Source organism: Medicago sativa, chromosome 1 (genome assembly GCF_051527215.1).
Source record: "Medicago sativa cultivar Bolivia chromosome 1, Bolivia_mono, whole genome shotgun sequence".
Classification (NCBI taxonomy): Eukaryota; Viridiplantae; Streptophyta; class Magnoliopsida; order Fabales; family Fabaceae; genus Medicago; species Medicago sativa.
Window position 1 is genome coordinate 24,390,004 of NC_140749.1, and position 144,179 is coordinate 24,534,182.

Here is a 144,179-nt window from a genome sequence, read left to right on the forward strand (position 1 = left end):
CGCAGCAAGCTAATTGGACTCGCGACAACGGTGACGAACTCGGAACCGTTACGTTTTTTATCTCTGCTGCATCACTCTTTCTTTGATCGTTGCAACGTGGTGAAGTGTTTGATCGATTCTCTTCGTGAAACTGCGATGGTGAATCCTTTGATTGAACGTGCCACCAGCCAGAGCACAATCGAACCGGCTTGAATCTTGGAGATGGAAAGGAAAACTGTGCTGATTGGAATAGGCAAATAACATCAATGATAATAACAAGGGGGTTGCAGGAAGCTTTCGAATCTGATGAGAATCCGACGAGTGTGATTGAGAATAACGGTGTTGAAAACGGTGGAGAATTAAAGGAATGTGTGGTGGAGAATCTTGTTCAGAATGAGATTCGGGAAGAAGAAGAAGAAGTGACGGTGGAAGATCAAAACGGTGTCGTTGAGGAGAAGGAGATTTGCGATGCTGTTGTTGCTGCCGTGGGACAAGAGTGGTCGTGAATTGAAAGGGAGTGAATCAGTAGAGAGAAAGAGGAGGAAGAAGAGTGTTGCGTGGGCCTGGGCCTTGTTCTTACACATTGCTGCATTTTTGCTACCTGCACCCTCCTTCTTGCCAAATAGGTCTCCGTTTGCCTCAAATCGCTTGCTTTACTTTCCTTGCCATTTAAGTTTTCTTGCAAAAGACTTAGCATGTATAACCTAGGGTTTTTGTATTTTATTTTATGCAATTTTAAATTTCTTGCAAGATCATAGCATGTATCTAGGCCAATGATGTAAAGGACAATGGACTCTAATGATGTACACCGACACAAGCACCGACACATGCACACACCCCACTTTAGATGTATGGCTAGAATATGCATGTTTAGATGTATGCTTAGGATTGAAAGTTTAGATGAATGCTTAGGATTTACGCTTAGAAAAATCAATTTTCCAAAAAAAATATGAACAACATCACCCAAATCTTTTTCATAATAAACCTTGGGATCCAAAATCCCATTGTATTCTCTTTTATTTTCTTAATCAAATGTTAATAAATTTTAATCATACTTTGAATTTCATTTTCCAAAATCACTAATCAAACCTCACTTTTTCTTAAAGTCTCATGCCTTTAAGGCCTCTCAATCTCCATTCTTCAAAACTCCAATTTTCAAACTTAAAATCAACCAACAAAAACAAAATATTTTTTGGAAGAGAACTACGGTGGATTTGATCCCTTAACCGGGTACGTAGGCAAGGAATCAAAATTCCTTCAATTCAAATAAAATAAAAATTCAAACACTTTCTTCTCCCTCCAATTCTTCACTTAGCAAACTCTTAGGTGTAAATATCATTTTCCAAATAGCATTTAAAAATAAAGCGCGCGCGTAGAAAGTAAAGACGGTTCCTATAGGATACTATAGTCGTTATGGGTGCCTAACACCTTCCCGTAGCGAAAACAACTCCCGGACCTCGATTCTCAAGGGTTTTGCTTACTTTTTCCCTTCCCAAGAAAAAATAAGATATCACCGGTTAAAAAGGTTCAAACGGAATCAATGTTTGACACCCGAAAACCAAGATAAAACACAATTCATCACAACACATTTGCATTTTTTCATTGTTAGTCCCACCGAAGACAAAAGGTCAAGGTATTTGAAACAATAGAGGTTGGATAAAAGAAAAAGCTTAAATGCATTTTTCTCCCTATGTTTAAAACGTTACGATTTTGACCCCCTTTTAAAAAATGAATATTTTAACCCCTAACTTTAACCCCTTTTGCAAAAGTGGCATCATCCCACCATTTTGACCAAGTCAACGCATATGTGCCAACTGACTTAGCTGAGTCAGATAAATAATTATAAAAAAATAAAATTAAAAAAACTTAGGGGTTAAAAACTTAGGGATTAAATAAATATACACATGGCATCAGACTCAGATTCTGCTGACGTGATGAAAGGAGGGACCAAAAGTGCAAGAATTTGAAATTACAGAGGCAGAATCTAAATCTTTTCTTTTACGGGGACTAAAAGAGGTATTTACCCTATTTATAATTATATGTTTTTTTCTAATCATTTTTTTTTGAACAGGCAAAAATGAAGCTTATATTAACACTAGAAACCTATGTTTCTTCCACACAAGACGTGCTAGAAGAGAATGACCAATGTTACAAAATATGTACAAAAGCAAAAGTGAAAGAAAAAATCAACATAGGGATCACTATCAAATACCCAAACAAAGGAGCGGGCTAGATAATCAGTTATGAACCCCTAGCACATGAACCACATTGGCCGCTTTCAACCACCAATAAGAATTAATTTTGACTTTTTCAAGCATCTGGTGAATATAGATATCGGTGTTATTAAACCTCTTTTATTACGAGCATTCCATAACACCCACACACAAATTAACCACAACATTTGCATAAAGGAGCGCCTAGATGCTGCCACACCTGCCAAATTAGTGAACTGAAGGAAATGATCAGGAACATAAAATGGATCAGCCCCATTAACACCAACCCAAGCACGAACAAGACACCATAACTTTCCGAAAATGGGACAGGAGACATTAAGTGATGAGCAGTCTCCACTTCCCCACATCCAGAGACGCATAGTTGAGCGTCGGAACCAAGCATACCACGAGCCACCAAATTCACCTTAGTTGGCAAACGATTACGAAGGAGACGCCAATCTAAAATAGACACCTTTAAGGAAACATGTCGGTGCCATATCAAACCTGAAACCGCATCCATTAGAACGTCTTCAACTTTAGTCAGCAATTCATACACAGAACGAACAAAATAGCTTCCCGAATTTTCTAATCATTTTAATAGAATATAAATGCTTTAATTTTATATAATAGTATTTTAAATTAAAGAAGGATATAACTGTAATAAAAAATTTATGATTCATTTCATTCGGTCAACAATCCAAACAATAGAAAGGTAAATTTGTTCCGTTCCATTGTAAAATATCAAAACAATGAAATGAGCTATCTATTCCATTCCGTTTCGCTCCATTCCGTTATATTCCTTTTTGCTCCGTTATGTTCCATCAATCCAATCAAAGCCTTAAGAAATTAGGTATATGAGTCATATTAATTATATGTTGTCACTTTATCTCTCACTTATATTACAATCGCAGGTTGCCGAGGCAAAAACATCGGTGTGACGAGAAGACTCCAAAGTCCAAACGGAGGAAGGAGAGCAATGATCCTTTTTTTTTTTGGAGACTTGTTTATCCTGCTACTTGCTTGCTGAATTCTTGTCTGTATGAAAGAACGAATTTGATTCAATTAAAAAATTGAATGTACCCATAAAAAAACATTAGGAAATGGAAAAGGTGAGACATGAAGTCTTCTCTGTATGAATAAACAAAAATAGAGGGGGGACGGAGCGTGTATTTCCTATAAGATGAGAGAAACTAAGAAAAGTAAAATTTATTAAAAACAAATATGTTTGGAGAAAAGGAGAACAATGATTTTCTTTATTATTTATCCTGCTACTTTCTTCCTGAATTCTTGTCGGATGAGTAGCACAAATTAGATGGAAGAATGAATTTGATTAAATTAAAAAATTGAATGTACCCATAAAAAAACAATAGGAAATGGAAAAGGTGTCCGAGCGTGCGTTTCCTAGAAAGATCATTTACACACCTCTCTCTAAGTATGCTTCTTAAATTTTTGGCTTAAATGCTCAATTGGTCCCTTAACTTGATTTCAAGTATCGGTTTGGTCCCATAAGTAATAAAAGGTCCGTTTAGGTCCCTTAACTCTATTTAAAGTACCGTTTTGGTCCTTTCTGTTAATTTAATTCAAAAAAACTTTAAGTTTAGGGACCAAACTAATACTAATTAAATAAGTTGAGAGACCAAACTAATACTAATTAAATAAGTTAAGAGACCAAAATTTAAAGTTTTTTTGAATTAAATTAACAGAAGGGACCAAACCGTTACCTTAAATAAAGTTAAGGGTCCTAAACGGACCTTTTATTACTTATGTGATCAAACCGATACTTAAAATCAAGTTAAGGGACCAATTAAGCATTTAAGCCTAAATTTTTTAGTGGAGGTTGCTATTTCTTAGATTTACTCGTTATAACCCCTAGGAAATGGAAAAGCTTGACTTGGGGTCTTTTCAACATGAATAAAAAAAGTTATGCTAAAAAGTGCCCTTAACAAATGTCCTTAGGGCACTTGTTAAGGATTTTAAAAAGGAAAAAATTGTGAAATTTGGTGTAGAAAAAGTTTCTTTTTAATCTTTCAATAAGTTGAATGCACAATTTTTAAGATAAAGTTGCTATTTTAAACTTCTCATCAAGTGTGCTTAGGGCACTTGTTATCATTTCTCTATAAAAAGGGAACGATTAAGTCATTAAATGCGTTTCCATGCCGGCTTGATTGTCGTTCATATTTTAAAATTACTAAAATTTTGGAATAATTTCTTGCATGTTATGAAATTAATCAAAAGTATAACAATATATAAAAGATAAACATTAAATAAGGGATAGAAAAGTCTTTTAAACAATGACTACACCTTAAAAGTTGTGATATTTTTTATAAATAGGACATTTTTTTTTTTTTTTTAGAAATTTTCTTATATATAGGAACAGAGGAGGTAGGTCTTATTTATAGGATCACCCTTATACATGGACCACCTTAGGTGGCATACACTCTTTGACACCCACACACAATTGTGACATGTGGCAAAAACAGTGAAACTTATTCAAAAAGGGGTGACAGTGTGATATAAAATTAATAAAATACCCCTGCCACATGGGGTGTACATGTGAGGTACATATAAAAGGGTGTCAACCTACCATTTTCCTTATAGGATACAAATAGGTAAATTAATAGTCACATTACAATCACTAATGAGAGTTACAAGTATGCGGAAGGTTAATGGATGAACATCCACTAATTGATATATTCATAACACTTTTCCTTAGATGTCCATCGAGGATATGGTTCATTAAAACCTTACTAATTAAGAAAAAATCCAATGGAAAAAAATATTAGTAAAGGAAAAAGAGTACAGTATTCGATATATCTGTCTCGTTAAAAACCTTATCAGAAAAATCCAGTGGGACAAAACTGCAACACCCAAACTAGACGTATCTAGAAAGTCTAGCATGTGTATTAGTTTAGTACTGGATACATTGAATATATACAACAATAAAACTTTGAATGAATATCTTTATACAACAACATGAGTTCGTACAATAATAATACAACTCATATTTTCTAAAGTAATATAAATACGTCCTTGAATATCCATAGCATCCTGCTGCGGTAAGAACGATCAATTGTTGAATCATCCATTCGGCTACTAGCTTGCCATCAAACCTGTTTATCTAAAACAAATAAGGATTGGGATGAGACATAATGTCTCAGTGAGTTCCACCTAATCCTAGGCTATAGGTAACCTCGGGGGAATCCTACGGTCACCACGTGTCTACAATACAACCTGCCGGTTGATTATACGTGTGTGGGGACTTGCATAGTAGACGGTCGTGCATACTAGGGCCGTCATAACCTCATCTTAACTTGTTATAGGCTTCTCTTCTATACATGTCATTGCGGTTAAGGGGAAACTAAAACCGCATTGCCAAGAATACACACTACGTATCGAGGCTTTCAGATACTACTATAATCATGACACGATTCTAAACCGAACGATTAGGGGAAACCTAAGATCGTCATCGACATATCTTTCTTTACATGTTCTATACATAACTTGTACTTGTCTAGTAGCATCTCGTGCTCTTGTTCTTAAACATAATCGTACATGAGTTCATTCATGATCATAAGCATAGTCATATCATACATAATCGCATGTAAGTTCATTCATTCGTTCATTATGTTAGCGTTGAACACACATTCATTATCTTGATTCATTTTACGAAGAGCCCCGGGTGGAGTAACCCCGAGAACAATCCCATACATGACCGATGAAACCTAGCAAGGGTACATCGGACTCCCTCGGTGTCGTGCGGGTCCCTTACGGCTTGAACTGTTTTCCTCGAAGAACCTCTCGTATCCCCCTGATGTGGATAACGAGAGACACTAGCACCGACATCTTGATTATTCAGTGACATGCGGGTCCCTTGCGGCTTGAATCGTTCTCATCATGAGAACCACTTGTATCCCCCTGGCGTGGATAGAAAGAGACATGCCACCTACTTTATATTAGTCATGGTCTTGTCGTCATGAAAGGTTAAACCTATTCATGCTTGCATGTTTACCTCAGAACCTTGATCGATCCGATTAGCGGTAAATTTCATACTTGTTCATACTTGTACATCCTTAATCATGGTGGAGAGATTAACTAGTCAATCCACAGTTTATCATGCTTGCTATATCATTCTTGATCATATGCGAAGAGAATATACTTCGCGTCTTATCCTACATAGGATTCTTGCTTAACTTTCTAGTTATCGACAAGCTATGTCGAGGCTCTATAATCTTCCCCTTGCTTAATGAATAACTTGCTACCCCAATTCGTATCGTATCATGTCATTCTCTCATGTACCAACCATCACTAAGCATGTTAAATACTTGCTTCATTCTTAAGAAAACTCTTTTAAAAGATCATCTTATAGGACCTTGGTTTGAGGGGTTTACCTTTATAAAAGATTGTACAAAGAAATCCGCTCGAAAACTGCCAAAGCCTGCCTGAAGCGAGCAAACCATGTGTGACCACACAGTCTGCTCGCCATGGCGAGTAACTTTACTGGGGAGGCGAGAAAACACTCGCTGTGGCGAGCAAACCCCCAGTTCTGGTGGTCTAGCTCGCCTCGCGAGCTACCAGCTCGATGTGGCGAGTTATGACATTCCAGCACTTGTAAAAATGGTGTTTTTGGCTCAAAAACCTCAAAACCAAGTGTCCCTAAGCATATTTGAACATACTTGATCATAGAATACTTGTAAATCACTCATATGGCAAGTATTAACATGTTTAGTAAGCATGGCAAGAAAAGGGGCAACTAAACTCATACATAAACCCTAGAATTCATATTATCTTACAAGAGAGTAAAACACATAATCCCAAGGGTGGAAAACTATCTAAGGAACTCACATGATATTGCAGCATCAATCAAGCTTATATCCATCTTTCTCAAGCTCAAAACCTAGCTCTTGGTCTTGATTCCAAGATTGTCCTCAAGCTTCAATTGAAACCCATGGTTATTCCTTGCTTAATAAGTTGCCAACATCCATATTGATCCCCCAAGTTCTCAAGCATCATTGTAACGCCCCATTTTTATTCTATTATTTTTAGTGGATGTTTGAGTGTTTTATATAATTTTATATGATTTATTTGGTATTTGATGTGTTGTATATTATTTAAATGAATATGGCTTTATTATTTGTGGAAATATTAGGAGAAATAAAAATAGGAGTAAAATATTAATATTTTGGTTAATGGGAGTTGATTAGTAATTATGAGAGTTTAGTGGGAGTTAAATGAAAAGAAAGAAGTTATATTTTTGGGAGAAAAAGAAAGAGAAGCGGAGAGAAACAGTTTCACGTACAAACAATAGAAAAAACTGGTTTTTGGAGAGAAAAAGGAGAAGAACCAAGAGAAAGCTAGGAGAAGAGCTAGGAAGAGAGAATCCAATCGTTTTTGCTGTAGAATTTGCTGAGATAAGGTAAGGGTGGGATTCCTTTCAATAATCATGGTATATAATTTGAAAATTGATGAATTTGTTGTTCTTGGTTTTTAGGGTTTGAGAAGTTATGTTAGATGATGAATTATGATGAAACTTGTTGTTGAATTGCATGATTATATGTTGTTTTATCCCCTATGTTGTCTAATAAACCTGTAAACATGTTTCTAAAACAATTTGGGTGATTATGGGATCAAATTTGGGGTTTGGGTTGATGAAATTGGGGTTTTTGGAGTGAAAACTGGTCTGTTTCAGTAGAACTGTCCATGTTCCATCGTAGTACGATGCTGGGAAATCGTACTACGATTTTTCCAGCAGCAAACAAGAATTTTTCAGTGTATCCCATCGTAGTACGATGCATTCCATCGTAGTACGATGTAACAGTGACAGCATTCCCCTGTTTCGTGTTCTTGCGTCTTTTTCACCCGTTTCTGTTTTGAATTAGCTTTCGGTGTAAACATGAAAGTTGTAGATAATTAAGTTAGCTTTAAAATGGCCTTGGTTTGGAGTGGAAAAGATTTGTAGATTTTTAGTTATGATAAAAATAGTCCAAGTGGATCTTCAGAAAACTTTAAGAAAACTTAGCATAACTAATCCCAAGTTAGTCCAAAAACATATGGTTGGTTTCCCAACTTCAAACTTAAGTGTTAGGGACTTAGTTGAGGTGTGTTATGGGTATTTGGCTTATGTCCTATTGATCAAAACTTAATTGCTTTTGAAGGATGTTTTAGACTTAGAGATGAATGTAATTGATTTATATATATGCTATGTTGTTTGATTTCCGTTGTTGATGTCGTTGTATCATCTGATGTCGAAGTTGGGGAGTGTGTCATAATTGTTGTAGGCACATATGTTGTTGTTGTAGTCGTTGTTGAAGTTGTATGTTGATATACACAAGTCGAGTCCATATGCATACTCATGTTCTGTTGGGGGCTTATGCCCTGGAATGTTTATCATTCAAATTGTTGGGGGCTTATGCCCTGGAATGTTTATCATTCACCTGTTGGGGGCTTATGCCCTGGGATGCTTTAACCATCCAAATCGTTGGGGGCTTATGCCCTGGAATGCTTAGCATTCAACGCGCGTAGATTGGTACCACCTGCATGATGCATTAGTTGTTGTTGTCGTAGCATTGTTGGGTTGTTGTTGTCGTTGTAGCATTGTTGAGTTGTTGTCGTTGTCGCATTGTCGAGTTGTCGGTGTCGTCGTGGATAACGTTGTTGTTGTTGTTGTTGCTGTACCTTGTTGCTGAAAATAATTATGTCGTTGCCTATGTGTTTATTTAAATACATTATTAATGATGCCTGTTGTGATATGCTTTGTTGTTTTCATTAATTTGATGAATTATATATTATTATTATTGGATAAGTTTCTCACCCCTTCTGCGTATATGTTGCCTCGACCGTGGGTAATGTGCAGGTACTGATGACTTGTAGGTTTGGTCGGCTCAAGTGTCTAGGGCTCTGATACATACTAGGATGGGGAAATCGTTGCGAATGTCTTCTCATTTCTTTTATGTATCACATATTTTGGAAAAGACTTGCTATTAGAGTTTATCGTTGTTGAAAATAAAGTTGATTTATGTTGGGGCCTATGTGCCAAGATTTTCATTGATGTTGAATTTTGGTTGAAATTATATTTTTAAAGAATTATTCCGCTGCGGTTTATTAAGATTCTTTATGTTGGTCTTAAATAAATAGATATTTTCTATTTATGAAATTTTGATTAGCAGTGTGACACTCCGTTGTATAGTTTACTCTGATTATAATAATTAATATTACGTTGTTGGGAGAACGGGGTGTTACAATTGGTATCAGAGCAGGTCGGTCCGTCCGGCCAATTAGTAGAGTCGTGTCGAGCCATGTAGAGTTGTTTGACAATTTATATTGTCTCAGTTGTGCTGATTTCTGTTGTTATATAGAGTAGAGACCTGGAGGCTGCGAATATTATCTATTACAAGAGAAATAGAATGGCTGGAAGAAACGATGCTGCGGTGGCTGCTGCATTGGAAGCTGTGGCCCAAGCTATAGGACAACAACAGAATGCTGGTGCTGGTGTTAATGCTGATGTAAGAATGTTGGAGGCCTTTCTGAGGAATCATCCTCCTACTTTCAAAGGAAGGTACGACCCTGACGGAGCACAGACATGGCTCAAAGAAGTTGAAAGAGTTTTCAGGGTTATGCAATGTACTGATGACCAGAAGGTGCGTTTTGGTACGCACATGCTAGCTGAGGAAGCTGATGATTGGTGGGTGAGTCTCTTACCTGAATTAGAGCAAGGTGATGCAGTTGTGACTTGGGCTGTGTTTAGGAGGGAGTTCCTAAACAGATATTTCCCTGAGGATGTTCGCGGAAGGAAAGAGATTGAGTTCCTTGAGTTGAAGCAAGGAAACATGTCAGTGACAGAGTATGCAGCCAAGTTTGTGGAGTTGCCTCAGTTCTATCCACACTATACTGGAGACAATGCTGAATTTTCTAAGTGCATAAAGTTTGAGAATGGTTTGCGTGCTGATATTAAGCGAGCCATTGGTTACCAGCAGATCCGTGACTTTTCTGCTTTGGTGAGCAGATGCAGAATCTATGAAGATGATACCAAAGCTCACTACAAGGTGATGAGTGACCGTAGGGGTAAGGGACAGCAGAGTCGTCCGAAGCCTTACAGTGCCCCAGCTGACAAGGGCAAACAGAGGATGCCTGAGGAAAGGAGACCCAAGGGAAGAGATGTTCAAGCTGAGATAGTTTGTTACAAGTGTGGTGAGAAAGGCCACAAGAGTAATGCATGTACTCAACGGGATGAGAAGAAGTGTCATCGTTGTGGCAAGAAAGGGCATATCATGGCTGAGTGCAAGCGTGGTGACATGGTTTGCTTCAATTGTGATGAAGAGGGTCATCTTAGTTCTCAGTGCAAGAAGCCTAAGAAGACTCAGACTAGTGGGAAGGTGTTTGCATTGGCCGGTACACAAACAGCTAATGAAGATCGACTTATCAGAGGTACTTGTTTCTTTAATGGTACTCCTTTAATTGCTATTATTGATACTGGTGCTACACATTGTTTCATTGCTGTTGATTGTGCAAATAAGTTGGGTTTAGTTATGTCAAGTATGCCTGTGGAAATGGTTGTTGAAACTCCAGCTAAGGGTTCAGTAACCACATCGTTTGTTTGTCAGAGTTGCCCTATATCCATGTATGGTAGAGATTTTGAAGTTGATCTTGTATGTTTGCCATTGACGGGTATGGATGTGATCCTTGGTATGAACTGGTTGGAATACAACCATGTGCATATTAATTGTTTTAGAAAGACGGTGTACTTTTCTTCTGCTGAAGAAGAGAGTGGAGCAGAATTTTTATCTACCAAGCAGCTGAAGCGGTTAGAGCATGATGGAAACTTAATGTTTTCCTTGATGGCGTATTTGTCTGTAGAGAGTCAGTCGATAATTGATAGATTGCCCGTGGTGAATGAATTTCCTGAAGTTTTTCCTGATGAGATTCCAGATGTACCACCAGAGAGGGAGGTTGAATTTTCGATCAATCTTGTGCCGGGTACGAAGCCTGTGTCGATGGCGCCTTACCGTATGTCAGCCTCCGAGTTGGCAGAATTGAAGAAGCAGTTGGAAGAATTGCTTGATAAGAAGTTTATAAGACCAAGTGTGTCACCTTGGGGAGCACCTGTGTTGCTAGTTAAGAAGAAGGATGGTAGCATGAGATTGTGCATAGATTACCGTCAGCTGAATAAAGTGACGATAAAGAATAGGTATCCACTTCCGAGAATTGACGACTTGATGGATCAATTAGTGGGTGCTCGCGTGTTTAGTAAAATTGATTTGAGGTCAGGTTACCATCAGATTAAGGTGAAGGATGAAGATATGCAGAAAACGGCCTTTAGGACACGGTATGGACACTATGAATATAAAGTGATGCCTTTCGGTGTTACTAACGCGCCTGGTGTGTTCATGGAGTATATGAACAGAATTTTTCATGCTTTTCTGGATAAGTTTGTTGTTGTATTTATTGATGATATCTTGATTTATTCTAAGACTGAAGAAGAGCATGCAGAACATTTGAAGATTGTGTTGCAGGTGCTGAAAGAAAAGAAATTGTATGCAAAGTTGTCAAAGTGCGAGTTCTGGTTAAGGGAAGTAAGTTTCCTTGGCCATATTATTTCTGGTAGTGGTATTGCAGTGGACCCATCGAAGGTTGAAGCGGTATCACAGTGGGAGGCTCCTAAGTCAGTTACAGAGATTAGAAGTTTTCTTGGTTTGGCTGGTTATTACAGAAGATTTATCGAAGGATTTTCGAAGTTGGCACTTCCATTGACTCAGTTGACCTGTAAAGGTAAAGCTTTTGTGTGGGATGCTCAGTGTGAGAATAATTTCAATGAGTTGAAGCGGAGATTGACAACGGCTCCAATTTTGATTTTGCCAGAGCCAGATAAACCTTTTGTTGTATATTGTGATGCGTCCAAGTTGGGCTTAGGTGGTGTGCTTATGCAAGATGGCAAGGTAGTGGCTTATGCTTCGAGACAATTGAGAATACATGAGAAGAACTACCCTACACATGATTTAGAGTTGGCTGCTGTGGTTTTTGTGTTGAAAATTTGGAGACACTATTTGTACGGTTCCAGATTTGAAGTGTTTAGTGATCATAAAAGTCTGAAATATTTATTTGATCAAAAGGAGTTAAATATGAGGCAGAGAAGGTGGCTAGAGTTGTTGAAAGATTATGATTTTGGCTTGAATTACCATCCGGGTAAAGCTAATGTGGTTGCAGATGCCTTGAGTAGGAAAACGTTGCACATGTCGGCTATGATGGTGAAAGAATTTGAATTGCTGGAACAGTTTAGAGACTTAAGTCTTGTTTGTGAATTGGCACCTCAGAGTGTGCAGTTGGGTATGTTAAAAATTAATAATGAGTTCTTGAAGAGTATAAAAGAAGCCCAGGAGGTTGATGTGAAATTTGTAGACTTAATGGTTGCCAGTAATCAGACTGCAGATGGTGATTTTCAGGTTGATGATCAAGGAGTGTTGAGATTCCGAGGCAGGATTTGTATCCCTGATAATAATGAATTGAAAAAGTTGATTTTAGAAGAAAGTCACAGAAGCAACTTGAGTATCCATCCGGGAGCTACAAAGATGTACCACGACTTGAAGAAACTGTTTTGGTGGTCTGGGTTGAAGCGAGATGTCGCACAATTTGTATATGCTTGTTTGACTTGTCAGAAATCGAAAGTTGAACATCAGAAGCCTGCTGGTTTGTTGACACCTTTAGATGTGCCGGAATGGAAATGGGATAGCATCTCCATGGACTTTGTGACGAGTTTACCAAACACTCAAAGAGGGCATGATGCCATTTGGGTTGTTGTCGATAGATTGACGAAGTCGGCACACTTTATTCCAATTAATATCACTTATTCGGTAGCTCAGTTGGCGGAGATCTATATTCATAATATTGTGAAGTTGCATGGTGTCCCGTCGAGTATTGTGTCGGATAGAGATCCGAGGTTCGCTTCAAGATTTTGGAAGAGCTTGCAAGAAGCTTTGGGCTCTCAGCTGAAGTTGAGTTCAGCTTATCATCCGCAAACAGATGGTCAGTCGGAAAGGACGATTCAATCATTAGAAGATTTGTTGAGGGTGTGTGTACTTGAGCAAGGTGGAGCTTGGGACAGTCACCTACCATTGATAGAGTTCACGTACAACAATAGTTACCATTCGAGTATTGGTATGGCACCTTTCGAAGCTTTATATGGTCGAAGGTGTAGGACTCCTTTATGTTGGTTTGAGTCGGGTGAAAGTATTGTGTTGGGACCTGAAATAGTTCAGCAGACTACGGAGAAGGTCAAGATGATAAGAGAGCATATGAAAGCGTCGCAGAGTCGACCGAAAAGTTATCATGACAAGCGTAGGAAGGACCTTGAATTTCAAGAGGGTGACCATGTGTTCTTGAGAGTCACCCCTATGACCGGTGTGGGTCGTGCATTGAAGTCCAAGAAGTTGACTCCAAAGTTTATTGGTCCTTATCAAATATCTGAGAGAATTGGCACGGTGGCTTATAGAGTTGGTTTGCCACCACATCTTTCGAACTTGCATGATGTGTTTCATGTGTCGCAACTTCGGAAGTATGTAGCGGATCCTTCACATGTTATTCCTAGAGATGAGGTGCAAGTTAGAGACAACCTTACGGTGGAGACTTTACCTTTGAGGATTGATGATCGCAAGGTGAAGACGTTGAGAGGCAAGGAGATACCTCTAGTGAGGGTTGTTTGGGGAGGAGCAACTGGTGAAAATCTTACTTGGGAGTTGGAAAGTAAGATGCAGGAGTCATATCCTGAGTTGTTTGCTTGAGGTAATATTTCGAGGACGAAATTCTATAAGTTGGGGAGAGTTGTAACGCCCCATTTTTATTCTATTATTTTTAGTGGATGTTTGAGTGTTTTATATAATTTTATATGATTTATTTGGTATTTGATGTGTTGTATATTATTTAAATGAATATGGCTTTATTATTTGTGGAAATATTAGGAGAAATAAAAATAGGAGTAAAATATTAATATTTTGGTTAATGGGAGTTGATTAGTAATTATGAGAGTTTAGTGGGAGTTAAATGAAAAGAAAGAAGTTATATTTTTGGGAGAAAAAGAAAGAGAAGCGGAGAGAAACAGTTTCACGTACAAACAATAGAAAAAACTGGGTTTTGGAGAGAAAAAGGAGAAGAACCAAGAGAAAGCTAGGAGAAGAGCTAGGAAGAGAGAATCCAATCGTTTTTGCTGTAGAATTTGCTGAGATAAGGTAAGGGTGGGATTCCTTTCAATAATCATGGTATATAATTTGAAAATTGATGAATTTGTTGTTCTTGGTTTTTAGGGTTTGAGAAGTTATGTTAGATGATGAATTATGATGAAACTTGTTGTTGAATTGCATGATTATATGTTGTTTTATCCCCTATGTTGTCTAATAAACCTGTAAACATGTTTCTAAAACAATTTGGGTGATTATGGGATCAAATTTGGGGTTTGGGTTGATGAAATTGGGGTTTTTGGAGTGAAAACTGGTCTGTTTCCGTAGAACTGTCCATGTTCCATCGTAGTACGATGCTGGGAAATCGTACTACGATTTTTCCAGCAGCAAACAAGAATTTTTCAGTGTATCCCATCGTAGTACGATGCATTCCATCGTAGTACGATGTAACAGTGACAGCATTCCCCTGTTTCGTGTTCTTGCGTCTTTTTCACCCGTTTCTGTTTTGAATTAGCTTTCGGTGTAAACATGAAAGTTGTAGATAATTAAGTTAGCTTTAAAATGGCCTTGGTTTGGAGTGGAAAAGATTTGTAGATTTTTAGTTATGATAAAAATAGTCCAAGTGGATCTTCAGAAAACTTTAAGAAAACTTAGCATAACTAATCCCAAGTTAGTCCAAAAACATATGGTTGGTTTCCCAACTTCAAACTTAAGTGTTAGGGACTTAGTTGAGGTGTGTTATGGGTATTTGGCTTATGTCCTATTGATCAAAACTTAATTGCTTTTGAAGGATGTTTTAGACTTAGAGATGAATGTAATTGATTTATATATATGCTATGTTGTTTGATTTCCGTTGTTGATGTCGTTGTATCATCTGATGTCGAAGTTGGGGAGTGTGTCATAATTGTTGTAGGCACATATGTTGTTGTTGTAGTCGTTGTTGAAGTTGTATGTTGATATACACAAGTCGAGTCCATATGCATACTCATGTTCTGTTGGGGGCTTATGCCCTGGAATGTTTATCATTCAAATTGTTGGGGGCTTATGCCCTGGAATGTTTATCATTCACCTGTTGGGGGCTTATGCCCTGGGATGCTTTAACCATCCAAATCGTTGGGGGCTTATGCCCTGGAATGCTTAGCATTCAACGCGCGTAGATTGGTACCACCTGCATGATGCATTAGTTGTTGTTGTCGTAGCATTGTTGGGTTGTTGTTGTCGTTGTAGCATTGTTGAGTTGTTGTCGTTGTCGCATTGTCGAGTTGTCGGTGTCGTCGTGGATAACGTTGTTGTTGTTGTTGTTGCTGTACCTTGTTGCTGAAAATAATTATGTCGTTGCCTATGTGTTTATTTAAATACATTATTAATGATGCCTGTTGTGATATGCTTTGTTGTTTTCATTAATTTGATGAATTATATATTATTATTATTGGATAAGTTTCTCACCCCTTCTGCGTATATGTTGCCTCGACCGTGGGTAATGTGCAGGTACTGATGACTTGTAGGTTTGGTCGGCTCAAGTGTCTAGGGCTCTGATACATACTAGGATGGGGAAATCGTTGCGAATGTCTTCTCATTTCTTTTATGTATCACATATTTTGGAAAAGACTTGCTATTAGAGTTTATCGTTGTTGAAAATAAAGTTGATTTATGTTGGGGCCTATGTGCCAAGATTTTCATTGATGTTGAATTTTGGTTGAAATTATATTTTTAAAGAATTATTCCGCTGCGGTTTATTAAGATTCTTTATGTTGGTCTTAAATAAATAGATATTTTCTATTTATGAAATTTTGATTAGCAGTGTGACACTCCGTTGTATAGTTTACTCTGATTATAATAATTAATATTACGTTGTTGGGAGAACGGGGTGTTACAATCATCATCCCTTCACAATAAAACCCTAGCTTGCTTCCAAAGCTCCAAGAATCACAATCCATACTCTAGCTCTTCCACCCAACTTCAAATCATCATTCTTTTTATTCTTGACCAAGAAGAAACATAGCTTGCATCACCTTATCTTGTCATCATCAAACCCTATTTCCTTCATGAACTTATCTTGAGGAGAAAGAGTGAAAACAACCCAAACCAAGCTCCCACAAACTTAGAAGATCATAGGGAAACATAAAGCACAAGCTTGCCATGAATAAAGGAAGATTTAGGAAGAATTGGTGGGGAGAGAGAGAGAGAGGGTGGCGCAATTGAAGAGAGAAGGAGGAGGATATCTCTTGCCAAAAACCTAGAGATAGAAAGATGATTGAAAATGAGATATTTTGGTGCCTTAACCAAATAAATATCCTTTCCTGTGCAATTACCAAATTGCCCTTGCCTTAAACGTGTTTAATACGACACTGATACTTTATTCGTATTAAGCTGGCATCACATAATAATATTTTCTATTACACTTACTTTCCATGCACTTTAATCTTCCGGCACGATCGACTGATAATATTCCGATATTGACAGGCGGGATATTACAAAAAACATAGTGAATGGAAAAAAAATGTGCAAATGATATTTATATCTCCCCCACAATCAAACAATCATCTCTGAGACAATGAAGATCAATATTATGTATCAGTTCTTAAAAAATTATGTTTGGGAGTGACTGTGAAAAGGTCTGAAAGATTTTCACACGAACAAATTTGTTGACTGTTTATATCATAATTCTTTTGAAGATCACCTCCTTTCAACCTAGCAAAACACATAGTATCATATTCATAAAGGATTGTTTCATTCACTCTTTCGGAAGAAAAATTGCAAGTTTCTTTTATGTTCAATCATATACCTCAACCAAACACATTCTCGACTTTCTTTATGTAGTGCTAATATTTCATTATGTTCATTATTGTGTTTCTTCTGCATTACTATTATAACAAAGTAACAAATAATATATCATAACATGAATACTTAGCAAGCTACATTATTGTCTACATCTAGTTATTGACTTTACAATCATCTATGTGCATAGCGAGGACTCCAAACAAAGGAAGGAGAGCAATGATTTTTTTTTTTTTTTTTTGTGGAGACATGTTTGTCCTGCTACTTGCTTGCTGAATTCTTGTGGTGACTTGGAGTCTTCTCTGTATGAAGAGGGGAGGGGATTGGGATAATTAACAAACCAAAAAGGGGGGGAAAGGATCATGCACACCCCTCTTTCGGATCATGCTTCTTAGATTTTTGTTGTGCTTGTTATTTCTTAGCTTTAAAACGGAAAGTGGACTCCTCAATCCTAATTTTGATTCGTTACAATGAGATTTAATCCTCTAAACATAATTTAACAAATTTTAATTTTAATTTAAAAAAGACCAACACATACTTTTAGTCCTTGTAAATTAAAATTTATTTTGTTATAGTTAAACTTTTAAATTTTTAAAAGATTTTTTACATACTTATTTAAAAATTATACAAAGTTCGTGCATAAAAATGTACTTCAAAATTTGATTATTAGGTCCAAATCTTCGTTAATTGAATCTTGAAAATTTGGCTTTTAAAAAAATTCATATTTATTTCATTACATGTTAAAAAAAACTAGAAAAAAAAAGTTTTTTATGATGTTCTTAACATGTCCGTAAAACATCATTCAAAAATTTAGAAGTTTAAGCATAATTAAATGAATTTTAATTTAACATGGAAGTTTGAAGACATTTTCAACCAGTCCGTCCAGATGTCCATGAACTATCAAAAGAACACTGAAGCCTCAATCAAAGGTTTATATCTTCAAATCGGAAAATAGCCAAGCAAATTGTTGACAATCAGACAACAACCTTCAGTGCTAACGTAAAAGACAAATCCTAAACAACACTGCAATGCTTTGGTAATTGATGGATGAAATTGGCAAGTGCACCAAATCGAACAAGTAATAAAATAGTAAGTTTATCGTTCTCCACAAGGATTGTCATTCAACTTAGCAATTAATAAAACTTATTTCAAAGGGTAAAATTAAAAGAGTAATGAATAGAGTTGTAGGGTTTAATTGCTCTGCCCAATGCAAGATTATGTTTATGATTTAGATTATTAACGGTGATTAGGGAATCCTTGAACCCCCCTTCGTCTTTGTTGGAATTAACTTAGAAAACAATCAGTTATGTGGTGTTTACTCATGATTTATTGAAACTAAGATTAAAAACTCCATTAAAACATCTTACGACAACATATGTTCTGTGTTAACCTGGTAATATTACAACGTTCCCTAAAGAAGAGAGTTAGAAAACGTTAGACTTCAAACTTGAATTTCATTAACATAAGTATGAAATAAGTAATTAGAACAGTCATACACGAATTAAGAATTTTGGGTTGTCAATCCTACTTTTCATCTACGTATCAATTTTCAAGATTACGATACAGTGATCTCTTTTGAAAAAGTTTTAAGAACATACAAGAACTAATTTAAATCGGACACAAAAAAAGCATAACTGAATGAAAACTTTATTAATTAGAGGTATGACAAACTTCAACCTCATATCCTTGATCCTTTACGTGATGTCTTGATTTGTTGAATTACATGATTTCTCACTACAAAACACTCAAAACACCTTTGAAGTTTCATGATTTAGGATAAAAGTGAATTACAACGACTCAAGTGAAAACAATACAATATGTTCCTCAAACAATTGACGAATCCTCTAACTCTCGTCTTATTTGTCTTCAAATGCAAAGAAAAGTACTAAAAACAAAGCCAAAAATATCATATGATGATTTGTCATCACAACCCCAAACCTAAACCGATGCTTGTCCTCAAGCAATATAATAGCAAGAAGTTAGAATTTACATGAATTTAAAGAATAAGGACATACCTTTATGAAGAATTTGCGCAGATTGTCATCCTTTCGGCCATTAGACTTAAATAGCTTACCACTTCCATGCAAGCGGAAGAGACTTAGAGAAGATACTCTTACTTTCAACCACTTACAATTCCAAGATACTCTTGTTTCTTCTCTCTCTGGGTTTGACTTTTGTCCCCGATTTTGCTTTGGTTTTATCATTTGAGAAGGTTTTGGTTTATGTCCCCCCTTCTCTTTTTGTTCTGATTTCCGTTATTTTATTTATATATCTAGCGTGTTGCAGTTTACTATCAGCTCACCATTTGCTTAAAAAAAATATCTTTATTTTTAAAGGGGATGTGCCCTTCTTGGGCTGAATTTTGTCTTTCAATTTTACATTTCATTTAAATTATTTTTATAATTTTTATAATATTATTTAAATTATCAATTAAAAAATTAATTAAATCCCATTATAATAGAAATAATCTACAATAATACAAGAAACATTCTACAACAATAGAAAAAATATTAATTTAAAAATAACAATAGAAACAATATTGGTCACTATAAAAAAAACTTATTTTGAACTGATACAAAAAAAATGTTTTGGAGTAACATTTTTCTTTCAATATTTTTCTTCACTTAATTACTTTTTACAACTTTATTGTTTTTTTGCCAATAAAGGGGATACACACTTTTGTGTTAGATTTTTATTCTTTCATTCATGTTATTTTATCAATTTTTAATATTGTGTAATTTATCAATTAAAATATTAGTTAAATCTCATTAAAATACGAATAATCTACAATAATAGGAGAAAAAACAATATTGGATACTATAAAAAAAATCTTATTCTGACATTGTATAAAAAAATCGTTTTTGATATAACATTTTCTTCAAACTTTCTCTTTTATTTACTTTTTTTTTTTTTTTTTACCATTTTATGTTTTCTTAGAGAATATTTTTACAATTTTATTGTTCTTCTGCCTAAAATAAAAAAGACGGGATACATTAATGCTCGTTTTGACCCATGTAACTATAAAAATTTCTTGTTATGCTGCAGCATGGTCGCAGACTTATGTGAATATTGTTCATGGAAATAAACCTCTTAGTAACACTTCATTTTCTCTCTCACTCTTCCCCTCCCTCTCCAACAAGCCGGTCCTAGTTTTTTCTTCCAGTTTCTTCATTGAGGGGTGGTTTTGGGTCAATTTTTTACCTGAAATCACCCGCTCATGATCTTTTTCTCTCTGTTTCAATCTAAATAAGTGATTTTCACATAGATCTAGGTTTTTTCATTGTGATTTCATCATCTAAGTGTGGTGGTTTGTTGTTCGTCGTCTTGTGGGGAGCTGTTTGATTTCCCGTCTTCTTGCGGTGTTCATTTTATTCATCTTGAAAGATCGATTTTTCAATCAAAGATTTGGGCGTCAACGTTGCAGATCCGGAGACCATGGATATTCCGGTCACTTTAATTTTATCATATATTTTTGTAGGCATTATGCCGTTATATGCTATTAACTTGAATGTTGTGAGTTTGTTTCCAGATTCATCCTTTACGTTTTTAGCGGTGTTGAATGATGTAATCTCTCGATTTGAATGAATGAATATCAATTTGTTTTTGTCAAAAAAAAAAACCTCTTAGTGGTAAGACCATCTTCAATGGGAAAAACTTTTTTGGGGTCTTATAAGACACAAGGTCTCACTTAAGATCCTCAATCTTAAATGAGACCCACACTCTTTTAATATTAAAAAGTTGAAATGTAAATGATATAAAGTTATTGGTAGTTGATTAATGAGTCCCATTTAAAAAATTTGTGTGAGATGTTGAGTTGAAGAGATTTGTTGCTTATTAGATGACAATATTAAAAAATTATAAATGAGCGATGTACATGTAAGACCTATTTAAATATATGCAAAGTCATTGGAGTTTAGTTCGGTTGATAAGGACAATGCATAATATATGCAAGGTCCGGTGTTCGAATCTCGGACACCATAAAAAAAGACCTATTTAATTTAAATATCCAAAAATGGATGTCTCTAATGTGTGGTTACACAGGAAATTATCCAAAAATGGATGTCTCTAATGTGTGGTTAATGACTCCAATGTGTGGTTACAATGGAAATCATCATGCAATTACTCATGTGGGCCATGTATCAGCTAGCAAGGAAAATTACATTGGTTTTTTTCTTTTTCTTTTGGTCGAAAGAGATGAGATTCCATTAATAAGACGGTATAACCAATAAATCGGTTAAAACCACAAATCAAGTACAAATGAAGCTTTGGAGGATTAGCCCAAATATTACACTCTCATTACAAATAAACACTAACACGCAAGAGAGACAATGGGACCTATCTAGGCATGGCAATGGGGTGGGGTGGGGATGGGTATTGCCTTTCCTATCCCCATCTCCTACTCCCATATACTTACCCGTTACCCTACCCATACCCATACCCAACGAAGATGAGAAATTGAATCCCATCCCCGTCCCCAATGGGTTCGGGTATTCCCGCCCCGTCCCCGTTCCCGCAGTGAATCAATTTTTTTTAATAAAAAAAGTGTTTTTTTAAGCTTCAATGGTAATATTGTAATGCATTATCCAACAATTTGCACTCATTTTAACATTTCCTAACCGAATAATTGGTTGCTCCTTTAACTAGCAATGAAAGTTCTTATACCATGACAATTATCAAACCAAATAACATGGCAAATCATTATCAACCCCCTCAACAAAAAAAAAAAAACTTTCTATATTCGGGTAGGGTTTGGGTATGAGTTTGGGGTGGGTGCATATATCCCCGTTACCCGTCCCGTACCCATATTTTGAAATCGGGGAAAACCCAAACTCATACCCAAACCCAGTCACATCGGGGAAAACCCGTTAAATCAGGGTTGGTTTGGGCGGATACCCATGGGTATGGGTTTTGTTGCCATGCCTAGACCTATCAAAGATATACCAATCCCCCAACTAAAATGAAGCAACTAAATGAAAGCTAAAAAACAACCAAGGCCTAAAGCAAAAGAGCTTTGACCGAAGACTAATAGCCTAGAAGCTAAATTAAAAAAGGTAAGATGGTGGCCAAATTAAAAAAACAAAACACCATTTTAAACAAGGTAATAAGGATCTAAAGAATAAACGTGGGTGTGACCTAAAGAATTGCAACACCTTTCTTTTATACACAGCTGGAAATTTCTGCCCTTGAAGCACTGAATACTGAGAGGCAAAAGTAAATGTTGTTTTGACTAAAGAGGTGTACGATGGTGAGGAAGTTTCTATGAAGGAGGAGGAGAACTTTAGTTTGCAAAATCATATTCAACGGGATTTCATGACATGTGGTTCTGGGAGCCATTCACCGGCAAATATTTGATTATATCGGAGAACTAGAAACAAACCCGTGCTCTGCACAAATTGAGTGTCGAAGTATAAGTTATGTGGCAAAACGTATTTGCAATATTATTTACGTTAAGAAAAAAGAAAAAAAAATGAATGATAAAGAAACGTTGATGAAATGGTTGTTATTAAATATTATAAAGTGGTAGATTATAAATATGTTAAAATCTCACAAAAATAAATATTTCACTAATGAAAAAATGACGTTAATAATTCCCGCGTTTTTTATATATTGTTGAATATAATTGTATTTATTATTATTATTATTATTATTATTATTATTATTATTATTATTATTATTATTATTATTATCACTTAAAAGTTTATATACGGGTATAAATGAGATAATATTAAACATTTGAGACTTGATATCTATTGGATATTCCATTGGGAGATATATTTTTTGAGGTCTTATAAGACTCAATGTCTTAAGACCGCAATCTTAAGTGGGATTCACACTTTTTTAATATTAAAACATTAAAATGTAATAATATAAACCTATTGATAGTTGATTAATGAGTCCTATCTAAAAAAATTGTGCGAGATACTGGGTTGGAGGGATTGCGTGCTTATTAAATACTATTATTAAAAAAAGGTCATGTTAACTTGTGCCCTTAGGGCACATGTTAAAGAACCTAAAAAGAGTAATTTTACATTGGAAAACACAACATTTTAACTTTTAAGAAGTTGAATGCACAATTTTTGATACATATATTTCTATAATGAGTTGCTTAACATGTACCCTTGATGCCATTAAAAAATTATCAAATAATGAGGTGTACTTAGTTATTAAGTATTTGGAAAACATAAAAGTAGGATAGTATACAAGTAGAATAATAAATGACTTTAATCACCCTGGCTGAGCGTGTATAAATATCATCCACATCTTTCCTTAAGATGCATGCATTCATAATAAGTCTCTTGTTCTATTATATACTATACACTTTTAAGTGATTGAATATACTTTCATTTGTGTTTGAATTTAAAAAATGCGGATGATGCTTTTACAAAAGCAGTGTCTTCTTGTGTTCTTTTGTGTGTTTGTAATGGTCACATCACCCCATGCTGATGGAAAAAACCAAGGCAACGAGGCAGATGCTCTATTGAAGTGGAAAGCAAGCTTTGACAACCAAAGCAAAGCATTACTCTCTTCATGGATTGGTAATAATGCTTGTAATAGTTGGGAAGGAATCACATGTGATAATAACTCCAAATCTATTTACAAGATAGATCTCACCAATTTTGGACTAAGAGGTACGCTTCAAAGTCTCAATTTCTCATCACTTCCAAAAATCCACACCTTAGTTTTAACAAACAACTCATTCTATGGAGTTGTTCCACACCATATTGGTGTAATGTCCAATCTAGAAACTCTTGATTTGTCATATAACAATCTCTCTGGTAGCATTCCCAATACCATTGGTAATTTGTCCAAACTATCATATCTTAATCTTAGTCACAATCATCTATCTGGGATCATTCCAACTGAGATAACCCAGTTGGTTGGTCTAGTTAATTTGTTTATGAATGCTAATGATTTAAGTGGGTCCATCCCTAAAGAAATTGGTAGATTGAGGAATCTCACAGCACTTTCTTTTAGTAACTGCAATCTTACTGGTTTTATACCAACATCAATGGGACTGTTAGCCAACCTTAAGTTCATTTTCATTGCAAGTAATAATCTTTCTGGCTCCATTCCTCGAGAAATTGGATTTCTAACACAACTTGTTAAACTTGTATTGTCTAATAACCATCTATCTGGCACCATTCCTAGAGAAATTGGTTTTCTAAAACAACTTGATCAATTTGATTTGTCTGTTAACAATCTCTCTGGCACCATTCCTAGAGAAATTGGATTTCTAAAACAACTTGGTCAGTGGTCACCTTGATTTGTCTAATAACCATCTCTCTGGCACCATCCCTCCTACAATTGGAAACTTGAGCGGCTTAATGTGGCTATACCTTTATACAAACCATCTCAGTGGGAGCATTCCAAGTGAAGTTGGAAATCTCTATTCCCTTTCCACAATTTAGTTGCTAGACAACAACCTCTCTGGGCCAATCCCATCTTCCATTGGTAACTTGGTCAATTTGGATTCTGTTGACCTTTTTCAAAACAACCTCTCTGGACAAATTCCTTCCACTATTGGAAATTTGACAAAGCTCACTGAATTTAAAATTTTCTCAAACAAGCTTAATGGAAATATTCCAATTGAAATGAACAGGATAACCAATTTGAGAGTTTTGCAATTATCTAATAATAATTTCATAGGCCATTTACCTCACAACATTTGTGTCGGTGGAATGTTGACAAAATTCGCTGCGGATAATAACCAGTTCACAGGCCCAATTCCAGAGAGTTTAAAGAATTGCTCCAGCCTTCATAGAGTCAGACTTGAACAGAACCAACTAACTGGAAATATAACAGATAGCTTTGGTGTGTATCCAAACTTGGACTACATCGGATTGAATGATAATAATTTTTATGGCCATCTTTCCCCCAACTGGGGAAAATGCAAGAATCTCACAAGCCTTAAAATCTTCAACAATAATTTAACAGGAAGTATACCACCAGAACTGGCTGAGGCAACCAATTTACATATACTTGACCTGTCCTCAAACCAACTTACAGGAAAAATTCCAAAGGAGCTGGGCAACTTATCTTCATTGATCCAACTATCGATGAGTAACAATCATATTTCGGGAGAATTTCCTGTACATATTGCATCATTGCAGGAACTAGCTACCTTGGAGCTTGCAGCAAATAACTTAAGTGGCTTTATCCCAAAAGAACTGGGAGGGTTACCTTCGTTATTGAAGTTAAATTTGAGCCAAAATAAGTTTGAAGGAAACATTCCTGATGAGATTGGACAATTGAATGTTATTCAAAATCTTGATCTTAGTGAAAATTTTATGAATGGAAGCATACCAGAAATGTTTGGACAGCTAAAATACTTAGAAACATTGAATCTCTCACATAATAATCTGTCTGGTATGATCCCCTCTAGCTTTGTTGATATGTTAAGCTTGACAATTATTGATATATCATACAACAGGTTGGAGGGTCTGATTCCAAACATTCCAGCCTTCCAACAAGCTTCAATCGAGACACTAAGAAACAACAAAGACTTGTGTGGTAATGCCTCTAGCCTAAAGCCTTGTCCATCATCCAGCGGAAACCATAATACTCACAAGACTAACAAAAACTTGGTGGTAGTTTTACCAATCACTCTAGGCATTGTTTTGTTAGCATTATTTGTTTATGGTATCTCATATTATCTATTTCGAAGTTCAAACACAAAAGAATCCAAGGTAGCAGAAGAATCACACACTGAAAATCTATTTGAAATATGGAGTTTTGATGGAAAAATGGTCTATGAGAACATTGTTGAAGCCACAGAAGAGTTTGATAACAAGCATCTCATTGGGGTTGGAGGACATGGAAGTGTTTACAAAGCAGAGTTGCCTACAGGACAGGTTGTAGCTGTGAAGAAACTCCATTCATTACAAAATGGAGAAATGTCCAATCTGAAAGCTTTTGCAAGTGAGATCCAAGCTTTAACAGAAATCCGACATCGAAACATTGTGAAGTTATATGGGTATTGTTCCCATCCTTTGCACTCATTTTTGGTTTATGAGTTCTTGGAGAAGGGTAGTCTGGATAAGATTTTGAAAGACGATGAGCAAGCTACTGTGTTTGACTGGAATAGGAGGGTGAATGCCATTAAAGATGTAGCGAATGCTCTATACTACATGCATCATGATCGCTCACCTTCAATTGTTCATCGCGATATATCCAGTAAGAATATTGTTTTGGATTTGGAATATGTGGCTCATGTCTCGGATTTTGGAACAGCTAAGTTTCTTAATCCTGATGCTTCCAATTGGACCTCTAACTTTGTAGGCACCTTTGGATACACTGCTCCAGGTTATTATTCTTCCTTATTAATAGACTTGTTTCTTTACAATTGTTCATCATAATGATTTGCAGTTTATCATTTCTTATTGTTTGTTACAGAACTTGCATTCACAATGGAAATAAATGAGAAATGTGATGTGTATAGTTTTGGGGTATTAACCTTGGAAATACTTCTTGGAAAACATCCTGGAGACATTGTATCTAAGTTGCTGCAATCAAGTACTGTAGGCCAAACAATTGATGCTGTGTTGTTGACTGATATGTTGGATCAACGCCTCCTTTTTCCTACCAATCATATCAAGAAAGAGGTGGTATCATTGATAAGGATTGCATTTCATTGCCTAGCTGAGAGCCCAGATACTCGCCCTACAATGGAGCAAGTTTGCAAGGAGATTGCAATATCAAAGTCATCTTCCAGTGGTTAATCATGTACATGTTATAGATAGGGGTGATTTATCTAAGGAATAAATTATAGCTAAGTTTCAATGTTTTCTTTGCTTTCACTCAGATATTTGGAGGTAGAGAATGTATTTCTCTGTTGGTGTAGCTTTGTTGTATGAGTTTGTGTACTAATTTTAGGTTCTTTAAAAATAAATCCATTACTTCTCTGTTTTGTATTGGTAAATCTCTCTTGAACGTAACCTATATTGTATTGTAAAGTTATAACATTTTGCTTTAGAAATAATACCACTACTTGTCTTTTCTTTTTGTATTGGTCAATTTCTTTAGAACCTATTTTGTATTGTAAGTCATTTTAATTATGTTCATTTTGAATTATTTTTAATTTATTGTTTGTGAGTGTCCATACAGTCCCCAATTTATATCACAGTGCTATCAAAGGTAGATTTAGACAAGTGATTATGTGAGATAAAAGATAACCTTCTAATTATGTTTTGGAAGAGGTCAAATATGACACTCAAGAAAAGAAATAATGTGATAGGGGGTCGAAATAATGTGAGACAGGAGACTTTAAAAATCTATTAGAAACATCTTGAGATACTAGAAATAGTTGAGGAATGCCATATGTGAAAATGTGAACTAGAACCAAAATCAAAAATCCAAGAATCCTTAGATATTATGAGCAGTAAATGGTTGACCCGGCGGTAACGAATGTTTTTACGAGCAAAATAGATAATTATCATGTACCAAAGGAACTCCAGATGCCGCTAAGTGTTAAACGCTATGACGGTTCTTCCGCCCTTGATGATCACATTGATTTCCTTAAATGCTTGCTACACCAAACGTGTTTCCGTAGAATCCAAGAAAAAGCAAAGTCGGTACTTAACCATGTGGCCAAGAAATCAGAAATGCCAGAGTTTTGGTATTTTACTACCTTCAAGGCCAGAACAAAATAGTAGAAATATGCATGTATTGTCCTCATCGGATACAATAACGAAGGTAAATGTCATGCATCAAATAGAAGTTCAATTTTTAAGAGTTTCTATTAACAGTCACAGATAATTGGGTCGTTTATTACCTTCATGATATCTCTGCTTCCTTATATGGAGAATTGATTATTTTGGAATTGGCTCCTTTGTAAACTACATTATTCCACAGACAAGTTCCTTTGCACCATTCTTATTTTCATAGATCTTATAGAGAAAGAGCGTGACTAATTGTTCTACAACTTACACTACCTTCGTCATCTAGAATGCAACCATTGTCTTTTGGTATCGTCAACACTTCATCGAACAATCCACTTTAAATAGTCTATTCATTATAATAATAACCATAATTAGTCGGAGTAGTATTGTCCCGGCCTAAATTTGTAACGTTGCAATGTTTCCACCATTTGTGCAATGTTATTAACTCTTCCTTCACCTTTGTATAGTTCATCGATCAATCACCGAGTGATAACTAACAACAATAGATTTGACACCAACTTTTACCATAAGAGTGATTGCACCTTTAGCGAATTTCACCTCTCCTTGGGCAACTAAAGTAGTAACATAAACACTTGGATCCATGTATTTTGATGTTTCCAATTCTCTAAAAAGGAAATTGGTTGTTTAAATTGACCGACGATGCAACAACCAAAGATATGATTACGATATGTGATACAACTATGTATGATCTTCTTAACAATCATTTTAATATATAAATCTTTTGGTTCATTTGATTCTAGTTATCGAGCTAAACTGAGTTGATCATGAGCTTGAATTCTGCCGAGTTCCAGCTGAAAAAAAGTTGGTAGAAAACTCGAGTTTAGTATCGAGCTGAGCCCGGACTTCGACTCAGCTAGACTTATTTCTTGGTCTACTTTAGTTATTTTATTTAATTAACCCTTTTATACTTGTTGGTCTATCAGTAAAGTGAACTAATGGGAAAAGGGACAAGGATTTTCCGATGTCATGGAAAACTTACAGTTATGAAATCGTCTGATTTCAGCTGTCCAATGAAGATTGTATGGCTCCAATTTAAGCTCCTACAAATCATCTTTCAAGTGTAACTTTCATCAGATGACCGATATTTGCAACTGCATCAATTAGCAACTAGAGGCAATCCATTTCCAAACTGTACCACTTCATTCTCATTCGTTTTATGAGATTCTGCATTTTAGTTCCGCTATTAATAATGTATGTTGTTTCAACTATCATTCCAAAGTAAAGTGTTGATGCATATATGGACAGCATTACATTCATTTACGTTCAAATTGTTGTGTGAACCTAAACTTTTTATGGTCAAATTCGAATTAAAGAAGTACTGTTTTGCCATAACTAGATCTCCAGCAGGTTGTTGAAGAAGCCCTAGACATCAAACACGAGAAAGTACTACAACCCCGTAGAAAGGGAGGCATTGCATACATTATGATCAATGAAAAATAAAAAAAATGAAGGATGATATAAAATACCTAGATGGTCTTGCAAGATATGAGGTCTGTTAAGGCATCAATGCTAATAATAGTTGTAAATTATATCATAGACCAATGCAGAAGATAATCATCCCTGTATTTTTAAATCATGGCATTAAAGAGTATATCTACTGGTTCTGATGCCCCAAATAAAATTTCACAAGTCAAGACGATCACAGACATAATCACATATCAATCAACAAGAAACATAGATACCGATCTTTTTTTTTTTTTTTTTTTTGACAAAATAGATACCTATCTGTTGGAAGGGCATAAATTAACCAAATACAAACATAATCTAAGAATGCATTAAACATTATTATTGTTTACTCACCTCCCAACAAAAAGCAAAAGCATAGTCCTTTAATTAAAAAACTAGAAAGCCTGTCAACTACTCTCAACAAACAAGTTCATGTGCATCATTGTTATTTTAAAAGATCTTAAAAAGAGAGGGAGAGACTAATTGTTCTGCAACAACTGTCTTTATGCTTTGTGGAACAAGCCCATGTTAAATAGTCTGATCATTATTATCAAAACCATAATTAATCGGAGTAGTATTGTTCCAGCTTAGGTTTGAAGCGTCGCAATGTTTCCACCATTTGTGCAATCTTATCAACTCGTCCTTCTCCTTTGTATAGTTCATCAATCACCGAGTGAAAACTAGCAACAATAGGTTTGACACCACCTTTTATCATTAGAGCGATTGTACTTTTAGCAGCTTTCACCTCTCCTTCAGTAACTAAAGTAGGAACATAAACACTTGGATTCATGTATGCCTCCAATTTTCTAAACAAGGCAATTGCTTGTTTAAATTGACCGACGATGCAATAACCATAGATTAGATTATGATATGTGATTGCACCAGGCATGATCTTCTTAACAATCATTTCAGAATATAAATCATAGGCTTGGTTTACAAGTCTATCTTTGCATAGTCTGAATATGATATTGTTATAGAATGACCTGACATAAAAATTGCTATAGCCACCAACGATCTTTACCTGTCTCAACAACTCTATGGCTTTTTCAGTTTCTCCTATCTTACATAACCCTTCGATTAGAATATCATAACTTACATAGTCTAACTTATAACCCTTTAATAAGAAATCATTGTAAACGAGCAATGCTTTGTGAATCTCACCTTGGAGAGAAAGACCTTTGAAAAGATCATTCAAGATGGGAGTACTAGGATGATGACCGGTCTTGATGATTTTATCGAATAAAGAGAAAGCTGAAGCCATGTAACCTTTTCTAGAGTAACAAGTGATGAGGATTTTCCAAGTATCGATGTCGGGGAAAACCTGAATCTAATCAGATCGGGATTCCAATTTTTGAGCTAGAGAAATAACAGTGGTATGTGCCCCCTCTTTCAGAAGGAAAGATAAGAGTGTTATAATCGGATATAGAACCGGTACCTCGAGAAAGTATGATATCGAACCACATATGAGCGGTAACGTGATTATTGATTGCGGTAAAAGGAGCAACGTCATAATCAAATATTGGACAGGGAAATTTGTTGTTGGAAATAGTAGAAACAGCCGCAGGCACAGCAGCACCACCATATCTTCTTAACCTTGACAATATTGTCGCACTAGAAGGAACAATGCTAGGATCAAAATAAGGATCAACGTAGGAAGAGAAGGAAACGAATGGACGAGGAAACTTCCTGCTGGGAATAATAGCAGCAAGACCATATCTGAACCTTGACAACATTGTTTCTATTTGCCGCAGCACAGAAAACAATGTATCTTCCTTCTAATAGGGTTTAGTATTCTTATTTGAGGGAATTACTATAACAAACTTTCAAATCCTATAAATACTCAACAAATTTTCAAATAAAATATAAATCGTAATGATATATTTAAGGCTAAATTGAATTTTTGGTCCCTTAACTATTTAGGTAGTATCGCTTTGGTCCCTTAATTAAAATTCGATTTATTTTGGTCCCTTAACTTCTCTCCGTTACACATTTTGGTCTTTTCCGTTAGTTTTAATTCAAAAATGTTAGGTTTTCTTCATTTCTTCTATAATTTTTCTGGGATTCTTGTTGTTGAAGGTTGATGGAGATGATATGAAGATGAAAAAGAGGAGAAGAAGAATAAAACATAACGTTTTTGGATTAAAACTAACGAAAAGGACCAAAATGTGTAACAGAGAGATATTAAGGGGCCAAAGCGATACTATCTAAATAGTTAAGGGACTTATTTTAAAATTCCCCTCAAATTTTATTAAAAAAAAAAAAAATTCCCCTCAAATAAATATAAATTATTTTAAAATTAAACTATTTTTTTTACAAGATTTTAGAATTAAACTTGAATGTTCTAAAAAACAAGCATTTAACAAAATTTAGGCATAATATCTTCAACACACTCCTCCATAACTAAATATTAAATATAAATCGTAATGATATATTTAATGATATCTTATTTTAATCTTATTTTAAAATTCCCCTCAAATTTTATAAAAAAAAAATAATTTCCCCTCAAATAAATATAAATTATTTTAAAATTAAACTATTTTTTTTACAAGATTTTAGAATTAAACTTGAATGTTCTAAAAAACAAACATATAACAAAATTTAGGCATAATATTTTCAACACACTCCTCCATAACTAAATATTTTTTTACATCAATGTTAAATTTTTTTTTTGGGTCTAGTGGTAAACTCAAGTCTTAACACAAAAGTCACGAGTTCAAACCCTCTCTAGTCTTTGGATGGAGTATATTTGTATGCACATGCATTCTTTGAGATTGTGCATGTCTTGGATTGCGCATCATCCCCTCACGCAATATTTTTTTTAGCTTAATCAAAAAATAATAATTGTGCTTCGAAATTGAATTTAGGTTGAAAATGCATGGACTGTGTGGTGACATAAATCTCTTTGCATGAAAGTCGATAGATGTTCAAAATATTATCCTAAGAATTTCAAAGAAACTACCACAATTAACGAAGAGAGTTAACCTAGATATAAACTTTATGATTTTGAGATACATATTAAGCAACATGGTGTCAAATTGGATAGTCATTTTGTCGTCTCGCACAATTCATGTCTGATGATTAGGTATGGAGGTCATGTAAATGTAGGATATTGTAACAAGTATAAATTCCACCAAGCAGGGGCGATTGCTTGTGTAATGAAGGGGTAGCTTTGGCTACCCCAAAATTTTTATTTTTATTGAATGGTTAGGTATATTAATATAATTAGCTACCCCAATAATATATTTTTAGCTACCTCAAATAAATTTATTTGCAAAAAAATTAACAAACTATTACTTGATTAATAAACTTATTTGTCATAAATTGACATTTCCGTCTCTACAACAACTATAGAGAGAACATTTTTAGTAATAAAAATTATCAATAGTCAAATATAATGGGGATAGTTTAATGGAAATAGCTTCTTTGTTTACATTGAAAAAGAATTTGTTAGTCTATTTAGAAAATATTCACATGAATATATATTTGACTCTTTAAAGCTTAATTTTATAGAGATTAAACATATTTAACCCTTAAATTTAATATATAAAGTTTAAATAAAGTTAATTTTCTTTACTTCAAAAAATTCTTTGTATTTGGACCCTTCATAAAAATTACGTTATTTTCGCCGCTGCCACCAAGTACTTTTTTAAAGTATGTTATTAAAGGTCCTGATAGAGTGACAATGCATGTATCAGTTAGTGGTGATCAAATCGTATTGGAAGGCTTGATTACAAATCCCGCGATGTATATGAACTATACTACATGAGGATACTATTAACCGTTCATAAAATGGTTACATGAAATACAAATGCAAAAAAAATAAAAAAAATAATAAGTTGATGGACATACATATGACACCTTCCAGGAAACATGTTATGCTTTGGGATTACTTAATGACAATAAAAAATTAATAAATGGAATTATTTAATCAAGTGATTTGGGTTCGAGTCATCAATTGCATAGATTTTTTGTGACTCTATTAACTACGAGCACAATAACAAACACTAATGTTGTATGGGATGAAATGTGGCGTTCATTGTCAGATGAGATTCTATATGAACGGAGAAGTAATTGCGAATTAAAGATTATTTCTATTCGTATGTTTTTTTACATTTTTATATCATTCATTTTTTGTATACATTTTTTAAATTAATTTTTCAATTTTTTATATATAATTTGCGGTCTCTTATCCAGGGACGATGATTTGAAGATTTTATGGTTAATAGATATTGAAAAGTTGCTTCAACTAAATATAAGATTGCTTAAAAAATTGAAATCTATGCCACGACCAAACACTTCTGCCATGCCGACTTTCTTGAATAAACTTACTGTTGATGAGCTAAATTATGACAGGGTTGAATTAGCAAAGACACGTAGTGATCTACTACTGATGTAGACTAATGAACATATATGTGTATATGATAAGATCATGGAGAACGTTCTTTCTAGTATTCGTGGTTAATTTTTCTTATATGGCTTTGGTGGTAGTGGGAAAACATTTATATGGAAAAAACTGTTCGCGGCTGTTAGATATATAAGTGGAGTTACAAAATATACGAATATTATTTATATTTTCATAAGTAGGCTGATATGATTGGCCTAAGAGGCTTTTCTTATGGTCTGTTTTAGCTAAATAAGCTTCCAAAAAAGTCTATGCGTTTCCTATTTAAGAAGAAAGTCCGGTTTGACCTGACTTATCGTGAGCTAAGTTGCAGACCTCTTTGTAGATCGGTTTGCCCTATTCACGTTCCTAGTAACTTAACGCGTTCAAACCTCGACTCTTCAAATTGTATACGTGAGTTTTCAATCACTATTTTCATTTTGTCGAAAAAATAATTAAGCTCTTGGGCTGGAGCATCCATCCATGTGCATCGTGAAACTGGTTTTCTCGCTGTTAACGTGTGATCCCCGTGAAACAGCTTTGTGATGGCAATATCTGACTTCCTCGCAGTAATAATTATTTTTTGCACTCGTGAAACTGAGATTGAAGAGATCACAATTAGGACAGTGTACGAAAACGTGTTAGTATTAAAGGAAGCGCAGTTACAGGGAATCAATAGGAAATTAGTCACGTGGCCATGTAGCAGCTAGCAAGGAAATTACAGTGGTTTTAATGAGGACAGAAAATTAAACTCTCCTATGATTCACAGCTGGAAAATTCAGTCCCTAAAGATGGGTGAAGGAAAAAACCCACAAGGGGGAAAAATGACTTTAAATATCGGGCAACTCAAATGCAAGGAAATCCAGAAATGTGGAGACAAAAGTAAATACTATTTTGACTAAAGAGGTGTACGATAGTGAGAAAGTTTCTTTGAAGGAGGAGGAGAACTTTAGTTTGCAAAATCATATTCCATGAGATTTCCTCACATGTGCCCTAGGAGACTAAGACATTGTTTAAGGAATACTTAAAAAGAAATTTTGTTTTGAAATTATAAGTCAAACTTATATCAAAGTCATAATTATGTCATTTTTTAAACAAAACTTACTTCTTTTGGATCCTTAAACAATGCTATGTCATTGTGACACTTGTTAGCATTTTCCTTATTTATATTGGAGAATAGACAAGGATAGACGAGGAGCTTATATTTTTTTTTTCTTCTCTTTTGTTTTTGACAAAAATAAACGATATTCATTCATTCAAATTGATAGAGAACATCGATACAATACAAATCCAAATTCACTAAAAACAAAAAGGATGAATCTGTGAACAAACTCACAACATCCATGTTAATAGCATAAAACGGAAAAGCACCTATGCCTACAAATATGATTAATATGACTATATTCAAGTCTCCGGAATACTCATCTCTCCGGATCTGCAACGTTGACGCCGCCAAAGTCATTGTCATTGATCGGATCTGCACTTGCTCAAAGCTAATCTTTCAACTTGAATCAAATAAACACTGCACTAAGATGGGAAATCAAAAACACACTGCACAAAGACGGGAAATAAAAACAAACAGAGTCGTTCAGAGACGACGAAATCACAAAAACAAACGAAAGAAAAACATAAAATATGTGAAATCACTTATTCAATTAGGATAGAAGGAAAAACAACTTGGAGGGGTGATTTTTGGGTCAAAATTGACCCTAAATCACCCCTCTGACAAAAAGAAAAAGAAAAAGAAAGGGGTGACGGCTAGGGTTTGAGAAGGAGAGAAAAGAGAGGAAGAAATAAGTTAACAAAATCAATAATGTCCACCGCAGTTTTTTCTCCTCTTTTTATTATATTGAATTGGAATTATGTCCCTTGGTGTTTTGTTTTTTTTAAAAATGGGGTAGATTTCTAGACTTGGTGAACTTTTAGTTAATAATATGGAAAATTAGCATTTACCATATTTTTTAGAGTGACATTGATGATAAATATTTATTATTATTACTGTTAGTCAATTCCATAGTAAAAAAGACGAGGAACCAACGTGTTGGAGCTTCAAATTATCCTATTTGACTACAAACATATGTATGTTTTTTTTTTCTTCTACAAAAACTGTTGAGTTTACTAAAAGACAAGTCAGTGAGGCAGGTCACTTGTTAGCAACTGTACCCACATTATATGCTAAAGTTTTGGTGTTGTTGAACTATATGATATAGTTGATGTTAATTAATACATATATATTGATTGATGGTGATATCGTTGGTGAATTCTTATATGTTAATTGATGGTGATACTGTGGGTATTGAAATGAAATAAGTTACGTCCGCTAAAAAACAATTCTCCAAGTGTACCATCTGATTAATACTATGTGCATTTCATTTTTATAAAAACAAATGATATTCATTTATTTAAATTGATAGAGTACTTATAATATAAATTCAAAATCGTTAAAAACAAAAAGGATAATCTGTGAATAAACTCGCAACGTCCAAGTTAATAGCATAAAATGACAGAGTTTCTATTCCTACAAATAGGACTATATTTAAGTCTCTTGAATACTCATATTCCTGGATTTGCAACGTTGATGACGCTAAAATCATTAATTTGATCTGCACTTAAAACTAATCTATCAAATTGAATCAAATTAAAATCGCACTAATAAGGAAAAAACAAAAAGAAAGTAGAATAATAAATGACTTTAATCACCCTGGCTGAGCGTGTATAAATATCATCCACATCTTTCCTTAAGATGCATGCATTCATAATAAGTCTCTTGTTCTATTATATACTATACACTTTTAAGTGATTGAATATACTTTCATTTGTGTTTGAATTTCAAAAATGCGGATGATGCTTTTACAAAAGCAGTGTCTTCTTGTGTTCTTTTGTGTGTTTGTAATGGTCACATCACCTCATGCTGATGGAAAAAACCAAGGCAACGAGGCAGATGCTCTGTTGAAGTGGAAAGCAAGCTTTGACAACCAAAGCAAGGCATTACTCTCTTCATGGATTGGTAATAATCCTTGTAGTTGGGAGGGAATCACATGTGATGATGATTCAAAATCCATCAACAAGGTAAATCTCACCAATATTGGACTAAAAGGTACGCTTCAAACTCTCAATTTCTCATCACTTACAAAAATCCACACCTTAGTTATACGAAACAACTCCTTCTATGGAGCTGTTCCACACCATATTGGAGTGATGCCAAATCTAGACACTCTTGATCTGTCAATAAACAAACTCTCTGGTAGCATTCCCAATAGTGTCGGTAATTTGTCCAAACTATCATATCTTCATCTTGGTAACAATCATCTATCTGGGATCATTCCAACTGAGATAACCCAGTTGGTTGGTCTAGTTAAATTGTTGATGTATACTAATGATTTAAGTGGGTCCATCCCTAAAGAAATTGGTAGATTGAGGAATCTCACAGCACTTGATTTTAGTAACTGCAATCTTACTGGTTTTATACCAACATCAATTGGACTGTTAGCCAATCTAATACTTCTCTCGTTATCTAACAATCAAATTTCTGGCCACATTCCTCGTGAACTTGGGAAGTTGACCAACCTTAAGTTCCTATATATTGTAATTAATAGTCTTTCTGGCTCCATTCCTCGAGAAATTGGATTTCTAACACAACTTGTTGTACTTGATTTGTCTGTTAACCATCTCTCTGGCACCATTCCTAGAGAAATTGGATTTCTAAAACAACTTGGTTACCTTCTATTGTCTGATAACCATCTCTCTGGCACCATTCCAAGAGAAATTGGATTTCTAAAACAACTTGATCAACTTGATTTTTCTGATAACCATCTCTCTGGCACCATCCCTCCTACAATTGGAAACTTGAGCAACTTAATTTGGCTATACCTTTATACAAACCATCTCAGTGGGAGCATTCCAAGTGAAGTTGGAAATCTCTATTCCCTTTCCACAATTCAGTTGCTAGACAACAACCTCTCTGGGCCAATCCCATCTTCCATTGGTAACTTGGTCAATTTGGATTCTGTTGACCTTTTTCAAAACAACCTCTCTGGACAAATTCCTTCCACTATTGGAAATTTGACAAAGCTCACTGAATTTAAAATTTTCTCAAACAAGCTTAATGGAAATATTCCAATTGAAATGAACAGGATAACCAATTTGAGAGTTTTGCAATTATCTGATAATAATTTCATAGGCCATTTACCTCACAACATTTGTGTCGGTGGAATGTTGACAAAATTCGCTGCGGATAATAACCAGTTCACAGGCCCAATTCCAGAGAGTTTAAAGAATTGCTCCAGCCTTCATAGAGTCAGACTTGAACAGAACCAACTAACTGGAAATATAACAGATAGCTTTGGTGTGTATCCAAACTTGGACTACATCGGATTGAATGATAATAATTTTTATGGCCATCTTTCCCCCAACTGGGGAAAATGCAAGAATCTCACAAGCCTTAAAATCTTCAACAATAATTTAACAGGAAGTATACCACCAGAACTGGCTGAGGCAACCAATTTACATATACTTGACCTGTCCTCAAACCAACTTACAGGAAAAATTCCAAAGGAGCTGGGCAACTTATCTTCATTGATCCAACTATCGATGAGTAACAATCAAATTTCGGGAGAAGTTCCTCTACATATTGCATCATTGCAGGAACTAGCTACCTTGGAGCTTGCAGCAAATAACTTAAGTGGCTTTATCCCAAAAGAACTTGGAGGGTTACCTTTGTTATTGAAGTTGAATTTGAGCCAAAATAAGTTTGAAGGAAACATTCCTGATGAGATTGGACAATTGAATGTTCTTCAAAATCTTGATCTTAGTGGAAATTTTATGAATGCAAGCATACCAGAAATGTTTGGACAGCTAAAATACTTAGAAACATTGAATCTCTCACATAATAATCTGTCTGGTATGATCCCCTCTAGCTTTGTTGATATGTTAAGCTTGACAATTATTGATATATCATACAACAGGTTGGAGGGTCTGATTCCAAACATTCCAGCCTTCCAACAAGCTTCAATCGAGACACTAAGAAACAACAAAGACTTGTGTGGTAATGCCTCTAGCCTAAAGCCTTGTCCATCATCCAGCGGAAACCATAATACTCACAAGACTAACAAAAACTTGGTGGTAGTTTTACCAATCACTCTAGGCATTGTTTTGTTAGCATTATTTGTTTATGGTATCTCATATTATCTATTTCGAAGTTCAAACAAAAAAGAATCCAAGGTTGCAGAAGAATCACACACTGAAAATCTATTTTCAATATGGAGTTTTGATGGAAAAATGGTGTATGAAAACATTGTTGAAGCCACAGAAGATTTTGACAACAAGCATCTCATTGGGGTTGGAGGACATGGAAGTGTTTACAAAGCAGAGTTGCCTACAGGACAGGTTGTAGCTGTGAAGAAACTCCATTCATTACAAAATGGAGAAATGTCCAATCTGAAAGCTTTTGCAAGTGAGATCCAAGCTTTAACAGAAATCCGACATCGAAACATTGTGAAGTTATACGGGTATTGTTCACATCCATTGCACTCATTTTTGGTTTATGAGTTCTTGGAGAAGGGTAGCGTGGACAAGATTTTGAAAGAAGATGAGCAAGCAACTATGTTTGACTGGAATAAGAGAGTGAATGCCATTAAAGATGTAGTGAATGCTCTATACTACATGCATCATGATCGCTCACCTTCAATTGTTCATCGCGATATATCCAGTAAGAATATTGTTTTGGATTTGGAATATGTGGCTCATGTCTCGGATTTCGGAACAGCTAAGTTTCTTAATCCTGATGCTTCCAATTGGACCTCTAACTTTGTAGGCACCTTTGGATACACTGCTCCAGGTTATTATTCTTCCTTATTAATAGACTTGTTTCTTTACAATTGTTCATCATAATGATTTGCAGTTTATCATTTCTTATTGTTTGTTACAGAACTTGCATTCACAATGGAAGTAAATGAGAAGTGTGATGTGTATAGTTTTGGAGTATTAAGCCTGGAAATACTTCTTGGAAAACATCCTGGAGACATTGTATCTAAGTTGCTGCAATCAAGTACTGTAGGCCAAACAATTGATGCTGTGTTGTTGACTGATATGTTGGATCAACGCCTCCTTTTTCCTACCAATCATATCAAGAAAGAGGTGGTATCATTGATAAGGATTGCATTTCATTGCCTAGCTGAGAGCCCAGATAATCGCCCTACAATGGAGCAAGTTTGCAAGGAGATTGCAATATCAAAGTCATCTTCCAGTGGTTAATCATGTACATGTTATAGATAGGGGTGATTTATCTAAGGAATAAATTATAGCTAAGTTTCAATGTTTTCTTTGCTTTCACTCAGATATTTAGAGGTAGAGTGTATTTATCTGTTGGTGTAGCTTTGTTGTATGAGTTTGTGTACTAATTTTAGGTTCTTTAAAAATAATACCATTACTTCTCTGTTTTGTATTGGTAAATCTCTCTTGAATTGTATTGTAAAGTCATAACATTTTGCTTTAGAAATAATACCATTACTTGTCTTTTCTTTTTGTGTTGGTCAATTTCTTCGGAACCTATTTTGTATTGGAAGTCATTTTAATCATGTTCATTTTGAACTATTTTTAATTTATTGTTTGAGTGTCCATACGGTCCCCAATTTATATCACAATGCTATCAAAGGAAGATTTAGACAAGTGATTACATGAGATAAAAGATAACCTTGTAAATTGTAATTAAGTTTTGGAAGAGGACAAATATGACACTGAAGAATAAGAGAAATAATGTGATAAGGGGTCGAAATAATGTGAGACAGGAGACATTAAGCATCCAAAGATAAAGAATGATACTTGAAATCTATTAGAAACATCTTGAGATACTAGAAATAATTGAGGAATGCCATATGTGAAGATGTGAACTAGAACCAAAATCAACAATCCAAGAATCCTTAGATATTATGAGCAGTAAATGGTTGACCCGGCGGTAACGAATGTTTTTACAAGCAAAATAGATAATTATCATGTACCAAAGGAACTCCAGATGCCGCTAAGTGTTAAACGCTATGACGGTTCTTCCGCCCTTGATGATCACATTAATTTCCTTAAATGCTTGCTACACCAAACGTGTTTCCGTAGAATCCAAGAAAAAGCAAAGTCGGTACTTAACCATGTGGCCAAGAAATCAGAAATGCCAGAGTTTTGGTATTTTACTACCTTCAAGGCCAGAACAAAATAGTAGAAATATGCATGTATTGTCCTCATCGGATACAATAACGAAGGTAAATGTCGTGCATCAAATAGAAGTTCAATTTTTAAGAGTTTCTATTAACAGTCACAGATAATTGGGGCGTTTATTACCTTCATGATATCTCTGCTTCCTTATATGGAGAATTGATTATTTTGGAATTGGCTCCTTTGTAAACTACATTATTCCATAGACAAGTTCCTTTGCACCTTTAGCGAATTTCACCTCTCCTTTGGCAACTAAAGTAGGAACATAAACACTTGGATCCATGCATGTATTTTGATGCTTCCAATTCTCTAAACAAGGAAATTGCTTTTTTAAATTGACCAACGATGCAACAGCCAAAGATTAGATTACGACATGTGATACAACTACGTATGATCTTTTAAATAATCATTTCAAAATATAAATCTTTTGGTTCATTTGATTCGAGTTATTGAACTATACTAAGTTGATTATGAGCTTGAATTCAGCCGAGTTCCAGCTGAAAAAAAGTTGGCGGCGAACTCGAGCTGAGCCCGAATGTGTGAAGTTCGACTCAGCTCGACTTATTTCCATGTCTACTTTAGTTAGATCATTTAATTAACCCATTTATACTTGTTTATCTATCAGAAAAGTGAACTAATGGGAAAAGGGACAAGGATTTTCCGATGTCAAGGAAAGCCTACAGTTATGAAATCATCTGATTTCAACTGTCCAATGAAGATTGGATAGCTCCAATTTGAACTCCAACAAATCAGCTTTGAAGAGTAACTTTCATCGGATGACTGAGATTTGCAACTGCATCAATTAGAAACTATAGGTAATCCATTTCCAAACTGTACCACTTCATTCTCATTCTTTTTATGAGATTCTGCATTTTAGTTTTGCTGCTATTAATGAATGTTGTATCAACTCTCATTGCAAAGTAAGGTGTTATACATATTAAATGGCCAGCATTACATTCATTTGCATTCCAATTGTTGTGTCACACCTAATCTTTTTAGGGTCATATTCAATTTTAAAAAAAATACCTTTCTGCCATAACTAGATCTCCAGCAGGTTGTTGAAGAAGCCCTAGACATCAAACACGATAAAGTACTACAACCCCGTAGAAAGGGAGGATTGCATACATTATGATTAATGAATGATAAAAAAAATGAAGGTTGAAATAAAATACCTAGATGGTCTTACAAGATATTGTGAACAAAGTAAAGCCAACATTGTTGACTACCGAATGTCATGGCAATTTGTCAAGTGGTAAAGCTAAAGCCACTTTTGTTGACTTTAGGCATGCAAGCAAAGTGAAAATTTGGTTTGTCTTTGAAATTTCAAATATGGTGCCTATCATGCCAAAAAAATAGAGTAACAAATTGTTAGAAGACAATTTCAAATTGCCTTGCAATTTGAATCATTCAATTTTCGGTGCAATTGTCAAAAAAAGGTTGGTTGGCATGTTAATCACACGGTGCAACTTGTTGAAGCAATAAGCTTTTGCTTCTATAAATAGCCATGCCCGTAAACCATTTCATGCATCCCAAAATCATAACAACACAATAACAATACTTGTTTAGAGTAGTGAGAGAAAAAATATAGAGAGAAAAAATAGTTTCTTCTGTGAGGTTTCTCCTAGGTTGTGTTAGTTAATATTCTCCTATTTATAAGAGAGAGTGGTAATTGTACTCTCCTTATATTTAGAGAGAGGTCCTGTAATTTCTTCCACTTAGTGAAAGTTCTCTACTCTTGCCCCGTGGTTTTTTCCCCTTATTTGTTGAGGGGTTTCCACGTAAAATATTGTGTGTTCAATTCCTCTTTTCTCGTCTCTTATTTTAGCTGCGTAATAATATTTTGTTACTCTGGTACCTAACAGTGGTATCAGAGCAGCTGGTTCGTAGTTGTTATTCCGCTGTGATAAACTAGTGGTGTGGTAAGAAAAATCTTAGTATGCTCTGTGGTTGCAGTTTAAACTGATCTTCCACATCAGAAAAGAATTCTTATTATTCCGGTCTAGTTTGAAGAAAAAATGTTTGGTGTAAAAACCATGGCAACAAAATTTGAGATAGAGAAATTCAACGGGAGAAATTTTTCCCTGTGGAAATTGAAGATAAGGGCAATTTTAAGAAAAGATAATTGCCTAGACGCAATAGATGGCAGACCTGCAAATATCACTGACGAAAAGTGGAAAGAGATGGATGATAATGTCGTTGCCAATTTGCACCTAGCAATGGCAGACTCGGTATTGTCAAGTATTGCTGAAAAGAAGACAGCAAAGGAGATTTGGGATACTCTAATAAAATTGTACGAGGTCAAATCACTCCACAACAGAATATTCTTAAAGAGAAGGCTCTACACTCTTCGAATGGATGAATCCACATCGGTAACGGATCACATCAACACCCTGAATACGCTATTTTCTCAACTCACGGCTTCTGATTTCAGAATAGCAGAAAATGAGCGTGCTGAACTTCTACTTCAGAGTTTACCAGATTCGTATGATCAACTCATCATCAACGTTACAAATAATAACATAGCTGACACTCTTCACTTTGATGATGTCGCCGGTGCAATCCTTGAAGAAGAATCCAGGCGCAAGAACAAGGAAGAAAGGTCAGAGAGTTCAAAGCAAGCAGAGGCTTTGACGATGACGAGAGGCAGATCAACGGAACGTGGCCCCAGTGGGGGTCAAAATCATGGTAGGTCAAAATCTCGAAGAAGGAAGAATATCAAATGCTACAGTTGTGGCATGAAAGGGCATGTAAAGAAGGAGTGTTGGAACATCAAGAAGAATGGAGAGAAGATTTCTGAAGCTTCAACATCTCAAGGATGTGTTGCAAGTACCTCAGATGACGGGGAAATTCTGTATAGCGAAGCAGCAAGCAGTTCTAAAGGCGGAAGACGACTCAACGATGTCTGGATAATGGATTCAGGTGCAACATGGCACATGACTCCACACCGAGATTGGTTTTACTCTTATGAGCCTATCTCGGAAGGGTTAGTGTACATGGGAAATGACCATGCCTTAGAAATTGCTGGAATCGGTACTATCAGATTAAAGATGCATGATGGTACTGTTCGAAAAATACAAGGAGTGTGTCATGTAAAGGGGTTGAAGAAGAATTTATTGTCTGTTGGACAATTGGATGATCTCGGGTGTAAGATCCACACTGAAAATGGAATCTTGAAAGTAGTGAAAGGCAATCTTGTGGTGATGAAAGCAGAAAAGATCATAAGTAATCTATACATGCTTCTAGGAGATACATTGCAAGAGGTGGATGCATCAGTTGCAGCGGCAAGCCAAGAAGAAACAACGATGATGTGGCATAAAAGACTAGGCCATATGTCAGAACGTGGCTTGAAAGTCCTTGCGGAACGCAATCTCCTTCACAGGCTCAGGACAATAAATTTACCATTCTGTGAGCACTGTGTGATAAGGAAGCATCATAGGTTGAAGTTTGCTAGAGTAACTACTAGAAGCAAACACATACTAGACTTGATACATTCTGATGTGTGGGAGTCACCAGAAATATCTCTGGGAGGTGCAAGATATTTTGTGTCATTCATTGATGACTATTCCAGAAGATTATGGGTGTACCCGATCAAGAAGAAGTCAGATGTGTTTCCAGTATTCAAGGCATTCAAAGCACAAATAGAGCTTGAAACTGGGAAGAAGATTAAGTGCTTGAGGACAGATAATGGAGGAGAATATGTAGATGGCGAGTTTCTAACATTTTGTAAACAAGAGGGTATTGTAAGGCAATTCACCGTTGCACATACACCTCAGCAGAATGGTGTGGCAGAACGGATGAATAGAACTCTCCTAGAAAGAACAAGAGTTATGCTGAAAACAGCGGGAATGGCCAAGTCATTCTAGGCAGAAGCAGTGAAAACCGCCTGTTATGTAATAAATCGATCACCATCAACGACGATTGATTTGAAGACACCGATGGAGATCTGGAAAGGAAAACCAGTGGATTATTCTTCTCTACATGTGTTTGGTTGTCCTGTGTACGTAATGTACAACTCCCAAGAAAGAACGAAGTTAGACCCAAAGTCCAGGAAATGTATCTTCTTGGGTTATGCTGACAATGTTAAGGGGTACCGCCTGTGGGATCCCACTACCCGCAAGGTTGTTGTTAGCAGGGATGTAGTCTTTGCAGAAAATGAACTGTAAAGTGAGCAGAAAAATGACAGCACTTCTAAAGAGACTGCTATAGTGCAGTTGGAAGAAAAATCCAAAGAAAGTGATTCTTCTTAAGCTGAACCGGTGCACGAAGAACAAGAACCAGATCAGGTCAATGATGGTGTTCGTCGATCAACACGTCAGACGCAGAAACCAGTTTGGCAATCAGACTATGTTATGACGAGCCACGATGCATATTGTCTTCTAACTGAACAAGGTGAACCTTCAACTTTTCAAGAGGCGTTGAAGGGTTCAAATGCTTCTCAATGGATGACAGCAATGCATGAAGAAATGGAGGCCTTACATAGGAACAAGACATGGGAACTTGTTGAACTTCCAAAGGGTCGGAAAGCCATTGGAAACAAATGGGTATACAAGATCAAACGTGATGGCAATGATCAAGTGGAACGGTATCGTGCAAGACTGGTGGTAAAAGGATATGCTCAGAAAGAAGGTATTGACTTCAATGAGATATTTTCTCCGGTTGTCAGACTTACTACTATCAAAGTAGTGTTGGCAATGTGTGCTGCATTGGATTTACATCTTGAACAGCTAGATGTAAAGACTGCTTTTCTTCATGGAGAACTTGAAGAAGAAATTTATATGCTCCAACCGGAAGGATTTAAGGAACAAGGAAAAGAAAACTTGGTTTGCAGGTTGACCAAATCTCTGTACGGTCTAAAGCAGGTGCCCAGATGTTGGTACAAGAGATTTGATTCTTTCATAATTAGCCTCAATTACAATAGGCTGAGTTCAGACCATTGTACATACTACAAAAGGTTTGATGATAATGATTATATCATTTTGCTATTGTATGTGGATGACATGTTGGTGGTAGGCCCCAACAAAGATCAAGTCTAGGAATTGAAGGCACAGTTGGCTAGGGAGTTCGATATGAAAGACTTGGGACCAGCAAACAAGATTTTAGGGATGCAAATTCACCGAGACAGAAAAGACATGAAGATTTGGCTTTCTCAAAAGAATTATCTAAGAAAAGTCTTGCGGCACTTCAACATGCAAGACTGTAAGCCAATTTCTACCCCACTTCCTGTGAATTTTATATTATCCTCAAGTATGAGTCCTAGCAATGAAGCGGAGAGGATGGAAATGTCTCGAGTACCGTATGCATCGGCGGTGGGAAGCCTTATGTATGCCATGATATGTACAAGACCAGACATTGCACAAGCAGTGGGAGTGGTTAGTCGGTTTATGGCGGATCCGGGTAAAGAGCATTTGAATGTTGTTAAGAGAATCATGAGGTACATTAAAGGAACCTCAGGTGTTGCAATATGTTTCGGAGGATCAGAGTTAACTGTCAGGGGTTATGTTGATTCAGATTTTGCAGGTGATCTTGAAAAAAGAAAATCTACTACTGGTTATGTGTTCACGCTTGCTGGAGGAGCAGTAAGTTGGTTGTCCAAGTTACAAACTGTTGTAGCTCTGTCAACGACAGAAGCTGAGTACATGGCAGCTACCCAAGCGTGTAAAGAAGCTATTTGGATGCAAAGGTTAATGGAGGAACTCGGGCACAAGCAGGAACAAATTACTGTGTATTGTGACAGTCAGAGTGCCTTGCACATTGCAAGGAATCCAGCTTTTCATTCAAGGACAAAACACATAGGCGTTCAATATCATTTTGTTCGAGAAGTAGTGGAGGAAGGGAGTGTGGATATGAAAAAGATTCACACCAATGATAACCTAGCAGATGTAATGACAAAGTCGATCAACACTGACAAGTTTGTATGGTGTCGATCCTCATATGGCCTGTTGGAAACGTAGCAACTGAAGTCGGCAAGGTAGAGAGATTTTGAGAGCTTACAAAAGTGACTTTAAGTGGGAGATTGTGAACATGGTAAAGCCAACATTGTTGACCTCCGAATGTCATGGCAATTTGTCAAGTGGTAAAGCTAAAGCCACTTTTGTTGACTTTAGGCATGCAAGCAAAGTAAAAATTTGGGTTGTCTTTGAAATTTCAAATATGGTGCCTATCATGCCAAAAAAATAGAGTAACAAATTGTTAAAAGACAATTTCAAATTGCCTTGCAATTTGAATCATTCAATTTTCGGTGCAATTGTCAAAAAAAGGTTGGTTGGCATGTTAATCACACGGTGCAACTTGTTGAAGCAATAAGCTTTTGCTTCTATAAATAGCCATGCCCGTAAACCATTTCATGCATCCCAAAATCATAACAACACAATAACAATACTTGTTTAGAGTAGTGAGAGAAAAAATATAGAGAGAAAAAATAGTTTCTTCTGTGAGGTTTCTCCTAGGTTGTGTTAGTTAATATTCTCCTATTTATAAGAGAGAGTGGTAATTGTACTCTCCTTATATTTAGAGAGAGGTCCTGTAATTTCTTCCACTTAGTGAAAGTTCTCTACTCTTGCCCCGTGGTTTTTTCCCCTTATTTGTTGAGGGGTTTCCACGTAAAATATTGTGTGTTCAATTCCGCTTTTCTCGTCTCTTATTTTAGCTGCGTAATAATATTTTGTCTTACTCTGGTACCTAACAGATATGGGGTCTGGCGGCGAAGCTCGCACAATTTTTACGAGGGGGCCAAATATAAAGAAGAAATAAAATATATTTTAAAAACTAATATATTAAACTTAATCAATAAGTAAAATAAATTTACAATAATTTTTACTTATATTTAATGAAATGACAACGAAGAAAATAAAAGTTAAACAATAGTTATTTATAAAAGTTGAGCTTTATGGAGTTGTAAGAACGTAAATTAATTCATAATTGACACTAAACTAAATATATTATCAATATTTGTGCAATATCATCTTCCTTTAAACCAACAAAATTGTTTGAAGTAGCCAAATAAAATATTGATGGGGTAGCTACATATAAACCTATACCAATTATTCAAGATTTTTTCTTCTTTTGGGGTAGCCAATGCTATCCCATGGCTATGAAGCCAACCGCCCCTGGGTCTGTTAAGGCATCAATGCTAATAAATAGTTGTAAATTATATCATAAACCAATGCAGAAGATATCATTCATGTATTTTTAAATCATGCATTAAAGAGTATATCTACTGGTTCTGATGCCCCAAATAAAAAATGTCACAAGTCAAGACAATCACAGGCATAATCACATATCAATCAACAAGAAACATAGATACCGATATGTTTTTTTTTTTTTTTTGTTGACAAAATAGATACCTATCTGTTGGAAGGGCATAAATTAACCAAATACAAACATAATCTAAGAATGCATTAAACATTATTATTGTTTACTCACCTCCCAACAAAAAGCAAAAGCATAGTCCTTTAATTAGAAAACTAGAAAGCCTGTCAACTACTCTCAACAAACAAGTTCATGTGCATCATTGTTATTTTAAAATATCTTAAAAAGAGAGGGAGAGACTAATTGTTCTGCAACAACTGTCTTTATGCTTCGTGGAACAAGTCCATGTTAAATAGTCTGTTCATTGTAATCAAAACCATAATTAATCGGAGTAGTATTGTTCCAGCTTAGGTTTGAAGCGTCGCAATGTTTCCACCATTTGTGCAATCTTATCAACTCGTCCTTCTCCTTTGTATAGTTCATCAATCACCGAGTGAAAACTAGCAACAATAGGTTTGACACCACCTTTTATCATTAGAGCGATTGTACTTTTAGCAGCTTTCACCTCTCCTTCAGTAACTAAAGTAGGAACATAAACACTTGGATCCATGTATGCCTCCAATTTTCTAAACAAGGCAATTGCTTGTTTAAATTGACCGACGATGCAATAACCATAGATTAGATTATGATATGTGATTGCACCAGGCATGATCTTCTTAACAATCATTTCAGAATATAAATCATAAGCTTGGTTTACAAGTCTATCTTTGCATAGTCTGAATATGATATTGTTATAGAATGACCTGACATAAAAATTGGTGTAGCCGCCGACGATCTGTACTTGTCTCAACAACTCTATGGCTTTTTCAGTTTCTCCTATCTTACATAACCCTTCGATTAGAATATCATAACTAACATAGTCTAATTTAAAACCCTTTAATAAGAAATCATTGTAAACAAGCAATGCTTTGTGAATCTCACCTTGGAGAGAAAGACCTTCGAAAAGATCATTCAAGATGGGAGTACTAGGATGATGACCGGTCTTGATGATTTTATCGAATAAAGAGAAAGCTGAAGCCATGTAACCTTTTCTAGAGTAACAAGTGATGAGGATTTTCCGAGTATCAATGTCGGGGAAAACCTGAATTTGATCAGATCGGGATTCCAATTTTTGAGCAAGAGAAATAACAGTGGTATGTGCCCCCTGTTTGAGAAGGAAAGATAAAAGAGTGTTATAATCTGATATGGAACCTGTACCTCGAGAAAGTATGATATCAAACCACAAATAAGCAGTAATGTCGTTCTTGATTGCACTAAAAGGAACAACGTCAGAATCAGCCGCAGCCGCAGCAGCACCACCATATCTTCTTAACCTTGACAACATTGTTGCGCTAGGAGGAACAACACTAGGATTAAAATAAAGATCAACGTATGAAGAGAACGGAACAAATGGACGAGGAAACTTTCTGTTTGGAATAATAGCAGCAGCACCATACCTTAACCTTGACAACATTGTTTCTATTTGCCGCAGCACAGAAAACAACGTATTCACGTCTTCCTTCTAATAGGGTTTAGTATTCTTATTTTAGGGAATTACCATTTACCATAACAAACTTTCAAATCCTATAAATACTAACAAATTTTCAAATCAAATATAAATCGTATTGATATATTTAATGATATCTTATTTTAAAATTCCCCTCAAATAAGCAAAAATTATTTTAAAATTAAACTATTTTTTTTTTACAAGTTTTTAGAATTAAACTTAAATCTTCTAAAAAAAACCAACAAAACCAACAAACCCAAGTTTTAACAAAATTTAGGCATAATATTCTCAACACACTACTCAACTAAATATTTTTGTGCATCGAAGTTAAACCCAAAAATTTGGTCTAGTGGTAAAACTACAAGTCTTAACACGAAAGTCACAAGTTTGAATCCGCTTGTGTCTTTAGTTGAAGTAAAAAAGAAATATATTTGTATTAGCGCATTGAAATATATTTTTAAGTTGAAAATGCATGGAAGACTATAGATGTTCAAAATATTATCCTAAGAATTTCTAAGAAACTACCACAATTAACGAAGAGAGTTAACCCAAATATAAACTTCGTGATTTTGAGATGCATATTAAAAAACATGGTGTCAAATTGGATAGTCATTTTTTCGTCTCATAAATCCACATCTAATAATTAGGTATGGAGGTCATGTTAGGGTGGAAAATATTCTAACAAGTCTAACTCCACCAAGTACTTTTTATAATATGTGAATAAAGGTCCCGATAGAGTGACAAATTTCAGCCACTAAACGAAGTAAAGTAGTACTCTGATTACATATTGTTTCACCTTGTGAGGTTGTTTGGAGAATATTTGCTTTTGATATGTACCATAAACGGTTTCCAATCCTTAAGATGACATATCATTTACATAATGAACAATCTAGTTTATTTGGAGATAAGCCTGGCAGTAAGTTAAGAGGTATATCGAAGAAGCACCCACTGATATTTCTTGCTTGGGTTTATGCAAGTTGTAGATATGAAGAGGGTAGAGACATGGCATATTTTGAATTTCTAACGAGATTTATATATGTGAAGTACAATATATGATGGCATCCATGTAAGCAAGGTTATTGTATTGGAAGGCTTGATTACTTGTCCCCTGATGTAGAGGAACTATACTACACGGGGATAGTATTAATCATTCATAAAATGGTTACATGAAATACAAATGCACAACAAAAAAAGTAATAAGTTGATGGTCATACATATGACACCTTCTAGAAAACATGTTATGCTTTGGGATTACTGAATCAAGTGATTTGGGTTTGGGTCATCAATTGCATAAATTTTTTGTGACTCCATTACCTACAAGCACAATGACAACATTAATGTTGTATGGGATGAAATGTGACACTTATTGTCAGATAGGATTCAATATGAACGGGGAAGCAATTGCAAATTGTAGTTCATTTTTATTCAAATGTATTTTTACATTTTTATATCATTCATTTTTTGTATACATATTTTAAATTAATTTTTCAATTTTCTATATATAATTTGCAAATCACTTAATCAGTGACGATGATTTGAAGATTTTATATATATTTAATCGATATTGAAAAGCTGCTTCAACTAAATAGAAGGTCGCTACGAAAATTGAAATCTAAACCACGACCAAAGACTGCTGCCATCCGACCTTCATGAATAAACTTATTGTTGATGAGCTAAATTATGATAGGGTTGAATTGGCAAAGACACATGATTGTTAACAATACCAATACAAAATAGAGAAAGAGAGAATAGAGAAAACAAAGACGGCTAGGGTTTCATAGAATAATAAAAAATAGCATAACATTACAAAAGGTTATAAGAGAATATATAATAAAACTTAATGGACTCTAACTTACTAATGGACATAAGGGTGTATATGATAAGATCATGGAGTATGTTTTTTGTGACATTTGTGGTTTATTTTTCATATATGGTTTTGGTCGTAGTGGGAACACATTTATATGGGAAAAAAACAATTCACGGTTGTTAGATAAGTGGAGTTACAATTCTATTATTAACGTTAATAACTTATGAGACTAAAATGTAACCAACAAATCACTTAAGGAACAAAATAATTAATTAAGCCTTAAGAAAATTAGTTTTAAAACATTTTTTAAATTTTTTTTTTTGTTTTATTAAACTCAATATCATGTCGCGGAGGGGACTAACTTATTCTAACGTGAGTAACGTTTTGGATCATCAACTTGAAACCTTAAAAACATAAGAGACCGACTTAAAACTTTTAAAACATAAGGAACCAACTTAAAAACTAAAATAAACATAAGGGATGCAATTAAGCATATTTGTTAATGAACCTTGTTGATGTTACATACCTTTTTCTTTGTTACATTAGTCTAGACGAGTTGGGTTCAGAGGACTCACTAGGGTCAGAACAAGCCTCAAGATTCAAAGAACATTTACATGGGTATTTATAGACCATCCACGAAAGAGTTTCTCACTTTGACAATGAGAGTTGAACCCACAATCATGCGCATAAGTCAAATGCTTACCAACTAAGTCAACTTTCATCAAAATATGTTAATACAACTATATAGTATAGTTTTTTATTATTAAAACTATACAATATTATAATTAACTCTATAATTATAATTCATACTAAATTTACTTTAAAATCATTCTGACTTATATGTCAAATAACTTAAATATACACTACCTTTGTGTGAGAGTATTTTTTTTATTAAAATTTTATCGGTACATTAATTTCTTGTGCTTGGTACGGTATCATACTTGTTTGTTTAATATTAAAATATCTGAAACCTAAATATACGTTAATTTTGTTTGAGATGTATTTGTCTTTTTGGTGTAAACTAATTTTCAATTTAATTTAAACAAATACCTTTTTATTAAAATTTTATCGGTACATTAATTTCTCCTGCTTGGTACGGTATCATACTATTTTGTTTAATATTAAAATATCTGAAGAGAGAGAAGTAGACCATAACCCCTTCGAGTGGTTTCACATTTCAGTAACGAACTTCAATTATGGTGGCTCCTTCTTCATGATTCGATAGTCGTCCCAACTTCACACAATGTAAAGATAATTTTAAAATTAGATTTTCTCAAATTTGAAATCAGTATCAAATTTGACATTGGCCGGAAGAAACCACATGTAGATTGGGTTAAACTTAAATTATGATGGAGCTTATAAGGAGTCATTTGACCTTGCAGGTTGTGGAGGCCTTATTCGAGACTCCTATGGTTAGTGGCTAACTGGTTATGCTAGGAAGATTGGTACTTGTGATACTTTTCATGTTGAGATGTGGGAAATGTATGAGGGGTTAAAGATAGCTAGAAGACAATGATTTCTACAACTCATTGTAGAAAGTGACTCCAAACTCCTAGTGGATATGGTCACAACAACTGCAAGCTTATTTATTAATTGGAACTACCCGTGTCTTGATTCGTCGTATTTGTGATCTCATTGATCTTCCTTAGAAGGTTCATGTCAATCACACCTGATGCGAAGGCAACCGAATGTAGATTGGTTAGCTACGTTTAGTCTAACACAAGTTTCTTTTTTGTCCATTATTTTAAAGGTCCCTTCCGAAGCTTACATGCCTTAAAATATTCGTTTAATTTCGTAATTTTATTTTTCTCTTATGGGCTTTGCCCTCTTTTTATTAAAAGAAATAATAATAATCAGTATCAAAGACTTATATTGATAACCTTGCTAACAAATTTAATAGTGAAATCATTAATATTATCTCCTACTAGCGAAAAGGCGTGCACTCACGTGCCCGTCTTTCCACTCTTTTTATTGCGTTAACGTTTAAAAATTATGAACAATGTTTTTTCTATGAACTTTTAATTTTGATTAAAAGTAAAAATATAAATATTTTTTGCTTTCAAATTATAACAAATCAAACTACCCATGATTATCGATTTCAATGAAACCAACAATATAACAAAAAAATATAATCTAAATTCTTATTTTTTTAATGACACCAACAACAATCTTTATTATAGAAAAAGTTATTGTTCAAGGGTATAATTGAGATAATGAAAAAGTAAGTATAGATATACTCATATAATTTGTTACACTTTTTGATAAAGAAAAAAATTAGACATTTGTCTTTGGTACAATTTTATTTTAATATTTAAATTTATTCTTATCTTAGTGGCATAAGGCTTGGTTGTTGTTGTATTTAAATTTATTCTTATATATTTATTACATGTATTGAAAATTGAGGGCATTTTTGAAAAGAAAAAACTAGCTCAAAAGAGCTAAAAATGATAATTTTCTTTATATATATATAGTATACATTAAATTCTAGGTTTAAATGTGTAATTGGTCCCTGCACTTTTAACAGATTTTGGCATTGGTCCCTGCACTTTTTTTTGTTTGGCATTGGTCCCTGCACTTTGTAAAAATATTGGCATTGGTCCCTGTACTTTTTTTTGTTTGGCATTGGTCCCTGCACTTTGTAAAAATATTGGTATTGGTCCCTGCACTTTGAAAAAATATTGGTATTGGTGCCACGTTGCATGAAATGATTGGGACCAATACCAATATTTTTCCAAAGTGCAGGGACCAATACCAATATTTTTCCAAAGTGCAGGGACCAATACCAATATTTTTACAAAGTGCAGGGACCAATGCCAAACAAAAAAAAGTACAGGAACCAATGCCAATATTTTTACAAAGTGCAGGGACCAATGCCAAACAAAAAAAAGTGCAGGGACCAATGCCAAAATCTGTTAAAAGTGCAGGGACCAATTACACATTTAAACCTAAATTCTAACATTAGAACTTAGAAAATCCAAGTCTGATATGCAATACAAGAGTAGAAGAAATAAAATGTTATTCTAATATAAAAGCAACCTAATCAATGACATTTTTGAACTATGGTTCAATCAGAAGTTCTACTAACTCACAAAGTCAGCATATACATGGTGGTTGGATCAAAGATCAAAGATACCACATTTCAATGAATATTTTTCTATGATTCTTTTAACTATAGTCAGAGTTAGTGGATTACTACAACAGCATTGTCGGATCCTGCCCCCCACTATAATCACCATCACTCACACATACTACTCTTCACTTCGAATCATCCATCGCACGAGCAACACTATAAAATATACTTCCATAGAAAAAGCTAACTATAAATAAAGAACACTAATATACATAATATATAATAAATGTGTTGATACAAAACGTGACATTACATAGACTACCAAAATTCGAGATTGTTTTAGTGGGTATACAATACAATGTTTGCTTCAACACACATTGGGTCCAAATCCTACAAAACCATTAGTTCCATCGATAGAAACTTGAATTCCTTCTTGCTGAATATTCCCTATGATGGAAAGACCAGAAGGTGAAGGAGCAAATGCAAAACAGAAAGTTCCAACATCATCGGCCGGGATCAAAAAATTCCTGGCAGGAAAGGTTAAGATTTGACCCCCTGAAAAATAAAACGACACTGTTGGAACTCGAACGGTAACAAAACCGTTCAAGTCATAACACGTGTCAAAAATAGAAACTTTGGGAGCACGTGGCAAGTTTGTTGTCTGAGCAATAAATGCATCGCGAAAAGCATTGTAGGCAACAGTAGGTAACCTCGTAATGGCTGTGCCGGTGTCCATGACAACTCCTCCAGTTCCTATATCAGTTAACTGAAATATTTGTTCAGATATGGGGACTCGAATGCCTCCAACTGCAAGACCCGAAAGTGAGACGTAGTAGAAGCTAGGGTAGAACGGGTTATGAATGAGAGGAACCCACATTGCACCTACGGGCATTGCTTGGCGTCCGAATTCGAGTGAACCGGATGATCCAGTGCCTCGAGAGATGAGACAGTATCCAAAGGCTCCGCCGGTTTGGGCTCCCAATTGGCCCACAAAAGACATAGGTCCACCTCCGAGGCCTAACAACCCAGCTGCTCCAACAAACATTCCCTCGTTCCAATGTCCGCACCCGATTGCAGTGTCCTTGATAACGGTCCGCCCGATGGTTATGGTTTCAAGAGCAAGCGTCCCTTTATCAACATTGGAAACCAATAATCAGATTACATAAAGACACCATGCATTTTATTCTACTCTTTTAGATTACATTACAATCAAGCTTAATTAATATTGCACTGATAATATCAGTAAAACTAGAAAATTTTTAAAATCAATTGGTAAAATTAGCTTGATTCTATAAAATGGATTCTAACTGAAAATAAAGTGATTTATGTTTGGATAAATTATGTCATGCTAACAAATGTTTTAAGTACATTGTTCAAGGAAGCTTCAAAAGATAAGCTAAATACTAGTCAAAGTCATAAATACAGATTTTTCTATGCAAAATTTATATAATATTATTTCTTAAACGTTGTCCTTAACCGAAATCTAAACATTCTAGCTTTCAACTTCAATCAAGTTTGCAGACAAAATCAATTCTACTCGTGAGCAATCAAATATATTAAAATCAATTTTACACCTTTAAAATTAATTCTTTATCATCAAAAAATAAAACCAAACATACACTCAATGTGAATCATACACTCAATGTTAATCAGAGTGATCAACTGCATTTTGATTACTTGAGCAATTTAATTATCATTTGCCCTTTTTTGGTTATGTTTGGTGCTCATAAAAATTGATTTTGAGTGAATTGATTCTAGCTAACATTGATTTGAAAGCAAAATGATTTATGTTTAGCTAAAAGTGAGTTGTGAATAATTAATTTAAGTGTAAAAATCAATTCTAGAATAAGCTGCAATTTTTATCTTCATATAAAATCAATTCTTAGACAAAATCAATTATACTTAATCGCTTAGAAATCATGGTTGGGCCTAACACAACCCCACAAAACCGGCTTGTGAGGTGAGGATTGCCCTCACTTATAAGCACATTGTCAGGTCATCACCTATTTGATGTGGACTCTTAACATAATCAATTATACTCTAAAAGAACCAAACATGTTAAATTAAATTCTATTACCCTTTTAGAATCAATTTTGTCTCCTCTAAAATACAACCTAATATAAACATCATCTAAAAGTAAAATGAAAAAGTCTTTGAATTTTTCAAGAAAAGTGAAGTCAAAAAAGCAAAAAAACAAAGCAAGAAAAATGTGTGGTCATTGTCAAGTGTTCACACTTCACACAGTACATACCTTTGGTAGACGACCCATCACCATATGCAACTTGATATCCGCACCTCCCTTTCCGGCAAGCAACATCATCATCAAGCTGATTACAAACATTAGAAGAACAAGCCACCCCAATAAACGAAGCAGAAGTAGCAGGGTTAAAAATAGGATCAGTTTGATTATAACATTGATCACAAGGTTCACATTGAATCCAAACAATATCACTTCCTGAATCTATCACCATATACTGATAAATAGCAGGACTACCAATTCCTATTCTAACAAAATATTCACCACTTCCTTCTTCAGTACCTGAAACTACATCAGATCCAAAACTAGCTTCTGTTGCTGTTGTTGTTTCTTGTTGTTGTGTGTTTTTGTTGAGACGGTTAAGGAGGAATGTTACTCTTTTTATGTCTCTGTTGATACGTGAGTTGAAACGTGTTTTGTGGGTTGTTTTTTTGGTGTTTTTAAGGTTTATGTTGTCTCTGTGAAACAGTTTTGTTTTCCATTGAGGTTGTTGTTGGGTATTATGGTTTTGCTGTTTGAGTGGTTTTAGTTTTGTTTCTGAGATTGCGTTTTCTACATTTAGGTGTTGGAAGTGAGAAAGTGGTGTTGGAAAGGAAATGGAAGTGGTTAGTGCTGTTATTAGGATTAGGAGTAGAAGAGGGAACTGAAGCAGCATTGTTGCTGCTCTCTTACTGAGTGTGTTGGTGGTTGGTGAAGGGATTTGAGTGAGGACTGAGGAATGATGGTTTATTTGTTTTTATTTTTTTAATATTTGTTTTTATTTTATTATTGTTGTTGTTGTTTTTTTTGGATGTTTGCTTTGGATACAGGGATGTGGATGACAGATCATACTTCAGAGGGTAAACGGCTCTTTTTAGGGAGAGTAATCATATTTGCACCTATAGGGTCTGTTTGTTTTGAGTGATAGTCTAAGGAAAGATTGATCAAAGAACAGAAAGTGGACGGATTAGTAATCTTTCCTTGGTTTGGTTGCTTTGTTACTGTAGAAAGAAAATATCATTTTGGTGGGGGCCCACGTTCTAAAACTTTCCACTCAATGCAGTGAAGAAAGCTGGGGAATGGGTTTCATAATTGTAAAATTACAATATTGCCAATATTGAATAAAAAATTCAAATGGCATGTGCTTGTTTTCTCACGTGATTTTGGTTTCAGGCATTCAATTTTTATTACTATGTACTCCCTCTGTCCCGGAATAACTGACTCATTTTCTAAAAAAAATGGTCCCAAAATAACTGACCCATTTCAATTTTCAATACAACTTTCATCATTCCCAATACAATATAACACTAAATAATATTACTTTTATCATCCCCAATACAATATATTCCACTTTCCCCTTTATTTATACATTTTTCTTAATATGTGTGAAAAACAAAATTGTGTCAATTAAATTGGAACGGAGGTAGTATATGCAATATAATACCTTTAATTTATTATTTGTTTTTTTATTAATATATGTTACTTTATTAATTTTATATATATATATATATATATATATATATATATATATATATATATATATATATAATATTCAATTTTTAATGTAAGGATATTTATGTCATTTTAATAAACATAGATCTATCTTTCCTTTACTTTTCTTTCCACTTTCTTTGATACCAAACGGCTAAATAATCATCTCATTTTCCATTCACTTTCTACTCTCTTTCATTCCTTCAACAATCTTTCCTTATACTATCTTTCCTTTCACTTTCTCTTGTCTTCCAAACAAACCCATCAAGTCCGGATACGTGATACGGATACGAGTATGTAGATGCAAGAAATTTTTTAAACTTAGGATACGATACAACAAAAATATGTTATCAATTTTTTTACTAAAACTTATACGCATGTAAAATATTTGAAGAAAATAAGCATTGATTACTCTTGATTATTATATTATTATAAAAGTCATTATTTATTTTTTAAATAATAACAAGTGATGAAAATAACAAAATATAAAGTTTTCATATAAACTATATTATATTTCAATTCATATGTTGTGATATCAAGAGAAGCATTATTAAAAGTATCTTTGTGTATTTGTGGAGTATCCTATAAATATCTCATAAAATATTTTTTAAAATTAAATTTTTTAATTTCAATACTTCAAGGGTATCTAATGGGTATGTCTTTGTTTTGGAGTATTCATGTTTGATATTGAACAACTATTTGAAGACAGCTTTTGTGATGTTTTTTATTTTCTTTCGTTTTATTGATAAAAAAAGGCTAAATAACTCTTTTAATCTATTAAGTTTGACAAATAGCAGGTTAGTTCTTTAATTTTTTTTAAGTTTCAAATAGGTCCTTTAATTTGTTAATTTATTGCACTTATTTGAAGTTTTTTAAGTTTCAAATAGGTCTTTAAAAGGATAACGGTACATTAAATTAACAATTTAAATGACCTATTTGAAACTGAAAAAATTAAAGGACTAATCTGATATTTGTCAAACATAAACGACCAAATGTTATATTTGACCTAAAAAAGAATAGAGAGAGAAAAAAGAAAAGAATAGATAGGATAAGAACATCAAATGAGTATGAGAGAGAAAATTGTCTAAAAATTGTCACAAAATTGTTGTATAAATATTATTTTTCTTTTGAGAATAAAGGAGACTAACATTTTTATAATAAAAGATATTTGTACAACTATTTTGCGACAACTTCTGAACAACTTTCTCACTTCACGTTCTACTTGAAAAAACATAAAGTTGTTACCAAATAATCATACAAATATCATTACTCTTTCTTTATTATATAACAACTACTTAGAAAAACATTCTTTACTATATCCATTATTCATTCTACATTGAGTGATGTAGAAATAGAAATAGAGATTTAACAGCTAGAATTCGTAATGGTATCTGCGTTCCTAATTTCCAACAAACAATCATAGATGCTGGTTTCAACAAGAAGGTGTTCATGTACCATGATGGAATAGAGGAGGATTGTTGTCTTCAATGCAGCGGCATATTTTTCGTAGTTTTATTTAATGATGGTGTAGAAGTTTAAGTTTAGAACACTTATGATACTTAAGAAAATCTAAAATATAAAAATTTAAGTTTAGATCACTTATGATACTTAAGAAATTATAAGACATAAAAGTTAGTAAGAATTTTTCAAAGTGTCTGTGCATTATTTAGTTTGACAATGTAAGGGCACTAGTTAATTGATAGAAGTCTTATATTTTTCTTCAACTATTCAGGTCCTTATCTTATATATGAGAGAATAAGAGAGTCATTGTTGAAGAAGTGTCAGCGCATCAAATTAGTCATTGGAAAGCTTGATCAGAGATGTTGAGATGTTGCCTCAAATGGATAATTTTGTTGAGTAATCATTCGAAATTCTTTTGCTTTTAATATACTGATCTGTTACATTCTCTTTATCCATAAATTTCTTTGTTTGTTTCTACAGGTGGTCAGAAGAAAACAAATTCTACTACTCTGAGTCTGATAGTGACATTCCTTCAGAAGACGACAAATTGGTTCAAAGTCTTCAGCTTCTGACGTCACGTTCAGATGTTTCATCCTTCAGAGTCTTTAATACTTCATATGCTTCATTCCTTCAGATGCTTTTGAAGATTCTCTTCTGATCATGATGTTGACTTTATGGTTGACCTTTCTTCAGATCTTGTTCTAAGTCTTATAAGTTTCTCTTGTGCTTCAGATGTGATCTTATTAAACTTTAGATTTATCCCCTCAATTGTATCAAACTGATAATTTAGAAACTTTAGAAGTTTACACCTTTAGTTAAACTGATCCTTTTTTTTTTTCAAGTTTGCTTATTAATTTTTTTTATTAATAAAATTTAAATTAATTGATTTTTTTTTAAATGTCATATTTTTTAACAAGATTCAAATGAAAATATTGATGAATTTTGCTCTCCACCCAGCACGTTTTGCTCGCACCTTGCAAGCCTGCCAAAAATACCCTTGTGCAAGTTAACTTGCGCAAGTGTTAATTTCTGCGCAAGTTAACTAACGCTACGTGAGTTAACATGCGCAGCGTTAGTTAACTCACGTTGCGTGCTGTCTTAAGCATGCAGACCACCTCATTTCCTCATTTCTCATCTAAAATCTCAAAAAATCTCAAAAATCTCTCTCAAATCACCCAACTCCAAAATTCCTTCAAGTTCAAATCAAACAACACTCCAATAACAAGTAAGTTATCATGATCAAACACCATTAACCTTTTATGTTTGCATGTTAGATTTTTTTCTCTTAAATTAGAAATTTTTTAGATTTAGAGTTTGTTTAAATTTTGGTGTTTTTGGAAGGAAATCATACAATGTTAGGATGTAAATGACTTGTGTTGGTTAAATGTTTAGATGTTTGCATGTTTATGTTGATTTTTTTAGAATTTTTTTTTAGAATTAGGGTTTGTTTAAATTTTGATTTTTTTTTGCAAGATATGCTACAATGTTACATGCAAATGAGTAATATTGCTTAATTATTTAGATGTTTGCATGTTTATGTTGTAGTTATCATTTTTAGGGTTTATGTATAATATGCACACCAAGTGTTTGATTAAATGTTTGAATGAGTTTTTCATTGATTATTTTTAATTTCTATGTGCGTAGATTTGAAACAATGGCCGGGTGGATCGACGTTCATGCAACATTCAACGGCGGAGAACCTCAGAGGTTGAAGGTTCGGTGCCTTGATGTAACGCTAAGAGATCTCAAGGATCAACTGAATGAATTCAACCAAGGAGTCAACCCAAGAGACACAAGGAGGGTGCAAAATGTTCGATATAAACGTCCAAAGCTCGACGAGGGGAGCGTATCATTCACTTGGGTGGAGTTAATGAACGACGAAAACGTGACGAGTATGTTTTGGGAGCACACCAAGTTCCAGTGGATCGATATGCGGGTGACATTGCTGAGATCAACTGAAGATATCATCAACAGCTTGATTCCGCTAGAAGATCGTCATTAGTTAGGGTAAGGTGCATTCAAACTACAACATTTGTCTCACCTCTGAAATGGGGTAATTCAAACTTGCCAAACGGCGATGACTCAAGCATTTCGCTCCGCGTTCATGTTTTTCCTTTGAAAAGATTAAATTTTTGTTTGGCTGGTTTAGATGAAAGTATTAGGTGTCAAGGAATGGACCTCATTTTGGTGGCACTGGAATACATTCATCTAAATCAAGCCTAACAAAAATTTATTCTTTTCAAAGGAAAGCATGAACGCGGAGCGAAATGCTTAAGTCCTGTTGTTTGGCAAGTTTGAATTTGCCCCATTTCAGAGGTAAGACATTTGTTGTAGTTGGAATGCACCTTCCAACTACAACAATTGTCTTCCACTGGATGGGGTAATTCAAACTAGTTAAATGGCAGGACACTGGCATTCGCCCGGGAGTGTTTTTGTTCCATTCTAAATGTTAATTTCTTGTTGGCTTCGTTTAAATGATGGTATCGAAGTGTCAAGGTCTGGACCTCATTCCGTTGGCACTTAGATACTATCATTTAAAACCAAGACCAACAAGAAATTAACATTTGGAATGGCACAATAATACTTCTGGACGAATGTTGGAGTCCTGCTTTTTAGCTAGTTTGAATTGACCCCATTCAGTGGTAAGATAATTGTTGTAGTTGGAAGGTACATTTCCGAATGTAATGTAATGATAGTTGACGTACATGTCTTTTACGTAATGTAATGTAATGATACCACAATGTAATGTAACGTAGATGAAAATATATCTAAATAAAATTGTCTTAGAATTAATGTTGTGTACTTATCGAATTTATTTATTCAATACACAATTTTTATTTGAATTAATGTTGTGTACTTATTATAGTTTACTTATTCGATACGCAATATTTATTCGAATTCACGATATCGCAATATTTATTTGAATTCACGCTATCACAATATTTATTTGAATTCACACTGTCGCAATATTTATTCGAATTCACGCAGTCGCAATATTTATTCGAATTTTATTCAAATTTATTTTATTGACTTTATTGTTCTAATTTATTTTTTTACTTTATTAGAAAAAATATATTGCGTTAATTAAGTCACACTGCGTGACTTAACTAACGCACCATATAAGCTGTGCGTGACTTAAGTCACGCACGTTATAAGCTTTGCGCAAGTTAACTTGCGTAAGTTGGCCGGTTCTAAAAACTGAAGCAAAAACGTTTCTTGGACGGTAGTCAATGGTCTTCAATGGTTTTTGCACGTTTTCCTTCACATTTGACCACGTTTTTTGACTCATTAATTGCTATATACCTAATACCCCTTATAAAAACCCTCACATACTTCCTCTTTTCCTCACATTTTCTCATCTCACTCTCCCCCCCTCTTTCTCTTCTTCTTGTTCTTCTTCTTTCTTTCTTATTAGTTTCTAGGGTGGTTATACCGCTTTAGGTATATACTAGTGGTTTTTGGGGGAAGTAGGCATGACAATGGGGCGGGGTGGGGACGGGTTTAACCTTCCCCGTCCCCATACCCGATTTGAATATACTTACCCGTTACCCTACCCATACCCAACAGGGATGAGAAATTGAATCCCATCCCCGTCCCCAACGGGTTCGGGTATCCCCGCCCCATCTCCGTCCCCGCATTGAATAATTTTTTTTAATAAAAAATAAAAGTTTTTTTTCATCCCAAGAGCAACGTTGTAATACATTATCCAACAATACGCTCACTTTAACATTTATTAGACGGATTGATTTAGTTGATCCTTTAAATATCAATGGTAGTTTTTATTAAAATGACAATTATCAAACAAAATAACATGACATATCATCATAAAGTAATTTTTTACATTTGGGATGGGTTTGGGTATGGGTTCGGGGTGGGTACCTATATACCCGTTACCCGTCCCATACCCGTGTTTTGAAATCGGGGAAAACCCATACCCATACCCAAACCCAGTCAAAACGGGGAAAACCCGTCAAATTGGGTTTGGTTCGGGTGGGTAACCGCGGGTATGGGTTTTGTTGCCATGCCTAGGGGGAAGTAGTGGTCGGTCCGGTCGGGAAAAGGGCATCTTGATGTCGTTTTCCCCAGGACTGATCACTATTTCCCCTAGGAGCTATTTGGCATATACCGAAGAGGGTATCAAATAAGTTTTTACCTCAAGAGGGCATAAAAAAAAAGAAGTAAAAATCAGTCTTATTTGCGCGACTTAACTCGCGTATTGCGTGACTTAAGTCACGCATAAATACAATGTGCGTTAGTTAAGTCCCGCCGCGTGACTTAACTTGCGCAAGGGCATTTTTGGTACGCTTGCAGGGTGCGAGCAAAACGTGCTGGGTGGGCAAAAAAAAAAGAGTATTACTTTTCGAATCCTATAAGATTCTCGCGCGTCCTATGTTTTTTCCAAAAATGCCCCTGAGGTTTCCGGATTTCATAATCCGAAATGGTGTTTTCCTTTGTCATATGGTGAAAAATGGAGTTACAGATTTTTCCAGATTTTGTAATCCGGAAACATCAAAAATAGGGCGCGTTGCATGATGTTTCCGGATTACATAATCCGAACACCCCCCCCCCCCCCCCCCCCCCCCCCCCTAATCTCCAAACACCCTTTTTTTCATGGTGCTAATGCAATCCGGATTACGTAATCCAGAATGCACCAGCACCAATTCTGAACATGTTTGTAACATGGATAGCAATAATGAAGTTGTTATTATTGTTGATTTTTGACTTGGAAAGTGGTACTTCTGGTATTGGAGCCGAAACGGCTAGAGTGTTAGCAAAGAGAGGAGTGAGAATTGTGATTGGTGCAAGGGACTTGAAGAAGGCAATGAAAGTGAGAGACAATATACAAAAAGAGAGTCCAAATGCTGAGGTTATTCTGTTGGAGATTGATCTTAGCTCTTTTTCTTCTGTACAAAGATTTTGTCCTAATTTTTTAGCTTTAGATCTTCCACTTAATATTCTAGTGTAAGTTCTGTCATCATATTGTTCTACTTTTTCATTTTATAATAATAGCATAGTGAAATAAAATGGGAAAAAGTAATGATATTTTATGATATGTACACTAATGGTTAGAATAAATAAATTTTACAAAAACAATGCTGGTATATTCTCTCAAGTTTTGGAGTTTTCTACAGAGAAAATTAAGATGACATTTGCAACAAATTACTTGGGTACATTTCTAATTCTTAATTCTTAATGCATATTTGGTATCATAGTGGTTACATTACATAATGAAAGTGTTCATATTTTATTGAATTGTAGGACATATTTTGCTAACAGAAATGTTATTGGACAAAAAGTTCCTTCTTACTGGACTCCGCCCTCAAAATCTAAAATTCCATCATTTAGACCCTTTTTTTCATGGTGCTAATGCAATCCGGATTACGTAATCCGGAATGCAAAGGGGCATTTTTGGAAATTTTACAGGGCGCGCGAGAAGTCAACAGGGTGGGAAAAGTAATACTAAAAAAAAAAAAAACAAGTGCAGTTTATGCTAGTTTTTTAGGTCTGGCCTGACCCAAAATATGAGCTAATGGGCCGACCATTAGTCCGACCCATTTATTTATAGCTCTAATTACATTCAACTCGAGCAAAAGTTATATATTATAAATAGATTTCTTTTTACGTATATAAATAGGTTATTTTAGAAAAGTGTAAATTAAAATTAAAGTTGGGTTAAATAATTTTTTTGTCTCAAAGAATATAGTGAATTTTGATTTTAGTCTAATAAAACGGGATGGTTTCTTCCTCACAAATTTTTTTGTTTGGTTTTTGGTCTTTAATGTTAAATTTATTTTCATATTAATGTCAAGATTATATTATTTTATGTTCAAGAAGTGTTCATGTTATGTTCACCTATTATGTTCAACTTTTATATGTTCATATTATGTTAAACAAATGTCAAAAACATTTAAAATTTATATCTTTTAGGGACGAAAAAACAAAACGATTAATTCTTTTTTTTGTAAAAAGGAAAACATCTCGTTTTATTTTTATGGACTAAAATCAAAATTCGCTATAATTTTAGAAACGAAAAATTTATTTAACTCTTTTAACTTATACCAATATTTTTTTTGAGAGATTAACTTATACCAATATTTTGTCAAAAAAAAAAAAAACTTATACCAATATTAAAAGTGTGTTTTAAACTATAAATTTATAATTCCATGTTTGCGCATAAAATTTAATAATGCAACCCAAGTTCGGAAACACAAAGTTAAAATGATTTACAACACACACAAAATGTTTTACAAATATGAAACAATGAAGTAGTATGGAAGCATATTTGGTAAAAACAACATTCTGGCTATATATATGAGACAATATATATGTAATATATGAAACCCTTTGAATATGATTAAGACATTACAAGCTGCTTGCAGACCTGCTCCATGGTAGGGCGAGAACGTGGGCTTTCAGTCAAGCAAGCAATTGCAATCCTTATCATCGATGCCACCTCTTGAACAATGGTATCTGTTGGACGAGGGAGACGTTGATCCAACTTATCCATCAATGGCATAGATTCAAGTTCCAGGTCCATGACACTTTTTGAAGATTGTTGCCACAAAGAAGTTACAACATCTCCAGGGTGCTTTCCGAAAAGTATTTCCAAGGTTAAAATCCCAAAACTATACACATCACATTTCTCATTTACTTCCATTGTGTATGCAAGTTCTGTAAACATTTAAAGATGAGTTATCGTGTGAAAAAGAGGTTCCGTAAAAAAACATGAAATGTAGACTAGACAATTGTGAAATAGTTACATTTTACAAGTAAACACTAAAGATAAACTACAAAATACTATAAACTTAGTTAATATAAACAAAAAAGGAATTGACCTGGAGCAGCATATCCAAAGGTGCCTGCAAAAGAAGTCATATTGGATGAATTGGGATTTAGAAACTTAGATGTTCCAAAATCTGAGACATGAGCTACATATTCCAAATCCAAAATAACATTCTTGCTTGATATATCTCGATGAACAATAGGAGGGGAACAATCATGATGTAGATAGCATAAAGCATTAGCTATATCTTTAATGACATTCACCCTCCTACTCCAATCAAATTCACTAGCTTGTTCATTGTCCTTTAAAATGTTGTCCATGCTACCCTTCTCCAAGAATTCATAAACCAAAAATGAGTGTAGGCAATGTGAACAAAACCCATATAACTTCACAATGTTGCGATGTCGGATTTCAGTCAAAGCATGGATCTCATTTGTGAAAGCTTTCAGATTAGACATTTCTTCATGTTGTAACGAATGAAATTTTTTCACGGCTACAACTTGTCCGGTAGGCAACTCTGCTTTGTAAACACTTCCATGTCCTCCAACCCCAATGAGATGCTTGTTGTCAAAATCTTCTGTGGCTTCGATAATGTTCTCGTACACCATTTTTCCATCAAAACTCCATATTGCAAATAGATTTTCAGCTTGAAATTCTTCTGCACGCTTGTCTTCTTTTGTGCTTGAAGTTCGACAAAATAGGTATGAGATCCCATAAACAAGTAATGCTAACAATAAAGGGCCTAGAGTGAGGGATAAAACTAGCACCAAAATTTTGTTTGTCTTATGACTATGAAAGTTGCCACTTGATGTTGAGCAAGGCTCTAGGCCAGAGAAATTACCACACAAGCCTTTGTTATTTCTCAGTGCTTCAATTGGAGCTCTTTGGAAAGCTGTAATGTTTGGAATTGGACCCTCCAACCGGTTGTAAGATATATCAACATTTGTCAAACTTAACATATCAATAAAGCTTAAGGGAATGGTACCAGAGAGACTGTTATGTGAGAGATTCAATGTTTCTAAGCGAGTTAACTGTCCAAGCATTGTTGGTATGGTTCCATTCAAAAAATTCCCGCTAAGATCAAGATCTTCAATAACATTCAATTGACCAAGTTCAACAGGAATGTTTCCTTCAAACTTATTTTGGCTCAAATTCAACTGCAATAACCTAGACAACCTTCCAAGTTTTTCAGGGATAAAACCACTTAAATTATTTGTTGCAAGATCCAATGTAGTTAGTTCATGCAATGATGCAATCTGCATAGGAACTTCTCCCGAAAGATGATTATTACTTATCGAGAGTTGGATCAATGCAGATAAGTTTCCTAGATCCTTTGGAATTTTTCCTATAAGTTGATTTGAGGACAAGTCAAGTATATGTAAATTGGTTGCTTCGGCCAATTCTGGTGGTATGCTTCCTGTTAAATTATTATTGGAGATTTTAAGGCTTGTCAGATTCTTGCACTTCCCCCAATTTGGAGAAAGATAACCATAAAAATTATTATCACTTAATTCTATGTAGTCCAAATTTGGATACACACCAAAACTGTCTGTTATATTTCCTGTCATTTTGTTTTGGTTAAGTCTCAATCTTATAAGGCTAGAACAGTTCTTCAAACTCTCTGGAATTGGACCTGTGAATTTGTTATTATGAGCAGCAAAGCGTGCCAATTTCCCACTAACACAAATATTGTGAGGTAAATGACCTACGAAACTATTATAAGCTAGCTGGAAACTTTTTAAATTGGCAAGCATACTCACTTCTGTTGGAATATTTCCAGAGAGAGCATTTGAGAGAAAAGATAATTCACTTACTTTCGTTAAATTTCCGATAGTGGAAGGAAGTGGTCCAGAGAGTTTATTTTGTGAAAAGTCAATAGTATCCAAATTGACAAGGTTACCTATAGAAGGTGGAATAAGTCCTGAGAATTTATTTGCATCAAGGAAAATAGAATTCAAATTGACCATCTTACCTATGGATGCTGGGATAGGTCCATATAGGTTATTATAAGACAATTGGAATATTTGAAGAGAATGAAGTTCTCCAACTTCATTAGGAAGTCTACCACTGAAATTATTGCTATAAAGGTAAAGTAATTGTAAATTACTCAAGTTTCCGATCGTAGAAGGGATTGTGCCAAAGAGATAGTTTTGAGACAAATCCAGTTCAAAAAGTTGTTTTAGAAATCCTATGTCTTGAGGAACGGAACCAGAAAGATTATTATATCCAAGATTGAGTTTCTTAAGGTTGACCAAATTCCCAATTTCACGAGGAATGTGGCCAGAAAGTTGGTTGTGGTATACTTGGAGATATGATATATTGGTCAATTTTCCTATAGAAGTAGAGATTGACCCAGTGAGATTGCAACTACTAATATCCATATCTACTAAATTACCCAACATCCCAAACTCCTTAGGCATGGAACCATAAAGACCGCTTTCTTGAAGATGAAGAAACTGTAGGTTCCTTGACTTGAAAACACTCTGTGGGAAGGAACCATTAAAGTTATTATTTGCAAGTGACAAATGAGTTAAGTCCATTTGCCAAATTCCATGAGGAATGTTTCCAGAAAGGTGGTTTTGTGATACATCAAGATGTGACATGTTGGTTATCTTTCCTATCGAGATTGGTATATCCCCTATCAGATTGCACGAAGAAATATCAAGTATTGTCAAATTTCTCATTCTACCAATTTCTCGAGGGAGGAAGCCACTTAAATCGTTGTTACTACCCATATAAAATTCATAAAGATTAACCAATTGGGTTATCTGAGCTGGGATAATCCCAGTGAGATAATTGAAGCTGAGATCAAGATAGGATAGTTTTGAAAAATTACCAATGCTATTGGGAATGCTACCGGAGAGTTTATTTAGTGACAAATCAAGAGTGTCAAGATTGGACATTACACCAATATGGCGTGGAACAACTCCAAAGAATGAGTTGTTTCTTAAAACCAAGCTATGGATTTTTGGAAGTGATGAAAAATTGAGACTTTGAAGTGTACCTTTTAGTCCAATATTGGCAAGATGTATCTTGTAGATAGATTTTGACTTGCCATCACATGTGATTCCCACCCAATTGCAAGGCTTATTCCCAGTCCATGAAGAGAGCAAAGCCTTGCTTTGGTTGTGAAAGCTTGCTTTCCATTTCAATAGAGCATTTGCCTCGCTGCTTTGCATTTTTGCAGAAGCATGAGGTGATGTGGCCATTACAAACATGCAAAAGAACACAAAAACACAACGCATTGAAAAATAAAGCATGATTGCTCTAGAACTAGTCAATCACATAACAAGAGAGATTTATGATGAAGGTTAGTGGGCGATGTGGGTGGTATTTATATAGGCAAACAACGTAAATAAACAACGTAAACAACGTAAGATTTATAAAATAAAACAAAAGAAGTATTTCTTTATCACTAAATTTTCTGAAAAAATAAAGATAGCGTTATCTGCACAAGACAAAATAGGGTTCATGGGTTGTTTCTCTTGGTCAAACGTCCACGTCCTGCAGTTTTGATAGCGTCCATGCATCTTCAAATTATATTATCTAAGAGAAACAAAATAGAGTTCCAGTTCAAGTACTAGAGAACAACAAAACAGGACACTAACTAAAAGTTCAAGTTACCTCATGACTTGGAATTTGAGATTTTTATTATTAAATCTTCAAAACAATCGGTGTTACTTTTACTTAGTATTTCATATGGATCCGTCCGCTATAAGCTCAATAAAACCGAGGAAATTTCTCATCTCAATTTTGAAATTGTTAAAAGACATACCTAATGGTACTGTTCGGCTTTCCAGTGACATTTAACTGCTGTTGGGCACTTTCTAAAACGGTTCAATTACTTTTTAAATCGTTTTAACCGATCTTAAAAGTGTTCAACGATATTTAATTGTTGTTGAAAAAGTCGAACTGCAATTATCTACCGTTGGATATGTTTTTCAGCAATTTTAAAAGTGAGAGAAACAATTTCCTAAAACCGAAGATTTGAGCCCTAAAAATTTAGCCCAAATTTTTCTAAGACTTTTTAGTCCGGTTCATACAAGCATATTACGCATTCAACCTAGTCTGTCTCGATCATTGCTTTGAACAAACAAAAATTAAAAATAAATAAAATAGAAAAACTAAGCGTATCTTTGTGTAACCTACTTGGGTTGACTTGATGGTGGTTGCTTGGACCTTGAAATGTGCTCCTTCTCAAGTTCGATTCTTTTGAGTACCAATTTGAGTGAGAGTTAATTTAGTTTCTTTCTTTTCTTAAAAAAGTGTATCTTTGCGTCAGTTCGATTCTTCCCATATCAATTTAGGTGAGTTAATTTTTTTTTTAAAGTGTATCTTTAGTCTCGGTCCATGTTTACTACCCAATCAGCCCAAGAAGTCGATATCATTTAGAAAGAAAAGAAAATATTATATTGTCAATCTTCTGTGCATTTCTTTTATTTGATATTTAACGAATTGCAACAACAGTGCCTAGTGAATTTTTAATGTGGATTACTACGTTGCAATTACGACGTTTAAAAAAAAATTAAATCATATACCTAACGTGTCTGTCTCAGACTCGGTCATAATTTTAACTAATTTTTGTTAGGGATAATCTTAACGAATTTCTCCCCTCTATTTTTTGCTCTTTGACAGTGTTCTGTGATCTGTTTTTTTGGTTTTGTTTGATGTTGTTGTTTTTTTTTTCTTTAAGAAACAAGCTTAATGCATTTCATTAATAATAGAGAATTCAATAGAAGATGGGGTCGATGTTGGAATGAATACGGAAACTAGCTTTCAACATAGTTAAGCTATGGTCAACTTCGTTTACTTGTCTCCTAAAGAAACTCACATTAGAGTTTATAAGATAGCAGGTGTACACAAAAAAAAAAAATTAAATGTTGGATTGACATGTTTAGCCCACATCCAATAGAGAATCGGATTAGGGTAGTATTTTTAGAGCCAATATTTAAGGGATCGTAAAATGGTTTGGATCCATCAATCGGTTTGTTTAACCCATCTTTTTTAGGGGAGTGAGTTGAGATTTTGAAACCCGCCAGTAATTGATCCGCCTCACCTAACCTGCTAAAACACAGGAAAGTGACATGGCAGGGCAATTAATTTAATTTAAGCATTTTTCTTTCACGATTATAGCCTCGTGTTTTTAATGGTTAGTTAATTGGTGAACTCATGAAGTTTTTATTTTTGATATCATGCTGGATACATTAAACTTTCTCTACCTAAAACAAATTCTTTGTCCTCTATCAAAAATCACTTAACTACCCCCTCTCCCTCAAATCCAACAACTTTTCATTAAGATATAGATCCTTATGGCAGTGGTGCGACGAGGTGCGGCCTCCTTAACACCACACCTCCAGCTACACAGTGACCTTTGAGCCGGTGGTGGTCTTAGGAGGTTGTAGCAGTAGCTCGCGGTGGTGGCTCCCATTGTTTCGCAGTGGTGTTGATTTGCAGTTTGTATTGGGTTTCAAGGTTTTTTTTGTTGGTGTTGGTGTTGGTTTTGTTTCTCGTGGTGGATCTCAAGGTGGTGCGTGGCGGTGATGGTGGTGATTCGTGGTACCCTTAGTATTGGTTACGGGCCAATGATGTAAGTGTCTTTGAAGCTGCTCATCTTGGTGTTGGCATAATTGGAATGGAGGGAAGGCAAGCTCCGATGACTAGTGATTTTGCCATTGTCAGTATTGGAGATGGATCCAATTATGTAAGCGTGATTCAAGCTGCTCATGTGGGTGTTGGCATAAGTGGAATGGAGGTAACACAAAGATGTGATTTTGCCATTGCATAGTTCCATCATCTTGAACATTTGCTTCTTGCTCATGGTCGTTAGTCAAATCTGTGAATTTTTGAATCCGTATCTGGATCCAAATTTTCGGTGGTTGGTGAGTTTTTGTCGGGGTCGATACACCGAAAGTTTAACGTCTAATTTGTCATACCTAGTTTACCAGACCTGATTTCTTTCTCACTTGTTCGAAAACTTAGGGAATTGAACAAGACGTGGTGGTTGGTGTTGGTGAGTTGGGAGTTGGGAGGTGGAATGTTAATGGTGGTGAATTTTTCATGATTTGTGCATGGTAGTGAATTTTGGTTATGGTAATGATGAGAACAAATTTGTAGGTTGATTATGTTTTAGGGGTTTGATTTGTTTTTCATCCGATGTCTTCTTGTGGTGATCTTCAATTTAAGTCCATCTTCGTCGCCGCTAGATCTTGTCGTCTTTGCGTTGTTTTCGATTGGCTCGTGGTTGATTTGGGTTGTCTTTGAGTTGGGAGCTTATCCGAGTTGGTTTTGTTTGTGCTACCACTCCACCTATCGACTGCCTGAAAGATTTATCTTGTGGATTCTATTGGGCCGATCATTTTTTCTTTGAGATCGGAAATCAATGTCTAGTTTCAAGTTTTTTGGTTGATTGTGGTGTATTCTTGATAAAGCGGATTTGAGCTATCCTAATACAACATTAAGTTTATGTTGCTTTTATCAAATATAAATTGTATCTAACCACAAAGGCGCGCTTAGTTCTGATATCGCTCAAATCCACAAAACTTCTAAAACAAGTTTGTAAAAGTATTTATGGTATGGTGATCGCAAGAAAAATGTAACATAATAGAGAAATTTGTGTTGTGATTAGGTTTCAATAGTTTTTCCATCTAATGTTTCCTCTTAATCGATCATAAATTTTTCATGCTTTGGATATAGCTCCACCTATCCCTCAACATAGATTTTCATTTTCATCTCCATACAACAACACGAGACCCACTAAACCACTGACTTCTGATGCTCGGTGGAAAAATAGTTGATTGTTTCAATGGCATAAGCTCAGATAGTTATACATGAATATAGACCTACCCAATATATCTGTAGTGATAGCAGTTATACATGGTTTAAACCATCTTGATAGATATTACAACATGTAACTCCTCAAACTTTGCAGAGTGTGAAGTGCCAAATTATTGTTATTTTTTATAGCACTTATCAACTTGTTTTACAAGTAATTCAATACAAAATCCCACAATTATATAAAAATATTGTTTATATCGCAAAGCTATGCTAAGAATCTATTACATTTGTTTCTCTCGAACCTTTTTGTAGGTTTTGGACATGACTACATCAATAAAGAACAAAGCAAGGCAAACACACGCGCCAAAAGCCAAGCCAAACCATCACAAAGACATCTGGTGATAAGCCTGATTTTCTAAGCGAGCCGAGAGAAGTGAAAGCAAGCCAAAACTAGAGTTCGAGAAGGAAAGGCTAAAGGTCATTCACATCGAGTTTTGGCTTGCCTAGAGAACTAAGGCGATTCAAGAAAATATCTGAAGACAATTGGATTTTCCCTCCAAGGAAGAAAGCTCGATCCACTAGGAAAGCCTTGATTCACCTAGCGAACTTAAAAATACAAAACCTTTATAAATAAAGGTGTAACTGATTTCCTTATATCTATTCATAGTAAATCAATCCAAATGTAGAGAAAACAGAGATCAAAAGGCGCGAGACGCCATTGGAGGGATAGGAAGCTTGAATTCAAGCTTGTTGATGCATCTTCAACATCTATCAACCTTATTTTCTTATTTATACATTCTATGGGTAACTAAACTCTCTTTTGTGTTGGGATTGGATGTAAATAGCTAGGATTCTATGTAGTATTCTTAATATGGTTGAAAATGATTTTTCCATTCAATATAATTTTTAGCTTAAATTTGTTCATAATGCTTTGTCAAGATGTAGTGTTCTGCAATTGATATTTCAATTTAGTTTCATCCTTAGTCGGCCTTACTATCCAAGGGACATGGTTTAAATTATGTATATGTGCTATCGCGTTAGAGATAATAGGTAAGTCTATATTCATGTATAACTATATGCGCATATGTCATTGAAAGAATCAGTTATTTTGCCACTGACGCATCGGAAGTCAGTTGATTCAATGGATCTCGCATTGTTAACCATATATGGAGACGTATGCTAATGGATAGGTGGAGTTATATCTGAAGCATAAAAACTATATGTTCAATTATGAGGAAACATACAATGAATAGCTATTGGAATCCAATCGCATCACAAGTTTCTCTATCTTGATTTAGTTTACTTTGATCACGTTTTGTTTAGAAATTTTGTTGATAAGAGCGAAATCGAGCTAAGTATAGTCACTATGGTTCAATAATTTATTTTTGATAAAACTGGAATAATACTTTCTATTGTGCGAGGATAGGAAAAAAATCCTCTTTATCAAATGGTACCGATGTCAGGGAATGTGTCAAATTAGATTGATTTTGCTTGTTTACAATTTTTCTTAACCCGCACATATGTGTCTTTGGTTGGCTAAATTCGCTAGTCAAGTCTAACTCGCCTAGGGAACTAGAGCAAACTTGTAAATAGTTTGTTTTATTAGTTTTTAAACTTTCATGCTTATTTTTTACTTTTATAATGCACTTGGATGCTAATTGTTGGTATAGTTGTTTGATTAGTGTGTATGCGAGGCAAAACACCGGAAGGTTAGCTTCTTTACAATCCCGATATGAAAAGGACCAGACGCCAAGAAAAGAAATAAAGGAAATATTATCAACAATCAACAACAAACATGGCCAACAACGAAGAAACACCAAAACGAGTGACGAACAACAACAGTTTCGAGGAGATTTTCCCCATCAACCAAGCATGGAAACAACAGGAGGCAAATGGAGATAAAAAAACAGGAGTTATCCAACTCTTGCATGCAAATCCATTCACCTCAATGGACCATGGAGATCCCATCAACCACCTGGTAAAATTATATGAAATTGCTGAAAGCCCAGGAGCGTCGGACAACGAAGAGGAAAACCTATAGATAAGGTTATTTCCTCACTCCCTCACTGGACGTGCCAAAGGTTGTTATATGGACAAACCAGCCATAACTCTGACAAATTTGGACACTTTGGAGGACAAATTCACTAAATGTTTCTTTTCGCAGAGTAGAATTCCTGACGCCAAGACATCCATCGTTGTTTTCACATTAGGTTCCAATGAGACATTATAGGAGGCATAGGAACTATTCAAGTCCATGCTCTGCAAATGTCCAGGCCACAAATTTGATGATATCACTCAGATTCATATCTTTACTATTTAGAAATGGTCTTCAGCGGCAACATAAACTCATGGTTGATGAAACAACAAGAGGGGCACTCATGTCATAAAGCACTTTTAATGCCATCAAAGTCATAAAATCCATGGCCATCAATGATCATAAGTCAGAGTATAGTAGTGAGGTCATCATACCAAAAAGGCTGGTATTTTAGTTCTCAAGACGAACGATGGTATACTCACACAAAGCAAACTCCTGTCCAATATTGTGGAAGAATTAACAAAGAAAATCACAAAGATCTCCCACTAACTGAAAAGCATTCAAAAGGGTCAATCTAAGCAAGTGATGAAACATGAGTTATGGGCAGGACTACACCAAACTAGATATTGTTCGCCTTAAGAGGAAGTGATTACAAGAATTGTGCAATTTAAAGAAATCAATGTCTCTGTTCTGTCCAATTTGCTAGGCAAGGACCTGTTTGCCTATAGAATCTGGAGAAAAAAAATCATAAGTCAATATTTTGATTCGATTCGCTAGGCAAGGACCTGCTCGCCTAGCGAACGAACATAAACAGAACGGTCACATAAACTAAAAAAATCATTCCGCTAACTCAACTTTATGTCATTCAAACTAACCAACGACCAGAGATATTCGAATTCCTCATGACTTAACCATTAGGTAAGATATTCATATCACTTATCACTACACTTGCATGCACTTCATACACCATAACAAGTTCTTTCAAAACCACAGTTTCTGTCACAAGCCCTGCAATTTCCTAATGACTTTTTATGTCTTAATCATAAATGAGAACTACTCTCTTTGAATGTTTACAAAGAAAATGAACTCAATAATGAAAATATCATTAACTGTTATTCTACAATTGCGTGCATGTATTACATCATTCTTAGATAATTGAAAATTACCATAAGAAATCTATTTTGCTTATAAAAGGAATTATCTTGAAAAATGTTAAGTGAAGAAGTGTGAACAATATAAAACTTTTTATAACCTCATTTTGAACTGCATGGTATCATTTGTTTGTCCTAAAGCATGATAGGATAAGGACAAGAGAAGCTTTGATCTTAAAAAGTAACAAGCTGAATTTTTTTCTCAGAATATATAAGATGACTTGGTAGGCGAATCTCCACTGCCTGGCGATTTAGAAGAACCTAGAATGCAGAAATCATGAAATCAGTATCATTATTGCCTTCTGAAATTGATTAAGATGTTAATAAACACACCACAAAAGACAAATAACAATGCACATGTTAACTATTTTATGCTTTTACAGGAAATGGATACAAGATCATGCAATGCATACCGTCAAACCTCCTTGAGAATCCATAATGTAAGCAGATTCAGGGGCGAGAAAATCAGGAGTGTTTCATACAACTTGCAAAGAAAAGAATCCTTGATGAAGAACAGTTTCAATTTAACCCAAGAGGAGAGTTTAAGCATGTGGCCAATAATAGGTTGTGTTGTGCTGGTGCGTCCACCGAAAGAGCTACACTACACTACACGCTTGCAAGAGAATTCTATGCTAATGCTTGTCCCACTTATGAGCATCATTCAATTATTCAACAAGGGTGGGATGCAAGGTGGTGAGGTTTGATCAGGTTTGATCGTGGAGCTATAAATGTTAATATGGAAAACCCTTACCCAAATCCAACAAATAAGCTCTGTGTAAACTCAAAACAAGCCAACAAACGAAAAATGGAACATTGAGGCAGTAGCTAAAGCCATATGTTATGAAGAATGTACTTATTATATTAACTAATATGAGCAACCCACAAAGTTCAAAAGAACCCACTTGAACCCCATAGCCCAAACTGTCATGTTACAAGGCGATGAAATTCTCAAACCGATGAGAGCAAGTTCTGTTATAAAAAATAAAAATAGAGAAAACTAAGATAACACTGGGACGGATTAAAACCCTTGTAGGATGCCCTACAGAACAGAGTACTATGCTGTAACGATAGCTCTTCCATAAGGTAAATTAGTAACTTTATTAGATGCTTACATTTTCAGCAAGAGAAGAGCCTTTAGTTATTGAAGCTATTTTCCTGATTTCTCCTAGTTAGTAGAGGCAGAAAAGTTTCTCAATTCTCCTAAAACATTGACTTGCGAGCTCGTAAGCTCTCATTATGATACCACTTATTGATTTGAAAGATCCAATCCATCGTAATAATAGTTATGTTTTTGCGGTCCTAGGGATCACTTATTGATACCACTTACCTTATTTTTTATTTTTCTCTTGTGATATAATTATTAGTCTATCTATCATAATGCAAATCTTGCCTTGAAGAAACATTAATTATCATCCAGTGTTCATGTTTCATGAGAATATGTTGATATCAATTGATTTATTCTACCGAACAGACCTACTTTTGTTGAATGCAATCTGTTGGTGACTTCAAAAACATATGTTTCTTTAAGGGTTGGGGATTTTTGTGCAACCAAAGATAGTAATGGAGATATTTTGATTCAATAACAATCAAACATGATGTTGAATCACTTTGTTAAGGATATAGAAATACTAGAAGTAAAGATAGACGAAGAACTTAAACACAAATGCCTTAGGCCATGCATTACTCTACAAAAGAGTATCAAATAGAGAAAGAGCAAAGACTTCGTTAATTTTTTTCACGCCCTTCGCATCATTCATCCTTTCTCTTTATAGTATTTTCGGATACAAATATCCCCTTAATTATTGGATCAAGTGACACATGTCCCTTTTCTCTAACCAATTTCTTGATTTTCTTTGATGACTTGGCTTTCTCTCAATTGGTATCATAACAGTTCGTTGGTAGTAGTTTACGGCGCTTGTCAACTGACTACTGCATCAAGGAACTGGAATACTGCAATTCTCATGCTTGAAGGCAGGTGCTTTCCAAGGACTAACTTATCTAATTAAGGGCTCATATATTCAATGTAAAGCATTTCTTACTACGCTTGGAGTATGAATTAATTCTACATGATGTAGACCTATTATTTACATGGAGCATTAAAAAAAATCTATACAAAAGAGAAAAATATGAAAATTGTTCTTCTTCACTTGATAAAAAAAAATTACACAAATTCGTCACTTAACTTAATTTCTGGTAAAATTATTTGTCCTTTTTTAATTTATTTGTTTTAAATTATAGTGTATCACTTGTACACACTTTGTGACTGAATCTGTTCTGCCCTTTGCCTCTATGCACAACTCTTAACATATTTCTGACTATTTGCTTTTGGTGCTGTTCACGGTTTGTTGCATTGTTTCCAACCTTATAATATAGATTTCTCGTTTAGCTAACATTACGTTTGGTATTTGTTTCTCGCAAAAGTTATCATTTTTTTCCAGCTATATATCCTGTCTTGGGCGCATAATCTCTTTCAATTATTTTTTTGGGTATTTCCATTAACCACTGCACCAACAAAGCAATGCCAATGTTCCTTACCTTAAGCAACCCAATTTGTAAATCCTTGTGATATAATGATCAGCAAAAAATCACTGCCTTTTTGGTAGATTCACGAGTGCTAGACATTGTGCTTAAAATTCATCTCTCAATTACGAATGACTAAAGTTTAGTTTAAACTATAAATTTATAATCACGTGTTATTTGAGCATAGACTTGGATAATACAACTTAAATTTGGAAACTACAAAATAAAAATGATTTGCAGTAAAAGAAAAAAGGTTTTACAAATACGAAACTTTAAAGTTACGAATATGAAACTGTGAAGTAGTATCAAAACAATCTTTAGATGTAATTAAACCTTTGAAGATGATTATGACAGTACAAACTGTTTGCAGACCTGCTCCATGGTAGGGCGAGAACGCGGGCTATCTGTTAAGCAAGCAACTGCAATCCTTATCACAGATGCCACCTCTTGAACAATGGTATTTGTGGGATGAGGGAGACGTTGGTCCAATTTATCTATGAATGGCATAGTATCAAGTGTCAGGTCCATTACACATTGTGAAGGTTGCTGCCACAAAGAAGTTACAACATCTCCAAGGTGCTTTCCAAAAAGTATTTCCAAGGTTAATACTCCAAAACTATATACATCACATTTCTCATTTACTTTCATTGTGTATGCAAGTTCTGTAGAAATTAAATAAGAGTTATCGTGTGAAAAATAGGATTTTGTAAACAAAATACGAAATGTAGATTAGTCAATTGTGAAATAATTACATCTTAATTACATGTAAATAGAGATAAACTACAAAATATTATAACATAATTAATATATATATATATATATATATATATATATATATATATATATATATATATAGAAAAAAGGAATTGATCATGACCTGGAGCAGCATATCCAAAGGTGCCTGCAAAAGAAGTCATATTGGATGAATTGGGATTCAGAAACTTAGATGTTCCGAAGTCTGAGACATGAGCTACATATTCCAAATCCAAAATAACATTCTTGCTGGATATATCTCGATGAACAATAGGAGGAGAGCAATCATGATGCAGATAGCATAAAGCGTTAGCTATATCTTTAATGACATTCACCCTCCTATTCCAATCAAATTCACCAGCTTGTTCATTGTCCTTCAAAATGTTGCCCATGCTACCCTTCTCCAAGAATTCATAAACCAAAAATGAGTGTAGTCGATGTGAACAAAACCCGTATAACTTCACAATGTTGCGATGTCGAATTTCTGTCAAAGCATGGATCTCATTTGTGAATGCTTTCAGATTAGACATTTCCTCATTTTGTAATGAATGAAGTTTCTTCACAGCTACAACTTGACCTGTAGGCAACTCTGCTTTGTAAACAATTCCTTGTCCTCAAACCCCAATGAGATGCTCGTCGTCAAAATCTTCAGTGGCTTCAATAATGTTCTCGTACACCATTTTTCCATCAAAGCTCCATATTGTAAATAGATTTTCAGTTTGAAATTCTTCTGCACACTTGTCTTCTTTTGTGCTTGAAGTTTGACAACAAAGGTATGAGATCCCGAAAACAAAAAATGTCAACAATAGAGTGCCTAGAGTGAGGGGTAAAACTAGCACCAAAATATTGTTAGTCTTATGAGTATGAAAGTTGCCGCCTGATGTTGAGCAACGCTCTAGACCAGAGACATTACCACACAAGCCTTTGTTATTTCTCAGTGCTTCAATTCGAGCCCTTTGGAAGGCTGGAATGCTTGGAATTGGACCCTCCAATTGGTTGTATGATATATCAACATTTGTCAAGCTTAACATCTCACCATAGCTGAAGGGAATGGTACCAGAAAGATTATTATGTGAAAGATTCAATGTTTTTAAGTATTTTAACAGTCCAAACATTTCTGGTATGGTACCATTCAAAAAATTTCCACTAAGGTCAAGATCTTCAATAACTTCTAATTGGCCAAACTCAATGGGAATTGGTCCGGAGAGATTATTTTGTGAAAGGTCAATAGTATCCAAATTTATCAAATTACCTATGGAAGGTGGAATTTGTCCGGTGAGAGCATTTGAGTAAAGAGATAATGTACTGAGTTTTGTCAAATTTCTGATAGTCGAAGGAATTGGTCCAGAGAGTTCATTATCATCAAGGTAAATAGTATCCAAATTGATCAAGTTACTTATGGAAGGTGGAATTTGTCCAGTAAGTGCATTTGAGTAAAGAGATAACACTGTGAGTCTTGTCAAATTTCCAAAAATGGAAGGAATTGGTCCAGAGAGTTTATTTTTTTGAAGTTTAATAGAATCCAAATTGACCAAGTTACCCATGGATGGAGGGATTGAGCCAGAGAGGTTGTTGTCTAACAATTGGATGTAAGAATTAAATCAACATGATCGAATTATTATATGAAATTAGAACACACTTACTTGTAAACGATGATTACCGGATTCGCCGAGATTTGAGACAAAGTCTTCCTTCGCCTTTCACATGCTCCAAACTTAGGGTTTTCAATGGGGCAAACCACTAATGAGCAGAATAGTCAGAGTGATGGCAAAGGGGACCTAGCCTTTCTATTTATAACCGTGCAACCCTAGGCACCACCCATCATGGGCCTAACGTTTGGGCCTACACTATGTTTCTACACAAATCAGATTAAGTGCCCAAAAAGCCCATTATTAATTGATCACTTTTATTAGGGCCTAAGCATCATCAAATGGATCACAACATCAATCCGTTTTTATTAAAACCAAAACCAACAATTGATTGTAGCCCACAAAATATTAGAAGAAATTCTAACATTGGATTGTGGAAAGGAAATAAAGTTTTCCAACTTCACTCGGAATGCTACCAATGAGATGGTTTGAATAAAGGTAAAGATAGTATAAATTGCTCAAATTTCCAATTGTAGAAGGGATTGGGCCTGAGAGATAGTTATCAGAAAAATCGAGTTCATGGAGATGTTTTAGAAATCCAATTTCTCGAGGAATGAAGCCAGAAAGACTGTTATTTCCAAGATATAGTCTTTGGAGGTTGACTAAATTCCCAATTTCACGAGGAATGTGGCCAAAAAGTTGATTGGAATGTAACTTGAGATTTGTTATTTTGGCCAACTTTCCTATATAAATAGAGATAGACCCAGTGAGATAATTAAAGCTGAGATCAAGATAGGATACTTTGGACAATTTACCAACGGTATTGGGAATGCTACCAGAGAGTTCATTTAGTGACAAATCAAGAGTTTCTAGATTGGACATTACACCAATATGGTGTGGAACAACACCGTAGAAGGAGTTGCTACTTAAAACTAAACTGCTCAATTTTGGAAGTGATGAGAAATTGAGAGTTTGAAGCGTACCTTTTAGTCCCATATTGGTGAGATTTACCTTGTTGATGGATTTTGAATCATCATCACATGTGATTCCTTCCCAGCTACAAGGATTATTACCATTCCATGAAGAAAGCAATGCCCTGCTATGGTTGTCAAGGCTTGCTTTCCACTTCAACAGAGCATCAGCCTCGTTACGTTGGTTTTTTGTTGCAGCATAAGGTGATGTGGCAATAACAAACACATGGAAAAACAAAAGAAGACACAACATTGGTAAAAGCTTCATCTTCTGAAGCATTTTGGAAATTTGAACACAATGAAATGAAAGTATAGTCAATCACTGATGTATTATAATTGAACAAGAGACTCTTTTATGATATTGCATGCATTATAATGGGAGATGTAGGTGATATTTATACACATAATATGGTAATAAACAATTAATATTACATTCATTTGCTTTTGTCTTTTATCTTACATACATATTCCAATGGAAAATGGCAAATGCCGTGTGAGCATAGTAAGAGTAGATGGTGATTGCTTTGGCGTCCTTTTTGGGATAGAAGAATCTCCAGCTCTCCTCCGAAGGAGGGGTAGAGTCATTGATCTGGACTGAGGTTGATTTTAAATATTGAATTTTTTTTTTTTTTAATATTGTATTTAAAATCTAATCATATAATTAATCTAATGGAGTATCTTCTTTATATTCTTATGCGAAATTTTCTCTTGAACCAAAAGAATCTTCATTGTAGACTATGGGTTTTCTATTTTTACCCTATCCGTCTCTTTATTCCTGTCAAAAAAATAATTTTTTACTATGATTTTTTTTTGAAGAAATATTTTTTACTATGATTATTTTCTTGCAACAATGAAACTTCTTTTAGTATTATATTATTAACTCTAGAATATTGTAAGTATATGTCTGATTATAAAAGACTATAGAAGAAAGTTGATATTTTTTTAATGAAAAATGTTATTAATTAATCGTCAAACTGATATATATTTCTTCGTTCGGGTTAAACCTAAGACTTGCAACTGATTATTCTTTAGTTCAAATCAGCTGGCTACTCAACTTCTAAAATAAATTTGATATATTGAAGTACTTCGAATTCTCCATTTTCAGCACTTGCGAATTCGTAGTTAGGCTCTTTAGGGGAAAATGATATTTGTGTGGATATAAGAGTAGGTCTTATTTTGTATGTATTAAGACAATATGTAACTTCCAACATGAGTGAAGAAGACCCTTACATAATTCCAATGTTAAATGCCGTGTGAGCAGGAGTACGGGTCGGATTGGTAAGAGGTAGTATAACCAAAACTATACATATTTGTCGTAATATGTATCAGTAAGTGACAATGGAAATTCTTGTTCAAAAAGTGACAATGGAAATTGGCAAATTGCCGTGAGAGCAGGAGAAGGGGTAGGATTGATTAGAATGTGAGTGGTGATTACATTAGCGTCTTTTTTGGGAGGGATATGGTCATTGGTGCTGCCCAATGGGGCATTAGGTTAATTTTCTTTAGGGGAGGTATGAGGTCAATTTTAAATATTAAAACTCATTTGGATTGGTCGGATAGTGTTAGCTTGAGATCTTAAAAGATACCCTTTCTCAACGTCTCAGCTTCAATTAAAGATGTTTGTGGTACGGTTTTGATCAGTTTTGAGTTAAAAAGTCATCCGATCCAAAATCAAAATTACAAGCGGTTCGGTTTAATTTGGATGGTTATTCTAAAAAAATATCTGATCTGATCTGATCCAAATATACGCGGTTTAATTTAGATCGGTTTTTGGACATCCAAAATGCAATATGTAATTTATTTATTAATATTAATATTATACATATACGGTCAAATAATAGGTTAGATGCAAAATATAGCACAAATATATATAAAAAAAAAATTAACATTATAGAATGAAAATGGTGGATTATATTCGAAACATATGAATATGTGATAATATATATTAAATTAATACAATATATAAAAAACAACAAGAAATATATTAATGCGTATATAATACTAATAAAAGAATAACTAAGTAATAAATTTTACTTTTGCGGTTTGGTTAGGTTTTAAAACAACTGATCTGAAATCCGATCTGATCATTGTGATTTTTACAAAACAACATCCAAATGCATCAAAAAAATATTCAGTTTTTAGCGGTTTCGGTTTTTTTGAATCAGTTGCGATTATATTTTTGGATTGGTTTGCATTTGAACACCCCTAACTTCAATTCATCTCGACGTCAATATGGGTGAGCTAGTTTAGCTACTTTAAAATAAAAATTAATTTTTTTTATGAATGTAGTATTTAATATATAATATAGTAATCATTAAATGTTATATAATTTTTTTACATTTCATTATTCTGCATAGAATTAATTTTACCGAAGGTTAGTTATCATTGATCAATAGAACTCCAAAATACTAAAAAGTTTATAAACAAATTTATAGTGGAGATGAAATAAAAAAATATAATGGAAATCCTCTTAACTCTTTTAATTTTATAGAAAATTATATTTGTAGTTTGTTGGGATATTTATGCTATATAGAACAAGTTTTTAGATTAAAAATTTGTTAATGTGTAACTAGTAGCAAATATGAATGTCCTCGTGAGCTTAACTCAGTTGGTAGGGACAATGAATAATATATGTCTGAGGTTCAAACCCCGACCACCACAAAAGGGTAATGCTACTCAATACGAATTAATAGAAACGAAATTAGACGACAGCCAAAATACACTAACCATATAGGGATGAAAACTAACACTGCAGAGAAACTTGTGGAGGAAGAAAAGATACCTACCTCGTTAGGAAGATTTCAAGCAAGACAACTTTCAAAACGATAAAGAAGTATTGTATACAACAATTCGGAAAAGCCCATAATGCAGAGATATGGGAATGGAGTGACAATGTCAGGAGATATAGCTAGAGTACACATTGAAAAAGACTTGCTTGATCAGTTGAAGCAACAACTTCATAGCCTTGAGCACGTCAAAGACAAAACTGCAATTCAACCGACAACCAAGGTGTTACAGTTCACTGATGGAACCTATTAAAAGTTGTGTAGAAAGTTGGGCAATACAAGCATAACCATACACACAAGACTTGCACTACTGATCTTAGGCAGACCTTCCATCCACAAATCTTGGATGTAATTGGATGTGCACAACCACGCCCTCGCAATCAAAGATCAAAACCTCGAGTTTTGTTTTAACCTATTCTAGAGGGTAACTCAGTCTTCACAACACAAGGTGTTGGAACATGTGTGGAAATTGAGTAAAAAGACTAAACACAAATTCCCATGTTGGGTAGAACTAGTGTTGTGTGAATTGAAAAAAGTGGAAGTCCCACATCGAATGGAACACACACATTAGTAGTGTTTATATAGTGGGGGTGTACCTCTAATTAATGAGGGTACATAAGCACTAGAGAAAAAATATATATTGATATATATTTTATTATTTGGAAATGATAAATTAAATAATTAATTTAATCATTATTAGAAAGTGCTTTCTTAGTCCCCAAGTTTTGCTAAAATATTTTGGTACATAATATAATATATTTTTGTACTAAATTTAATATATTTTAGTACTCCATTAAGATATTTTTGTACTAGATCTAATATGTGAATTACTTAATCGCAAAGTAATATGTTATTTGTTCCCAAAGTTTCTCATATTACTTGTTCCCAAAGTTTCTCACTTATTAGTTGTGAATTTTCCCTATAAATAGAGAACTCACATAGTGCATTCCACACACCGAAAAGAATTTCATTGAGTTGTCGGGAATTCTTTTCTTCTCTTCTCCCTCCGACTTGTGTTAACAAGTTTCTCCTTTTTCTACTCCTTTCTGTCCCTTCGGAATTAAGAGTGTTCTTAAGACCATAGTTCCTTTTCGGTTTAATGTCCCTTCAGAATTAAGAATGGTCTTAAGTTCATAGTCCCTTCGGTAATATATGTCCCTTCGGAATATAGAGTACTATTAAGATCATAGTCCCTTTTCGTAATACTAATGTCCCGTCGGAATTAAGAATGATCTTAACAGTATATAAATTATTTCAATAATTTTCTATTTGATGAGAAATGGTGGTATCACCATATTTGAGTGGTCGTAGTGCCATATTGATGTTTTGGAGAAGTTAAAATTAGAATGGTGGTAAAGCCATATTTGAGTGGTCTCAGCACCATAATAGAATGGTAATAATACCATATTAATTTGAGTGGTTTCAATATTAAAGAGTGGTCTTAGTACCATATTTGAAGGTGTAAATCTCGAACGATTTTCTACAGTGCAGTAGTTAATCGAACAGTTGTAGCTGGGCTTGTTTTATCCTGGAGGCGGCGTGGTTGATAGTCTACCTTACACAATTTTGGGTAGTGCCACGAAACGTCTTAAAGAGAGCGACCTGGTCGTGACTCAACCTAGTAACAACTTCGGTAGATAATAGAATTTGGAAATCCAAATACAACAGTTTGGAAATCCAAAAACAACAATTTTAACACGTTTCGACTGCTATGTCTACCGAAGAAGTTACTTATTGAGGTTCAATTGTCCCTAAATACATTAAGGATAAATCAAGCTATAAAAATACATCTTTCGACTGAAACGACGAAGTGCTTGTTATTTCGACAACAACACTAAGATATTTTCATATCTCTTTTAATGGTAAAGTATATGGAGTTAATTGTGGATAGTTAAAACTGTTCCTCGGCACATCCATGTAGTTTGGCTTATATTTCATAACAGAATGTTAATTATATACTCTTTATTTGACAGAAGCTTTATTTGTTCCTCTATTTGTTGGTTATGCAATGAACACTACAAAACTAGTAACCGCTTGGTTATGTAGGGTGAGTACTCTAAAGCTCATTGCTTCCCTTCGCCTCTTGGATTTGCTTTAGACCGATCCAGTTCTAATGAATGCTACTCTGTTGAATAATTGGAATGTACCGAGGAACATGTGGATAACTTTACCATATTAATGGTCCCTGTTATATGTTTATATGTATGAAATATGAACATCGAAAAATCAAAGAATGGATCAAATTGAAGAGGTTCGTTGATGAACTAGAAATTATATGAAAAATTTGTTCCAAATGTTTCGTATAAAAATAAGAAAGAATCTGAATTTCAGATTTCTATTGAATAAGACTGAGTTGACTCAGACTTAAAGAGAGACTTGTCTACCATACATTCTTGTGCAAAAAGATTGCACCTTTGATGGTATGTTCAAAATTAAACTCTCCTTCTATTTTATTAGTTGTGTGATTTTAATATTTGACATATCAAAATTTATTGTGTGAACAAGCGTTTAATTTTAAACTTGAGTAACTTGGACTTAATTCCAACGTTATATGATTAGACAATTTTATTTATTGCAGTCAAGAAATATGAACCAAAAGTTCATATAAATCAGAATTTAGAGAATATGAATCTCTAAACATAATAAATTATGATATGTGTGAATTTGATGACACATAAATTAGAAATGATAAAATGATATTTTTATCATATTTATTGATGACTGTAAATTTTGGAAAATAAAATTGATATGCTTGAATGTTTAATTTTTATAACGAAAATTGAAATTTATAGAGTACCCAAGTCTAAGGACAAAAATTCTAATTAAGAAATTTTTGAAGAAAAGACAATCCAACTTGTCTTATTTTTGAACTTGGGATTGTCCGGACTATATTTGGCTTCAAGACCCCAAGAGAGTTAAACTCACTAGTAGAGCCTATGAATGTGTATTCATTAGGTATGTTATAAATAACGAAGCATATAGGTTTTAGGACCTAAATGTTAAAGTGATCATAGAATTAAAAGATGTTGATTTCTATGAAGTAAGTACCCCTGTAAATTAAAGAATAGTGGGGGCACTAGTGGGGGTAAACAAAATTCCCCTTGTATATTAAGAACTAGTGGGGGCACTATATCTGATCACATTCCAGTAATTAGAAATAGTTATGAAAACATCATACGAGATGTTATAGAACCTCAAGGAGGTAAGAAAGCTAAAAATGCTAAAGAGTATGAACTTGGTTTATACATTGGAAGAAGATTCATTAAGCCTTAAAGAAGTTATATCCTCATTGGATGCTGAATTATGGCAAAAAGCAATAAACGATGAAATGAATTTTCTAGAGTCTAACAAAACATGACACTTGGTTAACTTGTCTCATAGTTGCAAAACCAATCGGTTGTATTTGGATTTTGGAAAAAGGAACTAAAACCTGATGGTACGGTTGATGAATACAAGGCTCTCCTTGTAGTCAAAGGTTTTAGACAGAGAAAAATATAGACTTCTTCGACATTCATTCACCAGTCACGAAAATCATATCCATAAGAGTACTAGTCCCTTTAGCCGCCGTTCATAACTCGATAGTACTCCAAATGGATGTGAAAGTTGCCTCTTTTTATGGTGAACTAGAAGAAGAAATCTATATGAAACAACCTGAAAGTTTTGCGATTCATGGACAAGAAAACATGGTCTGTAAGTTAGATAATTATTTGTATGGTCTAAAATAAACTCCTGAGGAATGGCATGAAAAATTTGACATTCTAATGTTATCGAATGAGTATAAAGTGAATGAAAGTGACAAATAATATTTGCACGATCATATGTCTCTATGAAGACGACTTGCTCATATTTGATTTAAAGATTCATGTTATGAATTATGTGAAATCATTGTTTATCAACAACATTGATAAGAAAGACCTAGACAAAATTGAAGTAATTCTTGGTTTCAAGATTACTAGATCAGAAAAGATAACTTTTTTGATAAATCTCACAAAGTTGCGAAGTTCTTAAGGAAATATTATTATTTCACCGTAAACTTGCAATCATATATTATGATCAAGTGTAAGAACACTTGAGATGGAGTTAGAAAAACTGATGCGAGCATCATTGGCAATACTTAGGTATGTCACTGAATGTATTAGACCCGACATTGCCGATGTCGTAAACCTCTTGTGCAAGTTTACTAGTAGACAAATGAGAAGCATTGCCATGCTATAGAAAGAGTCATGAGGTGCCTTAAGAAGACTATGACTCTAAGATTACTTCACTAGGAGTAACCTATTGTACTTAAATGGTACAAGATATAAAATAGAACATCTTTCAGATGAATATTTAGCGACTAGTGTTTGTATATTGAGCATCACTAGAGGAGTTGTTTGTTAAAAAAAATGATATTGACTCAGTCCACTGTGGAATGAATCTGAGATGAGAACACTAGAGAAAACTAGTGGAGAAGCAAGTTGACAAGATGCTTGCTAATTGAGATCCCTTAGTCGATAAAACTGTTTCCAGAAGTGTTAATTCATTGTGATAGTCTGCAGCTATTACAAAAATTGAGAATCGTTAGAGACGATAATTAAGGCATGAACACATAAAGGATTAGAGAGCTAGCTACTCTCAAAAGGAACGGTTAAAGTAGATCATGTACGTACTGATAAAGAATTAGTCAATCCTTTGACGAAAGGAATTACTAAAAAGAAAGTCCTAAACACATCCAATAGGATGGGACTAATGCCCAAAGGTCACAAGTGATGGTAACCCAACCTACATGACTGGAGATCCCAAGAAATAGGTTCAATGGGTAATAACAAGTCACAAGTGATAGAACATGCTATGATAAAAGTAAGAAAGCATGATTCCTGCAGTGATAGAAGGATGAGATAATAGAAACTCTTAATGAGATCTATACTCTATTTGGAGTGGAATACATAGCTACAGGAGTACTCTTGATAGACTCACCTATATGAATGTGGAACTAAGGGCCGGTTCCTATGGGATTCGGGGCAGAATACCTAGAGCGTTCGTTAAAACCGGGATACACGTGCAAGGCCATAAACGCACGGGCTTTTAGAATACACCTTATGAAAAGGTTTGTGTGTGGGTTCTATGTCTGAGATAGAGTTCAATGCTGTAAGCAACTCTTGTTAATCAAAATTTTACTCGCTATGCAAATGTTCAAGTTGTAGGCGACACCTTTGTTTACTAGCAAATCTTATGGAGACGTTTTTGACGTTATTTATGAAACCATTTTTTAAATTCAAGTGGGGGATTGTTGGAACATGTGTGGAAATTGAGTAAAAAGACTAAACACAAATTCCCATGTTGGGTAGAACTAGTGTTGTGTGAATTGAAAAAAGTGGAAGTCCCACATCGAATGGAACACACACATTAGTAGTGTTTATATAGTGGGGGTGTACCTCTAATTAATGAGGGTACATAAGCACTAGAGAAAAAATATATATTGATATATATTTTATTATTTGGAAATGATAAATTAAATAATTAATTTTAATCATTATTAGAAAGTGCTTTCTTAGTCCCCAAGTTTTGCTAAAATATTTTGGTACATAATATAATATATTTTTGTACTAAATTTAATATATTTTAGTACTCAATTAAGATATTTTTGTACTAGATCTAATATGTGAATTACTTAATCGCAAAGTAATATGTTACTTGTTTCCAAAGTTTCTCATATTGCTTGTTCCCAAAGTTTCTCACTTATTAGTTGTGAATTTTCCCTATAAATAGAGAACTCACATAGTGCATTCCACACACCGAAAAGAATTTCATTGAGTTGTCGGGAATTCTTTTCTTCTCTTCTCCCTCCGACTTGTGTTAACAAGTTTCTCCTTTTTCTACTCCTTTCTGTCCCTTCGGAATTAAGAGTGTTCTTAAGACCATAGTCCTTTTTCGGTTTAATGTCCCTTCGGAATTAAGAATGGTCTTAAGTTCATAGTCCCTTCGGTAATATATGTCCCTTCGGAATATAGAGTACTATTAAGATCATAGTCCCTTTTCGTAATACTAATGTCCCGTCGGAATTAAGAATGATCTTAACAGTATATAAATTATTTCAATAATTTTCTATTTGATGAGAAATGGTGGTATCACCATATTTGAGTGGTTGTAGTGTCATATTGATGTTTTGGAGAAGTTAAAATTAGAATGGTGGTAAAGCCATATTTGAGTGGTCTCAGCACCATAATAGAATGGTAATAATACCATATTAATTTGAGTGGTTTCAATATTAAAGAGTGGTCTTAGTACCATATTTGAAGGTGTAAATCTCGAACGATTTTCTACAGTGCAGTAGTTAATCGAACAGTTGTAGCTGAGCTTGTTTTATCCTGGAGGCGGCGTGGTTGATAGTCTACCTTGCACAATTTTGGGTAGTGCCACGAAACGTCTTAAAGAGAGCGACCTGGTCGTGACTCAACCTAGTAACAACTTCGGTAGATAATAGAATTTGGAAATCCAAATACAACAGTTTGGAAATCCAAAAACAACAATTTTAAGACGTTTCGACTGCTATGTCTACCGAAGAAGTTACTTATTGAGGTTCAATTGTCCCTAAATACATTAAGGATAAATAGGCCTAAATACAAATGGAAGTCCTCATTTGAACAATACAAGGGACACAAATGGAAGTCCTCATTTGAACAATCTTGATGAAAAAGAAAAATAGGCGCTGAGCTAATTGACGTTAAACAAGAGTTTATTGGGAGACAACCCAATTTTCTCATAACTTAACTTTTAATTTATGCAGTTTTTGTTTTTGTTTTTAGCTATATAATATAATATAGTAATTAACCATACTTGCATGCACTTCATACACCATAACAAGTCATTCTTTCAAAACCATAGTTTCTGTCACAAGCCCTGCGATTTCCTCTTCAATCGTGTATATTCTTTGACTTTTTATGTCTTAATCATGAATGAGAACTACTCTATTTGAATGATTACAAAGAAAAGGAATTCAAAAATGAAAATATTATAAACTGTTATTCTACAATTGCATGCATGTATAACAACATTCTTAGATAATTGAAAATTACCATAAGAAATCTCTTTTGCTTGTAAAAGGAATTATCTTGCAAAATGTTAAGTGAAGAAGTGAGAACAAGATACAAATGTTTATAACCTCATTTTAAACCGCATGATATCATTTATATGTCATAAAGCATGGTAGGACAAGGACAAGCATGGTAGGATAACATTTTTTTTTCTCAGAATAGAATGACTCGTTAGGCAAATCTTCACTGCCTAGCGAATCTCGAAGAACCTAGAATGCAGAAATCATGAAATCAGTATCACTATTGCCTTTTGATATGGACTAAGATGTTAATAAATATTCCACAAAAGACAAGTAACAATGCACATGTTTTTTTTTTTTTTGAAGAAGCTAAATTGGCACTAGAGAGAATCGAACCTATCGAACCTGAGACCTCGAGGAGGAGGGAGGAGCACACTCCCAGATCCCAAGCCAATACCACCAGGCCAACCCAAGTGGGTTACAATGCACATGTTAACTATTTTAAGCTGGATACAAGATCATGCAATGCATACGGTCAAACCTCATTGAGAATCCATAATGCAAGCAGATTCAGATATGGATGAAGAAGAGTTTGATTTTAACCCAAGAGGAGAGTTCAAGCATGTCCACCGAAAGAGCTACACTGCACGCCTGTGAGAGAATTCTATGCTAATGATTATCCCACTTATGAGCATCACTCAATTATTCAACAAGGGTGTGGGAGGCAAGGTGTTAAGGTTTGATTGTGGAGTTATAAATGTTAATATGGAAAAGCCTTACCCAAATCCAACAAATAAGCTATGTGCATAGTAAATGCAAATCTTATATTTTATTTTTCTCTTGTGATATAATTATTAGTCTATCTATCTCAATGCAAATCTTGTCTTGAACAAACATTATCATTCAGTGTTCTTGTTTCATACCCCTCACATCATTCATCCTTTCTCTTTATAGTATTTTCTGATACAAATATCCCCTTAATCATTGGATCAAGTGACACATATCCCTTTTCTCTAACCAATTACTTGATTTGCTTTGATGACTTGGCTTTCTCTCAATTGGTATCATGACAGTTTGTTGGTAGTAGTTTACGGCGCTTGTCTACTGACTACTGCAATTAAGGAACTGGAATACTGCAATTCTCATGCTTGGTCCCTGGTGCTTTTCAAGGACTAACTTATCTACTTAAGAGATCATATATTCAATGTAAAGCATTTCTTACTACACATGGAGTATGAACTAATTCTACATAATATGGACCTATTGTTTACAGCGGAGGATTAAAAAAAGAGATTTACTTTTCCCACCATGTTGCCTTCTTGCATGCCCTGTGTTTTTGACCAAAATACTCTTTGTCCGGACTTCATAATCTGGACAGTATTTGGATCATGTAATCCGAAATGATTAGCAAATCACCCTGCTTCATGTGACTTGTGGAACTTGTGCTTGGTAAGGGTTAAAGACAATCCGGAAAACTAAGTCTGGACGCAGTAGTTACCACTACAAGAAAAAATGTTTTTGACAGCGACATGTGTCGTTGAGAAAAATGAAAAGTTGCTGCGAAATGTGCTTTTCCCAGCGAAAAAAATATCGCTGCATGTCGTTGGCATAAGTGCTGTTGCGAAAAGTTTTGCAACGACACCTGATGTCGCTGTGAAAACTAATGCTTTTGCAACGACAATTATTGTTGACTTATGTCACATGTCACAATGACTATACTCGTTGCAATAAAGTATTTTCTTCAACAACTAAAGTTGTTGTGATAAGTTCTTTTTTGCCAACAATACAAATTGCTACTATTTTTTATTAATGTCACAATGATTATTCGTTGCGATTAAGTATTTTCCGCAACAACTAAAGTTGTTGTGATAAGTTGTGTTTTGTCAACAATACAAATTGCTGCTATTTTCTATTAATCGCAACAGCCAGAGTAGTTGGTATAAATAACATTTCCCAACGACTTATGTCATTTAATAAAAATTATTATTTTTGACTTTTATTTTCTAATAAAATTAGTGTCAATCACATTTGTAATTTAAATCGTCATAACTATTCAAGAGTAAATTACATTAGAAGTCACAATATTTTTAATGTAAAAAATGAACACGTTTAATGTAGATGCAAAGTACTATAACATTAAAAATATAAAATGCCATAAATTATCCTTAACACAAAAACTAATAATCATAAATGGTTTTCTCATAAAAAAGAAAAACTAAAAATTCCAAAAATTAACAAATATAACAAATAAAATTGTGGCTCCACAACAATATTAATTCTTCTTTTTTGTAGCTTTTCTTTGAATCTTTTTTTGTGAAGCAGTTGTGATGAGTGTCACGGAGCCGTCGGAAGCGAAATATTAATATTTTGGTGGAAAAGACTCAAAAATGAAGAAATGAAATGGATAGACAGGGACGCCACACTTTCTAATCCAAGAAAGTGATAAGTCTATGGATGCGAGGATCGCCACAAGAAAAGAAATTCTTGATAAGATCAAGGATGGTTCAATCCAGAACCACAAGAGACAAAGCTCTCAATACACATAAGTGTAAAATTCTACAAAATTCAACTTCCTTTATTTCATTGTGAAACTTACAATATATAGATTTTTGGTAAGTAACTTAATGGCCATGGGCCTTACAATTAATTATTAAAAGAAAGCAATAAAATCCTAGACTAAAATTATGCAACGGCTGAAACTATTCCATTCCAAGATTGCCCAATTAGTGATATGCACTTTCGGCTACCATCCAAATTATAACCTTCAAATATCCAAATGAATTCCTCCATTAATATGAGCTGCATCCACTACTACAAAAATGGGCTTATATAGCGCTTTTTTTTGGCTTTAGGTAGCGCTTTTGAAGTGCTATTGTAAATGGCGCTGGTAAAGGTAATATAGCGCTTTTTTTTCTGTATAAAGCGCTAGCTATAGCAGGGTTTATATAGCGCTTTATGTCAAAAAGTGCTAGCAAAGGTTATCCTTAGATAGCGCTTTCAAAAATAAACGTCATCTAAGACAAGTTTAAAAACAGCGTTTTTGTTTTAAAAGCGCTATGTAACAATAGGTTTAGATAACGCTTTATAAAGGAAAAAAAAGCGCTAGGAAAAGCATTTATTTTATTTTATTTTTGTCAAAAAAAAATTCCTTTCCAGATAGCGTTTTTTTTATTAATTTAAAGTAATATATATATAAAGTCTGAAATTTAAAGGGAAATGTATATAATTTAGACACATTATAATTGAGACTATTATTTATCGAATAAAACATAACCATATCATAAAAAATGTATGTATATATAGCATAAAAGTCATAAATGTATAGCCTCTAATATGGTAACATGGATATCTCTAAGAGTTACAACTAATTAGTTGACATAAAGATCAAAATCTTCTATGGTATCATGTAGTCTTCATCTATCTTCTTGGTCTTCTCAACATTTTTATCCAAAACAAGCACGCAAATCATCATTCATTTCCAAATTTCGTTCACTCTCCTCCACCTGAATATATACCAGAAAACGCCATTAAGCAATAACGCTATATTATATTAGAGATAAATTCAAAGTACTACTGATCATGAGTAGAAATTAAAGCAAGATTATAAATTAAAACAACTACGTACCACTTCTAGCAAATATATTTAGAAACATTAAACTCACCTTATTATAAAAAAAATCATATAACTTTTAGGCTGATCATGAACCGACACCCTTCTTCTTAGATTTCTATTAGTTTATCTTTTGAGTATGTCACACACTTGAAACCATCAATGTACTGTATATATTATAACATTAAAAATAACCATGTTACTTAATAAACTTAATTATACATAGATATTATACTTTAATATAAAAAAACATACCAACTTTGGAATCTCATTTAGTTTTGAAATGAGAATATCTTTCATAAACCTCATCACAAAGTACCCGCAATCTATACCATTTTCTTGGCAAGGATACTACAAAAAATAAAATAATAAGTAATTGTATAAGTTAGTTTATTTGGTATGCCATGTAGAAGTCACGATGGATGATTATGGAATTGATTAGTAGGTTATACAAAAGGCATATGCATAGTGTATATCATATTATCACATCATTCAATTAGTTTATTAGAAAATAATTCTAGTCACACACAAAAAGTGTTATTGTTTATATATATAAAAAAAAAATTGAACCAAAAGAAAAATTATTCATCTTACTAGTTGTGTAGAGTTTGATTAAACCCAAAATCTTTAATAAACAATTGTCAAATTTCAGTAATTATTCATCAAACAAAAATTTTGAATTTTCGATTGTCAAATTCATCCTAATCACTAACAGTGAAGTATTAAATTTAGTTTGAACCTTGAAAACCTAAAATATCCAGATGAAAATATGAAAAAATTAAAGAATATTTGAGTTAAATTGAGGTAAGGAAAGAATGAAGATGGTACCTGAGATGAAGAATTGAGTATTGAAAAAGTTGTAACCGGTCGACGGCAGCGACGATATGATGCACCGCAATTAAGAGTGAGATAGAGGTGGTTGTTCTGGAATGAATCGAAAGAGACGGTTATGGTTTTGGAATAGATCGAAGGAAGCGAGTGATGGTGATGAATGAATTGATAGATATAGGTGGTTGGTGATGAATGAATCAATAGAGGTAGTAGTTCTGGACTGAATTTCCTGCACACGATCTAATGAAAGTTTTGAGTAAAGTAGTTTTGGGTTATGTTATTAATTGCTTTAAAAAATACGTTTAATGAAAATTATGTTATAGTTTTTATTTTATCTTTAGGATGCATTAAAATTGGGATTTCCATTAAAATTGGGATTCTTTGTTACTTTTGAGTATATAACAAAAAGAAGTTACGCTTTGTTGTTAGTGTATAAAGCGTTTTTTTTTGTGTAACAAAAAAAAGCATTTTTTTTTAAATATAAATAAAAAAACAAGAAACGCAAACTTCATGAAAATTATGTTATAGTTTTTATTTTATCTTTAGGATGCATTAAAATAGGGATTTCCATTAAAATTGGGATTCTTTGTTACTTTTAAGTATATAACAAAAAGAAGTTACGCTTTGTTGTTAGTGTATAAAGCGTTTTTTTTTCAAATATAAATAAAAAAACAAAAAACGCAACGTGCAAAGTAGGATTTATGGAAAAGTAGGATTTAGTGGGACCAGGACATTTGATTTGTTTTTTTAGTTTGGATTTGTTTTTTGGCAAAAAGTTTAGATTTGTTTTTTTTTTTAAAAGTTTAGATTTAGTTTGTTATATATATGATAAAAGAATTAAAAAAGGTTTGTACCAAATTTTTTTTAAAAAAAAGGTGTGCTTTGTTACTGCAATCCATTTTTCATTTTTTTTTTGAAAGATGCAATCCATTTTTCATAAAAATTCAAAAAATATTTGAATTGAAATATGCTATGCAGGGGATCGAACAGGGGACCTGTTAGTTAATGTACATTAAATCAGTTAATAAAATGGCGCTTTTTTTAACCTATAAGCGCTATCTTTCTCAAGCATACAATAGCGCTTTTTTTAACCTATAAGCGCTATTTAAGGTTGATTTATATATAGCGCTTTTCATAAAAAGTGCCATATACGATTAATCATGTTTTTTATTTAAATAACTATTATTTTTATTTAGCCTATACTGACGCTTTCAATACAAAGCGCTATATATACTTAAAATGATAGATAGCGCTTTTTCAAAAAAGCGCTAGCTAAGACCTCCGTGTTTTAATTTATAGCGCTTTAGTGTTAAAAGCGCTATTTATGAGGCGCTATATTTTCCCAATTTTGTAGTAGTGATCACTTAAATAGGAGTAGAAATCATGCTAATTAATTGGCAAAATATTGAGCTGCTCCAATGAATATACATCAGCCAAAGTTTGAAATGATGCCACGTTAGTTCTTCATCAATTATGTTTGTGAGCTGATGGACTTCATAGCACCATGAGCCCATTATTTTCCAAAACCGTAACATTCCAAATGATATTTTGCCAAATTATTAATGACAATAGTAATGCATGCTTGTGGACCTGAATATTAGGCTGAAACCGTGACATACTACCAGTTGACCATTGGATTAATAGCCAAATTAGTTTACGAGGAAAATAGCATGCTTGTTTGGAATTAAAAAATGAATAAAATAAACTTTGTTTTTTGTATGTTTCCTTCCACATGCTTAATGAGCTCTTGATCTTATCATTCTCCCCCTCTTCAAGAGGATTTGACCTCAAATCAAAACCTGCATGGAATGAAAGTGGGTTATGTAGAAATTTTTCTCTTTGTGATTTTTGGACATAATCATTTTTCCAAAGAACATTATGGTTTTCTACTAGTTGAGAAAAAACTTCTTCATTTGCTTGGTTTCCTTCATGAGTTAAAGAAGAAAGGTTAGAAGATTGCAAAATATTAGAAGAATCCCAACATTTAACTACACATACCAACTTTGATGAAGGTACTAGTGTAATAGTAGGCCAAAACTTCCCAACATTTTTCTCTTCCTTTTCCTTCTCATTCTCCTTTTCTTTATCTTTTTCCTCTACTTCTTTTTCACCACTTTCTTTTGTTTCTTCTCTTTTCTTTTCACATTCTTCCTCATGAGTTTCCTTTACAACAAGACTCTCTTTTTCTTCAACATTTATTTTAGGTTCTATATAATGATTTTGGACTTGAAGGAGATTTTCCTCTAACATTTTGGAGATATCAGCCATTCCACTATCAATTATTGCCATCATTTTCTCTCTCCTTTTTCTTTGTAACTCTCTAAGAGCAGAAGTAGGACTTGATCTTCTCTTGATATCCTCAAGCATTTTTTCTCTCCATACTTCATCAAAATATTGAATTGTAGCTTGAATTTCATGAGCCATATTTTTTTGTTTAATACTTCAAAAAGAAACAGAGATGAAGAAATTTCAAGGATAATATGCAAATGAAAAAGATTTTGAAATTGAAAAATAAAAATCAAACGATGGATAACACCTGATTTGAACCTAAGCTCTGATTACCAACTGATGAGTGTCACGGAGCCGTCGGAAGCGAAATATTAATATTTTGGTGGAAAAGACTCAAAAATGAAGAAATGGAATGGATAGACAGGGACGCCACACTTTCTAATCCAAGAAAGTGATAAGTCTATGGATGCGAGGATCGCCACAAGAAAAGAAATTCTTGATAAGAGCAAGGATGGTTCAATCCAGAACCACAAGAGACAAAGCTCTCAATACACATAAGTGTAAAATTCTACAAAATTCAACTTCCTTTATTTCATTGTGAAACTTACAATATATAGATTTTTGGTAAGTAACTTAATGGCCATGGGCCTTACAATTAATTATTAAAAGAAAGCAATAAAATCCTAGACTAAAATTATGCAACGGCTGAAACTATTCCATTCCAAGATTGCCCAATTAGTGATATGCACTTTCGGCTACCATCCAAATTATAACCTTCAAATATCCAAATGAATTCCTCCATTAATATGAGCTGCATCACTTAAATGGGAGTAGAAATCATGCTAATTAATTGGCAAAATATTGAGCTGCTCCAATGAATATACATCAGCCAAAATTTGAAATGATGCCACGTTAGTTCTTCATCAATTATGTTTGTGAGCTGATGGACTTCATAGCACCATGAGCCCATTATTTTCCAAAACCGTAACATTCCAAATGATATTTTGCCAAATTATTAATGACAATAGTAATGCATGCTTGTGGACCTGAATATTAGGCTGAAACCGTGACATACTACCAGTTGACCATTGGATTAATAGCCAAATTAGTTTACGAGGAAAATAGCATGCTTGTTTGGAATTAAAAAATGAATAAAATAAACTTCGTTTTTTGTATGTTTCCTTCCACATGCTTAATGAGGTCATGATCTTATCAAGTTGAATCATCCTTACTTGACCTGCAATTTCAACATAGTGGAATTAATATTTAATGTGTTTTTTCCTATATAATTAATGAATGGAAGAAAAACATAAAACAAATATCATATAGCATATGTTTCAAATGTGTCTGTCAAATTAGCAAAACCCAAAAAACAATAACAAGCTGAAGCATTAATCCACCAACTTCAGCATATATTCATTATGTGTATCTTAACCAAATCCAAACTTGTATTTAGCTATGTCAAACCAGCAAACAAAAATAACGTAGGAGTGCACAAACAAACACCAAGTTTTTAGATTCATTACAAAGCATAGTAGTGTGTGATGCAGCATCCACAAATGCTTACTACATTATACTTCCAAAATAAGCCATTGATTCTTAGGAAAAAAGTACATGATACCACAACGATTCAACTTTGATAGTCCAACAAATTTACTTAACATTACACAGACTTGAATTTACTATTATTCAGTATAAGCTTCAACACTAACTATCCAACATAGATGTGTTCAATTCATAACATAACAGCATCACCATTTACCGAAATCTAGGCATTATGAACTATTACCAAATATAACTTTTCAAATTTTAACTCACATAGATAGTTACAATAGCATCTAACTAAAATCATAAACCACACACTGTCAGACAATGGAAGCAAGTTTACGCGTGCTTGCTCGGCACAAGCAGTTCCTACAGGGCAAGAGGGCAGTACACATAAAAGGCCAAAGCTAGTTGAGCAGAAAAACTAAACAGCAGAACACCACTAAAAACAAGGAAAACAGTGGCCAAAGTAATCACTACTGCACCATAACAATAACCACTACCACACCAAAATCAACATCACAGTTAAGCACAAAAACGAATTGCTAAAATGAATTCTCAATTAGAATATCTTCACAAATGCATCAAGTCGTGTCTCCACCAATCCATCTCAACTCAAAATAAAATTTGGACAAAATTGTATGCTAAAAGTCAAGAAAAATTACTTACAATTTCTCTGAAGTCGTGTTATTATCCTTGTGAACAAGTCCAGACATTATATTAAGTGCACTAGAAAATTGTCCACCGATACCCTGTAAAAATGTTCAAAATAACACCCATGACAAATTTAATAAAATAAACAAAGAGATTTTAATATATAATACAAAATTAAAAATTTATTATATTTTTGTACCAACTACGGTTATTCATATACTTACTTGGAAATTCATCATTTGACTAAACATATTTGCCATTTTTTCCTCAAATTGTTTCTCCATCTTTTCTTCTAGTTGCCTTTGACTCTCTTCAAATTTTGCTGTCATTTCTTCCCTCATGTTTCGCTCCTTTTCGAGTTGAGTCTCTACTTCTTTTAACTTCATCTCTATATCTTGTCTTTTTTCACACTCCTTTTCTAATTGTTCTTGCAAACCTGTGACAGACTTTCCCTTTTGGGGTTTAATTCCAGCTCCTAAGCCACGACAATATCCCGATCGCTCTCCCACAACTGCTTCAAAAGCAGTATTCGCAATGGCATCAGTGTCCCCATATCCAGCTTCTAAGTAAGCTGAAGAAGTTTCTTCAACCTTCATCTATTTAAAAATGTAAATTATAAATTAAAACTAGAATAAAAAATTAATCACAATTATATATGTTTAACAAATCAAAAAAGGATGTCATACATGAACTTTCTTAGAAGCATCATTTATCCATTCTCCATTGCTGTTTGTGTGAGTCATTCTCCATAAATCCTTATAGTTGGGCTCCTTTTTGGTTTCAGGATCTCTCTAAAAGCAAATTTTCATCATCACAAAATATAAATACATATAAGTTATCAAGTCAATGACAAATATACCAAAAAAAAAAGGAGATTCGATATTTTATATTTTACCGCGTCATAGCTAACAGCTTGAAATGACTTCCACATCTATGATTAATAACTTGTTTAGATTTATTTGATTTGTTCCTGTTACTAATTTCCTGTAAATAACACAAGTAGAAACATAGTAGATGTTTACGTATAGAATTAAATTACCTATATTTATATAGTAAATCTAACACAAACATACCTTGAATTCAGGACTTGAAAAATAATCTACCAAGTACTTCCAGTCTTCGTCACTTAAATCATCTGGTTTATGTTCCAAAGCTATCTCATTTGTCTTGTATTGGCTAAAGTGTTTATGAAATCTGCATCTATGATTTCGATATAGTCTTTTAGCAGTATCAATAATAACATCTCTGTTATGCTTTGTATTATCAATATCAAAAGTATCCTGCACTCAACAATTAAAATGAAAACTATAGTGAGTACTCTGTAAAAGCAATCAAATAAAATAAAAAGGCACAGGATTATGATTTACCAAAACTTTTGCTACTATCTTGTTTTCTGTCTCTTGTGGAATTTTTCTCCATTTCTTGACATTAAAAGGTGCATTTTTTAGGACAACAATAGAGATCTCAGTCACAAAATTAGCAGCTCCTGATCCAACAGCTACCATTTTATCTGTCGGAATAACAACATGCAATTTTCCAGTAGCGCTTTTCTTTTTCTTTTTTGCAACACTTAAGCCAATAGTTCTTCCCCTTCCAACTTTTTGTGCATTAGAACATTCTATAGCATTTTTAATCAAAAAAGAAAATGAAGAGAAGTATAATGTGAAATTTCATGAATAATAAAAATTAAAGTAAGAAAATCAATTAAGTACCTTCTTGATGTTGACTTGTATTGTTATTTGAAGAATTTGGAAGTTGTGTCTCTGAATCATGATTTGGGGGTGCCATAACTAAATAAAATAAATAACATTATATTAAATCATCAAATAATTATCACGAACAAAACCATATCAGCACAACTTGTCTATGAAGCAATTAACGACACATAGATATACAGACACCGAACACAACACTAAAGTTGATATTGCGACATCAATAATTTTTTTTTCATAACTGCAAAATTTATTCAACAGCACATCCAAGTAATGAAAAATACAAGCAGTGGTAATAGAGAAACAACAGGGGCAGAAAACAATCCCCCAAATAAATGAAATTGTGACAGTAACAAGTTATGGCCTTGTAATCTGATGAAACCCACTAAAATAGACAACCATAGCTAAAACTAATCATTAGCCACCACTTAAATAACAGAACAGTAGCTGAAACCCAGGATTGCAGCCTAGTAACAACTGAACATTCCACCAGAAGGAGCAAAAAACCGCAGGCCTTGCCGATTCACCGCATCAAGTTAACAAAAGCAGTAGCAGCAAACAACAGAAACTGCTAACAGACCCTGCAGAAATAAAACAGCAACAGCCCCCAATCCCTTGAACCAAACAAACCCCACTACACTTAAATAACCGCAATAGGCAATCCTTCGGACTCCACTACCTTAAAGGCAATCCCCCGGATCCCACAATTCATTCATATCCCCAATTCTACCCCTTTTAGCAACATTCATGGTCAAACAAAAATAACCCTAGATTTTGATTGAGAGAGAAAGCCAGCGGAAACAAATCATTGACAAACCCATAAACAACTCATTCATGCAGTCAAACATTTTACCAAAATTGATCAAAGGAAAAACGTAGCATGTGAATGATTCAAGAAATCAAACTATATTTCAGAGGCAACAAAATACTTACCTGGGGAAGAAATTTGAATTCTGAATGTGAAAGAAATTCGAATGGGAACTATGAATCTGCAAGAAATTGAAAGAGATTTGAAGGCTATTTATCTGAATCTGCAAAATACTTTAGCGTTGCTTGGTCTCTCTCATTACCTCCATATTGTGCAGAGTTTATTGCTTTCATTGAAGAAACGTTAGTGGGTATATGTTTGAGTAGAAGGAGATAATGGGTATCAGTTACCGAAGAGTTTGAGAAAGTGCTCAATTATTTTAGCGCTAAACAATGCCGCCAATTTTTTGTTAAAAATTATAATTCTATTAAGTTTTTTTTTGTTAAATAAGTTTATGGCTATTAGGTGTTTAAAAAGTGTCTGGGACACTCCTTAACATTTCTCATAGTCCTTTCTTCAAAAAAAAAAAAAATTCTCATAGTCCCAGGACACTTTTTAAGCATTTTTATTAAAGAAATTATTAAAAAAAAGGCTTTAATTTCCAATATAATAAATGCACAAACTTTCATAAAATCTTACCACTTTAAGTGTTTAAAAAGTGTCCCGGGAGCAATCGTTAACTTTTTCCATAGATGATATTCTGGTTACATAAATATATATATATATATATATATATATATATATATATATATATATATTGGCTCCCAAATGTTTTTTATCACAATTTTTTCTTACTCCCTACTTTTAAATAAAATCATATGTATTTTTTGAAATTTTAAATTATTTTTTGGAGTTTTGTTTTGGATATTATAGATTTTTTTTTGCATAAATTTAATTTTTTTAACAATGGATGAATTAAATATGATTTTATCGGAGCAATTATTATGATATTCAACATTTTTATAAAACATCTTTATAATATGTGAATGGTACATAAGAGTTTACTTAAAAACAAACAACAAAAGCCGTGATGAAGAACATTTAGAGGACCAAAACTTTGCTGAATTTTTTAAAGGAACTATAAATAGAATTTAAGATGTTTATAGGGAGCAAAACTTACTTAACCTCCTCTAAAAAAAAACCTATTTAACCATTTTTTATTTAAGATATTTAAAGGAACTATAAATAGAATTTAATATATCTGTTTTTTTGAGAACCCAAATTAAAATAATTAAAAAATCCTTATGAAGTACAAGATGTGCCTAGAATGGATCAAAGTCAAGTAAAAAAACAAACAAAGGCAAAATTCGAAAGCAAAGCCAAAAGCATCACTCCGAAGTGGCATATACCTAATACAAAGTGACCTATTAAACCACTAATAATGAAAATCAAACATCAAACATCTTGAATTGCATAAATCAACGACCAATATCATAAGGATGAATTACATAAATCAACAACCATCAAAGATATGAAGATGCCAAATACTTTATTAAAATTACACTCCATAAATAGATAGATATTTAATTGATTACTCATTCCCATAGCCACGTGAATGCAACAACGAGACTAACAAAACAACTTCCCGATGAGTCAAATTATTCCACATGGTGGAAATCTGTATATTAAAAAAAGCAAGAAGCGGCACTTGGAGGCACTACTTTGTTTCAAATTATGTCGTTATGCAAATCGTTACCCATTTCCTCATTCTGATTGAGAATGCTATAAATACAATTTACACAATAGTCAACATCATGATCATGTTTCCGAATCCACTTATGCAAAACATTATCATGCAAGAAAAAAATGTTATCGAATAAAGAATCACACTGCACCACCTGCTCCTCTTCCCTAGCGAACAATCTCCGTCTCCACTTCCAACCCCTTCCATCAACCCTCCAACCTAACCTACTCATTTCAGCTACCATAAAAGAACTTCACAAAAGAACTTCCTAACCCTCCGGCGCCTAAATCTACTCCACAAAAGAACTTCACTAACCAACACTACTAGAAAAATCGGATTTTGCGACGGAATTTTGTGAGGTTATGTATCCCGTCGCAAATTGGGACGGATTTTGTGGGGGATATTGGGAAGAAGTCATTAGCGACGGAGCTTGCGAGGGTTTCTGGCGTCGCAACTTTTCCGTCATAAATTCCGTCAGAAATTTGAGTTTCCCAAGTTTTGTGAGGGATTTAGCGACGGTTTTGTTCCTTCTATAAATGTTCCGTCACATATTCCGTCGTAGATTCCACAAATGCTTTGCGACGTCCTTGGATACCCGTCACAATGAGGTTTTCGCGTTTTATATTAAATCATGCAAAAATAAATTATTGGTTATTGGGTGAGCCGAAACTCGAACCCGTAACCTTCAGCTGAATGGCAAAGCGCTTTACCACCAAACCATGATGGCTTCCCTGCTATTTTATTCAAATTGTATTATTTATTATGTTATCACATATTTTTTATTAAAAGCCTTTCCATTTCAGACAAACACGTGAAACCCTCTCTACCCAGATCTGTTCAATTAGAATGTACATGACATCAGTTGAACAAATTAGAATTGGAATTAGATCTGTTCCGTCATCTTCTTCTTCTTCTTCACTCTCAAATTTCGTAGCCAATTCCAATTCCAATTCCAACCGAACAAATTGACCTCTACATTATCATCATCATCTCCCAAACTTAGACTCAGAGCAACGTCCTCCTCTTCGCCTCCTCACCAACTCAATCACTTCTCTGATGTCACTAACAAAGCCGCCGACGCTGCCGGAGATATCATTCTTTAATATTTCAGAAAAAATAATTTCGACATTATTCACAAACACCATCTCAGTAAGTAGTGTGATACTAATTCACTCTTTCTTCATTTCACTTTCAATTTGCTTACTTAATTATTATTATCATATTGTGATTCACTCACTCACGCAGGTCTTGTAACCATTGATGATCAATCCGCTGAGGAAGCTATGGTTTTCGTCATACTTTACAATTACCCTTCTCATGCCATGTATGTAGTTACTCTCTTTCTTCCTAACTTTTTTATTTTTTATTGCACACTCAATCTATTATTCTGTTGTTCATACTTGCATTTACATTCTAATTTCGATGCTATTCCTTTATCATCTGGGTTCTTTTTTTCTTTTTCTGAATTATTCATTTGTGATGAAAAGTTATTTCATAATTGTGTCTTTTGATATTAATTTGACCCTTGAAACAAAGGATAATGTTTTTTTTTTTTTTTTACACAAATGATTCTAGAAGCTGCTTTTTTATTGTTTACTATCTTGATTTTCAATTAATTTGGGGCAAATTCATTTAGTCAATGATATAAAACTATCATCTATGTGGTTTTAGCTACTTTTCACTTTAGAGGATGAAATAGTAAGATATCTTGATCGAGAATGAGAGAGTCAAACGTCCTTGTATGTAAAGTGTAAAGCGAGAAACTTGAGGATTGTTATTTTAACAAGCTCATAATTTGTTATGATATACCTGCAATATCCACAATAGATTTGTTAATCAGTTGTTGATATTGTTCACCTTATACTCTAGAGCGAGTTGCTTACTTTAGAGGAGCCGAATCATGTTGTAACATATATTATATACTCTACTATTAGTATTTTTCATCACATGACTAAGGTCTCTTGTTTTACTTTCTAAAAGTGAATTGCTGGGTTGATAACTTGATAGATAGGATAATAATGGTGTCATTGATGTCTGCTTAAATACATTAATAGTAGTAATAAGTGAGTATTTAGACTCATTAATGGCATCGGTTAGTCACTTCATTGCTAGAATAAGAAAAGAGTAATAATGAAGCCTGATGTCTAAGCCTTATAAATACTAAGCAATTGCAAAAAACTTCCTTGATGGAATTGGATGTCATGCTTCTAAACTGGAAAGTGTGGAATATTGTGTTTTTACCTATGACATTTTATTAGTAATGCTTCATTTTGTTGATCCAAAATTTGTCAGTTGTAAAGTATCTCACTTGACAGACGAACTGGTGAATATTGTCTTTGATGGTGTTTTTAAGATAGCAATTCATTTATGCATAAAAGGGGCATTTACTATCTGCATGGAACTTGATTCATGTATAATTTGAAACTAATGTTCGTGCAGTTTGACAGTCGAATATCAATTGCATCAGCTTTTATACGGAAGTTACAAACAAACACTGTTGATAATTCTGTTAGAGGTCCTTACCTAGCACCTATAGAAATTGAAAGAAGGCATTTACGTGGGAAGGGAAATAAAATGTCAGACATACTAATCATATAAATTTAGTGATTCAAGTAGTTTAAATGACTATAATAATGAATTTGGTTGATTCATTTCCGTATGATTTGCTCATGCACTTTAGCATATATTTATTCATCAAGGTTGTTAAAGGTTTTGCCTAGCCTTAAGGTGACAATTGCTAACAACCACTCATCTATTTTGCACTTTTTTATCATTATTAACTAAAAAAATAATTACATGTATTCTAGGATAAAGACATATAATATTCTAGTTACAAATGTCCTAAGCTGCTTGATGTTAAGAGTCCCAAAGTTTGAGTAGTACTTGTTTTGAAACATCATAACAATTTTACATTCTTCAGGATCAGTCATAATCGCTTGTGGTGCCTTGTATAAGTCCTTTATGCATGCCTTTTAGTGCCTTTAACTCCCCTGTTTTCAACCTAATAACCTAACCTAGTGATTGTTTTATTTAAGTGTATTTATGCTACATTGATACTTTTGGGCACTAGTTATTGCTTGTGCATTACTCAGGCGCGTTTTTAATAGTAATTGGTGAAATACGTAACAATGGTTTGAGTCATGAGGCTACAATGCTTATTAACGCTTTACAATCGCAGATTCCACATCTAAGAGCCACTGAGTACAAGTGATCTAGGTTACCTAGAAACAGGAGGACTGTGAATCGTGCCTATGGTGGATATTTATCTGGAGGTGCTGTTAGAGAAAGGTTTGTTCTGCTTAACTTTTTTGGTTTATATCTTGTATAATTTTTCATGATCTACATTAATGTATTCCCTCTGTTTCAAAATGATTGTCAAATCACTATTTTTTGGTGTAGATTCTATAGTAAGGAGAGTAGATTAGAAGGAGGATAGTCAAATCACTATACGAGAAACTATTTAGAAAAATCTTGAAATTAATGAGTTTGTTAGAGATGTGATATCTGATACAACATTATAACGTCGTTTGATTCATGTAGCTAAATCCATTAAGTGGGATTAGACTTGGTTGTTAATGTAACAATTAGAAACATTGTTGATTGAGACTTAGATGAGTTAGATATGATTTAAAGACTATAAAAAAATTGTGTTTTATGATTGTTGTCTGTAGTATATGGCATGGGAAGAAGCACCAGAGGGTAAACATTACTATGTTGATCTTATTATTTCTTGGGTTATGTTTTTCATTTCAGTTTAAAAGATTTTTTTATAGACAATTTGTAACCGCTAGTAATTATATTCTAATGACTTTGTTTCAATCAACAATACAACTAGCGCCGTCAAAATATAGAACGCCCAAAACCTCCACCGAGTCCCACTAAAAGTGCTATGACAGTCCTAGACAGGAACAACTACTGTAACCTTCTAAGACACAAAGTTATGATCCTCTAATTTAGTTAACCTCACCAAATTTCAGAACCATAGCTACGCCTATATCAGAAGCCAAAACCAAATAAACAACCACCTTACTAGCTCTGCAAAAGCGGCCAGCAACTTCCAGCAGGAATAAGAAAACTGCCAGCAAAAATCTGAAAACAAAACATGCTAATCTGAGAACGGAAGATGCTAAGCGGCCAGCAACTTTCATGTCTTTTTTAAACGAAAAATTTAATTAATATATTCTCAAATTCTTTTGAGTGTTTCACTTCAAACACTTGAATTGCCTTTTTATTTTATTTTCCAATAATCATGTTTGTTAGTTGACCCCAGTTGTTTGCATTAATTGATGTGTAGTTTTAATCCAAATAAACATTTAAATAATCATACAAGTATAATTCCATTTTATAAACAACTCTTGCTGCCTTTTTTCTGTGTGTTTCAGACTAAGTAGCATGACACTTTCGATTGAAAAGTGTGTACGGTGTCCGACATGATATGTGTCAGACGCCGGCACATGTGGTTACATTCGATAATTTTATTTCCTCAAATTATCATTGACGCGCCAGTACCGTGTCTACTTCAGAAATCTAAGGCTTGCTTTCTTCCAATTGCAGGTGAGTAACTGTATAGCTATAGATAAAGTTCATGCGTGGACTTGTTGCATTTCTACTGCTGCGTGCGAAAAACAGATTTAAGCCGATGTACCCAGTGAATGGATAACAGGGTATGTGCAATCACTTTGATTCCTGTATAATATTGCAATGATCGTATTGATTCTGACTTTGTTAGACAATATAGATTTTACTGTTAGATAGTTACTAGTTGGACAATGGGAACTTTTAAATATAAGAAATATTAAAATTTTGTACTTGAAACAACATTTTGTTTTGAAATGATATTTTGCATTAATATAGGTATATTGGCACCTAAGAAACAAGAAAAAGACGAATCTGGCGAGATGGAGATTACTACTAAAGAGATGAATGACCCAATAGTCACCTATAGCCGGCCTCCACCACTTCCTCCTGTTATAGGATCGTTGGCTGCACTCTCGTTGGATACATGGTGGAATCGTAGCACCGATGAGGATGGCAAGTGATGTGAGATATCATAGCCTCTACTTAAATTTACCTCTCGTTATGTATATTGACTGCAGAAGTGGCTTTCTTTTGCGACAATTGGAGAGTTTACATGGTCGTGAGTTGCTTTCAAGGATTGTCATTGATGAGGCTCACACCAGATTATCAGGTTGGAGCTTTTATCCCTTCCAAATCGATTCAATTTCATGCGATATATTTTTTTTTGCATAAAATACTGTGATATATTGTTGAAACTTTAATAGATTCTTTAATTATCTCGGGGACTTGTGTATTGAAAAAAAAATCCCCATGCATTTAGCTATATCGATGTCGAAATGATAGTGCCTACTGACCAGTGACTTTGTTTGGTCGTATAATTTCGAAAGATACGCAAAATGGCATTCTTCAAGAATCCAATGGCTTTTTGTTGCCCACCTCATGTTTTGGTTCATGTCTTAAAATTGATTATCTCATAAAAGCCTTAGGTTGTGGGCCTAAAGCGTGGACAATGCATAGGACCAACTATGTCAAAAGGTTAAACTGTTGAGTAAAATCACTTGAAAATCATATTTGTTCAACAGCTTACCTAATTATACATTAGAATTTAGAACTAGATACATGTCATTCTATTTTTATTATTGTTGTGTGGAAAGTTCGTAGTAGAAAGGGTATAATATGGAATGTAAAGTTAGCAAAAGGCACTGAAATTTTAGCCTACCGTGGAAAATTGGAGAACATACCATATTACAATTTACACAGTTTAAGTTTAAGTGCTATGTTGTGAGGTACATCATACAAATGACATGGAGATAGTCGATGATGACAAAGTTTGGATGAACTTCTAGCTTATAGGAGCTTCTCAATAGAGAAATGTATTTAATTTGTCTCTATATAACAAGCCCGTATGCGTTTATAGGTTGTCGTGGAGTAGTAAGATAGGTAAGTTTATGAAATTGTCGAAATGTGGTAAGCTCATTTCAACTTATGGAAAAAGTTACTAGTTATATACTCATAATCATTGTTGTATATTTTGGTTCTAAAATTTGTTTAGAACAGAAAAGTAGTGAATAAAGGATACTAGCATGTTGATACACCAGCACATGGCGCATAGGTGAAGCCAAGAATCAATTCTTTATCAAAGCATACCCTATTAGGAAGTTTCATCTGCCACAACATGCATGATCATGCTTTTCCTTCTATTATTGTGAAAACCATTCTAGACAATATTAAGAGTTTGTATACATGTCCAATAGCTTCTTAATGAAGGGAGTGATATGGTTGTCAATTCCTATATATCAACTCTTCACTTGGAACTCCATATGGTCATTTTGTTTAAGCAAAAGTTGAACTGTATTTGGTAAAAAAAATATATTATTCAAGACTAGATGGAGTACATATTTATTTGTGAATGGTGAAAATTGATGTTCATATCTAAACTACTAGATCAAAATAGGCAGCAAGTGTCAGATTTTTTTTTTTTCCTCTAATGGTTCAAATTCTGTTGAAATCTTCAATCACTTATTTACTTTTTTGTTTGGGTATTCCAGGCCTAGAGGTGGTCGAGGTGGAGGTCCTGCCTTGCTGAATCGTGGCATCGGGTAAGTTTCTGAGATCAGTAGTGATGAGTATTTTGTTTATTTTTTTTTAGTGAAATCTGTAAATTTAACTTGTTACCTATTAACTGAACTCCTTGTTTGTTATCCATCTTCGAAGAAAAAAAATCTCTTTTTAAAGCAAAATAATCACTTTTATATCAGTTTGTTATAAAAAAAATTACTTTTTTTTAAAACAAAGAGAGAATCTAAAAGAAAAACCTAACAAATGCTTAAAATCATAAGCCTTTTTTCAGTAGCTTATTAGAAAACTACGTAGACAAGAAATTAGCCAAAGAGGCTCCTTTACACAATAAACCAAATCTAAATCAAAGAGGTGGTAAATACGTATAACTTGAAGAAAAGTAAATTTCACCAACTATAGAAAAGCAAAGTCACGGCTAAGCAATATGTAATTCTCAAAAAGAAGATAAACTAATGCAATACTAAACATAAAATGTTTTTATGTTGTACTAGACTAGACGGTGTCATTGATTCAAAGTTGGAAACTTTGATTCAAAGTTACTCTTTATTTCAAATCTAACATCAAAATAAAATGGGTTTCAATAAGCTTCTTCAAAAAAAAAATGGGTTTCAATAAAATTTAGGAAGTTTTCTTAACATCTTCCTAATCACAGGTTGAAACTCGTGTTGGGAAGATTCTTCTCCTTCTGGAAATTTGTTCAAATCAAATTCGCAATCTGCTTCATCGTTTAAATCAAAATCCCATAACACTCTTGGTAAATTCTTTTCTTCTTCGTTGCCATTTTTTTCTTGTATCTTCTTAAACACAGCTTCAACCATATCTTAAAAAATTTTCAACTCAAATTGATACTCTTCCTCGGTTAAATCATTATCCATTAGAACTTTTGATGAAACTTCTTCGTTGCAAATTTTTTCTTGTATCTTGTCGAATGAATCTTCAACTATTTCTCCTTCTCCTTCACTTTTTTCAAACGAATCTTCCACTCTTTCTTCTTTTTGAATATTCATAGAGTCCTTTATTTTTGCCATCATATTTGTTATTCTAATTTGCACTTAAATTTTTAACAACATTACAGTCTTATTTATATAATTTCTACTCTCACTATTATATGTAACAAAAGTTTGTTATAAAAAAAAAAAAACTTGAATTTTTCAGATACGGATGTTTCATTATTATAGGTAACAAATTACGTTAATCTTTTAACAATAATATAACAAATATAAAATTTATTCAAAAAACAATAATAACAAATATAATAAAAATTCTTTATTCAAAAATATATAATAATTTATTTTATCTTTTCAATAACACAAACAATAGAACATTCCTGCTCACAATTATATACTGTGATAGATTATTATTATTATTATTATTATTATTATTATTATTATTATTATTATTATTATTATTATTATTATTATTATTATTTTTATTTTTATTTTTATTTTTTTATTTTTTTTTGAAGAATATTATTATTATTATTATATAAATAACAAAACACCACTTTCTCCCTCAAATCATTCATTATTATTATAACAAACAGATACATAACAAAACTCGAAGTTTTTCCTCATTCACCCATCAATCAACAATCGCTCATACCAAAATCCATTCATCCTTCATCAATCTAACTCCAAAACATGTCCCCCAATCGGCTCCTAATCTAATTTCCCCTCTCTAATTTCCAAATTCATTTGCCCTAAATCTTCACTTCATCAATCTAATTCCCAAAACCTTCACTCATCAGTTCTCTTCGATCAGCTTATCGCTAATCTTACTTTGCTGCCGCAAACAGGTTCCTAAATCCTTCACTTCGCTCGGCCCGTTGCTCGCTTAGCTCATCTCACTTGGCTGCTGCAAACAGGTTCCAGACTCTTTTTCTCCTTCTTCTGTTTTTATGTATGCACAATTTGAATGCCTATCTGTTAAGGTTTTGATTTTTCTTTTTGGGATTTTGTCAATTTGTTTGTGATTTGGGTTGTTTTATAGATTTATGTTTTAGTAGGTGAAGATTTTTTTGCTGTCTTTTAGAGTTGAATCCCCTTCTTTGTGTTGTTTGCTTCAAACTAGTGTATGGAATTTGGATGGTTAATTGTTTTCTTTAATTAGTAATTAGGTAGAACAGATTTTGGATAGATAATTTTGTTTTTCTTTTTGTTTGTTTGCTTCAAACTAGTATATGGAATTTGGATGCTTAATTTTTTTTTTTTAATTATTAATTAGGGAGAACAAATTTTGGATAGATAATTTTGTTTTTGTTTTGAGTTTAATTAGAATACTGACAGTGTAAAAAAAACATTCACTGTCAACCATTATTAAGACACATTAGCTTAAGTGCTATAAAAAGGAAAAATCAAATAAAATCTAGACTAATAAATGTCAAATCCCATGTTTCTTCATTTACATGTTTGATTAAATCTCTTTTCAACTTTTAGAACACTACTGCCCTCCTCAAATCTCAAATTGACATTCATTCTCGCATCTGAAATTGAAAAAGTTAAATTATATTTGTCTGTGCATAAATTTTAAATCTAAATTGCAGACTTTCATTGTTTAAATCAACATTATAATTACATCCCATAGAGGATTTTGTAGAATCAAAGAGGTTAAAAATGAAAATCGGGTGCCATGGAGCAAAATTGTTTGAACAGAGCCTCTATCACAACTTGACCATTACCAATTATTTTTGAACTTTCACCATACAACTATACCAGCTAAACGCAAGGTTTGTTTCTCGTTTATTTTTTTTACTGGGGCATAGGGGTTTTAGGCTAATAAGAAAAGTGGGATATGACATTTATTAGTTTAGATTTTATTTGATTTTCAACAATGCATTGTTGACACTAATGGTGTAGAAGAAGAATTAGTACCAATCTCTGTCTTGGACCAACTTGATTTAGAGATAGAAGAACAATATGACGAGTTTGAGGAGGAGGAGGAGGAGGAGGAGGAGGAGGAGGAGGAGGATATACATATTCAAATAGTCTTTTTTCTATTGTTATGTTAAATTTTTTTAACAAATCCTTATGTGTGATTCTTATGCATATTAATGGAAAATGCTAATGTGTGCCTTTTAACTTGTTTGTGCTCATGTCTAATTTTGTGTGCCTTTTAACTTTTTTATGTACAGTAGTTAATTACCTAGTTTTATATGTGTATAGATAGATGGAAGACAATGATATTACAATGGGCAATGGAAGAGGTGTTGGTATAAGCATCAACAAAGTTAGGGGAAATGGGGGAGGTAAGCATAAAACTACTTTGTCACGTTCTTCCAGATTTCAAGCTCCTAGGCCTGCAGACACCCAACCACCTCAATATACAAGGAAACCTACAAATACCCAACAACCCCAATCTACAAGGCAACCTACACATGATCCCATATTTCAAACACATACAAATTTCCCACATTTCCTCTCTACTCCAAGTCCACAAATGTCTACAATTCATGCTCCCACTTCTCAAATACCTACAAATATCAATCTCCCCACTCTACTCCAAGTCCACATCTTTCTAATACACATAGCCCGCCACATTTACCATCCGATGTTGTATCTGGTGGTGATCCACATGCATCATCATCATCATGTGATGATTCGTATCCGATAGCTGGGAGTACTGATCCTACTGATAGGCGTATATGGATCCGTTCGGGACCACAGTTAACGTAAGATTTTTTATAATATTTTCCGTTTAATTCTATAATAACTTGTATCCTTGTATTTTACTACTTGTTTAATTTTGTTTTTATAGGTTTGAGCCTGCTGTTCAGCCCCCACGTGCCATTACAAAGATTATGAAACGTCTGTTTCAAGGGACTTGGGCAACTTACACAGAGTTAAGGAAAAATGACAAGAATCTTGCGGACTTGTGGTATAACGAGTTTCAGGTACTGTCCTTCTCTTCCTCCAACTTATGTTTAACGTCCTCGTTGTTAGATTTACCGCTCAGTCCATTTTTTATTTGGAATTGTCGATTGAAGTTATCTCTAGTCCATTTTTTATTTGGAATTGCTGGTATATATTATATTCCACTGCACTGCCTACCATCATTTTTGGCTCCCTCCCAACTTTGGAGGGTATGGAATGGAATTTGTTACTAGTCTCTTATGAAAACTATAAAATGATAAGTTACACCAATTAACATATATACAGCCCTTAGGTGATGTTGTTTTCGGATTGGTACTAACTATAGCTTCTCCAGTGGAGCATCACCCTTTTCTTAATCTCTTTTTACATGAAATCAAGGAAATTATATGCACTTAACTACCGTCCTTAATAAGTGTGAAAAAAAGTACTTCTGCTTATACTTGAGTATGAAGTGAGTCCATGATTCCCTTATTATAGAATTCTAATGCATCAATTCTGTGACAAACTCCCAGTAGAATCGTAACTACTAACTTCTTTAGTCAAACTTCTATTAAACTTTGAAATAGTAGCCATATCTTATTGAATCCTGTTGGGTTTGAAGGTTCGCAGACATCTAGTTGTAATTTATGATTTTTTTATTTACTTTTTTTTAGACTTTTTATACTAGTACAGATCAAAATACTGCAAATTTAGATACACAATAACATTTTAACATGTCTAAAATAATTGATGCTTACTTTTCAATTGCTATATTATATCCATGTCCGGTTTATCCTATATTATACATTGCTTGTATTGCAGAAGATATATAATTGGCTTCCTGAGCATGAGCAAGACATAGAGAAGACTTATCATAATAAGGCATCTGAAGGGTACCAAAATACAATGTATCGGGTACGAAAAGGAATAGACAAAGGCGAATGGATCCCTGTTCAATTGCGTGAAAAATTGGAACAAAATTGGGAAGATAGTAAATGGAAGGACAAGGCAGAAGTTAATAAGAAAAATAGAAGATCCTCTGATGGTCGATTGCACACTTGTGGGTCAATTCCAACAATCGAGCATTCTAAAAGATTAGTAAGTAAACACATTTTTTTTGCAGTAAAGCATAGTGATATAAATTAACCATAATACTAATCTATTTATTTATTTTGTACTATAGAAAATTGACTCAACTCCAAGCTGCTGGGAGGTGTATATAAAGACACACAAAATGAAAGGCGATCCATCAAAGTGGGTATCCTCCAAATCTCAAATGGTTGCGGTAAGTTACAATTGATGAGATTATCATTTCCAGCCTTTTGTCAAATAAACATAAAACAATTGAAAATTTTCTAGAATTAGTTACATCCTTTGGTGGACTTTGTATGTTGGTGGAAAGTCAAGGTAATTGGAAAAACTTTGAAATTAGTATTTATAACTGTCCTTATGTGTATTGATGCATGCTGCTACACTATAACTTTGTCATCATGTGCTATAATTGTTTTTGGTTATCTAATCATGTTTATTGTTGTATGTTACTTGCTTTTGTGCCATAGTTTTTAACGTTATGCATGCTTATTATTGTTCATCAGGTTCTGACATCTGAACATGATGATCTTATGTTTCTTCACTTGGAAAGAAGTGATGATAACTTAGTTATTAATTAAAAGCTAGTTTTAATTTGTTTAAGTTGTTATTGGTTGGTTTATATATGAATTTAATTGTAGCAATTAATTTAATTTTATATTTTTGTACGTAAGAATTAAGACGAACTCTAATTTTGTAGGATGAATATGAAAGACGGATTTTTGAAAGGAACTCACAGCAGAGGGGGATGATGTGTCTAATGACCATCAGTCATATAACTTCATCTTCTTGGACGTAGTTGGAGGAGTCGACAAGAAAGAACGCATATATGGTTTGGGGATAGAGGCAGGAAAATACAAGCCTTCTTCATCCAGATCATCTGACGGCATCTCACCATCTGAATATGAGCATATGAGGACTACAATATCTAAAATGTCAGCTGAAAACATGGAACTCAAGGAGCGGTTGAAGAATAATGAGGAATTAATCCGTGCATCACAGGAGGAGTCACGTTTAGCTCGAGAGCAGTCACAACAGTCACAGGAGGATTCGCGATTGCTCCGAGAGCAGTTCCAAAAATTCATGGAGTCTTTTCAACAAGGCCATTCACATCTACCTCCTTATCGACCTCATCGTTCGAGTTAGGATCAACATCTATGTCCACTTACTTGATTATTTATCATATTATTGAGAATTTTAGTATAACTTTTAATTTAAAGTAAATGTTCTAATACTATTTAGTAATTATTTGAATATATTTTCATGCAAAAGATAAGTAGTGTGATTTTTGTGAACGCAACCAAAAAGGTTTTTTTATCAAATATTAATGTGATTTTTATCATATCTTATCATATTAATGTATTTTATATTGTAATTTTTCATCACCTTTTTTATATTTCAAAAGTGTTTTGAGAAGAAATTGAGAAATTTCCTAATCTAATTTTTAGAGGGAAAAAAAAAGCTTCGTATTTGTGACGGAATTTAAAAAAGTCACAATTTTTGTATAGCAGAGTAGCGTCCGCCATCCCTCCGACGCTAGTTAAATTCCCAGAAGTTTTACGACCGAAGTATTCTCTCAGAAATTTGCAATGGTTTTATCCCTCAGAAATTTGTGACGGATAGCTAAAACGTCGGTATTTTGTGACGGAAAAATGGGTGACACATATCCATTTTATGAGAGGTTTTACGACGGATTTTTGGTGTTTGCGACCGGTTGTCTTCCGCAGCAATGAGTGACGGAATTGATTTTCCCTCGCTAATGTTTTCCGACCCCCATTATTACGACGGATTTCTGCCGCATCGCAAAATCCGTCAGAAAATCGTTTGCTACGGATTTTTGCCCATTTTGCGACGGAAAACTGCCATCGCTAAATCCGAGTTTTCTAGTAGTGCAAGGAACACTCCAAAAAGAGATACTTTCTGTGTTACCGACTTTACACCTCATTCCTTCCCAAAACTAAATAACGTCAACCGCTCCCACTCCCTCATTAATATATCAATTTTTGCTTTTAGTATTTATAATACAAAAATCTTTTCTTCGATTTTAGTCATTGCAAATATACCTCATTTCGCTATTATGGTTTATGCTATTCATAATATTTGTTTGAAGAAATAAGTAATACATAAATCATGTCAATTGAAATTGTAATTAAGCAATACAAGATTTACAAAACAGATAATCCCGATAAAAAAAATTTATTGCGTAAAAAGATCTTTCCATATTATTGGATTTTTTTCACAAGTTTAATTTTTTTTAACAATGGATGGATTAAATATGAATTTTCATTAGAAAAATTGTTATAATATTCTAAACATCTTTATAAAATTTCTTTAAAAAATATGAATCGTACATGAGTTTACTTAAAAACAGAAAACAAAAGTCGTGATGAAAAACATTTAGATGACCAAAACTTAATGAATTTTTTAAAGGAACTATAGATAGCATTTAAGATATTAATAAGGAGCAAACCTTACTTAACCTCCTTTAAAAAAAACCTACTTAACCATTTTTGATTTAAGATATTTAAAGGAACTATAAATAGAATTTAATATATCTGTTTTTTCTAAGAACCCAAATTAAATATCAATCAAAAATCCCTAAGAAGTCCAAGATGTGCCTAGAATGGATCAAAGTCGAGTTAAAAAACAGAGACAAAATTCGAAAGCAAAGCCAAAAGTATCACTGCCGAGTGGCATACCCAACGCAAAGTGTCTGATTATAAAAATCATTTCTTCGATTTGTATTTGCAAATATACCTCATTTTGTTTTTATGGTTTATGCTATTCATAATATTTGTTTGATGAAATAAGCAATACATAAATCATGTCAACTGAAATTGTAATTAAGCAATACAAGATTTACAAAATAGATAATCCCGAAAAAATTCTTTTATTGCGTAAAAATATCTTTTTATTCTGAGTCAGAATCTACATTCTCTGAGTAATCATCCTCATCCGTGGAATATTTAACTTCAAAATCATCACTATCAGAATCACTTGCATTTGCATTGACTGATTCTCTGGACTCTTCTTCTTTGATAACAATATGTTCATCTAAGCATGTTCCACCAATATCATCTCTATTTAAAACATCTCCTTGGTCCATTAAAGATGCTTCTATTGCTATATCTGTATTGGTGAACTCATTCAACTGATATGCATCTGAGCCATCTTCTTCTTGTGGAAAATCAAAAAAAATTCTGGGTTTGACTTTTACCACTGTATACCAATTTTTATTGGCATTCTCCTTCACATAATAAACGTCCAACTCAGCTTGAGAACCTAGGACAAATGGATCATTTGCGTAATATAACTTTGTGATATCGACACTAATAAATCCATACTCATCTTTTTTATATCCCCTGCCTTGATTTCGAACTTGAGAAGGAGCCTCGAACCAGTCACATTTAAATAATATCACAAAGTTATTATCTAAATATCTTATTTCGGTGATTTTTTGAATCATGCCATAATATTCAATATTTCCTGTCAACTCATCACCTTTCACCATCACACCACTATTTTGGGTTTTTAAGTGTTGTTCAACACTCTGTGTACGAAATTTGAAACCATTAAGAATGTACCCATTATGATTTAGTACCCGAGAATCTGGCCCTCTTGATAATGCAACTAGTTGGTCATTGATCCTTCCATCTTGTAATTGTTGTAATCGAATAACCTGCATAATATTGTTTAAAAAAATTCAATTGATAAAAGGATGTTTAAGTTAGCAATATAACATTAATGCCATCAAATTCTCATAATAGATGAATGTTACCTCATTTTCAAACCATTTGGGAAATTGCTCCATGTGCCTCTTTTCAACATTTCTATTATTTTCATTTCTTACCTTCATCATGTGCTCCCTAGCGTTGTTAAAATATACAACTTAATTAGAAATACTATTAATTATAATTTTTATATTAATTAAAAATTATAGTAAACATACTTACTCGATCCAAAGGTCTAACTTCCTCGCAATTTTGTAATATGTAAAAATGAGCTTGTTGAATTTCAGAAAGGGTCATATTTTCCCAAGAATCTCCTCCAATGTGCCGGCCATTGTTTTTAAACACGGATAAATTTGTGCAATCATCACTTACATAGTCCATATATCTATCTGGTCGATTTAATCTAGAATCCATATCAATCAAATATCTTGCACATAATAATGCCATACACTCTTCAGCTACATACCCTTCTGCTATGGAACCTTCTGGACATGCTTTGTTCCGCACATAATTTTTTATTACTCGTAAAAATCTACAGGTAAATACATAATTATACATATACATACATACACACACACACACACAGATATATTAAAATGCAGACATCAAAATGTTATGTAAACTAACCTTTCAACAGGATACATCCATCTATATTGAACTGGACCTCCGAGCTTTGCTTCATTTGCCAAATGAATCGATAAATGAACCATAACATCAAAAAAAGACGGTGGAAAAATGCGCTCTAGTTTACAAAGAGTCACTGCAATATTCTTTTCTAACCTCTCCAATTCATCCACTTTTAACTCTGTAGAGCACAACTCACCAAAGAAAAAGGACAATTCAATTAATGGGTCACACGCATCTTTTGGAAGTAATCCTCTTATGGCAAGTGGAATGATTCTCTCAAGAAGGACATGGTAATCATGACTTTTAAGTCTTGAAATCTTGCATTCATTTACATTTACACGACGACTAATATTTGAGGCATAAGCATCGGGAAACCTGGTATCTTTCAACACTTGACAAAATTTAATCTTTTCTGCCACTGACATTGTGTAACGTGCTGGGGGCATGGTATACTTATCTCCATTCCTAATAAGATGAAGTGGCTTCTTGAATCCCATGTGCTTCAAATCCATTCTAGACTTGAAAGTATCTTTTGTTTTGCCTTCAATATTCAACAATGTTCCAATAACACTTTCACAAATATTTTTTTCTATGTGCATCACATCTAGATTGTGTCTTAACAATACAGTCCTCCAATAAGGTAATTCGAAAAATATACTTTTTTTCTTCTAATTATGCTTTTCCCCTTCCTCTCTCTTTCGTTTTTTTATTGTTTTACCAAAGATAACCGGCTGTATTTTTTCATGTTGTGCTATGACCTCCTCTCCAGTCAATGGTTGTGGTGCCTGTCTAACCTCCCTTGTATTATCAAATGAGCTCTTATTTTTACGCCAAGGGTGGTCACTGGGTAAAAATTTACGGTGGCCCATGTAGCATTGCTTGAAACTATATTTTAAATGACAAGAGGTAGTTTCTTTATTGCAACAAGGACAAGCTAGTGCTCCTTTAGTACTCCATCCCGAAAGCATCGCATAACCTGGAAAATCACTAATGGTCCATAACAAGGCTGCACGCAATTGAAAATTACATCTTGAAAAAGCATCATATGTTTCAATACCCACATCCTATAACTCTTTTAAGTCATCAATTAGTGGCTGAAGGTAAACATCAATGTCATTTCCAGGACTATTTTTACCGGGAATAAGTAACGATAACATAAGATTGGGTTGTTTCATGCATAACCAAGGAGGTAAATTGTAAGGAACTAAAACCACAGGCCACATACTATAATTGGTGCTCATCATACCAAAAGGGTTAAAACCATCTGATGATAGGCCAAGTCTCACATTACGTGCATCTTTAGAGAAAGATCTATGTTGATCATCAAATCTTTTCCAAGTCAAAGAGTCAGCTGGGTGTCTTAAAACTCCATCATCAATTTTCTTCTTCTTATGCCAAGTCATGTCTTCTGCAATTTGTTTTGACATGAATAACCTTTGTAGTCTTGGTTTTATGGGAAAGTAGCGAAGTATCTTATTAGGGACATTTTTCTTCTTATCTTCCTGCCATCTACTTTTCTTACAAATAGGACACTCATTAAGATTTTCATAGTCTTCTCCTCTATACAAAATACAATCATTATCACAAGCATCTATCTTGACATAATCAAGTCCAAGATCCTTGATAATCTTTCTAACCTCATACATTGAGTCAGGAAGCACATTACCTTCGGGAAAAGCTTCAGCCAATAGCTTTAGAAGTGAGTCAAGTGAGGTATTGCTCCATCCATACAGACATTTCATTTGAAAAAGGCGTATAATAAAAGATAATTTGGAGAATTTTTTACAACCTGGATAAAATGTTTGTTCAGCATCTTTTACCAATCCATAAAATCTTTTAGCTTCCTTATTTGGCTCTTCATTGCTATTACTAGATGTAGGATGATCAAACACATTTTCTCTATTTGCATTAAATGACTGATGCATGTCATAAAGCATGTTGAACGTCTGAGCATCATCGCTCCTTTCATGATCAGCACCATAGCCAATGTTATCTGCATCCTTCAAATCACTGTCAGTTGATGAATCATCCGACGATTCTCCATGATACTCCCAATTATCATAACTTGGTTCAAATCCAAAATCAAGTAAATGACGATCCACTTCACTTCTTGTCTTAAATTTAATATTATTGCATCTACAACAGGGACACCTGATAGTGTTTGGAGGGTTGGGCCCAGAAAAAGCAAAGTCTAAAAAGTCATCCATTCCTTTTAAATACTCCGGTAAACTTCTATCTTTAAGGTTGATCCATCTTTTATTTTGTTTAGGCATTATCACACGATCCTGCGATTCAAAAATAAAATATGCACAACATTAAAAATATGTGACAAATGAAACATTGACTATACAAAATATAATTCTCATAAGAATGTGACAAATTCACCATAAAAAAATATAATTCTCAATCATAAAATATGCACAACATTAAAAATATGTGACAAATTCAATGCATTCAAAGCTTGTTTTTATTTCAATGCGTTATAAATCTAATGGAAACAAATCATAAATTTAACTTAAAATATTCAAAACTAATTCTCATAAAATAATTTGGGAGAAAATCTTAGATGGGAACGTAAGTAACATGTCAGCATTTACAAACAACCAATAAAAACATTACACCTCATTTAATTTATTAAAAAAAATTAAAAATAAAATAAAGATGAAACGTGTTCTCCGTATTGCTTGCTCTTCTTCCGCCATTATCTTGAGGAATTGTTTCTCCAACTGCAGAGTTTATATATGACCTTGAGGAGATTAATTCTCAAATTTTAACGTGTTGAATTCAATAGGTTCTGAAGTTAGCGACATAATAAGGTTTGATTTTAAGTAAAATCACTGAAGTCCTTCACACACATGGAAGTTCATGGTTACAAATCTGATGTAGTTTTTTTTTTCTTCAGTTTTTTTCATTCTTTTTGATGATTAATCTGATTCAGTTTCTATTATGGCAATCCAGTCATAATTAATACATCATTTGTTTGTTTAAAATTGATTCATTTTTCTTCTTCACACACATGGAATGAATCCTTGGACAAAATACTTGCACCAAAACAATGTGGAAGGAGAGTAGTAATAAGGAGGTCACGTTTCATCTTTATTTTATTTTTAATTTTTTTTAATAAATTAAATGAGGTGTAATGTTTTTGTTGGTTGTTTGTAAATGCTGACATGTTACTTACGTTCCCATCTAAGAATTTCTCATAATTTGGTCCAAAAAAACGCAATACAACACCCAAGCGTATGAGCTAAAGGGCGGCCCAAGACAAAAAACCAACACCAACAATATAGCCTCATGAAAACAGGCCGTGCTGCCCAGCCAGAAAACACAATGCACCTCTAGCATGATTGCCAAGGGCACTACGCTGCCAAAACAGAAAAACAGAACCACAAAAGCCAAAACAGCAGCCCTTTAAACAGCCCTCTAAAAGCACACAACAACTCACTATATATACATATATAGTAATTAAATTAATAATCCAATCACCAATTATCTAATAATTGTCTACTTTTGATTCAAGCCTTCAAATGTAACGATTATTCACATAATCTAATATTTGCTCATGAGATTTTAGTTATCGTACACAATCTAATATCTCTTCATCATAATCCAATCTACATCCCCTAACTAAGAAATTTAAGCCTAATTAAGGAACTCACCTCAAATTAGCTTCTCTTGATGTCTAAGGCCTCCAACTTCTACTTTTTTCTCTAAAACCTCCTTGCCTTTTCCAATTCCTTCTATACTGATCCCTGTCATCGCAATTTTCAGTTAATCCAACAAAAATTCAACACAAAATCATGAGATTTTGAGGGAAAAGTTGAGAGAGATATGGAAGGGAAGTGGCTCGACCACTTAAAGAAGAAAGGAAGAAAGAAAATTCTGCCACATGAGAGAAGAAAAGGGGATAGAAAAATTCCTTCAACTTACCCTTTGATTCCTTCAATTAGGTGGAGAAGAAGCTTGAATAAAAGACATGGAGAAATTTGAGTGAATGAATGGGTTGAGGGTTGGGGTTAGAGATGGCTGGCGAGAAAGAAGAGAAAGAGGGAGAAGTCTTAGTTCTTTTTCTTTTGTTTTTATGTCACGTGAAACTTTTTTTTCTCAATGTTTGTTGGCCAAATGGTGAATTTTAGTTTTTTTTTCTTTTCTTCCTAATACTTGGTGTTCTTTGATTTTTTTTTTTTTTAATATTAATTAGTTGCAACATATGTAATGCGTGTCCTCCATATCCTTTTTTATAGAACAAAATTACAGTTTAAAACTAAGTGGCAATGAACAAGTCTACAAACTTGGATTCCTTAAAAAAATAAAAAAAGTATACAAATTCGGATAAACTTAATAGACTTTACAAAATTATATTATTTCCAACAATAATAATTGTTGTTGGGATAAGTTATTTTTTCCAACGATAGCGAAATTGTTGTGAAAAAAAAATACTTATTTTAGGAAAAACAAAACTTATTACAACGACTTAAATAAGTCGTTGCTGTATGCATATTAAAAAATTGTATTATTTCCAACGATAATATTTTTTGTTGGGATAAGTCATTTTTCGCAGCGATAACAAAATTGTTGTGACAAAAATTAACTTATTACAACGACTTAAATAAGTCGTTTCTATATGCATATCAAAAAATTGTATTATTTCCAACGATAATAATTGTGGTTGGAATAAGTCATTTTTCCCAGCGATAACGAAATTGCTGTGAAAAAAAAACAACTTAATACAACGACTTAAATAAGTTGTTGCTATAGGCATATTATTGACAACAAATTGATTGTCGCTGAGAAAAAGTCGCTGCTAAATATCTTATTTCTAGTAGTGTACATTCCGGACTACAAACTCCGCACACCCTGTATTTAAAATGAGTGGGAAAAAATAGTCATTTTTTTTCGGAAAATGAAATCCGGACAGCTAGGTTATATATAGTTCTCCAGAACCTAGCTGAAGCAGAACACCTTTATCACAAACACTCCCTACACCTCTAAAAAAACACTCCATTTAGGGCGAAAATATGGTTTGGAGCAGCAATCTGGCTATCAAGGGGGGTTAACATCATCATTTTCGTCTGAATGCAAAGGTAACGTGTATATAAACCTTCCCCTAGTAGATTTTTAAGCGATTCACTTTTGATCACGGCATATGATTTGTACTGCATGGTTCCGGATATCAATTCTGGACTGCATTCATGGGTTCCGGATTTCGAATTCCAGACCGCATCAATGCAGAAACTGTGTTCATTTTATGACTCTGCTTCGCACTGTTTTCAGTCACGTTGTTCCTATTGATGCCCCTAATGATGATCCACCTCAGAATGAACCTCCTATTATGTTGCCGCTTCTTTTACTTGAAGATGCGCATGATTCCGGAAATCCCCCACCACCGCTACCGAAACTTGAAATTTGTCTAGGCGGTTCGAAAGTAGATGATGCTCATCCTCCTATTCCTCCTATTGTACCACCTGCAGTTGTTGCTGTTTGTATTGATCAGCGAGAACATTTTACCACAAAACACAAGTTTACAACACGGAATGATTTGTTGGAGTGGGTTCGAGAGAAATCTAGGAAGCTTGGTTTTTCTACTGTTATTGGTAAATCCGATAACGGTGACAATGGAACAAGCGCATTTGTTACTTTGATATGTGAAAGGGGAGGTTCATACATCGAGTACAAGAGAAAGAGTCGGCGCGAGATAGCTGGTTCGTTTAAATGCGAGTGTCCGTTTCGGCTGAGAGGTTACTTGTTGACTGGTGGTGATTGGAGCCTCAAAGTTGGTGATGATAGACACAACCATGACATGACAGATGTGTTGAAAGATCATAAAACTGCCGGTCGTCTAAACTCAAATGAACGTGTGTCACCTTGAAGAGATGGTGGATTCAAACGTTCCTCCGAGGCAAATGCTTACCAACTTAAAGAAGAGGAATCGTACCACTTCAATTACTATCAAACATGTTTATAATGCTACTTACAGGTATAGGCGGTCCATTAGGGGTACGAGGAATGACATGCAACATCTCTTGAAGTATTTGGTGGATAATGGTTATGTTTATCATTGTAGGAAGTATCATGATTCTGATGAAGTTAGTGATGTTTTTTGGGCACATCCAGATTCTATCAAGTTGTTTAACATGTTCTCCACGGTGCTTGTGTTGGATTCCACATACAAGACAAACAAGTATCGTCTTCCATTGCTTGAGTTTGTCGGTAACACCTCTACCATGAAAACATTCTCTATTGCTTTGGCCTATATGATGTCTGAGAGGCAAGACAATGTTTATTGGGCTCTTGAGAGGTGTCATGAGATGTTGCACTCCAAAGATCTCTATCCAAAAGTAGTTATGATTGATCGGGACAATGTTTTGATCCATGCTGTGGAAAAGGTTTTCCCTAAAGCTACTACTTTGTTGTGCTCATATCACATTGGACAAAATGTGAGAGCAAAGTGTAAATTGGATTGCAAAATGAAGGATGTCAAAGGCAAGAATGGGGAAGCGATCAAGCCTGCTTCGGTGGTGAAGATTGGGATGGCTGCATGGATGGATATTGTGGACTCCGAAACGGAGGAAGCATATATTGATAATTGGACCCGGTTCAAAGTTGTATGCGCAAAGTTTCCTAAGTTTTTGGATTATGTTGAAAAGACAATTTTGGATCCGGTTAAGGAGAAGTTTGTGAGGTTTTGGGTTGACAAAAACCTTCATATGGGGAATACTACAACAAACAGAGCTGAATCTGCACACGCTCGGTTGAAAAAGTATCTGAGTAGTAGTATGGGTGATTTGAGTACAAACTGGAAATCCGTTCATGATATGCTAGAGTTGCAACATACCGCAATACATGCTTCGTTTCATACAAGCATTATCATGCTTGAACATCGGTTCAAAGACAAGGTGTTGTGGTCTAGGTTGATCCAGAACATTTCAAGGGAAGCTTTGCATCATCTCATAGTGGAGTATAATAAAGCACTTGAAATTGGTATGGATAAATCAAGATGTGGTTGTTTGAGTTTGATCACTTACGGATTATCGTGTGCGTCTATGATAGCTTTGAAGATCAAGAACGGCACCGCCCTTCGTTTGGAAGAAATTCACACCAACTAGAAGAGGTTGAGGTTCGCGTACGAGGTTGATCCGAAGCTTCAAAAAGCAGACATCTCTCTATTGCCAGAATGGCATATTCTCCAGGTTTCTTTTTTTTAAAACTGTGTCAGTTTATGTTCTGCCCAGGATTTCTGTTTCTGTATTTTGTATAGGTGGGTTCCGGATTATATAATCTGGAGGGGTAGCATTTACTCCCCATGCAAGTGCATTTAAGGCTCATGCAAAGGGTGTATCGGGAAGTTCCGGATTTTATAATCTGGATTACCTAATGTATTTCGGAATATATAATCCAGACGGTATCAGTAGTGGTAACAGAATGCATGTTTCTGATTGTTTTCCATCAACAACCAAAATGACCGTTTTTTACACATTGTAGGCCAGGTTCAAGGACGCCGATTACAACATGAAGGTGCATTTGAAAGAACAATTCCGACAATTTGTTTTACCGGAAACCACTTCTATGCGTCCACCGCCAAATAAGGTCACCACCAAAGGAGCTCCAAAGAAAGATAAGCAAAGCATTCAATCGACAAGGCGGTCCCCTTCCCTATGGGAGATTGTTGACTCCCAGGAGCAAGAAACACAGGGTTCACAGACACGGTCAACAAGGACGAGTAGAAAGAGTGCACGGAAAAGCAACATGTCTCCTACTTCTCCTAAGCCAATTCCAAAAAATCCGAAGAAGCCAACACCCGTTGAAGTCCACATACCACACAAAGACCAAATCCCAATTTGGATGCATGGCTTTATTGAACAGGTTACGGATGTACCCGGTGATGGCCATTGTGGGTTCCGAGCAGTTGCGGTCCTACGTAACTTGGCTGTTGATGATCACGCATTAGTCCGGTTCAACCTTTACAAAGAGCTTATCGGTGTAGAAAATGCCCGCTATCAGAGGATGATTAATGATAATAGGCGGTATAAAGAGGTCTCAGGCGCTCTATCCTACGCTCGTATTGGCAATGCACCACAGGATAAATGGATGACAATGCCGGATATGAGTTTCCTCATCGCACAAAAATTCAACCAAACGATTGTTGTGTTGTCAATTGGGAAATCAGAAACCTTTTTCCCTCTATCTGGTCCGCCGCCGCCACCAAGTATCGATCCGTTGATATGTCTGACATATGTGAATGGCAACCATTTTATGGCATTGAAATTGAAGGATGGTTGTCTGATTCCTCCCACTTCCGCTCTATTGAGACGATACCATCGAGAGGATCGATGCAGACACCTGGCCTGATAGATATGTCAGTCGGATGGCAGATTATAATGAGCTAAGTCGGGCGACGGGTGTAGCGGTGATAGAAGATGATGAAGAATTGTACATTATTGAAAATCTTGATCCCGATGAGAGGGTTGGTGCTGGTCCTGGTCCTCGTGTGAAGGTTGAAGTGGATGATAGTCCCATTGATCTTCCGGCGCCATAGATTAGATATATATCGTTAGTTTAGTTGAAATGTATATCATTAGGTGAAATGTGTAATGATGTAAATTCAACTCTTTTTTGGTATAATGATATATATATATATATATATATATATATATATATATATAATCATTTTTTGATATAATATTTAAGTTAATTGTCTTTTATACAAACATTTATAATGATTTATTGAAAAACAATGATAAAAACCACAATGACATGCAAATTGTTTCAGTTCTGTGTACTGGTGTAATCCGGATTATATAATCCGAACATGTCCGGACTATATAATCCGGATTGTCCCGAGGGTAATTTTGGAAAAAAAATAGGGCACGCGAGGAAAGGCATAGGGTGGGAAAAGTAATACTCTTAAAAAAAAATTAATACACAAAAAAGAAAAAAAAAATAATTGTGCTTCTTCACTTAATAAAAAAAAATTAGTTATTTTTAATTTATTCGTTTTAAAGGTACTTGTCCATTTTTAACTTATTCGTTTTAAATTGAAGTGTTTCACTAGTTAGAAAATAGACACTTTGTGACTGAATATGTTCTGCCCTTGGCCTCTATATGTAAACATCACAGGCCATAACACTTGCTTTTATCTCTATGCACAACTCTTTACATATTTTCTAACTATTTGCTTTTGGTAGTTTGTTGCATTGTTTCCAACCTTGTTTGGTATTTGTTTCTCGGATCAAGTTATCATTTTTTCCAGCTATCCTGTCTTGGGCACAAAATCTCTTCCAATTATTATTTTTTGGGTATTTCCATTAATCACTGCACCAACAAAGCAATGCCAATGTTCCTTACCTTAAGCAACCCATTTTGTAAATCCTTTGATCTCTCGATAAAAGAAGGCTTCTTACAGATCCAATATTAAAAAAAGAGTAATGCTAAATGGTACGAGGGCTTCAACGCACGAAGTTGCACGACTTGCTACACTACAAGCAATTTACTTTATTATTAAACTTATTGCTAGCTTATTGGTGCTTTTGTGTTCTTATATATAACATATAGCAAAAAACAATTGTTACCAAAGAGATATCATCATACACATCTAAGGATATCCACCTGTCCACATGTCAATGGTGAGATGAGACAAAGACATGCATGATTTGGAAAATACACAACATGGAAACGTGTCTTTGGCACTTCAGTGGCATATTTAGCCACTTTGACTCAAATTAAAATTAAGATAAAATACCAAACTACAGTTATATTATATGTTGATTCGTGTAAAAGATGAACTACAAAAAGTGTACTGTAGCATTTTCCTTAAAAAAATGTGATTTAATGATCCACAAAAAGTAACTGCCATTTTGGTAGATTCACGAGTGCTAGACATTGTGCTTAAATTTCATCTCAATTACCAATGACTAAAGTTTAGATTAAACTACAAATTTATAATCACGTGTTATTTGAGCACAGACTTGGATAGTACAACATAAATATGGAAACTACAAAATAAAAATGATTTGCAGTAAAAAAAGGTTTTACAAATATGAAACTGTGAAGTAGTATCAAAACAATCTTTAGGCTATATTATTATATATGTAATTAAACCTTTGAAGATGATTATGACATTACAAACTGCTTGCAGACCTGCTCCATGGTAGGACGAGAACGTGGGCTTTCAGTCAAGCAAGCAATTGCAATCCTTATTATCGATGCCACCTTTTGAACAATGGTATCTGTGGGATGAGGGAGACGTTGGTCTAACCTATCCATCAACGGCATAGATTCAAGTGTCAAGTTCATAACACTTTGTGATGGTCGTTGCCACAAAGAAGTTACAACATCTCCAGGGTGCTTTCCAAAAAGTATTTCCAAGGTTAATATCCCAAAACTATACACATCACATTTCTCATTTACTTCCATTGTGTATGCAAGTTCTGTAGAATTTAAAAAAGAGTTATGACATGAAAATAGGATTCTGTAAAAATAGCATGATATATAAAATCTACAAAATCTTAAGTACTTACATAGTCGTGAAATAATTACATTTTACATGTGAGTATTAAAGATGAACTACAAAATATTATAACCTTAATTAATATAAAAGAAAAGGAATTGACCTGGAGCTGCATATCCAAAGGTGCCTGCAAAAGAACTCATATTGGATGAATTGGGATTTAGGAACTTGGATGTTCCGAAGTCTGAGACATGAGCTACATATTCCAAATCCAAAATAACATTCTTGCTGGATATATCTCGATGAACAATAGGAGGGGAACAATCATGATGTAGATAGCATAAAGCATTAGCTATATCTTTAATGACATTCACCCTCATATTCCAATCAAATTCAGCAGCTTGTTCGTTGTCCTTCAAAATGTTGTCGATGCTACCCTTCTCCAAGAATTCATAAACCAAAAATGAGTGTAGTCGATGTGAACAAAAGCCATATAACTTCACAATGTTGCGATGTCGAATTTCTGTCAAAGCATGGATCTCATTTGTGAATGCTTTCAGATTAGACATTTCCTCATTTTGTATTGAATGAAGTTTCTTCACAGCTACAACTTGACCTGTAGGCAACTCTGCTTTGTAAACAATTCCTTGTCCTCCAACCCCAATGAGATGCTCGTCGTCAAAATCTTCAGTGGCTTCAATAATGTTCTCATACACCATTTTGCCATCAAAGCTCCATATTGCAAATAGATTTTCAGTTTGAAATTCTTCTGCAGGCTTGTCTTCTTTTGTGCTTGAAGTTTGACAAAAAAGGTATGAGATCCCATAAACAAAAAATGCCAACAATACAGTGCCTAGAGTGAGGGGTAAAACTAGCTCCAAAATTTTGTTAGTCTTATGACTATGAAAGTTTCCACCTGATGTTGAGCAAGGCTCTAGACCAGAGATATTACCACACAAGCCTTTGTTATTTCTCAGTGCTTCAATTGGAGCTCTTTGGAAAGCTGGAATGCTTGGAATTGGACCCTCCAATTGGTTGTATGATATATCAACAGTGGTCAAGCTTAAAATCTCACCATAGCTGAAGGGAATGGTACCAGAAAGATTATTATGTGAAAGATTCAATGTTTCTAAGTATTTTAACTGTCCAAACATTTCTGGTATGGTTCCATTCAAAAAATTCTCACTAAGATCAAGATTTTCAATAACTTGTAATTGGCCAATCTCAACAGGAATGTTTCCTTCAAGTTGATTGGATTGTAAAATGAGATTTGTTACATTGGCCAACATTCCTATAGAAATAGGAATAGACCCAGTGAGATTGCAGTCACCAATATCAAGATATATTAAATTACCCAACATCCCAAATTCCTTAGGCATGGAACCAGAAAGACCATTATCTTGAAGAAGTAGTAACTCTAGGTTTCGTGCCTTGAAAATATTTTGTGAGATGGAACCATTAAAGTTATTATATGCAAGTGACAAATACTTTAGGTCCATTTTCCAAATTCTGTCAGGAATGTTGCCAGAGAGGCTATTTTTTCCTACATCAAGATGTGATATGTTGGATATCTTTCCTATCGAGGTTGGTATTGTTCCTATGAGATTGCAGTAAGAAATATCAAGCATTGTTAAATTTCTCAATCTACCAATATCTCGAGGGAGTGATCCACTTAAATTATGGTTACTACCCATAGACAATATAGAAAGACCAACCAGTTGGGTTATCCCTGATGGAATAATCCCAGTGAGATTATTCCGACTAAGATCAAGATAGAATAGTTTGGACAAATTACCGATGCTATTGGGAATGCTACCAGAGAGTTTGTTATATGCCAAATCAAGAGTGTCTAGATTGGACATCACCCCAATATTGTGTGGTACAACTCCATATAAGGAGTTGTTTTTTAAATTTAAGGTACGGATTTTTGGAAGTGATGAGAAATTGAGACTTTGAAGCGTACCTGTTAGACCAATATTGGTAAGATTTACCTTGTTGATGGATTTTGAATCATCATCACATGTGATTCCTTCCCAGCTACAAGGATTATTACCATTCCATGAAGAAAGCAATGCCCTGCTATGGTTGTCAAGGCTTGCTTTCCACTTCAACAGAGCATCAGCCTCGTTACGTTGGTTTTTTGTTGCAGCATAAGGTGATGTGGCAATAACAAACACATGGAAAAACAAAAGAAGACACAACATTGGTAAAAGCTTCATCTTCTGAAGCATTTTGGAAATTTGAACACAATGAAATGAAAGTATAGTCAATCACTGATGTATTATAATTGAACAAGAGACTCTTTTATGATAATGCATGCATTATAATGGGAGATGTAGGTGATATTTATACACATAATATGGTAATAAACACTTGATATTCCCTTTGTAATAGTGAAGACTCGACTTAATTAAAGTCTTTCGCTTTTGTCTTTTATCTTTAAGCTAATGAGTTTAAGCTAAGCCACATAAAAAATCATCTTATCTTTCATTACTCTATTTAAGTCTAGAACCACAAAATATTAAAAGTCGTTCATTATTAATCTTATAGTTTCTCAATAAACCAATTTCTCCACCATTTGTATTTGTCATTATGCTCTTAATACGTCATAATTTGTATACACTAAGTGACACTATATATATTTATTTTTTTGAAATTTCTAAGTGACAATATATTGGCTTTAAAGATTCATACATATTCCAATGAAAAATGGCAAATGCCGTGAGAGCATAGTAAGGAGTAGATGGCGATTGCATTAGCGTTCTTTTTGGGCTAGAATCTCCAGCTCCCCTCCAAAAGAGGGGTAGAGTCATTGAGCTGGACTGATGTTGATTTTAAATATTGATTTTTTTTTAATATAGTATTTAATATCTAATCATATAATGTTCTATTTTTTATTTGATTATTTTTAAGTGAATTTAAATTTTGGTTTAATTTTTGTCCTACTAATTATCAAATTGGTGAAAATAATACCTCTTTTAAAATCAAACTTTTTGTCCCCTTTATCATCATATTTATTGTAAATTTGGTCTCAATTTTGATTTTTGGCCTAAAAATATGAGAATTTTGGCAATATAAAAGGCGATTTTCAACAAAATAATAATAATGAAGGAACCAACAAGTTTGATTTAATAAAAGGGAGAATATTTTCGTCATTTGTTAAAATAGGGGAATTAAATCAGGGTCACATAGAGGATTTCATACTTATGGTTCACTTCAAGAACTTACAAAATATCATAGTCACGTGTTTTAAATTCTTTCTCTTCTTCTTTTTCTCTCTATTCTTTTTATCCAATAAGAAGAGAGAAAAAATGGTTGTTTCAAGAGTTGTTTAAAATGGGTTGAACAAATATCACTCATCAATTTTTTATGCATCACATAAATCATCACTTCTAGAATTTTTATCTATAATGACTTCATTAATATCAATAAATTTATTTGCAGTTACCTCGTGCATTTTACCTTTTGTATCTTCGCAATTTTTAAACTTCCAACATGAGTGAAGACTGAAGAAGACCCTTATATAATTTCAATCGTAAATGCCGTGTGAGTACGGGTCGGATTGGTGAGAGGTAGTATAACCAAAACTAAACATATTTGTCGTAATTTGTATCAGTAAGTGACAATGGAAATTGGCAAATTGCCGTGAGAGCAGGAGAAGGGGTAGGATTGATTAGGATGTGAGTGGTGATTACATTAGGTATAGTCATTGGGGTATGAGGTTAATTTTCTTTAGAGGAGGTATGAGGTCAATTTTAAATATATTAAAACTTATTTGGATTGGTCGGATGGTGTTAGCATGGGATCTTGAAGTATACTCTTTCTCAAGTCTCAGCGGCAATTAGGGAAGTTCGTGGTGCCGTTTGGATCGATTTTGAGTTAAAATCCAATCCAAAATAAAAATTACCAACGGTTCGGTTTGATTTGGATGGTTATTCTAAAAAATATGATCTGATCCGATCCAAATATATGCGGTTTAATTTGGATCGGTTTTTAGACATCCAAAATGCAATACGTAATTATTTTATAATATTAGTATTATACATATATGGTAAAATGATAGGTTAGATGCAAACTATAACACAAATATATAAAAAAAAAATTAACATTATAGAATGAAAATGATGGATTATATTCGAAACATATGAATCAGTGGTAAAATATATTAAATTAATGAAATATATAAAATAAAAAACAACAAGAAATATATTAATGCATATATAATACTAATAAAAGAATAACTAAGTAATAAATTTTACTTTTGCGGTTCGGTTTGGTTAGGTTTTAAAAAAGTGATATGAAATCAGATCCGATCCTAGTAGTTTTTACAAAACAACATCCAAACGCATCTATTTTTTTTTTTTTTTGCAGTTTTTAATTTTTTTTGGATCGGTTTGCGATTTTATTTTAGATCAGTTTGCATTTGACATATAATATAATAATCATTAAATGTTATATTATTTTTTTACATTTCATTATTTTGCATAGAATCTTGTCAACAAAAAAAAAATATTTTGCATAGAATTAAATTTTGAATTAATTTTACCGAAGGGTATCATTGATCAATAGAACTCCAAAATACTACAAAGTTTATAAACAAATTTATAGTGGAGATGAAATAAATAAAAAATATAATGGAAATACTCTTAAATCTTTTAATTTTATAGAAAATTATATATGTAGTTTGTTGGGATATTTATGCTACATAGATCAAACAAATTTATTACAAATTTGTTAATGTATAATTAGTAGCACATATGAATGATAATAAAAAATACTAAATTAGATTAAATTTTAGAAAATAAATAAAACAATTATATTTTCCCTCAACAAAAAAAATTATATTTACTTCTACTGAAGGCTAATCAACCCAAACTTGATTTTTACCATTCGTGAATAAAGTAATATTTTGATTTACCGTGGACTGAAGACACTTGTTGGTATGAAAATGACTTCTACATTACTCGTGACATCGGCTACTAGCTTTCCAAAAACCCCTGATGTTTCGCCGATAAAGCTTTCTAAAAATTATCTTAGATCATCCACATTCTTATTCATCTTCCTCAGGGTATGGTAATGCCATTAGATTTATGGTTACACCATTATCAACAAGGAACTAATGGATATTGTTACCTTAATTAGACTTGCATGAACAAGAATTCAGAGAATGTACGCTCTAAAAGAAGGGAAATGTTATCTGCCCTCAAGGCACAAGTTAAGAAGTCAAAGATACCCCTAAAAGAAACTAGTTTTTCTCCATTTAAGCAATATCCGACCTCCTTCTAGTCTTGGGAAGGAGACTTTCAAAATATCCGACCTCCTTATGTTCATTAGTTGGCAGTGTGATTAATTGTTAATAGGTTTGGTTTGAGATTGTTTAGTTTTAAAATTTGTATGCTTGAATATTGATATTTGATGTGCTTAATAAGATTCCATATTTCAACCTCTCAATTCAACGTTGAATTTTAGTTATTACTCATTGTCTTAGATTTGTTATAATTGTCTCGCACAAATCCATCTGATATGTCATAATTCAATTCACGCTTTCGTAAAAACTTTTGAAAATCAAAAAACGATATTCAACGCCCCCTCTAGCACACCTTCTTGTTCGACATATAGACCAACAATTTAGTCTTATATCTCTTCATGTACATATAACTTACCACATTTGTGTCTTATAAAAAGGATTGATATTACAACGTAAAGAACACATTTGTGAAGAGAATAATACATCTTCTCTATCTTTGATCATCTTTTAATCTTGTCGGTTAGTTTATTTCATAACACGAAGCTCTAACAATTTGGGAGTTGTGCAAAAGAATAAGTTATAGGTAATTTTTATGCATACGTGAATTTATTTGTTTTTAGTTAGAAATTTTATATTTCTACGGATGGATGTCTTATCAGCGAAAGTACTACATTTCTAGTTCATCATTTAATTTTGATATTCAAAGAGTTCGTAATGAATATTGTATAATGTTCTTGATAATAAAATTTTGAATATTGCATCAAAATTTTGATATGCTAATTATATTTCACATATTTTTGTCAAAAAAATAAATTATATTTCACATATTGTATAATATTTTTAATGAATATTTTCTAAACAAGGGATATAAAAAATATATGATTTGTCCATTTGAAAATAAATTTGAGAATTCCTGAAGAGTTTTTGAAATTTGATTTCTTAAAAGAACGAAATGAGATGAAACACATATTTGGGCAAATCTCATTTGTTGTATGCTCCAATGGTTATAAAGTCATTAGATATTTGTAAAAAAAAAAAAAAAGTCATTAGATATAGACAAAGATTATTTGAGAGTTGAAGTAAATAATAAAGAACTAACTGGTCATGAAGTACCATATATTAAGGGACAATAACTTGTGATTTTATGTATGCATGTTATTTGTCTGATCCTCAACATTAATGTGTTTGATTGATGTCTATGACTGAACACATATAACAAAACTTGTGGTTTTACTTTCAAAAGAATGAATACAACAACCATCTATGCATATAATACAATGGCCATTGCTCGGTTGAAAGGATGGTACATTAAAGAAGATAGAACAAAGACATAGTTTTCAAAGTTTTTTTTCACATATGAATTTAAGAGGAGTGGTGATCTAAACATTCAACAAATTTGTTAATATGATAATCTTGAATTCCTTTTACAAAGTAACTCCAAGTAAAACTTTTGAGCAATTGGCATGAAAGATTGGTCTTCATCCTCTCATAGATGGTTGTTTGGTTGAGGGGGGAAATAAATATATCTTGCACTCTTTTTCCCTTCAACATGGTTTTGTTCCACTGGATTTTCCTTGTAATATTTTTAACGAGACAGATATATCGAATATTGTACTCTTTTTCCATAACTAGGATTTTTTTTTCCTGCAAGGCAAGGTTTTTTTCTTGTTAAGGTTTTAATGAGACATATCCTTCATGGTCATTCAAGGGGGAGTGTTGGGAATAATCTTAAGGTTTAAATATATGAAAGTTCCCTGCAAATATGGCGCATTTGACTATTGGTCCATCTAAAAAAATTAAAATATGTCTTTGCAAAAAAAAAATGGTTTTTTTAATTATAATTTTCAATTGGATATTAGGGTTTGCATCATCTTCATCCCTTCCAACCCCAATCTTCATCTTCAACAATCAATTCAATCACTCAAACTCAGAAATGGAACCGTTCATTCAAAAAATGATCCAAAATAATGTCATAATCATTCTCTCTCTAAAAACACACTCTCAACAAAAACTAAGATAAAATCATATCATGAATGTTGCTAATAGAAGATGATTAAAGAAGCAAAAGACAAAAATTTAAACAGTTGAAAATCACACCGAGAAGAATATGTGAAAACGGAGAAGAAGAGTAGAAGAGTAAGAAGAACTCAAAGAAGCAAGCCGTCGTAACACTGCCACCACAGCTTCAACGAAAACGACACTAACAATGGCTACGGTGGCACTGCTTCTCTCTTCCGTCAAAGTGAATATGCCCACCACCACTTTAAAAACTGAAAACTCAAACTCAACAAAATTACTCAGAAAAACTCTGACCCACCCTGTAACGCCCTACTTTTATTAATTATTATTTTATTGAGATTAGATGTCTTTTTATAATTTAGTCGACTTATTTTGATGAGTGATATTTTGTTGTGTTATACGCTGGTATTTACTAGTATAATATACATGTTATTTGGTGTAGAAATATATTGTGTGGAAATATATATGTTATTTGGTATAGAAATATATTTGTTATTTTGTGTAGAAATATATATGTTATCTGGTCTAGAAATATATTTGTTATTTGGGGTATTATATATTTAGTGGGAGACTATATTTAGTAGAGAAATATAATTATTAGAATAAGTAGACTTGGGGGTTGAAATAGAAAGATGAGAGTTATTGGGCCTAATTAGATTTAAGAAGAGAAGTTAGTATTATAAATAGAGGAGATATTAGGTTGGAGACGAACATATGCAAAAAAAAAAAAAAAGATTTGGAGAAAACAAGGTTTAGAGAGAAGAGAACAAGAGTAGAGAAGAACCAAGAGAAGGGCTGCCAATCGATAATTCTAAGGTAAGGGTGAGACTATCATTCGGTAATATTAAGTCTGTAATTCTGAATTTGCAATTAACATGTTCTAGGATTAGTTGGTGAGAATTTGCGAATTAGGGTTCTGAGAGAGAATTGATGATTGGATGATGAGAAGTTGTTAGATTGATGTAGAAATTGTGTACAGACCTTAGATAATCCATGGGTAATCATAATCATAGAGCTTGAAGTGAATTTATGTTGTTCTTGAAGGTTTTCATGAAAAATGGGTCAAATGGTGAATTTTGTTGAAAGGGTTTTTAGTTCAAGTTTTATATGGATTTGGGTGTCTTTTCATGTTTAGAAACGTTTAAACAAACTTTGGAACCAAATTTGGGCTTAGGGGATTCAAAATTGGGATTTTGGTATGAAAAATGGAGTTTTCCGGAGAGCTATCTCTGACAGCATTCTCTGTTTCATGTTTTTGCATCTTTTTCACACATTTCAGTTTTGAATTGGCTTTAGGTGTAAATACAAAAGTTGTAGGTATGAATGTTAGCTTTCTAATGCCATTAGTTTGACTTCAAAAGGATTTATAGAACTTGAGTTATGGTCAAATTACTGCACGTAGGTCACAGTGAATTTTTATGGACTTTCTGCATAACTTTTGCTAATTTAAAATGAAAACTGGTATTGATCAGTACAGAATTGGCCTTTGGTGTAAACATGAAAGTTTTAGATAATTTTGTTAGCTTTCCAGTGGCTTTGGTTTGACGTGAAAATAATTTTTAGTTTTTGAGTTATGATGAAAATACTCCAAAGAGGTCTTAGCGAAATTGGACAATGACAACATTCTCTGTTTCATGTTTTTGCATTTTGTTCATATGTTTCTGTTTTGAATTGATCTTCGTTGTAAACATGAAAGTTGTTGATAATTATGATATCTTTCCAGTAGCCTTGGTTTGACATGAAAATATGTTGTTAATAATTTATTATGTTTTTACAAAGATGCATGATGAATTGTTGATATTTGATACGATGTTATATGATGTTGTTTATGATTGATGAACATGAGATTATGATGTGAAGTTGTTGTCGTTGCTGTCGTCAATGTCGTTAAAGTTGTAAGTTGTTTGTCGATGTCGTTAAAGTTGTAAGTTGTTTTTCGATGTCATCGAAGTCGTTGGTCGTCAAGTATTGTTGTTGAGTCCATGCATCATCATTGTCAGAGAAGAGGGCTCATGCCCTGGAATGCTAGTCATTCACCCCTAAAGACGAGGGCTTATGCCCTGGAGCTTATGCTCAATAGCGATGAGGGCTCAAGCCCTGGAGCCTTGTGATAGACGTTTGGCAAGTGCACCAAATACTATCGAAGTAGTAAAAATATCGATCCCACGAGGACTGTTTTTAACTTCAATAATTCAATTGCGTTATATAATTAGGATGTGTAAAGTTTATTTTTAGTTTGCCACTAGGCGGAAGATTTGGTTTGATTTTATGAAATCAAATAAAAGAAATTAGATTTGATTAAGAAAATAAGAGAGAAAGATGAGATCAGATCCGTCGAATCCTCTAAGTTCCCCTAATTGGTCTACTGCACCTATTTGTTATGAATCCTCTTCTATTTTACGATGATTAACAAAATAGCCCTAATCAATCCCTTGAGTTAGGACCCTCTTCTTAAACTACAGCCCCTAATTCCTTAGGTGGTCTAATAATTCTTGAAGGTTTTACTGAACGTTAACCTATTATCACTAACAAACGATTATCTATTCCTAGACTAACCCTGTTTATTAGAACAATTCAATTAGGTCTAAGTCAAAAGCCATGGTCAGTGGTCATTCGTTCTCACGAAATCAAGTTATATGTGATCAAGATATAAAAAGCATTAAGAACAATTGAATTGAATAAACTAGAATTGAATTCATAAACAAAATAGAGTTTCACAGCAACATGTGTCAATTAGGGTTACAAAGATTCATCTCGGATCTAATCTCTAAGAGATTTAGCTACTCATAATCGAGTTTACAAATAGCATAATCAATGAAATAATTAAAACATACATGAATTGGTAAAAGGTTGAAGAAATCGCCCTTCTAGCCGTCTCTGATGTCTCAAAATCGCACTTTGCTCTCCAAAATCGTAACCCTTGTTCTTCAGCTTGAGTGCAGTATTTATAGAAGTCATGGGCCTGACCCATCAAAATAGCGCCGCGCCTTGTTAATTGGCGTGCCGCGATTTCCCTCAAACAGGGAGGATGTAATTTTTCTTCAAAAATCGCAGCACGGCTTGAATTTGGCGTGGCGCGATTTCCTTCGAACAGACTTCAAATTTTAAGCTTTTTGCACTCCAGAACAGTATAAATTGCATGAGAACTCTATCAAAATGTCACAATAAGTCCCTAATATTACGTAATGACAGGATGTCATCACAACCCCAAACTTAAACCATTCCTTGTCCTCAAGGAATTTGCTTGCAACAGTGACAAATGACAGTAAAATAACAGTTACCTGACAAAACGATAGTACCCAAAAGTTCATTCTCCTTCTAGCTAAAGATGAGCTTGTTTGACTTGTTCGCATCCACCAGTTCACAACTCCACGCATCAATATGAAATAGGGTTCTACCAGTCGACATGCAGGTCTACATATTACCATACGCTTGAAAAGTTTCTAAACATCAATCAAAGTCAATATCATTACACACTTTTGAGGTCTTTAGGGTTATAACGGGGCTTAGGTGAAAGGTGGGATATATTTGGATAAGTAGGCTACACAAAATTTGAGTTAGGCATTCCTACGGAAGTTAAAGCACAAAATTCAATCCTTCAATCATTCACCTTGTGGAAATACAATTAATGCAAAGGTACTAGAGAACATTTTTAACATTTAGGGACAATCGAGTTAGAAGTTACTCGGATTTTCAATGTTTTGTCCCTTTCTTTTCATCATTTTTTTTGATACACCATTTTTGTGTATATTTTTCATGATAAAGTTCATTCTTTTGTTCTATTATTCTCTAGTACCCCCACCCCAAACTTAGTTGGTTGCAAATTCCAATAGCAACCCCAAACTTAATCTTTAGCAACATTCTACAATGCCTTAACTCAGAAAATACATTAAGGGACAAGTCCTAAAAGTCTCTAGGCTTGTAATGTAGTTTGTCACCGAACAAAAAGTTCTAATCCTACCGGCTCACAATTGGTTAAGAAAGGATAAATTCAACAAATTAAACAGGGTAGGCTTCAAAAAGGCTCACAGGACCAAGCACTTTTGCCTCAGTGTGTAATTAACAAAGACCAATCAATAATAGAGAAACAATGCAAGTTCTAGAAATGTAGTTGCATGGAAAACTAATCTAAATATAAGTAAATTGAAAAACAAATTTGGCAATGAACCTTATGGCTGAGATTTCTGGGAGTATGTGACTACCTAGCAACGCCGTACACTTCGCCTTTGAATCAAGTCACCCCTCCTTTAGAACTTTTGGAATACCGTTTCATCAAACAACTGTTACTAAACTGGAATAGGTCACATGAAACAAAACAAATTCATTAATAAAACAAGTGCAGGAGTAATTACAATAGGGAAATAAGTTCAATGGACTTCGACATAAAAAGAAAATAAAGAAAATACATCAAAAGTAAAATAACTGAAAATAAAATACAAAGCAGAAAATGCTAATCCATCAGTAGAGCAGCCCATGTTCACATCATCATGGTAACATCTCAGCATAGGTAAGCATCCGGGACTTTTTCCAAGTCGACCCAGGCCTACACATGGTGGTGATGATCTCATCAAAGGTATCCTCTGTAATGCCAAATCTTTCCCTCCTCAATTTTTCAACCCAACACTCCTCCGGTGCTTGAACATTTAGCCATGCATTGAGAGCTTCAGGGCTGAAATCAATGATCTTGCCCCAAACAAAAGATTGAAAGGGTGTATCGGAAACCCGTGCATTTGCAAAGAATTCAACGATCACGGTTTTGTTGTTTGCTTCTTCGATCACCTCATTCAACTTCGTCCACCCTCTCCTTCGTAATTCAGCCTCAAAGAACGAATACTTAACAAGCCTTGTGAAGTCAAACTTTCTCTCCCCCACAACTTCAAAACTTTTCATGGATTGGTGGAACTCTTGGGCTTGGTCATTGATGAAATGGATGGCGTTTTCGGGTGGTTCGGATGCGGCACGAGGGCGTTTGGATTTGCTTGTGGATGGTTTGGGGTTGGTGGCTTTCTTTGAACGGGTGTTTCTTTGGTTGGAGGCCATTTGTGGTTTGGGAAGGTGGTGAAAGGGAAGTTTTGTGAAGTTTGGGAAAATTGGGAATGATTGTGGTTTGATGGTGGTTTGGATTGATGAATTTGTGATAGGATTATGGGTAGATAATGTTTAGGAAGTGAAAAAGGAGATGAAGATGATAAAAATTCGTGAGTGGAAGTTTAGGGAAGTTTTGGTAGAGAAAGGTAGGAAGAATGGAATGAAAATGATGATGAACAGTGAAGGATTTATAGTGTTGTAGTGGCAAAATCGCGGCACGCCAATTTGCAAGGCGCGGCGCGATTTTGTGTGTAACGGCTAGTAACGGGCAAATTTTTAACGGTTGGGAAGTTTGGTGGGTTTGTAACGGCTAGTTTTTT

The 144,179-nt window shown here is 34.1% G+C and overlaps 12 protein-coding genes, 1 long non-coding RNA gene and 5 pseudogenes across 17 annotated transcripts; 6 read left to right on the forward strand and 12 right to left on the reverse strand.

The window, feature by feature from the left end:
* The first annotated feature begins 23,405 nt into the window (after positions 1-23,405).
* On the forward strand, positions 23,406-27,145 carry LOC146953810 (uncharacterized; annotated as a pseudogene). Its single transcript, XR_015011182.1, has 2 exons — positions 23,406-26,434; positions 26,525-27,145. The product of XR_015011182.1 is annotated as an uncharacterized LOC146953810 (transcript).
* Positions 27,146-29,789: 2,644 nt separating this feature from the next.
* LOC146953811 (small ribosomal subunit protein mL103 (rPPR7)-like) lies at positions 29,790-30,532 on the reverse strand. The gene has a single exon (XM_085749960.1). It carries the CDS (start codon positions 30,515-30,517, stop codon positions 29,819-29,821), a length of 699 nt encoding a protein of 232 aa, XP_085606086.1. The 5' UTR covers positions 30,518-30,532; the 3' UTR covers positions 29,790-29,818.
* A 5,946-nt stretch (positions 30,533-36,478) lies between these two features.
* On the forward strand, positions 36,479-40,162 carry LOC146953812 (uncharacterized). Its single transcript, XM_085711796.1, has 2 exons — positions 36,479-39,473; positions 39,564-40,162. Exons 1-2 carry the CDS (start codon positions 36,479-36,481, stop codon positions 39,887-39,889), a joined length of 3,321 nt encoding a protein of 1,106 aa, XP_085567922.1. The 3' UTR covers positions 39,890-40,162.
* An 8,113-nt stretch (positions 40,163-48,275) lies between these two features.
* On the reverse strand, positions 48,276-50,560 carry LOC146953813 (pentatricopeptide repeat-containing protein At4g20740-like). Its single transcript, XM_085711809.1, has one exon. It carries the CDS (start codon positions 49,596-49,598, stop codon positions 48,468-48,470), a length of 1,131 nt encoding a protein of 376 aa, XP_085567935.1. The 5' UTR covers positions 49,599-50,560; the 3' UTR covers positions 48,276-48,467.
* A 4,202-nt stretch (positions 50,561-54,762) lies between these two features.
* LOC146953814 (protein ASPARTIC PROTEASE IN GUARD CELL 2-like) lies at positions 54,763-57,471 on the reverse strand. Its single transcript, XM_085711802.1, has 2 exons — positions 56,760-57,471; positions 54,763-55,636 (listed from the first exon to the last, which is right to left on the reverse strand). The coding sequence occupies exons 1-2, from the start codon at positions 57,418-57,420 to the stop codon at positions 54,876-54,878; spliced, it is 1,422 nt and encodes a 473-aa protein (XP_085567928.1). The 5' UTR covers positions 57,421-57,471; the 3' UTR covers positions 54,763-54,875.
* An 8,365-nt stretch (positions 57,472-65,836) lies between these two features.
* LOC146953815 (uncharacterized) lies at positions 65,837-69,740 on the reverse strand. Its single transcript, XM_085711850.1, has 2 exons — positions 66,533-69,740; positions 65,837-66,368 (listed from the first exon to the last, which is right to left on the reverse strand). Exons 1-2 carry the CDS (start codon positions 69,738-69,740, stop codon positions 66,052-66,054), a joined length of 3,525 nt encoding a protein of 1,174 aa, XP_085567976.1. The 3' UTR covers positions 65,837-66,051.
* Positions 69,741-79,090: 9,350 nt separating this feature from the next.
* On the reverse strand, positions 79,091-81,263 carry LOC146953816 (MDIS1-interacting receptor like kinase 2-like). Its single transcript, XM_085711879.1, has 2 exons — positions 79,838-81,263; positions 79,091-79,622 (listed from the first exon to the last, which is right to left on the reverse strand). The coding sequence occupies exons 1-2, from the start codon at positions 80,241-80,243 to the stop codon at positions 79,306-79,308; spliced, it is 723 nt and encodes a 240-aa protein (XP_085568005.1). The 5' UTR covers positions 80,244-81,263; the 3' UTR covers positions 79,091-79,305.
* On the reverse strand, positions 80,328-81,257 carry LOC146953817 (uncharacterized). Its single transcript, XM_085711867.1, has one exon. The coding sequence runs from the start codon at positions 81,255-81,257 to the stop codon at positions 80,328-80,330; it is 930 nt and encodes a 309-aa protein (XP_085567993.1).
* Positions 81,264-81,722: 459 nt separating the features above from the next.
* LOC146953818 (uncharacterized) lies at positions 81,723-82,553 on the reverse strand. Its single transcript, XM_085711873.1, has one exon. It carries the CDS (start codon positions 82,551-82,553, stop codon positions 81,723-81,725), a length of 831 nt encoding a protein of 276 aa, XP_085567999.1.
* Positions 82,554-95,374: 12,821 nt separating this feature from the next.
* LOC146953819 (uncharacterized) lies at positions 95,375-96,046 on the reverse strand. Its single transcript, XR_015011203.1, has 3 exons — positions 95,958-96,046; positions 95,755-95,869; positions 95,375-95,595 (listed from the first exon to the last, which is right to left on the reverse strand). It is a non-coding gene; the product is annotated as an uncharacterized LOC146953819 (long non-coding RNA).
* Positions 96,047-99,904: 3,858 nt separating this feature from the next.
* LOC146953820 (uncharacterized) lies at positions 99,905-103,730 on the reverse strand (annotated as a pseudogene). Its single transcript, XR_015011201.1, has 9 exons — positions 103,607-103,730; positions 102,674-102,751; positions 102,329-102,579; positions 102,035-102,241; positions 101,857-101,945; positions 101,648-101,752; positions 101,186-101,557; positions 100,977-101,059; positions 99,905-99,999 (listed from the first exon to the last, which is right to left on the reverse strand). The product of XR_015011201.1 is annotated as an uncharacterized LOC146953820 (transcript).
* A 2,246-nt stretch (positions 103,731-105,976) lies between these two features.
* Positions 105,977-115,950, forward strand: LOC146953821 (uncharacterized; annotated as a pseudogene). Its single transcript, XR_015011199.1, has 10 exons — positions 105,977-106,314; positions 106,411-106,489; positions 108,344-108,453; positions 109,720-109,829; positions 110,020-110,353; positions 111,732-111,782; positions 112,415-112,516; positions 113,558-113,626; positions 114,924-115,006; positions 115,516-115,950. The product of XR_015011199.1 is annotated as an uncharacterized LOC146953821 (transcript).
* Positions 115,951-116,507: 557 nt separating this feature from the next.
* On the forward strand, positions 116,508-118,051 carry LOC146953822 (uncharacterized; annotated as a pseudogene). Its single transcript, XR_015011198.1, has 3 exons — positions 116,508-116,708; positions 116,814-116,895; positions 117,400-118,051. The product of XR_015011198.1 is annotated as an uncharacterized LOC146953822 (transcript).
* A 1,470-nt stretch (positions 118,052-119,521) lies between these two features.
* LOC146953823 (uncharacterized) lies at positions 119,522-121,428 on the reverse strand. Its single transcript, XM_085742846.1, has 4 exons — positions 121,058-121,428; positions 120,649-120,962; positions 120,478-120,587; positions 119,522-120,378 (listed from the first exon to the last, which is right to left on the reverse strand). Exons 1-4 carry the CDS (start codon positions 121,138-121,140, stop codon positions 119,611-119,613), a joined length of 1,275 nt encoding a protein of 424 aa, XP_085598972.1. The 5' UTR covers positions 121,141-121,428; the 3' UTR covers positions 119,522-119,610.
* Positions 121,429-121,489: 61 nt separating this feature from the next.
* On the reverse strand, positions 121,490-125,324 carry LOC146953824 (uncharacterized). The gene is made up of 3 exons (XM_085711858.1): positions 124,988-125,324; positions 124,717-124,809; positions 121,490-123,342 (listed from the first exon to the last, which is right to left on the reverse strand). The coding sequence occupies exon 3, from the start codon at positions 123,328-123,330 to the stop codon at positions 122,122-122,124; it is 1,209 nt and encodes a 402-aa protein (XP_085567984.1). The 5' UTR covers positions 123,331-123,342; positions 124,717-124,809; positions 124,988-125,324; the 3' UTR covers positions 121,490-122,121.
* A 981-nt stretch (positions 125,325-126,305) lies between these two features.
* Positions 126,306-128,163, forward strand: LOC146953825 (uncharacterized; annotated as a pseudogene).
* A 403-nt stretch (positions 128,164-128,566) lies between these two features.
* On the forward strand, positions 128,567-129,406 carry LOC146953826 (uncharacterized). Its single transcript, XM_085742867.1, has one exon. The coding sequence runs from the start codon at positions 128,567-128,569 to the stop codon at positions 129,404-129,406; it is 840 nt and encodes a 279-aa protein (XP_085598993.1).
* A 1,557-nt stretch (positions 129,407-130,963) lies between these two features.
* On the reverse strand, positions 130,964-133,822 carry LOC146953827 (uncharacterized). The gene is made up of 2 exons (XM_085711854.1): positions 131,668-133,822; positions 130,964-131,484 (listed from the first exon to the last, which is right to left on the reverse strand). The coding sequence occupies exons 1-2, from the start codon at positions 133,733-133,735 to the stop codon at positions 131,168-131,170; spliced, it is 2,385 nt and encodes a 794-aa protein (XP_085567980.1). The 5' UTR covers positions 133,736-133,822; the 3' UTR covers positions 130,964-131,167.
* Between the last annotated feature and the right edge of the window lie 10,357 nt (positions 133,823-144,179).

Bases quoted from the DNA above. Each gene is read 5' to 3' on its own strand.
- LOC146953811 (XM_085749960.1), bottom strand. From the start codon at position 30,517: ATGGCTTCAGCTTTCTCTTTATTCGATAAAATCATCAAGACCGGTCAT.
- LOC146953812 (XM_085711796.1), top strand. From the start codon at position 36,479: ATGATGCTTTTACAAAAGCAGTGTCTTCTTGTGTTCTTTTGTGTGTTT. The intron at 39,474-39,563 runs GTTATTATTCTT...TGTTTGTTACAG, and splicing joins CTTTGGATACACTGCTCCAG to AACTTGCATTCACAATGGAA.
- LOC146953813 (XM_085711809.1), bottom strand. From the start codon at position 49,598: ATGTTGTCAAGGTTAAGGTATGGTGCTGCTGCTATTATTCCAAACAGA.
- LOC146953814 (XM_085711802.1), bottom strand. From the start codon at position 57,420: ATGCTGCTTCAGTTCCCTCTTCTACTCCTAATCCTAATAACAGCACTA. The intron at 55,637-56,759 runs GTATGTACTGTG...ATGTTGATAAAG, and splicing joins TGATGGGTCGTCTACCAAAG to GGACGCTTGCTCTTGAAACC.
- LOC146953815 (XM_085711850.1), bottom strand. From the start codon at position 69,740: ATGCTTTATTTTTCAATGCGTTGTGTTTTTGTGTTCTTTTGCATGTTT. The intron at 66,369-66,532 runs GTCAATTCCTTT...AAATGTTTACAG, and splicing joins CTTTGGATATGCTGCTCCAG to AACTTGCATACACAATGGAA.
- LOC146953816 (XM_085711879.1), bottom strand. From the start codon at position 80,243: ATGTCTAATCTGAAAGCATTCACAAATGAGATCCATGCTTTGACAGAA. The intron at 79,623-79,837 runs GTCATGATCAAT...TAATTTCTACAG, and splicing joins CTTTGGATATGCTGCTCCAG to AACTTGCATACACAATGAAA.
- LOC146953817 (XM_085711867.1), bottom strand. From the start codon at position 81,257: ATGGGTAACTTGGTCAATTTGGATTCTATTAAACTTCAAAAAAATAAA.
- LOC146953818 (XM_085711873.1), bottom strand. From the start codon at position 82,553: ATGCTTCAGAAGATGAAGCTTTTACCAATGTTGTGTCTTCTTTTGTTT.
- LOC146953823 (XM_085742846.1), bottom strand. From the start codon at position 121,140: ATGGTTCATTTATCGATTCATTTGGCAAATGAAGCAAAGCTCGGAGGT. The intron at 120,963-121,057 runs GTTAGTTTACAT...ATTTACCTGTAG, and splicing joins TGGATGTATCCTGTTGAAAG to ATTTTTACGAGTAATAAAAA. The intron at 120,588-120,648 runs GTATGTTTACTA...TTTCTAATTAAG, and splicing joins TAGACCTTTGGATCGAGTAA to TTGTATATTTTAACAACGCT.
- LOC146953824 (XM_085711858.1), bottom strand. From the start codon at position 123,330: ATGCCTAAACAAAATAAAAGATGGATCAACCTTAAAGATAGAAGTTTA.
- LOC146953826 (XM_085742867.1), top strand. From the start codon at position 128,567: ATGAAGGTGCATTTGAAAGAACAATTCCGACAATTTGTTTTACCGGAA.
- LOC146953827 (XM_085711854.1), bottom strand. From the start codon at position 133,735: ATGCTTCAGAAGATGAAGCTTTTACCAATGTTGTGTCTTCTTTTGTTT. The intron at 131,485-131,667 runs GTCAATTCCTTT...TAAATTCTACAG, and splicing joins CTTTGGATATGCAGCTCCAG to AACTTGCATACACAATGGAA.